Source organism: Nicotiana tomentosiformis, chromosome 1 (genome assembly GCF_000390325.3).
Source record: "Nicotiana tomentosiformis chromosome 1, ASM39032v3, whole genome shotgun sequence".
NCBI classification, from domain to species: domain Eukaryota; kingdom Viridiplantae; phylum Streptophyta; class Magnoliopsida; order Solanales; family Solanaceae; genus Nicotiana; species Nicotiana tomentosiformis.
In genome coordinates, this window is record NC_090812.1 from 113954278 (window position 1) to 114098456 (window position 144179).

Genomic DNA, 144179 nt, shown 5'->3' on the forward strand with positions numbered 1-144179 from the left:
TTTTAGCTCATTTGAGCATACTATCAAACACTAGGTGTGCATGAATATTTTACGTCTCTTTTGTGGAAGATTCCATCATTTTCCAACCCATTCTCTACCATTATTATCTCACAATCTTCCAACATACTACAAGGATACATGCATGTAAGGTAAGCACTCCCATCCCCATGAATTACCTTACTAATGGCCCATTCTAGTTATATTTTGAAATTGAGAGTTTGGGTGATAGAATCTTACCTCTTAGGAAGAACACCTAGATGCCTCTCTTGATAATCTTCAAGACTCTAAGTGAAAATTGGAGAGGAATGTGATGAAGAGCACTTTTCCCACAAGGACACTCTCTCTCACTCTAAAAAGATCAGAAAATATGATAAAAATGGTCCATAGGGTGTGTTTTAACGAAATAGGGTCGGGTTTAAAAACCCAAAAAATGAAACCCCGGAACAAGGTCTGCGATCGCATATATGATCGCATAACCGCATATCGGTCGCATAATCGGTTACCAAAATAGACAAAAACATGTTCGTGTTTGCAGTCACTATGCGACTTGCATACCTGTTATGTGGTCGCATAATGAACCGCAGAAGAGTTATGTGATCGCATAGTCGACCGCAAAATCTCATCTAAACTGGCCTAATAACTACATTACTCTGTGACCATTATGCGGTCCGCAGAGTGATTCTGCGGTCGCATAATGGACCGCAGAAATGCATAACACTGCCAAATGTTTTCCTTTACTTTCTGATACATTGTTCAGTCTATAAAGTCCGAACCGCGGCTCGCAAGCCCTCCGTGAAGAATTTCTATAATACACAACACGTATAACCAATTTGGCACCACGAAACATTATTAACATTATTTTTTTTTCTATTGCAAAATTTTACGGGGCCTAACATTCTATCCCACTTAGGATCATTCGTCCTTGAATGAAGGTAAAAATCTGTTATTAGCATCTTATGCAACTCAGTTTTCATAGCACACGCCACCAACCTCAAATTTGACTAACTCCCTTAATTTTCAAAACTTTCGCCAGAGTTTCGTTTGTAACTGGGCCCATCCACCTGTCAGAGAGCCCCAGAACACATCTTACAAACATTTATAGAACACATCTTTCCCGGAAACCATCTACATTTGGAACACATAGTGGTCCTTGGTACCTTAGTGTACCATCATCTATGCTAAGAGAAAAAGCCATAGTCTTATGTTTTTGAATCCCCTCCTTCAATTGCACCAAAACTGGATCATTGTATTGCTTCTCTTTGACTTCCACAACAAGCGATGATTCATCCCTATTTTGCACAATTACCCCTCCTTCATTAGAGTCCGTAAGACGAACTCCCAAACTAGCCAATCGATAGACTTCATTGGCCAATGGCCTTTGATATACTTCCAAGTGTGCTAAACTACCCATATATTTTCGGCTAAGAGCATCCGCCACAACATTGGCCTTCCCCAGGAGATATAGAATATCGATGTCGTAATCCTTAAGTAACTCAAGCCATATTCTCTGCCTCAGATTCCGTTTCTTTTGTTTGAAAATATATTGAAGTCTCTTTTGGTCCGTGAATACATTCATATGGACCCCATACAAATAGTGACGCCAAATTTTCAATGCAAATACTACCGTCGTAAGTTCTAAGTCATGTGTTGGATAATTCTTTTCATAATTCTTGAGTTGCCTAGAAGCATATGCTATAACTTTTCCGTGTTGCATTAACACACACCCAAACCCAATTCTTGAAGCATCACAATATACCACAAATTCATTTGTACCCTCTAGCAAGGTCAACACTAGCGTTGTAGTCAATCTCGATTTCAACTCCTGGAAGCTCCTTTCACAGGCATCGAACCATTGGAACTTAATAGTTTTCTAAGTCAATCTAGTCAACGGAGAGGCAAGAGTTGAGAACCCCTCCACAAACTTCCTGTAATACCCTGCTAAGCCCAAGAAACTGCGAATCTCAGTGGGCTATGTAGGTCTAGGCCAATTCTTTACTGTTGAAATATTTTGAGGATCAACCTTGATTACTTCTCTAGAGACAACATGACCCAAGAATGAGACAGATTCGAGCCAAAATTCACACATTGAAAAATTCGCATACAATTGGTGCTGATGAAGAGTTTGCAACACTGCCCTTAGATGATTGACATGGTCCTCCCGACCTCGTGAATACACAAGAATATCATCTATGAACACTATCACAAAGGAGTCGAGGAAAGGCTTAAAAACCCGATTCATAAGATCCATGAAAGTTGTTGGGGCATTTGTTAGTCCGAAAGACATCACCAGAAATACAAAATGCCCATACCGGGTCCTAAAAGCTATTTTTGGAATATCCTGCTCCCTGATTTTCAATTGGTGATACCCGGATCGTAAATCAATTTTGGAGAAGTATTTAGCACCCTGTAACTGATCAAACAAATCATCTATTCTTGTTAGTGGGTATTTATATTTTATTGTGACTTTGTTGAGCTGTCGGTGGTCTATACACATCCTCAGTGATACATCTTTCTTCCTCAAAAAAGAACTGGTGCGCCCCATGGAGACACACTCGGTCGGTTGAAACCCTTCTCCAACAAGTCCTTCAACTGTTCCTTTAGTTCCTTCAACTCTAAGATGCTCTGTACTATTAGCAACTTCAATCTATTTTAGCAATAAAACTAAATTAAACCAAAATTAGGAAGATGAACATGGTTTTAGCTCATTTGAGCATACTATCAAACACTAGGTGTGCATCAATATTTTAAGGATCTTTTGTGGAAGATTCCATAATTTCCCAACCCACTCTCTACCATTATTAGCTCACAATCTTCCCACATATTACAAGGATACATGCATGCAAGGTAAGCACTCACATCCCTGTGAATTACCTTACTAATGGCTCATTCTAGTTACATTTTGAAATTGAGAGTTTGGGTGATAGAATCTTACCTCTTAGGAAGAACACCTAGATGCCTCTCTTGATAATCTTCAATATTCTAAGTAAAAATTGGAGAGGAATGTGATGAAGATCACTTTTCCCACAAGGACACTCTCTCTCACTCTAAAAATATAAGAAAATATGATACAAATGGTCCATAGGGTGTGTTTTAACGAAATAGGGTCGGGTTAAAAAACTCCAAAAATGAACCCCCGGAACAAGATCTGCGATCACATATATGATCGCATAACCGATATGCGGACCGCATAACCGATATGCGGACCGCATAACGGTCGCATAATCAGTGACCAAAATAGCCAAACACTTGTTCGTGTTTGCGGTCACTATGCGGCCTGCATACCTGTTCTATGGTCGCATAATGAACCGCAGAAGAGTTATGCGGTCGCATAGTCGACCGCAAAATCTCATCCAAACTGGCCTAATAACTGCATTACTCTGCGATGATTATGCGGTCCGCAGAGTGATTCTGCAGTCACATAATGGACCGCAGAAATGCATAACACTGCCAAATATTTTCCTTTACTTTCCGATACATTGTTTAGCCTAGAAAGTCCGAACCATGGCTCGCAAGCCCGCCGTGATGAATTTCTATAATACACAACACGTAAAACCAATTTGGCACCACGAAACATTATTAACATTATATTTGTTTTTCTTTTGCAAAATTTACGGGGCCTTATAGTGATTTACTTAAAGCGGTACTACTACTAAGGTACAAACGAAATTACTTTTTAATCATGTTATAAATAGGACTAACATATGCAGGTAACCAGCCAAGGAAGTATGTAGCTATTAGGTCTGAAAGCACGTGTTACACTCTTTTTCCCTTGAATCGGTTTTGTCCCGAACTTGGTTTTTTGGAAACATTTTTAATGAGGCAACAGTAAAACGTGCTACCTTAGATTTGAAGACCGGTTTCAAATCAGAAACATTGATCGTTTGCTTCAGGTCAACAGTATCTGAGTCCTCATGAGTTTGACCTCGAATACTGGGGGCCATTACCCTCGGATTAAGATCTTTAGCAAGGTAAAAAGAAAATTTTATGTGCTAAAAGCTAAGGCTTGGTGGTTAGGATTAATTGTAAGGGTCAAACGTTCGTATGAATTGTGCCCACATAGTCCACTCTAGACATGACACAAGTTTTTATGCGCCTTCGATCATGTACCTTGCATACTAAGCAATGAAAGAAATTTCTATTTCCCTAACACTTTATTACTGTGCATTTTGCTTCTTTTATCCTGGATCCTAAAGCCTATGGGCTACCCCTGCTCGGGGATTGTCAATCCCACGGGCTACCCATACTCGGTGACTGTCGACCGATGAAAATTGGGACGACCTGGCCTACCGAATCCTAGAGGTACTAAAGGAAGTCCGTAACCAGAAAGGAAGGAACTTACGAAAATTCCAAACCTACTAAAAGGTTACCCTCGACAAAAACATCGTCTTAAAAACACTTAAGCATCTTAAAAACCTTCGGTCTCACCGAGGATTCGAAGCCACAAGTAAACCAAAGGTGCATTGCAGTTGGGCTTCATTTGGACCTCCGAAAAATGGATGCTCATGAACCACATATGATTTTATGCTAAGTCATCAAAAACAATACGCAAATAGAAATTGCAAGTAGATGCTAGAAAAGTAAAGACACGATATTGCCAGAAAGGGAAAATTTTTAAATACTCCAAAATATATTTACAAAGGCCCGATAGAACGACCTCAAAATAAACAAAAATAAATACATAAGGAAAAGCTGAAAAATTACTAAGACATCTACACCTGGTCTTCACCGAGGCCTGACTCGTCGCTAGAACCGTCGGTGCCCTCGGAGCCCTCAAAACTCTCGGAGCATTCGGGACACTCATTCTTGAAAAGCTCCTTTGCCTCAGCCTCGAGCCTCCTAGCTTTTTCAATTTTAGCCGATAGGTCAAAACCTCGGGGATGGATCTCTTCGAGGGCCTTTCTCCTAGATAGCCTCTTTTTGTACTCAATTTTCGTCTTAAAGTGGGTCTCGGCTACCTCCATATCAGCATTATACTGGGCCACCATTTCCTCAGCATTAGCAGAGTTTGCATCCAATTTAGACCTCAATTCAGCGTATTCTTGTTCGATAGCATCCCGTTCCGTGACGGTCGAGCTCAATGGTGCCTCGAGATCATCATATCTGCCGAGACCACTTATCGTCTTTGTCCTTCACCACCCAGAGTTGGTTCTCAACTGATGCCAGCTCTGCTTTACGAGCTTCCATCTCCGAAGCCAGCAGGTCCATCTTGCCCTTCCACACTTCCGTAGTGGCCTTGACCTCATCCATCTCAGCCCGAAGCTGGTCGGTCAGGTCTATCTTCTGTTAGACCTGCGAAGTTGTGTTGTTAGTCACCACGACTAGCTACTCATTTTTAGCCTCAAAGATCTTTACCTTCTCAACCAGGTCGACATGTTCTTACTTTAGGGCGAAGTCCTCCTTCTGAGCTTTTTCCAGCTCGGCCTGGAGAATTGAAAAGTCTTTGAGGGCCTCGTCGTGCTGCTCACTAAGAGCCATGTACATCTCTTGCTTCGGACCTACTCATTGAGCTAGAACCCGATCTAGCTAATCTCCAAGCTATACCGGAGGAAGGTTTCATGGTGAGGCACTGAAACCTGAAAAACAATGAAGTTAGTAGACCACATCAAAAACCAAAGTGAGATTCACAAAGGGGAACAAAGGGTTGATGCTTACCTGGTTCAACGACTGTTACACCTAGCTGAACTGGCACTACGTGCCCAGTTCATTCATCTTTACCTGGTCCTCCTCAGTCATCAGGCATTGAAGGTAGCTAGCTAAGCCAACCAGAGCAGACGGGACCCGGGTATCCTCTGTGAATGTAAGAACGACCGTTCTCTTGCACTCGTGGTCCACGCTCGGAGCAGGAAATTGCTTCACTAGTTTTTCTCTTAAAGTTGACCCTCCCGCTCCCGAGGGCACATCCTTATTCGGGACCTCCAGTGGACCAAGCCCGAAAACATCCACCAGTGCGGCCATATCCATGCCGTCGAAGAACGTTTTGAGGGCATTATCTTGGCTCAACGTCACCTCGCTTGACTTCTCTTTGCCCTCTTGGGCCTCTTCAAGCATGGACTCGGTATAGGAGGGTGTCTCCACGATGTCAACGACATCGATTTCCTACTTCGGAATAAGAGTGGCTTCCTGGGATGCCGCATCATCTGTCTCTTCCTCTGGTTCCCAAGTTAGAGAGCGATCGACCTCATGGTCCTCCTTCTCGGTCGTCGCCTATTTCCCCTCATTAAGGGTCGACCCGTGAGTAATGAAAATGCCGTCATGTTCGGGCTCATCCATGATCTAGTAGAGAGAATCAGGGTTCGGTAACCTGGACTTGGTGCTATGTTTGGGCTTCCAAACCCGTGTGGTCATCTTTTCTTGTTCACTTCGGCGTCCGGGGCACCTGAGGACTTTCTCTTCTTCTCCTCCTTCACGGTAGCCCCGGATTGCCCCGAAATAGAGGGCTTTGCAAGCGAGAACAGATCCGCATCCTCATCCAACAGCCTAAGTTCGGTGGTCTTCGGCAAACAAGTAAGAAAAGAGATAGGGTTAGCACTGTATAAGTTAATATCATGATGATAATTATTTAGGAAAGAACCTCACTATGAGAAAGAGCCTCCCACTTGCCCTTCAAAAGCTTGCGCCACGCGCGCTCGGAGTACGACATATGGTAATTGCATTGGGAACTTATACAATAGCTGCACGACCACAAATACAGGCAATGAGAAAGAATAAAAGGAAATGAATACTGAAGAAAGACAATACTTACGGGATGCGTTCCACTCCTCAGGGAACGACAAAAACTCAGGAGGTATCAAGTCTTCAGTTTTCACCCAAATGAACCTCCCCTGTCAGCCTCAGTCTTGGTCCTTGTCGATGCTCGATAAAGAAGCCTTGCTTGCCCGGCAAACAAGCTTGATTAGTCCCCCTCAGAAGATTAGGGGACTGTATAAGCGGAGTAGATGGTCAAGGGTGAACCGAGGGGCTTCAGTATTGATCACGAAATATCTTAAGAGGATCACAATCCTCGTGAAGGACGGGTAGATTTGCCCAAGGCACACCTCGTACCTTTTGCAGAAAGCAAGAACTATGGTGTCCACGAGGGCAAGCGTGAAGGTGTAAGTGTAAATACACCAATACCCCTTCACGTGAGTAGTAATATCGTCATTGGGCTCGGGGACGACCACGTCCTAACCCTCCTATTTACAGTCCACTCAGACTATAGGTAAGGTTTCTTCAATGATGGAGCATATGTATCTCCATGCCCCCTCTCCTCGGTCTTGTTGACTGGAGGCCTTCTCGACATTGAATTCATTCCCAATAGAGCATCCCTAGGGCATGAAGCTCTTCATGGGGGGCTCCTAATCCACTTTGTGAATGGCCACCTCGGCATCTGCGGCCGAGTGGGGAGATGAAGGAGCAGCCTACTGAGGCACTGACTTTGAGGTTTTTGCCATTATAATCTGGGAAATATGAAGGTTGGAAGAAAAGTATGAAGGTTTGAAGAAAAATAAGACGATTTGAAGATGGTATGAAGGTCTGGGTTGAAGGTTCAAAGAAAATGTATGAGGATTGAGGATGAAGATATGAAGGCTCAAAGAACAATGCATGAAAATTTGGAGAAGTTAAAAGTCGTTAGAGAGTTTGAGGGTAAAATCTACAATCGGAAAGCGGAAGGAGTGAAAGGTTGAAGTTTTTATAAGGGAAAAACAATCAATGCATGACGTTTCACATTCGAAGGCAGCCAGCCGTTAACTGACACGTGACCTAAGGTAGAACGATGTGGCTGATGGGACGTTTTGATTACCCGTCATCTCAGTTGTAACGTACGAATGAAGGAATCGGGGTTCATCTATTCTTTCCCATCATTTCGGCAAACCTACTCTCCGAAAAATGAGAGGACTATCTGTATACGGGCAAAATAAGGGATAATACATACCCCAATTTCCCAGTGAAGAAAATGAAAGAAGGGCATGGATGCACAAGATTGAAATCGAGGTTGGGAGCCCTTCTTCTCTAGATCCATGAAAGGTGAATGATGTGTTCATCATTGGGCATGAAAAAGCGACGCTCCCCGGACCTAGAACGAGTTCTAAGACCTCGGGAAACACGGTAAATGGTTACACATAGCGGATAAAGGGCCCTGATATTCGTACCTAACCAGGTATCACGGTGCAGATCTTGCTCGATGTCGGCTACAGATCAGTAATTAACCAGAAAGGAAGATTTTTACCTTTTTAGACTTGTACATGGGATGAAACTCTCCTACTATATAAAGGGGGATTTTTATTTTGTAACACACATTGTAACATGCAAATCAAAGAAATTCAAGTCTATTTTTCTACTTTCTAGCTACTACTAAAGTTCTTATTTCATTAGTCCGTTCTTCATTCGCAACTGGGCTTGAACCAAGGATCTGGTCGAGGACGAGGTCGTTGTTTGATCCAAGTTTAGGCTTGTCCACAGCATCATAATTGGTTTGATCATTTAATTCATCTTTAATTCATTTATCTAGTATACTTAATAGTTTGTGTTGAATCAAACCACAAATCCTGGAGGCGCCAAGCCCACTAGGTGGTGCCCAAATATAAAAGGCTACGGCCACCCTAAAAACGGCTCAGAGACGTTCAAATTCCGTAACTAGAAAGTAAGTCCCTTACGAAAATTCCAAACCTACTAAAAGGTTACCCTAGGCAAAAACATTGACTAAAAACACTTAAGCATCTTAAAAATCTTCGATTTCACCGAGGATTCGAAGCCACAAGTAAGACAAAGTTGCATTGAAGTCGTGCTCCGTTCGAACCTATGAAAAATGGATGCTCCAGAGCCACATTTGATTTTATGCTAAGGCATACAAAACAATACGCAAATAGAAATTGCAAGTAGATGCTGGAAAAGTAAAGACACGGCATTGCCAGAAAGGGAAAAGTTTTATATACTCCAAAATATATTTACAAAGGCCCGATAGAACTACCTCAAAATAAACAAAAAAGTACTTAAGGAAAAATTGGAAAAATACTAAGGCATCTACGCCTGGTCTTCACTGGGGCCCGACTCATCTCCAGAACCATCAGATCCCTCGGAGCCCTTGGAACCCTCGGAGCCTTCGGTACCCTCAGGCTCGTAGAGCTCCTTTGCCTCGGCCTTGAGCCTCTTAGATTCTTTAATCTAGGACGATATGTCAAAACCTCGAGCATGGATCTCTTTGAGGGACTCTCTGGGATAGCCGCTTTATGCACTCAGTTTTTGTCTTTAAGCGGGTCTCAGATACCTCCACATTGGCCTTATACTGGGCCACCATTTCCTAGGCATCAGCACAGGTTGCATCCAATTTGGACCTCAGTGCGGCGTATTCTTGTTCGAGAGCATCCCATTGCGTGACGGCCTAGCTTAGCTGTGCCCGAAGATCATCATTCAGCCGAGACCAATTATCGGCTTTGTCCTTCACCTCCTATAGTTGGTTCTCGACCGATGCCAGCTCCACTTTCGCATTTTCTTTCACCTAAGCCAGCAGGTACATCTTGCCCTTCCACACTTCGGTAGTGGCCTTGACCTCATGCATCTCAGCCCGAAGCTGGTCGATCAGGTCTATCTTCTGTTGGAACTAAAAATTTGTGTTATTAGTCACCACAACTAGCTGATCATTTATAGCCTCAAAGATATTTACCTTCTCAACCAGGTCGGCGTGATACCGCTTCAGGGTCGAGGCCTCCTTCTGAGATTTTTCCAGCTCAGCCTAGAGAATCGGGAGGTCTTTGAGGGCATCGTCCTACTGCTCACTAAGAGCCTTGTACATGTCCTTCTTCCAGACCTGTTCTTTGAGATCGAACTCAAGCTCGCTAATCTTTAAGCGGTACGGAGGAAGCTTTCATAGTGAAGCACTAAAGCTTGAAAAATAATGAAGTAAGTAGAGCACATCAAAAACCAAAGTGAGATTCACAAAGGGGTACAAAGGGTTAACGCCTGTTGCGCCTCGTTGAAGAGGCTCTACATGCCCACTTCGTTCATCTTTGCCTGGTCCTCCTCGGTCACCAGGCATCCAAAGTAGCTGGATATGCCCACCGAAGAAGATAGGACTGAGGTATCCTCCGGGATTGTAAGAACGACCGTTCTTTTGCACTTGGGGTCCATGCCCAAAGAAGGAAATTACTTTACTTGTTTTGGGTTTGAACTCGGCCCACTCGCTCCCGAGGGAACATCCTTCTTCGGGACCTCCAGGTGCCCAAGTCCAAAAACGTCCTCCAGTGTGACCATATCCATACCGTCAAAGAACGTGTTGAGGGCGTCGTCTGGGCCTTATGCCACCTCGCTTGACTTCTCTTTGACCGCTTGGACCTCATCGAGCATGGACTCGGTATAAGAGGGTGTCTTTACAATGTCAATGATAGCGGTTGACTCCTTCGGAATAGGAGCGGCTTCCTGGGAGGCCGCAACCTTTGTCTCTTTCTCTAGTTCCCGAGTTAGAAGGGGATCGACCTCGTGGTCCTTATTCTCGGTCGTCGCTTACTCTTTCTCATTACGGGTCGACTCTTGAGCAATGAAAAGGTTGTTATCTTCGGCTCGTCCGTGAGCCGAAAGAGCGAATCGGGGTACGGTACCCTGGACTTGGTGCTCTTTTTGGGCTTCTGGACCCGGATGGTCACCTTCTTCTTCTTCGCCTCGGCGTCCAGGGAACCCAAGGCTTTCTCTTCTTTTTCTTCTTTTCCACATTCGCGGCAGCCTCGGGAAACCACGAAATGGAGGGCTCGGCAAGCGAGGACGGATCCTCGTCCTCATCCAACGGCCTAAGTTTGGTGGTCTTAGGCAAACCTGTAAGAAAAAAGAAAGGGTTTGCACTATGTAAGTTAAGAGCACGATGATAAGTATTTAGGAAAGAACCTCAGCTTGAATCGGGGAATGGCATTGGTAACTTGGGCAATAGTTGCACGACCACAAACACACACAATGAGAGAAACAATAAAAAAAGAAATGAATACTGAAGAAAGACAATACTTGCGGTATGCATTCCACTCCTCATGGAATGGTAGAAATGTAGGAGGGATCAGGTCTTCAGTTTTCACCCAAACGAACCTCCCATGCCAGCCTCGGTCTCGGTCCTCCTCGATGCTCGAGAAAGGAGCCTTGCTTGCCCAGCGATTGATCTTGATCAGTCCCCCTCGGATGATTCGGGGACTATATAGGTGTAGTACATGGTCGAGGGTGAACCGAGGGGCTTCAGTATAGTTCAGAAAATGGCGTAAAAGGATCATGATCCTCCAGAAGGATGGGTGCCTTTGCCCAAGGCACACCTCATATCCTTTGCAGAAAGCAAGGACTATGGGGTCTACCGGGGAAAACATGAAGGAGTAAGTGTAAACACTCAAATACTCATTCACGTGAGTAGTAATATCATCATTGGGCGCGGGGACGACCACGTCCTTACCCTCATGGTCTGCTCGGACTATGGGTAGGGTTTCTTCAGTGATGGAACATATGTATCTCTATGCCCCCTCGTCTTGTTGATGGGAGGCCTTATCGACATTGAAATCGTTCCCCATAGAGCAGCCCCCGTGTATGGAGCTCTTTATGGGGGGCTCCTGCACCACTTCAGGAATGGCCACCTCGGCATATATGGTCGGGTGGAAAGATGAAGGAGCAGCTTAATGAAGCACTGACTCTGAGGTTTTTGCCATTGTCATCTGGGAAATATGATAGTCCGAAGAAAAATATGATGGTTTGAAGAAAAATATGAAGATTTGAAGATGGTATGAAGGCCTAGGTTGATGGTTCAAAGAACATGTATAAGGATTGATGATGAAGATATGAAGGCTCAAAGAACAATGTATGAAGATTTGGAGAAGTTAAAACCCGTTAGAGAATTTCAAGGTAAAATCTAGAATCGAAAAGTAGAAGTAGTGAAAAAGGTTGAAGCTTTTATAGGGGAAAACAATCAATGCGCGACGTCTCGCATTCGAAGGCAGCCAACCGGTAACTGACACGTGTACGAAGTCAGAATGACGCGACTGACGGGACATTTTGATTACCCATCATCTCAGTTGTAACGTACGAAGGATGGAACCGGGTTTCATCTATTGTTTTCCATCGTTTTGGAAAATCTACTATTCGGAAAATGAGGGGAATATCTATATGTGGGTAAAATCAGGGATAATGCATACCCCAATTTTTCGGTGAAGACAACGGAAGAAGGGCATGGATGCACGAGATTGAAATCGAGGCTGAGAGCCCTTCGTATCGAGATCCATGAAAGGTGAACGATGTGTTCATCATCGGGCATGATAAAGCGACGCTCCCCGGACCCAGAACGAGTTCTAAGACCTCAGAAAATATGGTAAACGATTACACACGACGAATAAAGGGCCGTGATAATCGCACCTAACCGGATATCACAGCGCAGATCTCACTCAATGTTGGTTACGGATCTGTAATTAACGAGAAAGGAAGATTTTTACCTTTTTTGGACTTGTACTAAGGATGAAACTCTACTACTATATAAAGAGGGAGTTTTTCTTTTTTAACACACATTGTAAGATGCAAATCAAAGCAATTCAAGTCTAATTTTCTGCTTTTTAGCTACTGTTAAAGTTCTTATTTCATTGGTCTGTTCTACGTTTGCAACCGGGCTCGAACCAAGGATCCGGTCGAGGACGAGGTCATTAGTTGATCCGAGTTTAGACTTGGCCACAACATCGCAATTGGTTTGATTGTTTAATTCGTCTTTAATTCATTTAACTAATATACTTAATTGTTTGTGTTGAATCAAATCACGTATCCAACTACATACAAATTTAATTATTATCTTATTTAAGGGTAAACAATAGTGCCCCTGAATTTTTCTGGAATAACTTTCTTCATGATCATTTTACACATGCGATTTGTTCTGTAGACACCTAATCACTCTAAACTCTTTCTTTAACAACCAGAAACTTTATATTAATGTTCTTTGACTTTACCAAACTCATATTGTTAATTATTTTTGATAATTAAAGAGCTTTATTTACCAAGGAAAAATATGTACAATAAATTCAAAAAACCCACGAAGTTAGACCACCTCGACTTCTGTAACAAACTATAATCAAGATTAAGCACCTGACATTCTAACTCCTTTCCCAGTTATAATCATACTAGAATCCTATTAATATCAATTACAATTATACTAGATTCCTATGGATTATAATTGAGCTTCCTCACTTCTCCAGCTATTTATGTGTTGCAAGCACCTCGAGAATGAATATCCTGCGTAATCAATCAGATAAGTGATGCTTCATTCCTCATAGCTCTTTGCAAGATTCTATTGTTTTTCTCCTGCCAAATGTTGTAGATACCGCAAGCCAGGACCATCTTGTATATTTGATCTCGACCATTTTTGTTATTTTCTAGCTTAACTGCACACTCTAGCTCCTCCCGCTACTCTATCACTTGCCTTTGTAGACCTTTCCAGCATAGTAGCTTGTACCAAATAGTCATAGAGTAAGGACATTTGAAGAATATATGCGCTAATCTTTCATCCAATGCATTACATATCTAAACTCATGTTGTTATTGGAATACATGACTGTTGACTTATTGTCACAAAATGAATGAAGTGGTTTTTCAATTCCATCCAAAATTTTCAGCCAAGCGACCAAATTTAATAGTCACACTCCATAACTATATGCCTCATATTGCTCTGTAAACTCAATTGTCATGGTGAAAAGAGTTATGTGTGTTCGTTTAGTACTCTTCCTGATATAGCTCATCAACCGGGTATACTATATTGACATCTAGCAAAGTCGGTATCTGAATAACTTATTATCTTTAACTTTACCAACTTTCTTTATGTGAGCATAAAAATATGTATATATGTTCTCTGTAAACTTCGATCTCGATTGTATCCAAGATTTTCTTCGCCGCGAGCTTTATTCTTTTTCAATAAGTCCGGTAATTAAGTTTTTAAGATAGAACGGTAATAAAGTAATTTAACTTTTTAATTTAGAGTTTTTTTCTTTTAATATAATGTAGATATAAATAGATTTTGGTCTAATTCGACATTTACTTCTGCCATAGCATCTAACTTCATATAAGTTTATGTTTTAATGAACATTTAATATTCTAATTTTTATCTACGTCTTTTAAACTTTACTAAACCTGTTGTTTTATACTCTTTGGTAGTCAAATTAATCTCATTTAGGGGCAGAGCTACATGTAATAAAAGAGTTCGATTGAATTCTTTTGGTTGGAAAATTACGTTATATAAATAGGACGAAAAAACTTTGAATATATATTGCTAAATCTCCTGGACATAAAGAAAGATTTTACTTTTGGTGTAGTAACAAAAATAGTTCAATAATTGCTTTAAACTGCCACTTCGAATCCCTGCGTGACATTCATGAAAACTTTTAATCTCATTATCAGAATTCATTCATATATCATCTTGTTTAACATACTAGTTATTGCACAAATGGTTGAGAAAAGAAAGCGTATAAGAATAAAGGTCTATGAAATGATGGACTGTTACAAGGGATGCATCTTCTTTTGTCCGGTATGAAATTAAAGCTGAAGAATGTACTATGTTTGCGTTATAAATATATATTTCATATCGTGTAAAATTTTGTTCCTCAAATGGATGTACATAGTATTGTCACGACCCCAATTTTCCACATTAGGATTTCGTGATGGCACCTGATCTCTAAGACTAGGTAAGCCTAACACATACTGATTTAATAACAGAATTGATCTATTGAATCATTTATCATAAACCATCAAATGACATACATAGCCGCAAGCAGCCAGTAGTTCTATATTTCCCAAAACCAGTAGTATGGAGTCATAACACCATTGTAACACACTAGAATTTTTAAACACAATACTGTTTTGAATTACAATTTAATAGTAGCATAATAAAGTAAGATGGTGACTCTAAGGCCTGCAAACGTAAAGAAGGTATACTTTGAAGTCTCCCGCTGCGCAGACGCAACTCTCAATAATATAGTCGGAATATCTGGATCTGCACAAAAATGTGCATAAGAGTAGCATGAGTGCACCACAACGGTACCTAGTAAGTATCTATGTCACGACTCAAAATCCAACTAGCCATGATTGTACCTAACCTCACCCACTAGGTAAGCCAAATAACAAAAATTCGATACAATTAATATTTAACTCACTCTAATACACTCCCCAAGGACTGGTAGTACAACTCATGAGCTTCTAATATTAGAATTTACAAAGATGGTGTGAAATAAAAATATGTCATCTGTTTGAAATATATATGAACAGATTTAAAAATTCTAAAGCAACCTAGAACAAGCGGCGGCTGTGACTGGATCGCAGGTACATCTACAATGCTAGCTCCCGCCATGTACAGCAACATCAACATTCAAAATCTGCACGCAAGGTGCAAAAGTATAGTATGGGTACAACCGACCCCCTGTACTCAAGAAGTAACAAAGCTAACATTAGGTTGAAAGTAGTGACAAGCTTATGCCAAGGTTAGAGTCCGCACCAATAACCAATAACATTTCATAACAATACAATTTAAAGCAGTACAAGTAATAACTCAACAATAAAATGCTCAACTCGTATACAATTCTGGAAAATAAATATTTTCTTTTCAAGTATAACAGTTGTCACGATTTAAAATCCCACCTCAGGCATCGTGATGGAACCTAGTCTCTATGACTATGTATGCCGATTTCAATTTCATTTCAAGCCATTTTCTTTTGGATATTCGAAACCAACAGCAGAAACAAATATAACAACTTCCCAAGACTAGTAATACCGAGTCACAAACTCTGACTGAAATACATGTAATGATCTCAAGGATCGAATATATAATACTGTTCGAATAAGAGTTGACAATACAATAAAATAGAAAGACTCCAAGGGACTGCGACGACCAAGCAACTCTACCTTGAATCCTTGCAATCAACACACTAACTCTGCCCCGGTCTGATATCTCCAATACCTGGCTCTGCACAAAAATATACAGAAATATAGTATGAGTACATCATGGTCGGTACCTAGTTAGTATCAAGACTTACCTCGGTGGAGTAGTGACGAGATACAGTCAAGACACTCACTAGTCAAATAACCAGTGCAATATAGCAGTATACAATATTACTGCAAAACAACTAGCAATAATAGCTACAAAATCAACTACGCAACAAGAACACCATAACTATTACTCAAACGAATAAGGAACATAAGTACGACCAATTAAACATGTCCTTCAAATATGAATCGTTCACTTATAATTCGTTTGAATAAATACCTTCCGAATATATTTCTTTTTAAATAAATATCTTTCTAATATAAAATTCTTTCAAATAAAAGTCACCCCGTGACACCTCATTTCATAATCCTTAAACACGGGTCTCATCCCATTTTTATATTTTCGTGGCACCCCGTGTCCATATTTCTATCAAAACCGCACGGACAACTCACGTGCCAATAATAAAATCGTCATATTTTCCCCGGCACCTCGTGCCCACATTTCAAATTGCATTTGCATGGACAGTTCACGTACCAATAACATAATCATTATATTTTCCTGGCACCTCATGCCCTTATTTCATATCACATCTGCACGGACAGTTCACGTGCCAAAAACATAATCATTATATTTTCCTGCCACCTCGTGCCCACATTTCATATCACAGCTGCACGGACAGTTCACGTACCAATAATATAATTCGCTCGGCAATAGCCATACGCTCAAAATTCTAACATAGATCAGACTATTATCAAGTTTACCGAAATAACAAGAAAAGTTGCACAAGATATAAAACTAAACACAAGAAAAATCACAACATCATATGAAAATTACCAACGCAATAACCCCACATCATTACATAAAAATTACCAACACAATAACCCCGCATCATCACATATCATCCCTGATAATAGCCACCCTTATCTCTCCTATAGCCACCCTTATCACTCCTATAATATCCTCCCTCATCCCTCCGCCTTGAAAATATCAATATCCATCCTTATCGCTCCTATAGCCACGCTTATCGCTTTTATAATAGCCTCCCTTATCGCTCTGTTTAATAGCCTCCCTTATCACTCCGCCCAGATAATATCCCAACACACATAACAATAGTGAAGTGCCACCCTTATGCCTGCATAATGTCAATAATGGAATGCCACCCTTATACGCCGCATAACAGTAACCCAAATCACACAACAATTCATATAGAATATTATCACAACAGCACGTCATCATCAATTCGTATTTACAAATTTTCCGTAGGCCACAACCTTTCCAAAGGTACAACAAAGATAATTAATTGCACAACAGGTAGTCCACGTCTCCACACAATGTATATAAAATCTCAAAAATAACAACAAGGATGGAAAAACAATTCAGGATAGGACAATGCCTTCCTTAATCCAAATTTTAGATAAATATATAAACGCCTCAATTTAAACATATTTAATTAATTATTTGCAAATAAAAAATCCATAATGTGATTATTTACAAGAAATGTCAAATCAACAAACACACGGAATTCTCATAAACATCCAAGTGGCAATACACCAAATTTTCATATAAAATACAAACTCGACAAACAAGGAATGAGGCATGACAAATCAAGGATTTACTAAGTTTCAATAATTTTTCCAATTTAATACATAAGGGCGTCTACGAATTTCAACCGATATAATTTGCACATCTAAACCAAGTACCTACTCGTCACCTCGCATGCATGGTTCTCAATTACACAATTTCCACATAAGACTCAATCCCTAAAGGGCAATCCCCTCACTCAAGGTTAAGCAAGATACTTACCTCGACGAAACAAAACCGATACTTTAAATGATCTTCGCGAGTGAAGCCACCTCCAGATGGCTCAAATATGAAATTCGCCCCTTCATAATACTATGATGGACCACCACACTAAACAAATTTCAATCTACAACAATGCAACACAATTGCGCCAATATTAGTAAGATTTCTATACTTTAAGCCATTTAGATATTTTATCAAACATCTAATGTGCTTATTTTTCTACAACCTCCTTCAATGGAATTTCTTCACCTAACAATCACCTTCCACACAAATGATTGATCTCACAATCATCTCTAGGTCATCCACAACTTCCCTTAGCACATGCAAGCCCAACAATTCACTTCCAACCGACAAATCTATTCAATTAATTTATTTTACAATCTCTACAATATCAACACACCTAGGTTGGATACTTATTGCGTCCAATCACCATCCCATAAGTCCTAACACATATTTCGTACATAAATAATCACCATAAATTAGTTAGAGGTAGTAGACATAACTATTGTAGACCAAATCTTGAAAGACAACTTTTGGGGTGTTCTTGAGATTTTGAAGAAATCCTATGGAATACAATCAAAACCTTGTTATAACTAGTGGTTGAGAAGTGAAATCATCAAAAAAAACACACTTAAAAACTCACCTTAGGTGTGTATTGGAAGCCTTGGCCGGATGGGTGATGGACAGAAAGCCCTAGTATTGAAGAAATGACTTAGACGCTCTCTGTCACGACCCAAAATTCCCACATTCAGACCGTGATGACGCCTAACATTTCACTTGCTAGGCAAGCCAACATTAAAATAATATTAGCATTTTAAAACAATTTTTAAATTTATTAATAATAAAGATACAAATGCGGAAGTAAGGTCTGAAATATAGTGAATAATCCATAAAAATAACGGCGTCTAAATACCATCCCAGTATTGGTGTCACAAGTGCACGAGCTTCTAAAATAATAAAAATAAAGGTCTGAATAAAATAAAGCTGTCTGGAAATAAACACACATCTAAGGTATAGTAGACGAGGACTTCAGAATTGCGAACGCCGTGCAGTTATACCTCAAGTCTCCTCTGAGTAGCTGAAATCCGAGCAAGTCTATGGTACGTCGCTGGGACCAACTTCGAAATCTGCACAAGAAGTGTAGAGTATAGTATCAGTACAACCGACCCCATGTACTGGTAAGTGCTGAGCCTAACCTCGACGAAGTAGTGACGAGGCTAAGGCGGTTCACTTACATGAACCTGTACGCAATATTAGTAACAACATCAATAATAGAAATAAATCAGGTAACTCATTTATAATGGTTGAAGCCAACTCAGCAATTATAACCGATTATAATTTCCATAAATTCTGTTGCAGTGTGCAACCCGCTCTGACAATATATTCACATTCAATTCAGTTGCAGTGTGCAACCCGCTCTCCCAATATTTTCCTTTTAATCAAGTATGTCATATATTTATTTCAATCAAGTATATATATAGACTTTTAAACAAGTCTGTGGAGGCGTGCAACTCGATCCTCCAATATGGACTTTTAAACAAGTCTGTTGCGGCGTGCAACCCGATCCTCCAATATATTCATTTCAATCAACTCTATTGCGGCGCGCAACCCGCTTCTCTAATATATTCATTTACCAATTCTTATAGAATAAATTGCCCAAATAAATGTAACAATTAATATAAAATTTTAAAATAACAAGCATTCAATAGTTATGATTTAATTATGAAACAATCAATGACAATTAGCAATTTATTATGAAAATCGGGGAGAAAATAGACAGTTTAATATTTAATTTGCTAAATGTCAAGTAGCAATTAATACACATAAATCAAATAGCATGTAACAATTATTGCAGGAATTCAAGAATTAATATTTGTCAAGGAATAGGAAAGAAATAATTATTATAACAATTAATTCGTGTCTTAGAACAATTTTTGATTTTCAAATAATTACGCAAATAATTAATTTGACGACGTATTGACACTCGACACCTCGCCTATACGTCGTTCACATGCATTTCACATAACAAATAATTTAAGGGTTCTATTCCCTCAAATCAAGGTTAACCACGACACTTACCTCGCTATGTAAATTCCAATAAATTACTCGACCATAGCTTTTTCTTTTAAATTTGTCTCCAAAAGCTTCAAATCTATTCACAAATAATTCGATATACTCAATACAAATCGTAGGAATTAATTCCATATGAATTTACTAATTTTTCGGATAAAAATCCGAAATTCACATTAAAAATTGATAGTGGGGCCCACATCTCAAATCTCGGAAAAACGTACGAAATCCGAGCACCCATTCTAAGACGAGTCCAATCATATAAAAATTATCAAATTCTGACATCGGATTGACCTTCAAATCTTCGTTTTACATTTTTGGAAGGTTTTGTAAAAATCTAATTTTTCTTCCATAAATTCATGGATTCATGATGTAAATGAGTATGGAATCATGAAATATAATCAATATAGGATAAGGAACACTTACCCCATTTTTTCCCCGTAAAAATCGCCTAAATCGAGCTCCCAAACTCAAAAATGAGTAAAATGGCTAAACTCCCCGTTTTATGGGGTTTCTGGCATTTTCGAGCGCCACAGGTAGCGTGGGGCACTGCCTGTGGCACACTTTCTAGAACACCAAAAATTCCCAGCGCCAGGGTTAGTGCCCCCACGCTTCCCTGGGCTCTGGCGACTACGAATAATCTTTCCCGACACGAAAATTGACCTAACTCTGTCATACAATGTCCGAATTCGACGATTCTTTTTGGTATGGCTCCAAAATTTCAATAAGGATCTAATGCTTCCATCAAAACCGAATTTGGAATTCTTTTTGCTTAATGGGATACCACTTATTCTTGAAGAAACGACGTTGAACGTTCTTGAAATGCCAAAATTTAAATTCTGTTGACCACCAGAAATCCACCCGAGACCCTCAGGATCTCAACCAAATATACCAACAAGTTCTAAAACATTATACGGACTTACTCGGCGTCTCATATCACATCAAACGATGCTGAAATTACAATTCACACCTCGATTTAATCTTTTGAGTTTCCAAACTTTTCAATTTACAAATCATGTGCCAAAACATGTTAAATGAATCCGGAATGACTTTAAATTTGGCACACAAGTCATAAATGACATAACGGAGCTATTCTAATTTTCCGAATAAGATTCCGACACCGATATCAAAAAGTCAACCTCGTGGTCAAACTTGGAAATCTTTAGCCTTTAAATTGCTAGTTCCGTTAAATGGTCATAACTTAAGCTAGGGACCTCCGAATTAAATTCTGAGCATACGTCCAAGTCCCCAATCACGATACGGAGCTACCGGAACTATCAAAATACTGATCCGGGTCCGTTTGCTAAAATGTTGACCAAAGTCAACTCACTTGATTTTTAAACCCCTATTTCACATTTTCATTTATTTTTCACATGAAAACTTTCCATAAAATTTTACGGATTGTGCACGCAAGTCGAGGAAGGATAAATGGTACTTTTCAAGGTATTAGAACATATAGTTACTTATTAAATTTAATAATGACATTTTGGGTCATCACATTCTCCACCTCTAAAACAAACGTTCGTCCTCGAACAGAGTTAGAAAAAAAAAGTACCTGAGTTGGAGAAAAGGTATGGATATTTACTCCGCATGTCCGACTTGGACTCCCAGGTAGAAGCCTCTACCAACTGATCTCTCCATTGCACTCGAATTGAAGGATAACTCTTAGACATCAATTGTCGGACCTGCCTGGCTAGAATAGCCACGTGCTCCTCCTCGTAAGTCAAATCTTTGTCCAATTGGACTGAGCTGAAATATAACACATGGGACGGATCACCATGATATTTCCGGAGCATAGACACCTGGAACACCGGATGAACCGTTGATAAAGTAGGTGGTAATGAAAGCCTGTAGGCTACTTCACCCACCCTTTCAAGAATTTCAAAGGGTCCAATATACCTAGGGCTCAACTTGCCCTTCTTTCCGAACCTCATTACACCTTTCATAGGTGAATCCCGGAGCAATATTCGTTCTCCAACCATGAATGCAATATCATGAACTTTACGGTCGGCATAACTCTTTTGCCTAGACTGAACTATGCGAAGTCAATCCTGAATAATCGTGACCTTATCCAAGGCATCCTGTACCAAATCGGTACCCAACAACCGAGCCTCTCCAGGTTCAAATCAACCAACTAGCGATCGACATCGCCTTCTGTATAATACCTCATATGGAGCCATCTAAATGCTCGACTGGGAGCTATTATTATAAGCAAACTTCGCAAGTGGCAAGAAATGATCCCAAGAACCTCCAAAGTCTATAACACAAGCGCAAAGAATATCTTCCAATATCTGAATAGTGCGCTCTGACTATCCGTCAGTCTGTGGATGAAATGATATACTCAACTCCACCCACGTGCCTAACTCACGTTGTACAGTCCTCCAGAAATGTGAGGTAAACTGCGTACGTCAATCTGAAATAATAGACACGGGAACACCGTAAAGGCGGATAATCTCACGAATGTAAATTTCAGCTAACCTCTTTGAAGAATAGGTAACTGCCACTGGAATGAAATTGGCTGACTTGGTCAACCTGTCCACAATGACCCAAACTGTGTCAAATTTTCTCTCAGTCTGTGAGAGCCCAACAACAAAATCCATTGTGATACGCTTCGACTTCCACTCAGGAATTTCTAACTTCTGAAACAAACCACCAGGTCTCTAATGCTCGTACTTAACTTGCTGACAATTCAGACACCGAGTTACATGTGTAACTATTTCCTTTTTCATTCTCCTCCACCAATAATGTTGCCGCAAATCTTGATACATTTTTGCGGCACCTGGATGAACAGAATACCTGGAACTGTGTGCCTCTTCAAGAATTAATTCCCAAAGCCCATCCACATTAGGAACACAAATACGGCCCGGCATTCGCAGAGTTCCATCTTCCCCCACAGCAACCTGTTTGGCATCACCGTGTCGCATCATGTCCTTAAGGACAAGTAAGTGAGGATCATCATACTGCCTCTCTCTGATGCGCTCATATAAATAAGACCGAGCGACTGTACAAGCTAGAACCCGATTGGGTTCTGAAACATCTAACCTCACGAACTGATTAGCCAAAGTCTGAACATGTGTAGCTAATGGCCTCTCACCAACCGGAATATACGCAAGACTGCCCATACTCACATCCTTTCTACTCAAAGCATCAGCCACCACATTGGCCTTTCCGGGGTGATACAAAATGGTGATATCATAGTCTTTCAATAACTCCAACCATCTCCTCTGCCTCAAATTAAGATCTTTTTGTTTGAACAGATACTGAAGGCTGCGATGATCAGTAAATACCTCACATGAGACACCGTAGAGGTAATGCCTCCAAATCTTCAGCGCATGAACAATGGCTGCCAATTCTAAGTCATGGACAGGATAATTCTTCTTATGAACTTTCAACTGCCGCATCGAATATGTAATTACCTTACCATCTTGCATTAATACTGCACCAAGCCCAATGTGAGATATGTCACAATATACGTATACGATCCTGAACATGTGGATAATATCGACATTGGCGCCTTAGTCAAAGAGGTCTTGAGCTTCTGAAAGCTCAACTCACACTCGTCTGACCATCTAAATGGGACACATTTCTTGGTTAATCTGGTCTTAATAGTTGTTCATAATCAATTACAATATCGTTAATTAACTTCATGTTAACAAAAATCTCCTTTCAAACCTTCACAATACTAATAACGAGATGCGAGGTATGAAGACCTCATAATTATTTACCCGAATTAACGAGTCACATTTAATGCCACCTGGGCGGGCACCTACCTCGTAGGTTACAACTCAATATTACACGAATTTGGCAAGTATGCACAAAGAATTTCATACAAATATTTTAAAATAAGACTAGCAGGCATGACTCCCTATTAGTAATATAGTACAAATTTAATTTCACAGGGGAGGATTTAAACACAAGGATTTTTATCACAAGGATCTCGTCTTTATATAACTTCCACCGTAGCTCGTAGCCCGGTTTAAACATATCATTATATATTAAAATGCGAGGATCTCGTTCTCAGTTTTGAATCACAAGTAATATGCACATCGTGCCAATCAAAATTTTCCATTTTCTCCTTTTAAATAACTTTCGTTAAACAAAATCACAACACATAATGAACCCCATACCGGTAGGGTATATAATTCACAATTTGTAATTAATTATCAAAAAATACATCTGAACATTCCGAAATAAGTACCAGAAAGGCACCTTTATCCTCACAGATCTTGTTAGAGTCCATCATGGAATGATAGGTGTAGTTATCTCCATAAAACCTCCCAACAGAAGTAGACACATAAGTAGATTATAGAATTACGAAGCCCACTCATAAGTGGGACACAATAGGAGGACTCATCTCGATACTCAGAACTAAATCAAGTTAAGGAAATTATTCCTTTATATTAAATCGAGGTCGTGCCTGTAACGACACCATTTGATGTATCTACCTCCACCATATCATAAAAAATTGTAACAATGGCTGGGTCTCCACCTCTAGGACGTCTTCTACCCGCCTGTCCTCCACCCCTAACTGGTCATGTGGGTGGTGTAGTAACTGCAATGGGGCACGTAGCCTGAGTGCTTTGATGAAATATGTCTCTCCCAAATTTGGGACAATTTTCTCGTGATGTGCCTAGTATCACCGCATTCATAACAACCCATTTGCGAGTTTGGCTGCTCATACTGAGTCTGTGCCAAATAACTGGAATAACCATTGTAGGACACTTATGTCAGTGGTGCTTTAAAAGAACTTACTAGAGCACCTCAATTAATCCTATGTGTGAACTGGGCTAGCCGACTTCCCGAGCCCCCGCCATAATGATTTATACTCGCAGAGTAGAATCTACTGAATCCCCCAGAACCTCGAGACGTCTTGGTCTCCTTAGTTTCCTTTTTCCTCACCCCGAACACGTTCTAATTTCTTGGCAATTTCTACCACTAGTGGAAATGAAATATCAGCCTGTAGATCCCGATTCATACAAAATTTTACGATCATAATTGAGTCCTTTAATGATTGTGTGGACTAGCTCTCTGGCTGTAGGAAGTAAAGTAGGATTATGACAGGCTAACTTATTGAACCTGATGGCAGGCAATCGTTCAAACCCTATGTGCCATGCATTATGAAGAGTCCGGGAAACAAACTCTTTAAAAAGTATTCCTGAGAACCGAGCCAAGTGGGCGGTGTTGTATTGGCTGGTCTGCCCTCTTCATAGGCTTGCCAGAGACACCTGTGGAGAATTATCTTTCCCAGGGCCAATTTCTTCTTTTGTTATGCTGACTCAACACTGTTGAGCTGACCCATTTCTTAACATACTCTTCGATTCTTCTTTGGGATAGACTTTACCATTATTTATATATAATGATCACAAAAGTAGAGCTTCATACAGACAATTCTTAGTCAAGAATCTCGTCAACCACTGTACTTCCTCCGAAGCACCCCAAAATCCGCAACCGTGACGACCATGCCGAGTAGGCCTTCTGTAAATTTAATATTGTTTATCTAACTCCTTTAGTACTGAAGTATAAGATTATTTCGGAGGCGGACATAACGCAAGTCCCAACCTTATTTTCTACAAGATCTCGAGCCTTAAACACATGTAAATTTTGGGAGAACCTTTTAGTACCACATATATACATTTCAGGCCAAAACTAATGCAACACACGACTCACAATCCATTCATTGATAGTGGACTTCCCCACTCGGCGCGAAGTCATAGTTCACCTTGTCTGATGGTCCACAATATTAACCTTCACAACTCGCATAAATCAAAACATATGCCAAGGTACGTTGCACCCGCCACATTATTCACTGGGTGATCTCCTTATACGTCCACATCTTCTGTCGGAATCACATGTTGAGGAAATATTTGAGCATCTCTGGCTCCCTCGTAGTTCATTTGCGGCATCACGAACCGTCGACGCAAAACTGATACCAAGAGCGCATTGTCATACACGAGTAGATACAAAGGAATGTGAGATATAGGTTTCAAGCAAGATAAATGTCTCACGATAAGGAATGAAAGAGGTGATATTGTTCCTAAACTTCATAGCCTTTGAGAGATAAGTACAGACGTCTCTGTATCGATCCTTCAAACTCTACTAAGCTTGCTCGTGACTCGTGAGTCCTATGTAACCTAGTGCTCGGATACCAACTGTCATGACCCAAAATTCCCACCTTCGGACCATGATGGCACCTAACATTTCACTTGCTAGGCAAGACAACGTTAAAATAATATTAGCCATTTTAAAACAATTTTTAAATTTAAAATAATAAAGAAACAAATGCGGAAGTAAGGTCTGAAATATAGTGAATAATCAATAGAAATAACGGCATCTAAATACCATCCTAGAATTGGTGTCACAAGTGCAACTCCGAAATCTGCACAAGAAGTATGGTACGCCGCTGGGACCAACTCCGAAATCTGCACAAGAAGTGCAGAGTATAGTATCAGTACAACCGACCCCATGTACTGGTAAGTGGTGAGCCTAACCTCGACGAAGTAGTGACGAGGCTAAGGCGGTTCACTTACATGAACCTGTACGCAATATTAGTAACAACATCAATAATAGAAATAAATCAGGTAACTCATTTATAATGGTTGAAGCCAACTCAGCAATTATAACCAATTATCATTTCCATAAATTTTGTTGCAGCGTGCAACCCGCTCTCACAATATATTCACATTTAATTCTGTTCCAGCGTGCAACCCGCTCTCCCAATATTTTCCTTTTAACCAAGTATGTCATATATTTATTTCAATCAAGTATATATATATATATATAGACTTTTAAACAAGTCTGTTGCGGCGTGCAACCCGATCCTCCAATATGGACTTTTAAACAAGTCTGTTGCGGCGTGCAACCTGATCCTCCAATATGGACTTTTAAACAAGTCTGTTGCGGCGTGCAACCCAATCCTCCAATATATTCATTTCAATCAACTTTATTGCGGCGCGTAACCCGCACCTCCAATATATTCATTTACCAATTCTTATAGAATAAATTTCCCCAACAAATGCAATAATTAATATAAAATTTTAAAACAACAAGCATTCAATAGTTATGATTTAATTATGAAACAAGCAATGACAATTAGCAATTTATTATGAAAATCGGAGAGAAAATAGACAGTTTAATATTTAATATGCTAAATGTCAAGTGACAATTAATACACATAGATCAAATAACATGTAACAATTATTGCAGGAATTCAAGAATTAATATTTGTCAAGGAATAGGAAAGAAATAATTATTATAACAATGAATTCGTGTCTTAGAACAATTTATGATTTTCAAATAATTATGTAAATAATTAATTTGACGACGTATAGACACTCATCACCTCGCTTATACGTCATTCACATGCATTTCACATAATAAATAATTTAAGTGTTCTATTCCCTCAAGTCAAGGTTAACCACGACACTTACCTCGCTATGCAAATTCCAATAAATTACTCGACCACAGCTTTTCCTTTTAAATTTGTCTCCAAAAGCTTCAAATCTATTCACAAATAATTCGATATACTCAATACAAATCGTAGGAATTAATTCTATATGAATTTACTAATTTTCTGGATAAAAATCCGAAATTCACTTTAAAAATTGACAGTGGGGCCCACATCTCACATCTCAAAAAACCAATTTACGATATCCGAACACCCATTCCAAGACGAGTCCATCCATACAAAAATTATCAAATTCCGACATCGGATTGACCTTCGAATCTTCCTTTTACATTTTTGGAAGGTTTTGTAGAAATCTGATTTTTCTTCCATAAATTCATGGATTCATGATGTAAATGAGTATGGAATCATGAAATATAATCAATATAGGATAAGCAACACTTACCCCAATTTTTTCTCATGAAAATCGCCCAAATATCGCCTAAATTGAGCTCCCCAAACTCAAAAATTAGTAAAATGGCTCAACTCCCCGTTTTATGGGGGTTTTGGCATTTTCGAGCGCCACAGGTAGCGTGGGGCGTTTCTTGTGACGCAATTTCCAGAACACCAAAAATTCCCAGCACCAGGGCTAGCGCCCCACGCTACCCTGGGCTCTGTCCGCTATGAAAAATCTTTCCCGACACGAAAATGGACATAACTCTCTCATACGATATCCGAATTCGACGATTCGTTTTTGCTATGGCTCCAAACTTTCAATACGGATATAATGCTTCCATCAAAACTGAATTTGGAATTCATTTTCTAAATGGGATACCACTTATTCTTGAAGAAATGACATCGAACGTTCTTGAAATGCCAAAATTAAATTCCGTTGACCACCCGAAATCCACCCGAGACCCTCGAGATCACAACCAAATATACCAACAAGTCCTAAAACATTATACGGACTTACTCGGGGTCTCATATCACATCAAACGATACTGAAATTACAATTCACACCTCGATTCAATCTTTTGAGTTTCCAAACTTTTCAATTTACAAATCATGTGCCAAAACATGTTAAATGAATCCGGAATGACTTTAAATTTGGCACACAAGTCATAAATGACAAAACAGAGCTATTCTAATTTTCCGAATTAGATTCCGACACCGATATCAAAAAGTCAACCCCGTAGTCAAACTTGGAAATCTTTAGCCTTTAAATTGCTAGTTCCGTTAAATGGTCATAACTTAAGCTAGGGACCTCCAAATTAAATTCTGAGCATACGTCCAAGTCCCAAATCACGATACGGAGCTACCGGAACTATTAAAATACTGATCCGGGTTCATTGCTAAAAATGTTGACCAAAGTCAACTCACTTGAATTTTAAAGCCCTATTTCATATTTTAATTTATTTTTCACATGAAAACTTTCCAGAAAATTTTACGGATTATGCACGCAAGTCGAGAAAGGATAAATGGTGGTTTTGGGTCATCACACTCTCTCTACCCATCCTTGGGGTTATTTAATGGGCTCTTACGTGCGCGGCCACACACCTGGTCAAGTGGCCGCACATCTAGCCGTGCACCTGAGGTAGAAACTCTCAAATATGTGCAGCCGCGCATCTGGGCACGCATGTGACACATGTCCAGTAAAATGGCTATAACTTTCGGTATACATATCCAAATGATGAACGGTTTGATGCGTTGGAAACTAGACTTAAAGGTATTTAATTGGATAGGTTATACACCATATAACGTTTGATAACTTGAGAGTTATGCTTGTTGGAAGTTAGGTCTTGTGCGAATTCACTTGAAACTTTATCCCATCATATAATTTTCAATTTGACTTAGCCTTAGGGCTCTTCTTAGACCATAAACCATTATTAATGCACCTCATACATATATTATCATGATCAATTGATATCATTCAAATTATCAAACTTGTTCATACCCGAATTAATATAATTAGCACCCACTAATTTTCTTAATGGTCTTAAAACACTTCAAAATTTTCCAGGGTGTTACAACAGTAAAACTCAAAATCTTTTGCCAAAAATCACCGAAAATATGAGTAAGTCTGAATTCTGTGATATTTCTCAAAAACTTTAACGTCAGCTAAGAAATCTCATTATCAGATAGCATGAGCAAAAATACTTCTCTATGCCTACATATCAAGTATGCATGTCTAATGCAGTGTAGCACATGATAAACTCATATATTCACACTCTCAGAGTACTCAATCTCACTGTCTCTCATTTTCACTCATCACGCTCAATATTCAGCACATTCAGTCACTCGGCACTATACAAGGCAGATATAGCCCAAATATAAATGACAACTCGCGCATAGTTACTCAGTACTGTATATGGCCAATCCAGCGCATGGAAGATCCATCCCAAATATATATATATATATATATAAAATAACTGACATTCAGTCACTCGGTACTGTATAGGGCCAATCCAGCCCAGGAAAGATCCATCACTCAATATAAATAATTAGACAAGATACATGCCCAGGGAAGATCCATACCACAATATAATATCAACTGCGCTCACTATGGCGGGTGCAGACTCCGAAGGGGCTCCTTCATCCCAAACTATAATAAGTCAGATCCAAGCATAAATAAAAAAACATGCTGCGGCGTGCAGCCTGACTCTATAATAATAAAATAAATAAAGCCAATATGGCCTGCTGCGGCGTGCAGCCCAATCCCATACATATCCTCACAATCAGGCCCTCGGCCTCACTCAGTCATCAATCTCTCTAGTCTCTCAGGCTAAACATGTCGTGAAAATCAACCCAAAAATGATAATATGATGTATTAATAAATAGTAACAGAGACTGAGATGTAATATAAAATGAATGAACACGACTGAGTATGAAATTACAATTTAAACAAATAACTCAACAGCAACATGACTTATGTGAGTCTCAATAATATCGGCATATAACCTCAACATGATTCTCAGCTCAATTTATTTAACACATGAAAGTACATTGACAATGCCAAGATTATTTGACTACACAATTCTACGGAATCAATTACGTCACAGTTTCTATGGTACACGCCCGTCGGCTAGCATGTGCGCCATCTCAAAACAAATCACATAACACTCATTTTCGGGGTTTATACCCTCAGCTCCAAGTTTAGAAATATTACTAACCTCGAACAAGCCGAATCAAATCCAAGCAAGCTAAACAATACTCCGGAAAATCCATTCCACGCGTATCAACCTCCGAACACCTTCCTATCTCCTCAATTCCAAGCCAAACGATACGAAACTAGTCAAAAATCGTGCAAATTAATCAAAATATTCTCCGATGCTTACAATTTAACAATTTATAAAAATTTCCAACTCCGCTCGAAAAGTTAACCAAAAGTCAAAGGTGGGGCCCACGTCTCATAATCCGACAAAAAATATAAAATCCAAACCCACATTAAACCATGAGTACAACCATACCAAAATTACTCAAATTCGACCACAACTCGGCCTTCAAATCCTCAATTAATGTCTATGAAGTTTTCTACCATTTTCAATCCAAAACACTAATCTATTGATAAAAACAACAATAGATTCGTGTAATTTAACCAAAATCGAGTTAGAATCACTTACCCCAATCCATATGGTGAAAATCATTTCAATCCAAGCTCCATAGCTTCAATTGTGTTAAAAATTGCCGAAACCCCTATTTTAGAATCTGTCCAGGCAAGTCGCATTTGTCACCTGAGACTTATAAATCGCATTTGATACATGCGATTTGCCTCTGCCCCAGAAAAACAAGAATCTTTCCCAACATGGAAATAGGCATAACTCTCTCATACGATGTCCGAATTTGAGGATTCTTTCTCATATGGCTCCGTAATTTCAATACAGATCTAATGATTTAATAAAAGCTGAATTTAGAACTCATTTACGTAATGTGATACCACTTATGCTTGAAGAAATGATGTCAAAACATTCTAGAAATATCCAAATCAAATTTCGGTCATACGCCCAAGTCCAAAATCACCATCTGGACCTAACAGAATAATCAAAACTCCTATCCGAGGTCGAATACTAAAAAGTCAAATTTTGTCACCTCTTACAACTTAAGGGTTCCAACATGGAATTCATTATGTCGAACATATTTTGAAATACCTGAAAACAAAACTAACGATTCATACACATCATAATACATCATATAAAGCTATTCAAGACTTCAAATAGTTGAAAGTGGCATAAATGCTCAAAACGATCGGTCAGATCGTTACAATCAAACCTAACCTTGGTAAAGTAGTGGCGAGGCCAGGTTAAGACACCTACTAGACATAGAAACCTGATCAAGATATACATAAGCTAACAATATAAAGAACATCAATTAAGACCAACAGCGGAAAAATTATTGATTTACAACCACATATCTTACAATAATATTTGGGACTCGTGTCCACAATAACAATCACCTTCGCACGACAAAGACCACGTGCTACCATGTACTTCGCAATCATGATAAATATTAATTTAGATGAATGAAAGATATATTTAGACACCATAAAACAGAATAACAATCTTGAATAAAGTAAGGTGTCAAATGAAATAATAAGTTTATTCTATAAATCAAGTGAATTGAAATAATATACAATTTGTATGAAATAGAGTATAAGATGGGTTTAGTTTATAAATCAATAAAATTGAGTAAAAGTATCATTTTTAAACAAAGCAAAACATAAGTTAAATTAACGAATTAAATATAGAATTTGTTAAGGAAAAATATGATAACAATTTTAAGTAAGGTAACCATCTAACATGGTGATGAGTATAATTTGAGAACCCAAATTATAGTGAAAGTGTGATAACCATTTAGAATAATAAGGCACCGAGTGAGATAACGAGTACTATCTTAAGAGGATCATAGAATAAAGCATGTTAATAATTCTTTTATTTAAACCATTATATTACCAACAACTCAACATAATATGATATAGTGACTCCACGCAATTAAATTCACATTGGCAATCAATTCACCAAGTTATAACAGAGGCACAGATTGGCATGTTAAAGAAATACAACAAATTACATAGAATACATGACTCACATAAGAAATCATAATCGTTCCAACACCAAGATAACAACGAATAATTAAACACAATCAAAATGCGGATGAATGATTGAAGGAAGAACAATGAGCGTTCATGTAATGACCCGACTGGTCATTTTGAGAATTTGCACTTTGCTCAGTAGATTGAGGGCATGAGTAGCTTCGTATAATGTATTATGACTTGTATGAATCGTCGATTTTGGTTTTCAAGTTATTCGGAAGTGATTTGGAAGAATGAATGTCATGTTTAAAGCTTTAAGTTGGAAGAGATGACCAAGTCTGACTTTTGTGTATTTGACCCTGAAACGGAGTTTTGATGGTTCTGTTAGGTCCATATGGTGATTTTGGACTTGGGCATATGCTAGGATTTGCATTTGGATATTTTTAGAAGGTTTCAGCGCGAATTGGCAAAAGTTAAAAATTTGAAGGTTTGGAAGGTCATAAGTTTTACTGGGAGTTGATTTAGATGATATCGAATTCAGATTGTGGTTTCGGGAATTGGAATAGGGTTTTTATGTCATTTGGGAAATGTGTGCAATATTTGAGTTCATTCTGGGTTGATTTGATATATTTTGGCGCACGTTTTGGGAGTTGAAAGTTCACAGTTCATTTAAGTTCGAATTGAGGTGCGATTCATTATTTCGATGTTATTATGTGTGATTTGAGGCCTCGAGTAGGTCCGTGTTATGTTATGGGACTTGTTGGAATATTCGAACGTGGTCCCGATGGGTTCGAGCGAGAGGCCGAGGCCGCGGTAGGGGCCGTGGTAGGGGCAGAGGTGCAGCTCGTACAACAGCTGGGGCAGTACCTGTAGATCCACCGGTTGTCTCAGATCAGGACCAGGTTCCAGTTGTTGATGCACCAGCTCAGGCACCACCTGTGCCTATTATGATTCTAGGCCTTCAAGAGGCCCTATCTCAGATTCTCACAGCGTGTACCGGCCTTGTTCAGGCGGTCTATATTTCGACGGCCGCAGCCACTTCTCAGGTCAGGGGAGGCACTCAAACTTCCATCGCTCGCACACTCGAGCAGGTTATTCAGGGACTTCAGACACAAGAGGCACCACCAGCCCAGCCGGTTGGTGTTGCTCAGGATTAAGTGGTTCTTGTTATGCCTGAGGATGATCAGCATAGGTTGGAGAGGTTTGGGAGACCCCAGCCACCACCTTTCAGTGTCACAAAGAGAGAGGATGCTCAGGACGTTTTGGACAGGTGTCAGAGGATACTCCATACTGCTAGTAATTTGGAGACTTGTGGGGTCTCATTCACTACCTGTCAGTTTTCTAGGGCTGCACTCAGTTGATGGGAGACTTACGAGAGGCGTAGGCCTATTGGCGCAGTACCCCTTACTTGGCAGCAGTTCTCCGTGGTCTTTTTGGAGAAGTTCATGCCTCGATCCCGCAGAGAGGAGCTGCGTAGACAATTTGAGTGGCTCCGCCATGGTGATATGTCTGTGACACAATATGAGATGCTGTTCTTCGAGTTGGCCCATCATGCTATCTGCATGGTTCCCACAGACAGAGAGAGGATCATAAGGTTTATTGATGGCCTCACTTATCAGCTACAATTACTCATGACCAGGGAGCGGGTTTCAGGTGCTACCTTTGATGAGGTTGTCGACATTGCTCGGCAGATTGAGATAGTTCGCGGTCAGGAGAGGGTTGAGAGGGAGGCCAAGAGTCCTCGTGGTCAGGGTGGATTCAGTGGTGCCCTTTTTGGGGGTCAGTTCCAGTACGGTAGAGGTCATCATTTCAGACAGGCTCAGTCAGCTCGGCCATTTCACTGTGGTGCATCATCTGGCCATGGTTCTCACAGTTCTCATCAAGGCCACTCATCACTTAGTGCCCTTCCATCTCAGAGTCCGTCCCGTGCTTCACCTGTTCAGGGATTTTCCATGCCAGGTTCTTCTACCAGTTATCCCGGTGCTAGGGGTCCGCCACAAGCACCAGGGAGTTGTTTTGGGTGTGGGGAGCTTGGGCATATGTGGAGGTAGTGTCCTCGTCATCATGGAGGTATATCTTAGCAGAGGAGTTAGCCTCTGACTACAGCACCAGTTACCTCACCACCACCCCAATCATCTCGGGGTGGAGGTCAGTCAGCTAGGGGTCGCCCTAGAGGGGGAGGCAGATCAGTGGCTGGTCAAGCCCATTTCTATGCTCTCCCTGCCAGACTAGACGCTATTGCTTCAGATGCTGTGATTACAGGTATTGTCTCAGTTTGTCACCGAGATGTCTCAGTATTATTTGACCCTGGTTCCACGTATTCATATGTTTTCTCGTATTTTGCCCATTTTCTGGATATGCCCTGTGAGTCTCTAGTTTCTTATGTTCATGTATCTACTCCTGTGGGCGATATTATTATTGTGGACCGCGTATATCGGTCATGTGTGGTGACTATTGGGGGTCTGGAGACCCAAGTGGACCTTTTGCTGCTCAATATGGTCGACTTTGACGTGATATTGGGTATGGATTGGTTATCTCCATGTCATGTTGTTCTAGATTGTCACGCTAAGACGGTGACGTTGACTATGTTGGGAATTCCGAGGGTTGAGTGGAGCGGTTCTATAGATTATGTACCAAGTAGGGTGATTTCATATTTGAAGGCTCAACGCATGGTTGAGAAGGGTTGTCTATCTTATTTGGATTTTGTGAGGGATGTTAGTGTAGAGACTCCTGTCATCGATTCTGTTCCGGTGGTACGTGATTGTTTGGATGTGTTTCCTGCAGACCTATTAGGCATGCCGCATGACAGGGATATTGACTTTGGTATTGATTTGGTGCCTGACACTCAGCCCATTTCTATTCCACCGTGTCGTATGGCACCGAAAGATTTAATGGAATTGAAAGAACAGCTTCAGGAACTCCTTGATAAGGGGTTTATTCGGCCTAGTATGTCACCTTGGGGGGTACCTGTTCTATTTGTGAAAAAGAAAGATGGTTCCATGAGAATGTGTATTGATTACAGGCAGTTGAACAAGGTCACAGTCAAAAACAAGTATCATTTGCCTCGTATTGATGATTTATTCGACTGGCTTCGGGGTGCGAGGGTGTTCTCCAAGATTGATTTAAGGTCCGGTTATCACCAGCTGAAGATTCGGGATTCAGATATTCTCAAGATAGCTTTCAGGACCCGATATGGCCATTATGAGTTCTTGGTGATGTCTTTTGGGCTGACCAATGCCCCAGCAACGTTCATGCATTTGATGAACAGTATATTCCAGCCCTATTTGGACTCATTCATCGTTGTATTCATTGCCGACATCCTGGTGTACTCTCGTAGCCAGGAGGAGCACTCTCAGCATTTGAGGGTTGTATTACAGATATTGGGGGAGGAGAAGCTTAATGCAAAGTTCTCCAAATGTGATTTTTGGCTTAGTTTAGTAGCATTCTTGGGGAACGTGGTGTCCAGTGAGGGAATTCAGGTGGATTCGAAGAAGATAGAGGCGGTGCAGAGTTGGCCCAGACCGTCCTCAACCACGAATATTAGGAGCTTTCTTGGTTTGGCGGGTTACTACCGACACTTTGTGGAGGGATTTTCATCTATTGCATCGCCATTGACCAAATTGACCCAAAAGTGTGCTCCATTAAGGTGGTCGGATGAGTGTGAGGAGAGCTTTTAGAAGCTCAAGACTACTTTGACCATAGCTTAAGTGTTAGTTCTGCCATCAGCTTTAGCTTCTTACACCGTGTATTGTGATGCCTCGAGGATAGGCATTGGTTGTGTTTTGATGCAAGAGGGTAGGGTGATTGCCTATGCCTCGCGCCAGTTGAAGACCTATGAGAAGAACTATCCTGTCCATGATCTTGAGTTAGCAGCCGTTGTTAACGCTTTGAAGATTTGGCGTCATTATTTGTATGGGGTTCATTGTGAGATCTATATTGATCACCGGAGTCTGCAGTATCTGTTAAAGCAGAAGGATATTAATTTGCGTCAGCAGAGATTATTGGAGCTTCTTAAGGACTATGATATCACTATTTTGTACCATCCGGGGAAGGCCAATGTGGTGGTCGATGCTTTGAGTCACCGGGCAAAGAGTTTGGGGAGTTTAGCATATCTTTTAGAAGCAGAGAGACCTTTGGCATTGGATGTTCAGTCATTAGCGGTCCATCTTGTTAGATTGAATATTTCGGAGCCTAGTCGGGTATTGGCTTGAGTGGTCTCCAGGTCTTCTCTTTATGACTATATTAGGGAGCGTCACTATGATGACTCCCACTATAAGACTATTGGTGATGACGGCGTGCTGAGAATGCAGGGCCGAATATATGTGCCTAATGTAGATGGGCTTCGAGAGTTGATTCTTGAGGAGGACCACAACTCGCGGTATTCCATCCATCCGGGTGCCGCGAAGATGTACCAGGATTTGAGGCAGCACTATTGGTGGAGACACATAAAGAAGGATATATTTAGGTTTGTGGCTCAGTGCTTTAACTGTTAGTAGGTTAAGTATGAGCATCAGAGACCGGATGACTTGCTTTAGAGATTAGAGATCCCAAAGTGGAAGTGGGAGCGGATCACCATGGACTTTGTAGTCGGGCTCCCACGGACTTTGAGAAAGTTCGATGCTATTTGGGTTATTGTGGATTGGCTGACCAAGTCTGCGCACTTCATTCCAGATGGTACTACTTACTCTTTAGAGTGGTTGGTTGATATTTACATCCGAGAGATCGTTCGCCTGCATGGTGTCCCAGTTTCCATCATTTCAGATAGGGGTACTCAGTTCATATCGTAGTTTTGAAGGGCTGTGCAGCGAGAGTTGGGTACTCAGGTTGAGTTGAGCACAACTTTTCACCCTCAGACGGACGGGCAGTCCGAGCGCACTCAAATATTGGAAGACATGTTGCGTGCTTGTGGCATTGACTTTGGGGGTTCATGGGACCAGTTTCTGCCACTCGCGGAGTTTGCATATAACAACAGTTATCAGTCGAGTATTCAGATTTCTCCGTACGAGGCTTTATATTGGAGGATGTGTAGATCTACGGTTGGATGGTTTGAGCCGGGTGAGGCTAGGCTCTTAGGTACAGACTTGGTCCAGGATGCATTAGATAAGGTGAAATTGATTCAGGAGCGGCTTCGCACGGCACAGTCTAGGCAGAAGAGCTACGTGGATAGGAAGGCCCGTGATGTGTCTTTTATGGTTGAGGAGAAGGTTTTTCTAAAGGCATCACCCATGAAGGGGAGGTGCTTCAGAGGATTGGGGAGGTGGCTTATAAGCTTGCCTTGCCACCCAGCTTAGCGAGTGTGCATCCAGTGTTTCATGTTTCCATGCTCCAGAAGTATATTAAAGATCCGTCCCATGTTTTGGATTTTAGCACGGTTCAGTTGGAGGGTGATATGACTTATGATGTGGAGCTGGTGGCTATTTTGGATCGGCAGGTTCGAAGGTTGAGATTAAAGGATCTAGCTTCAGTGAAGGTGCAGTGGAGAGGTTAGCCTGAGGAGGAGGCCACTTGGGAGACCGAGCGGGAGATGCAGAGAAGCTATCCACGCATATTCGAGACTCCAGGTATGTTTCTGTCACGACCCAAAATCCAACTAGTCGTGATGGCACATAACCCAACCCTCTAGGTAAACCAACTTTCAATTATCTAATTCCAATAACAATTATTAAAGTAATTTAAGTGAATAAATATCTTAATCTTATACATCTACCAAGAACTGGTAGTACAAATCATGAGCTTCTAAGAATAGAGTATACACAAAGCGGAAATGAAATAAATACATAGTCTGTTTCAATAATACATAAACAGAGCTTTTATAAATCTAAGGCTACCCTGAACAAAAGGCAGCTACAACAGGAACGCAGGTACATCTTCAAGTCCCGCAACCATCGAGCACAACAACAACAACAGCCAGCATCTATACGCAATGTGCAGAAGTGTAGTATCAGTACAACCGACCCCATGTACTGAGTAAGTAACAAACCTAGCCGTAGGTTAAAAGTAGTGACGAGCTTCCACTAAGGTCGGGTCCAAAACCAATAGTCCACAACAATCCATAACAATAATAAGCAAATAATACCAGAAGTAACTCAAAGATAAAATGCTCAGCCAAATCATGATTTCAAAATAAGAGTTCTTCCTTTCAAATCCATCAGTGAAAACACAAATCTTTTGCCGGAGTTGCCAAAAATGTGAATAGTTTGAAAACATTAAATTCCTCCCAAAATCTTATCAAAAATAAATAAGATGTTTCATTTTCCTTTCGGATAACCCGTTTAAAAACAAATGCATCACTATGCCCATCTGTCAAAAATGTATAAAAATCATGAATGATGTGATGCAGTACATCATGAGGAAAAAGAAATACATCTCTATGCCTGTATGTCATGTGTGCATGCCAATGCGATGCAACTCAATGATAAAAATCATAAATAGCCCCTTGGGTAGAACATCACTCATATACAGCCCCTCGGGCAAACCTCACAGTCACTCGTGCCACTCGGGCATACCTCACAATCACTCTTGCCACTCGAGCATACCTCACAATTACTCATGCCTCCCAGTCACTCAGCACTCGGCATTCGTACTCAGTAGGTACCTGTGCTCACTAGGGGTGTGTACAGACTCCGGAGGGGCTCCTTCAGCCCAGGAGCTATAATCTGCACGGACAACTCACGTGCTATAATAATAAAGTATGTTGTTGGCGGGCAGCCCCGATCCACTCTCATCCTTACAAATCAGTCCCTCGGCCTCATTCAGTCATAAACCTCTCAAGCCACTCGGGCATTTCAATAAAACAGGACATTCGGCCCAAAACATTTATATGCATCAAAATAGAGTCATAAAACTAAGTTATGATATAGCAATATGACTTATGTGGGTCCCAATAATACTAGCACATAGCCTCAACGTGATTTTTAATATGCTTTTCAGCTCAATTTCTTTAACACATAAAACCGCATGGAAAATGGCAAGATTATTTAACTATAGAATTCCACAGAAACAATTATATCATATTTTCGATAGTGCACGCCCACACGCCCGTCACCTAGCATGTGCATCACCTCCCAACAATTCACAAAATACATATATTCAGGGTTCATACCCTTAACTCCAAGCTTAGAAGAGTTATTTACCTCGAACATGCCAAATCCAATGTCGAACAAGCTTAGCAATGCTCTAGAAATTCCATTCTGCGCGTATAACTTCCAAACGGCTCGAATCTAGTCACAATTAATTTGATTCAGCTCACAAAAATTATAGGAATTAATTCCATATCAAAATACTAATATTTTCCAAAAATCCAAAATTACGCCCCAAAAATCATCCATGGGGCCCATGTCTCGGAATCCGATAAAACTCACAAAATCCGAACCCCCATTCAACCACGAGTCCAACCATACCAAAATTACTCAAATCCGACCACAACTCGCCCTTCAAATACTCAATTAAAGTCTATGAATTTTTCTACTATTTTCAACCCAAAACTCTAATTTGTTGATAAAAACAATAATAGATTCGTGTAATTTAACCAAAATAGAGTTAGAATCACTTACCCCAATCCATATGGTGAAAATTGCCTCAAAATATGCTTCAATCCGAGCTCCATAGCTCCAAATGTGTTAAAATGGCCAAAAACTCAAAATATATCTTATGTCCAGGCGTTTACTCTTCACGATCGCGAAGCACAAAAATTTTTAGCCCAAATTTTGCCTTTCGCGATCACGAAGAACAAATTCCCAGCACTTCCAGACAGCCTCTAGTATAATGGTCATAACGTTTTGTACAAAACTCCAAATTGCAAATGGTTTAACTTTCCGAAAACTAGACACTAAGGTATATAACTTTTATTTGTTTCTCATATCCCAATTCCTTACAAATTTCTAGATATAAGTTTCCAAAGTCAGCCCTGTGCAACGGAGATGTCCAAATGCTTCCCGGACAGCCTATAGTGTATCTACCATACCTTTTTTGTAAACAACTCCAAATGACAAATGGTTTACATTTATGAAAACTAGACATCACTGGCTACAACTTTTATTTTTGGATTATCTCCAAATTCCTTATAGATTGCGAGATATAAGCTTCCAAAGTCGGGTCAGTGCAGCAGGAGTTTCCTCTACGCGATCACGAAAAGGCTTCCGCCATCATGAGTCACAATGCCCAAACTTCAAAATTGCTCTTTGCGATCGTGACCGTTTGTCCGCAATCGCGATGCATACCTCTGTGGCCAAAAACCAGCAACTAAGAATGGCCTAGAAATTGTGCGAAACCATCCCGAAACTCACCCGAGCCCCTCGGGACCTCAACCGAATATACCAACAAGTCCTAAAACATCATACGAACTTAGTCGAAGCCTCGAATCACATCAAACAATGCTAAAACTACAAACCATGCCCCAATTCAAGCCTAATGAACTTTGAACCTTCAAATTCTATATCTTGTGCCGAAATACATCAAATCAATCCGGAATTACTTCAAATTTTGCACACAAGTCATAAATGACATAACGAAGCTATTCCAATTTTAAGAATCAGATTCCGACCTCGATATCAAAAAGTCAACCCCCCGGTCAAACTTCCCAAAAATTTAACTTTCGGCATTTTAAGCCTAATTCCACTACGGACCTCCAAATAATTTTTCGGACACACTCATAAGTCCAAAATTACCATACAGAGCTATTGGAATCATCAGAATTAAATTCTGAGGTTGTTTACACATAAGTCGACATCCGGTCACTATTTTAACTTAAGCTTTAAACCTTGGAACTAAGTATTCCAATTCATTACAAAACCTCATTGGACTCGAACCAATTACCCCGGCAAGTCACACAACAAATGTAAAGCCCAAATTGATAAGTAAATGGGGAAACGGGTTTGTAATACTCAAAACGACCGGCCGGGTCGTTACAGTTTTTAGACCCGTTCGAGGACGAACGAATGTTTAAGAGGGGGAGGATGTAACGACCCGGCCGGTCGTTTCGAGAGTTATAGCCCCACTTTCCCCATTTATACTTCCTTTTGTGTTATTCAGCTATATTATGTTATATCGGGTTAGATGGTTCAGGTCCGGGAGGAACTCGGAGTGAAATGAGACACTTAGTCTTATAATTAAAAAATTGAGTTAGAAAAGTGGAATGGATATGGACCTATATATAAACGATCTCGGATTCAAATTATGATCATTTCAATAGCTCTGTATGTTTGTTTGGGCTTAGGAACGTGTCCAGAATATTATTTAAAGGTCCGTAGAGGAATTAGGCTTGAAATGCCAAAATTTTATTTTTAAGAAGTTTGACCGGGGGATTGACTTTTTAATATGAGGCCCGAAATCTGATTCTGAAAATTGGAATACCTCTGTTATGTCAGTTATGACTTGTGTGCAAAATTTGAGATAAATCGGACATGATTTGATAGGTTCCGGAGTCGTTTGTAGAAATTAGAAATTTCAAAGTTCATTAGGCTTGAATTGGGGTGTAATTCATGGTTTTAGCATTGTTTGAGGTAATTTGAGGGTTTGACTATGTCCGTATGATCTTTTAGGACTTGTTGGAATATTTGGTTGAGGTCCCGAGGGGCTCGGGTGAGTTTCAGATCGTTAACGGGTTGGATTTTGGACTTGGAACTCTGCTGGAATCTTTCTGATACCCCATCCAATTTCCTTCATCGCGTTCATGAGTGGAGCCTCGTATTCACGAGTGGAGCCTCGCATTCACGAAGAGGAACTGAGAGGCTGGCAATATTTTCTCTTCGCGTTCGCGAAGAGAAGCATACGTTCCTGAAGGGTGGACTGGGTGTGCATCGCGAACGCTAGAGGTGTTATGCGTTCGCGAAGAAGAGAGGAAGCATCCGAAGACCCCAGGCAATTGGTCTACACGTTCGTGTAGGGGGGTGTCGCGTTCGCGTAGTGAGAGGGAATGAAGCATCGCGTTCGCGATGGGTTGAACGCGTTCGCGTAGAAGGTATTGAGGCAGAGGCATTTTTGCTTCGCGAATGCGAGGGTGATGTCGCGTTCACGAAAGAGGAATTTGGATGGGAGTTATTTTGTGCTTCGTGAACGCGAGGCACTGACCGCGTTCGCGAAGAAGAAAAGTCTGGGCAATGAGTTTAAGTTCTGAAAATAGGACTTTAGTTTTTGACGATTTGGAGCTCGGATTTGAGGCGATTTTGGGTGATTTTCAGAGGAAACAACGGGGTAAGTGTTCTTAACTCAATATTGGTTAAATTATCATAATCCATTGTTGTTTTTATCATTTAATTGGTGAATTGAGTTGGGAAAATTTGAAAACCCTCTTGGTTTAAATTGCTGATTTGAGGGTCGAGTTGGGGTCGGATTTCGGTAAAACTGGTATGGATTGGCTCGTGGTTGAATGGGCTTCCAGATTTTGTAAGTTTTGTCGAGTTCCGAGGCATGGTCCCCACGGGCAATGTTTGAGCTAATTTTCGGATTTTTATGGAAAATTATTATTTTCTTATGGGATTAATTCCAATGAATTTTATTGACTGAAACAAATTATTTATGACCAAATTCGAGGCGTTTGGAGACCAAATCACGAGGAAAGGACATTGCAGAATAAGAATTTTATGGCTTGAGGTAAGTAACGATTGTAAATCTAGTTCTGAGGGTATGAAACCCCAGATTTTGTATCATTCTACTATTTTTAGTGACGCACATGCTAGGTGACGGGCGTGTGGGCGTGCACTGTTGGGGATTTGTGACTTGGTCCATCCCGTAGCAACTGTAAAGTTTCATACTTTGTTGAAACCATATGATACTTATATGTTTTAGAAAGAATTTTTATAAATTGGGCTGAATGCCATGTCTGGACCTTGCGCCAATGTTGTTTGGACCCTTATGGGCTGTATCTTACCATCCTCTCATTGTTTTCGATTGAAAATATATACTCAGTCATGTTTATACTTGTTTACCTCATAACTCAATTTTATAATTCTATTTTGATGCATATAAATATTTGGGCCGAATGCCCTGTTTTACTGAAATACCCGAGTGGCTTGAGAGGTTTATGAGTGAGTGAGGCCGAGGGCCTGATTTGTGAGGATGAGTGTGGATCGGGGCTGCCTGCCTGCAACATACTTTATTATTATGGCACGTGAGTTGTCCGTGCAGCACGTGAGTTGTTCGTGCAGATTATAGCGCTTGGGCTGAAGGAGTCCCTCCGGAGTCTGTACACACCCCAGTGAGCGCAGGTACCTACTAAGTGCGAGTACCGAGTGCCGAGTGCTGAGTGACTGGGAGGCATGAGTGATTGTGATGTATGCCCGAGTTGCAAGAGTGATTGTGAGGTATGCCCGAGTGGCGCGAGTGACTGTGAGGTTTTCCCGAGGGGCTATATATGAGTGATGGTTTGCCCGAAGGGCTGTTTATGATTTCATCATTTTTACTCACCTTTGCATTGAGCCTTTGTTTGAAAAACTATTGGAAAAATATCTTTAAATGATTTTTACTTGAACCGGGCTTAAACGAGATGATTTGATTCAAACACTGATTTTTAAAGCATGTTGTATTTTACTGAGATTTCATGATATGGACGTTATATGCTTTATTGCTCGCCACTACTGCTCAGTCTTTATTTATTGTTATTAGTTACTGAGTTGGCGTACTCACGTTACTCCCTACACCTTGTGTGCAGATTCAGGTGTAGGTGGACACGGTAGCGATTATTGAGTGTTCTGGTTGTCGATTTTCTTGGAGATAGTAAGGTAGCTGTTTGGCGATCGCAACCCCTGCCCTTCTCCCTCTTATCCTCATCTAGTTGTATTTAGTTACTTTCCAGGATGAGTTAGCCTTGATATTGTTAGACAGTTTGTATTAGATGCTCATACCTAGTGACACCCCGATGTCGGGCTTTTCTTTTCCGCACTTCTATTTTTTTTTCTTTGATCTGAACTCCTTAAATGAAGGTTTTATGTTAAATAGTATTGAAATTATCTTTGAAAGGAAAATATCAGTTTGTTTGTAAATAAGTCGGCTTGTCTAGTTCCACAATAGGCACCATCACAACAGATTAGGTTTTTGGGTCGTGACAATAGCTTTGAACCAAATGGGGGAGTTTGTTATCACCGATTTGATTGCATGGTTATGTGTTGTGCTGGTTTCGGTTTGAGGCATACTTATGAATCAAATGTGACTTGCGGAGTTTGAGATCGAGGATGACTCGAGTAAAAGAATTTTTGGATATGGGTTATGTTACACTTTATGGGTATATGGGAATCATGGGATGATTGAGTTGTTATTCGTAAAAGATGTAGTGCGCATGGAATAGGAAATTGCTCGGTTGCTTAAAGGTGTAGATTACATTTTTGGGTGTTGTCGTGCTAATGGGGTACAGGTCGTTCGGCCTGTTTGGTCGGTGCAATTGAGATTTGAGCAGAATGGATGACTTTTGAGAAGGTTCTAATGGACTTGATATTTATATGTAGCAATTGAGAATTTTGCGGATTTACATATGGCTAGAATCTGAGATTTAAGTTGGATGGTGTCAAGACTTGTAGCATTCCTATAACATTATGGATTCTACATTTTAGCATCAGGAAGGCGAAGGAAACAACTTTAGATTCACAAAAGGTCTCTTCATAGTGGGTGTATCTGTTGTGGTACTTTTAGGGTTCTTAAGATGGAATACACCAACTTATGGGCCTTAGAGCGGTGTGGTTTTATTCAAGGATCTTGTGGGGTGAATTTTGGTTGAGGATCATGGTATTATAGGGAGGAGGAGTGTCAACTTGAGGGTAATTTGGAAGGAACTTGGAGAAAATAGGACAACTTAGTAGTAGGTTGGATCAACACGGTAATGGGTATGATCGATTCCTTGGGTACCTATGATTTGGTGAGTCTCTACAGGTGTGTTGTGGCAATAATCTTGGGCTTGGCGACTTGTGTGGCTTGGTTGAGTTGGAGATATTTAGTTCTAATGTCTTGGTTATGTGCAAATGGGTTTTGAAGAGTTCTTGATGGTTTTTACCACGGTTTGAGATGGATATTTCCTACCAGCATGAGGAGCATGTTGTGTTTTGTGATTTTCTCCTGGATGGGATCAAATGGAAGGTTTTTGGCTGATCGAATATGTATTATGCTGGTGACTCGGAGTTGATTATGAGATTCTCGTACTTTTTATATGATGGCATGATGGATATGGTGTGTTGTGTGGGATTGAGATTTGCATGTACACGGTCACGGTTCAGTTTTGAAGGGGAGGTCATGAATTCTTAGGCAACATGGACAGTTCAGATGTCTAGATGAATGCTATTACTACTTGGTATTTCCTATAAAGGGTGCGCATTTCAGAAGGCGCATTGTGTTCTAACTTACGGATGCTTCATTGGTATTGTAGTACTCATCCGATTGATCAACTACTGATATTCAGATCTTGCTATGTGGCATGAGAGAATTATAGAAGTATTTCTCGTGGGAATGATTATGTACGAGGGATGTGTTAGTCATTCGAGTAATATAGTTGGGATCAGCTATGGTAATTCAGATGTTCTATAGAGTGGGAGACTGGGAGTTCTCAGAACCAGACTATTTCAGGGTTGGGAACTGTGAAAATGCGGACAAAGTTAGCTAGATGGTGGTACGTGTTATAGTTAGATCATTATGGACTCTTGGGAGGGTTATTTATCTATTTGTTTAGGACCAAAGTTGATTTGGGGCCCATTGGTAGGCCCAATGAGGATGCGTATTCTACATCGGGTCAGATTGGTTGACTTCGTACTACTATTATTGAGGGATGTGCCATTCGGTTATAGTTAAGCTTATTTGTATTCTAATATATTATATGAGTTACTCCTCTATGCTACAAGGTGTTGTGATTCGTTAGTTATATGCACACATGGTGCAGTTCTATTTGGGCCTTATAGCAAAATTTGAGCGAGATGGGTATTAAGATGTTGAATGATTGATTTGTGCATTGGTTATGTTCTTTTCGGACTGTGGTATTGTGTTATTCGCTTCTCCTGGTTATGGTCATGCACTTGTGTACTTGGCGTCGAGTTGCTTATGGTTGTTGATTTTGAGCATGGTGGCTTGAGGTATTTCATATGGACCAGTGTTTGGATGTGGTCACGCATTGCAGCTGGGTTATGTCGGGATATGATCCTTTATGTTAGATTCATGTGTTATGGTCCTATGGTGTGTGATAGATTCTTAGCATTATGTTGTGCTAGTACTTGCCGAGCTCACAGGACGGTCCTCTCATTTGAGTTATTTTTTCCATGTTTGAGTACATTTGAGTTGTTTCTTATCGGGGCACGGATTGCACAGGTTGTGATTCTAGGTAGTATTGGTATGGCATGTTAGTAGGATAGTTGGTCTTGATAAAGTAAGGTCATTGGACCTAAGATGGGTGCTATCGAATTTGTTTGTGGTATATTTGGAAAGATAGTGTCGCTGATCAGCTTAGAAATTGGCTATAGTTCTTGTCGAATGAGAGAGACCTCCATGACTTGTGGATATGATAAGTGGTTATGAGTTTCTACGTGTTTCTTTCATCATCGGTAGTGTAAGAAGGTTTTAGAATGAGGTCTTGCTTGATATGAGGTTTATTACCGGTATCGGGTTTGTTTTGAGCAATTATTATGGTCGAAAATTATTGCTATGAATATTTGAGATATGTGGTATATCATATGACTATGTTTTGGGCTATGGTTATGGCTTGATACAGCCTTTTCAGACTTATACAGTGTAGGGATGCGAGATTCGGGTCTTGTAGGGAATTCTGGATGTTGGAAATTGGATTCCAAAGATTATGGGCTAAGGTTGGATTAAAGATCTTCAATTTGGTTGTGTCGTTGGGCTTATATGAATTAGGGTGACGTAGGATCAACCCTAGGTATGTGCATGTTAAAGTTACACAGTGATTGACGGCTTTGGAACAACTCTTGGCACGTTCGAGGACGAACACATGTTTAAGTGAGGAGAATATAATGACCCGACCGTTTGTTTTGAGCATTTGTACCTCACTCGGTAGTTTGAGGGCATGAGTAGCTCCGTATGATGTATTATGACTAGTGTGAATCGTCAGTTTAGGTTTTCAGGTTATTCAGAATTGATTTGGAAGAATGAATGTCATGTTTGAAGCTTTAAGTTGGAAGAGTTAACCAAGTCTGACTTTTATGTATTTGAGCCCGTAATGGTGTTTTGATGGTTCCGTTAGGTCCAAATGGTGATTTTGGACTCGGACGTATGCTCAGATTTACATTTGGATATTTCTAGAAGGTTTCAACTCGAATTGGCAAAAATTGGAAATTTGAAGGTTTGGAAAGTTCATAAGTTTGACCGGGAGTTGACTTTGATGATATCTGATTCGGATTGTGGTTCCGCAAATTAGAATAGATTCGTTATGTCATTTGGTACTTGTGTGCAAAATTTGAGTTCATTCTGGGTTGATTTGATATGTTTCGGCACGAGTTTTGGGAGTTGAAAGTTTAAAGTTCATTTAAGTTTGAATTGAGGTGTGATTCGTTGTTTCGATGTTGTTATGTGTGATTTGAGGCCTCGAGTAGGTATGTGTTTTGTTATGGGACTTGTTGGAATGTTCAGACATGGTCCCGAGGGGCTCGAGCATGTTTCAGATTGATTTCAGACTATTTTTCTTCATGTTTTCAATGCTGGTTTGTTCTGGTTTCTAGTGCCTCAATTGGTCTTTGCGATCGCGAAGTATGTGATGTGATTGTGTAAAGAAATCCTTGGAGCTGGAATTTCTACTACGCGTTCGCGTAAGAGGCGACGCATTCGCGAAGGGTGGGAGTCTGTGTGCTTCACGTTCGCATGGTTCAATTCACGATCACGTAAAGTATTTTTTGGAGGTAGTGTGGTTTGTTCTTCGTGTTAGCGGACCATTGGACGCGATTGCATACGGTATTTTCTAGGGTAGTTCTTTTCCTTCTTCGCGATCACGATGTTATTTATGCGATCGTGATTCATTAATTCGCCCTGTGATTCTAAAGTGCTCTATTTCGGAGGTTTCGGCCATTTTTGCATATTTGGAGGTATAGAGCTCTCATTGAAACAAATTTTATGCGATTTTCACCATTTGGATTGGGGTAAGTGTTCTCTACTCAGTTTTATTTATATTTTATGAATCTATCTTCATTTTTAGCATTTGGTTGATGATTTCTAAAGAGAAAGTTTGAGGTTTTTGACTAAAGTTTCATAAAGCGAATTCTTGAGTTTTGACTATCGATTCGGAGTCGGATTTGAGTGAAACTAGTATGTTGGACTTGTAAATGAATGAGTTGTCGGATTTTTGTCAATTTGTTTGGGTTCCAAAGTGCGGGCCTGGGTTTGACTTTTTGGTTGACTTTGGGCTTTTGATTAAAGATTTGACCTTTATCATTTGAAATTATTTCCTTGGGTTTCATTTGATGTATTTGAGTTTCTTTTGGCTAGTTTCAAAGCCGTTCGGAGGTTGGTACGTACAAGATGGTATCTTTGGGCATTGTTCGGCTTACTCGGTATTGGATTTGGCTTGTTCGAGGTAAGTAACACTTCTAAATTTGGTGTTGAGGGTATGAACCCCTGAATATGCGTGATATGTGTTTTGTATTGAGGTGACACACATGCTAGGTGACGGGCGTGTGGGCGTACACCGTGCGAATTGTGACTCAGTTTTTCTGTGATACTGTGTAGTTACCTAATCTCATCTATAACCATGAAATCTTTACGTGCTAGAGTGATTGAGATGTGATCCATGTTAGAAATCATGCTTAGGCCACATGCTGAAACTATTAGGACCCATAGAGGTCGTGTTACATGTTGAAATAATTGCTTAATTTGAAATTTATACTTAGTTATTTGCATATCATATCTAAGTCTATGTTGTCCTTTATTCATACATCATATCATCACTATTTGGTCTGATTATCATGATTCTTGTGAGTAGGAGAGACTGAAGAGATTGATGACTGAGTGAGGCCGAGGGCTTGATTGTGAGGATATTTAAGGGATCGGGTTGCACGCCATAACATGTTTATTTTATTCATGCCATGATTGGCTTATTCATTCCATGATTGGATTATTCATGCCATAATTCATGCCCCTCCGTAGTCTGCACATCCACAGTGAGCGTAGGTACCTACTGAGTGCGAGTGCGTGTGCCGAGTGATTGGGAGGACTGAAAGACTGTGAGGACTGAGTGATTGGGAGGGCTGAGTGACTGTGAGGACTGAGTGATTGGGTGGACTGAGTGAATTAATACTCTGAGAGTATGCATATTGTTTATTAACTATGTTGTATTGCATTCGGCATGCACACTTGACATACAGGCATAGAGATGCATTTTTCTCATATTGTACGGTATCACGTCATTCATGACTTCTCATACACATTGGCATATAGGCATAATGATGTACTTTCCTCGTTCCATTTGATAATGAAACATTTTCCTATTTAAAGGTTTTGGAAAGAAAATCACGATTTTACAAGCTTACTCATATTTTGGTATTTTCGGTAAAAGAGTTGGATTTTAGTGTTTTATTTGAAAAACATGCCTATTTTCCCGTAACTATGAACGAGTTGAGTATCATACCTCTAGGTTATTTTTCTTATACTATGAACGGTTACTGGTTATTGGAGTTGGACTCTGATCCTTGTCCCAGCTCGTCACTCCTTTTAACTTAAGGTTAGGTTTGTTACTTATTGAGTACAGGGGTCGGTTGTACTCATACTACACTTCTGCACCTTGCATGGAGATATTGGATGTTGATGTTGCTGCGTACTGCGGGAGCTAGATCTGAAGATGTACATGCATTCCAATTATGGATATCACTTGTCCTTGGTAGCATTAGATTCAAATTCTGTTCATTTACATTTCAAACAGATGTTGTAATTATTTCAGTTCAGTCTTGTAAAAATCTAAACCTTAGAAGCTCATGATTTTTACTACCAATCCTTGAGAAATTCTTGTATAAAGCAGTTGTATTATTATTTCTTCTCTTAATCAATCTCATTAAATTTGATAGTTGTTAATTGGCTTACCTAATGAGTTAGGTTAGGTGGCATCACGACTAGTTGGATTTTGGGTTGTGACAGTTCAAATCAACAAGTTGTTCCAATAGGGAATGTACAATGAAAATAACAACCATCCCCGCAAGTCACAAAATAGTAAAAAAAAACGTACAAAGAGTCTTATTTAAGGGAGCAGGGATCTAGAAAGTAAAACGACAGGTCGGGTCGTTACATATAGATGGAGTACCGACTCGTCATATTGCGTACACGACCTTCACATAACACAAATGCCACAATCAACCTAAATCCTAAGGGATAGTTTTCCTTACACAAAGTTAGGTAAGATACTTACCTCAAACAAGCCCAATCGATATACTAGAAGCGCCATCCCGCTCAAATCATCCTCCGAACGATTTGAAACAAGCCAAAAGAAACTCAAAATCATCAAATAATGCCATAGGAAGCAAATCCAATTGATAAAGGTCGAATCTTTACACATTTATCCAAAGTCAACCAAAAGGTTAAACTTGGGCTCGCATCTCGGAACCTGACAAAACTCACAAAACCCGAAAACCCATTCAATTACGAGTCCAACCATACTAATTTTACTCAATTCCGACTCTGAATCGATATTCAAAACTCAAAAATTCACTTTAGGACAATTTAGACAAAAATCCCCAATTTCTCTTTTGAAATCATCAGTCAAATACTAAAAATGAAGATGGAATCATGGAATATAATCAAAACCAAGTAGAAAACACTTACCCCATGAAAGAAACTTGAATAACATCCTTGAATTCTCCCAATCCCAAACTTTCAAGATGAGAAAAACTCCAACAACATTAAAAACGAAAAATGCCCAGTTGTTCTGCCTCGTGTCTTGTGCATATTTGGAAATAGTGCAGATTTTTAAATACGAATTCAGTAGCAATTTAATAATTAATTTGAAAAATCTGGCAACCCTATGCTTAGTAAAATGACCATAAATATCTCATATGATGCCGAAGCTTGATGATTTCAGTTGCTATGGTTACAAAATTACGATACAGATGTAATGGTTTAGTCGAAATACAAATCAAAGGCCGTTTGCTCAATATGATAACATTTATGCTCAAATTTGTCGAAACCAAAAACAATCACCATACAACCTAAACTTATCCAAAACTCATCGCAATTTAATCAAACTTTGTGGACATGTCCAAAATAATCATAAAAACTTATTGGAATAATCAAAACCAGATTTCGAGTTCGGTTACCCAAAAATCAAACCTTGGTCAACTCTTCCAATTTAAAACTTCTAAAACGAGAATCATTCTTCCAAATCAATCCCAAACCGCTCGAAAACCGAAACCAACCTTACATGCAAGTCATACTACATAATATCAAGCTACTTAAAATCTCAAATCACCAAATGGAACGTTAAAGCTCAAAATGACTGATCGGGTCGTTACAAATATAAAGTGTTAATATGTTGTTAGTACTTAATCAGCTCGATATGACTTCCATTCAGTATTCATAATAAATATTTAGAACAAGTATGAAATTGTATTCTCAGTGTCAAACCTTTTCGGTAATCTTGTAGTTGTAACAATGATACAAATACCGTTATCAGACATAAGCCCGTGCACAAGGGTGAAACTGGCTTGGAGAAAGGGGGTTTAATTGAATTCCTCCGCTGAAAAATAACACATTTTAAATAGGTTAAAAATTAGTTTTTTGAATTATTTATAAGTTTTTAAATCCATTCGACATGAAAAACAATTATAGTAATGTGGCAAAAGGGGGTTCAGAAACTGATCTACGTCACAAGTCCAAATGTCAAATGTGACTCTTTTGAATCTTCTTATAGAAAATCTTGGCTCTGCTTTTTCGTTCTATTCGCACTGACCATTTAGTATTTTTATATAAAGAGAGGTTAATAACCTTAATGGATAAATTATATGTCGTATGCATTTCTAGAATTTTCAAGGAATCACAAAATCTTAAGATATTTTGGGAGAATATCAATATTTAATTATACGAAGCAAATTTGATTCTATCTCAGATTTGGAGGAGAAAGTAAATTTTACGTGTTAATACTTTGATTATAATATTTTGTTCTGCAATTCTAAATTTTATAATAAGAACAATAATGTGCTATCTCTTTTGAAATGTGGCTCTATGTGAATTTATTGATAATTAATTTCTTCCCTTAAAAAATCTTGATATTAAATATGATTAATTTGTGCTTACCATATAATAAATTGAATTTTGATTCATCAAAACTACTTACCATATGGCATATAATTAGAAATAAGAAAGATTCTATCCATGCATGTATAAAAGAAGGTGTCTTGGAACCACTCTTGCATCTAAGAAAAGAAGAAACAACTACTTAATTAAATCTCGTACAGTAGTTCAAGTATGGCATCTCTGTTATTTCCCGTCAATATTGCTGTATTTGTAAATAATAATTCTAATTCTGCAAAATATAAATTAACGTAATGAAACGGTTATAAATTCGAGCCCACTGAATTCACAGTGTTTCCTTAAGGAATTTAATCCCCTCCTAGTACCCAAGGTAATGGATTATTTCCTCCCAGGATAGAACGAATAACACACTGGTATAGCGGTACTTCAAACCCCAGTGTTTCAGCGAACACAAAGTTCGAAATCACACTTACAGTTGCTTTGTTTGAAGTTAAAAACAATGCAGAACGAAGGAGTATATACTCAGAAAAACGTATGGAAGTTCTGAGAGGAAGGAGTGTAAAGTATAGCCAATTTGTTGAGCGAATTGTATGTTGAGTTTTTGGTGTCATTCTTCACCATTTGCTGCTCATATATATAGCAGCCAAGAAGGAGTGCAAGACCAAATGTCCACCCTTCATGGTGGAGCAAGCACTTCATGGTTGTGGAGCAAGCACTTCATGGTGGGAAGCAAGCACTTCATGGTGGGAAGCCGAAGCCGAAGCCGAGCGAGCGACGACGACGACGGCGCGAGGCTTGCTTTCTTCTTAACTCTTTAAGAGCTACAAGAAAAGCAATTATATATATACCCACCAAAAATATCTTCCACTTCCAATATGGGACAATGTCTCATTGTTAAGAGGGGAAACTTAAAATTTTACTCAAAATTTCATTTTTCCTCCATTTCCCATTCACCCTCATTTTAAGAATATTACATCTTAAAAAAATAAAACCTCAACAATCTCAATTTACTTTGCTTCTCTTGTTCATTGCTTCAATGTGGCTCATTCAAGTCTCTTTGGTAAGTTAACAGTTTATCTATTTTTCTTCACATTGTTAATAGAAGAATATAAATGTTCAATTGATCGAGAGTGACCAAGGTGTCGTTAGGATTAATATTTGAATTGTGACACCTATAATGATTGTTTTTTCTTAATTGTCTTATATTAAAACCTCTAAATTGACTCATTGTTTTCTTCTCTTTTTGTGGAATAAACAGGCAAGACAACATTTTGATGCTTCGTTTTTGGCGAAACCTCCTGTTGGCCCAACAACATGCCCAGTTCCTACAGCTCGTATGGTTTTTTTAATTATTAATTTATTTTGAATTAAATATTTTTATTTATTTTGATTGATAACTCGGTATTTTCTTATGTATTATCCAGAATGTTCAAGTGCATGTGACCAACGATGCTCCGCAACATCGCATAAGAATAACTGTTTAATGTTCTGCAACATGTGTTGTAATTGGTGCCAATGTGTTCCACCGGGTACATTTGGACAAAAAGAGTGTTGTTCATGCTACAACGATTGGAAGACGGAGCAAGGGACACCAAAGTGTCCTTGAAACTTGAGACCAATTCTTGATAATACCCTCTTTTGTGGGACTTCATATGTATTTTCTTGTTATGCAGTGATTCTTATATCATGAAACGCACATATATTTATTGATAAAAATGAGATGATTTATACCCAAAAAATGTCTATGACTTATTTTAGATCATAATATTTTTTAAAAAGTCTTTCTTTATTTATACTAAACGAAGAGAGTAAATTTTTTAAGGTAGGCTATTATACAAATTAAAAAACTTCCATTTTTTATTCTCTCCGTTCTCTTTTACATATCTAATATACCAAAAATAATTTTATTTACTTGTTCACTTTAATAAATCAAGAAAAAAATAATTATTTTTTAATTTAGCCTTATTGTTGCATAACAATTTCTCGAACTCTGAGTACTAGTAGTCAAATTTAGATTTCTAAAATACCATTAATAAAAACAATCTAGTAAAATATAAGAAAAGTGTACACAATGCAAATTGAACAAATAGAAAGAATTAGTCCAAAGTCATAATCAGACTTTTAAACCTGTATGAATTTTTCCGTGAGATACTTTAACTTGGATTTCTTTTTATTAGACACCCAAACATTAACAAAAATGTCCCTATTAGAACTTTTTAGATAACCGGCCAAAAAAAAAAAGTATGTACAATATACTCGCAGATGATATGGCAAAATAACAAATTAAATGAGGACATGTAGCGTTTCAGTCCAAATATTATTAAAAGAATAAATTTTGAGTAAAAAAAGAAAAATTATTGTTAAATCTATTTATATAATGAATTTAACCCAAAAAGAAAAGAAAAAGCCTAATTTCTACACCCCATCCAACCCACCCCTTCTTTTTCTTCTTCATTGCAGAATCTCCACTCCCCCGTTGCCATGCCCCCATACCGCCTATCCCTTTCTCTTTCCCAAACCACCATCAGTTTTCTTCCTCAAACCATTGTCAAAGTCCGACAGGCACCATAGAATGTCACCAGGCCATCATAGAAATCCGACGACAAAAGCACCTCAAATAGTTTTCGGGCATATATCTCTCTTCCTCTCTTTTTTATTTTTATTTTTCTTTCACCATTTTGTTTCTGAAAATACTTGTTCAAAATATTCCATTATCCAAATCTGAAAAATATATAAAATTTGGCCGAAATTCTCATCAATGGTGGCTGAAAAATTATCTCTGTTGACCCTCTCTGCTTTATTCATTTCATCTAATATTCAAATTAATGTTTGCAAAATAGTTTTTATTAAAGAAAAATACAATGGAATCCTGAGACAAATAAACTTTCACGGAGAATAAGAAAGTACCAAAGGTGAATAGTGGCTAGGAATGGTGGTTAGGTAGCAGGAATTGAAAGAAGAAGAACAATGAAAAAAAAATATTTGTAAAGAAATATAAATAAGAAATAAGCGGAAAGGAAAACAAATATTTAAAAAAAATATTACAATAGATTCACGCGCTCAGAGTAAGTGAATATCCTTTAATGGACAAATATAATCAAACTTGTCCAATACAAAAACAGAAATCAAATTTCATCTATAAGTGGTGCAACATAATTCTCATTCAAATCCAAATAAAATTAGTTCTTAACAATGATCTAAAAGTTCCAATTGAATCCTGTCACGACCCGGACTTCTCACCTTCGAGACCGTGATTGCACCTAACATTTCACTTGTTAGGTAAGTCAATGTTAGATATATCTATTAACTATTTTTAATAATTTCCAAATTAAATGACAGTAATAAAACCGAATACTGAAATACAAAAATAAACTAATAAGTGATAAAATCCAAATACAAATCCCGAAATTGGTGTCACGAATACATGAGTATCTAGAATACTACAAATAATGGTCTGGAATAAATAATGGTCTGGAATAAATAACGGTCTGAATCAAAATAATTAACTAAAATAAAATAGAAGGGGACTTTAAGGTTGTGGACGTCGTGCAGCTATATCTTAAGACTCCTCTGATAGCTAGATCCGAGCATGTAACGACCCGACCAGTTGTTTTAAATATTGTAGCCCTGATCCCCTATTTATTGCCTCCTCTATGTTATATTGTGATTATGTAATTTGCCTGGGGTGTTTGGTTTTGGTTTCGGGTGAGCTTCAGAGTGAAATGGGACACATAGTCCCTAAGTTGGAGTTTTAAGTTGTTAGAGTTGACCGTAGCTTGACTTTTGTGTATGTAAGTCCCCGGAAAGTTTTTCTAATGATTTAATATTTTAAAGTACGCCAACGGTATTTGGGAATAACGTGTTAGAGTATTAAAGGAGACCCATGTGATAGAACCACATTATTTCGAAATGAAATGTATATGTTTAAGGTGTTTTGAAACATACAAAGGAGTTTTGTGAATGGAAAGAATTCGTGTGGAACAAGTAGGATACATTAAGTGGAAAGGATGTCTCAATTTTTACAAGATCCTACTTCAAATATATTCTGCTACAAAACTATAATGACTTGTGAGGTGATCTACCTATCAAATTAAAGCACTTTGAGTCTAGTTTCTAACGCTTCAAACCGTTCGTCATTCAGAGATTCCTACAAGAAGTTATGATCAAACACCCAAAGGCTGTCCTATAGCTCGCTACAAAGCTCGCGAGGCCAGGTGTAATACCAGGCTTTAGCCTGGCGAGGCCAGGTCTGTAGCCTTGTCCAGAATTTTTGGAGTATCCATTATTCTATTATTATAATCCGACCCAACTTCGATAAATAAGCCTTGAAGCTCATTTTGGAGCAAAAATCTGATATTTTTAGAGAGAGGTGAGAGGGTTCTAGATAGAGGAAGAAGCTCAAGTGCTTTGTTCATCAAGATCTTGTCCAAGCCTTGAAATCCAACAAGAAATCCCTCAAGTTCTTCATCTAAGAGGTAAGGTTCTATACCCTAGTTTTCAATTTTGAATTTGGGTAAAATATGGTTGATTTGGAGTATGATTCTTGGGTGTGAGAGTATTATTTATACATTCATGTACTAATAAGTTTTATGGGGAGATTGTAGAGCTCAAATGGGTAAAGATTGGGTTGTGAAGGGAAAGAAACCTTGTGGAAGAATCTTGTAACCAATTTGCACATATATTGTTAGATAAAATACTAAAATGAGCTGAGACCATGAATATCTTCCTAATAATGGTTCAATTTTGTTATGTCTCAAAATAGATTGGGATTGCTAGAATTTTCATAACGTTGTAGTAATTTAAGAAAATCTCAAAGCAAGGTATGTTGGCTAAACTCTTCTCTTAGAATTGAATCCCACGATATTCATGTAAATTATGTAAGTCCCGAGTGATTCATTATGAAACTGGCTATTCCAAGTAAGATTGGGTTGAAAGATATATGTTCAACAAGCATCCTAAATGCTTTATTCATGTTATGTTATCAATTGAGGATGTGTTAAAATATGGGTTGTGCATTAATAATGTTTCGACTTTAAGTCAAGTTCAAATGAAGGCTAATATGCCAAATTTTGTGAAATATCTCTATGTGTTTTAGACTCTAAATTGCTCATATGTGTACCTAAAGTCTGGATTGGAAATGTATTATTGTTGATAGCCTGTAAAGGTGGTTGGAAATGACATAAGTGAATTGGGATATAAAGTATGGTCAATGTGCAAGAGTGAAAGTTATACTTGTGGCCAATGGTGCCAATGAAATAAAATGATGTGAGAAATGTTATGAAATGAGTCTCGACTCAAATGTTTTAAAATGACTTCGAAAATAGAATTTCTTAAAAGCTTTCGTACTCAAGTCATGCCATAAGTGGTTGTTTTAACAAATATTATGTTTTGTGAGTATTTCCAATGTGTTTGACGTTCTTACATATTCGTAAGTGAAAATTGTGTATTGCCCTTTGTGGGGGAAAACGTGTCAAGAATAAATGGTGTTATTTGCTGATCATTTAAACTTGCGCATCAATTGCCAATCATTTTACTCCACTTCTCGGAAAGAAATCTATGGTGCTTAAATTGGTCATTTCAAATGAACTTAAAGTTGTGATTTTCGGAATATTATATGTACATGTAAGGGAAGAAATAAAAGTGTGGAATAACAAATATGGCCACCGTTCCTTGAATAAAGAATCTTGTGAATGCCAAAGAGAGCCAAGGAAATATTGTTGTTATTATTGGTTGAAAATACTAGTGGAGATTTATACAATGTGGAAGATGATAAGGTAAATACATTTGTACCTATGTTATTTTTGTGAATTATTCCCCTTATTTGGGATGAGATTGATGTGATAAAATTATTCCTCTTAATTGGGATAAGATTGATTGATATAAAAGGGTTGATGTCTTGAATGAGACGGCCTAGCCGATCGGGTCGGGATCGGACTCCGTACTAAATTTACGGTGGTATTGGTATTGATAGTAATTGTGGTTGATGTCTCTAATGATATGGCCTAGACGATCGGGTCATGATCGGACTCCATACTAAATTTACGGTAGTATTGGTATTGATAGTAATTGTGGTTGATGTCTCTAATAAGATAGTCTAGCCGATCGGGTCGTGATCGGACTCCGTACTAAATTTACGGTGGTATTGGTATTGACAGTAATTGTGGTTGATGTCTCTAATGAGATGTCCTAGCCGACCGAGTCATGATCGGACTCCGTACTAAATTTACGGTGGTATTGGTATTTATAGTAATTGTGGTTTATTCTCTAATGAGATAGCCTAGTTGATCGGGTCGTGATCGGACTCTGTGCTAAAAGTACGATGACATTGGTATTGTGAACAATGGTATATTGATACTAAAAATCTCCCAATGTGAGATATGAAAATTAATTTGAACACTGTCTTGATCCTAAATTGAGGTTTGATGTTGATTAAGGTTTTCAATGATATTTTGATAATCTTGTTTGTATTATTTGTCATTATATTGAGAGGGTTTTTAGTTATACATACTAGTGTTATTCGATAGTACTAAAGTCCCTTTTGCCGGGGGCGCTGCATCTTTCAATGGATGCAGGTGGTTCCACAGCAGGAGACATTGATCATTGATAGCAGTGCACCTTCTTCCCAGCTGACTTGGTGAGACTTACTTCATTCCGGGGTCATGTATCTTTTGTACCTTGTGTATTCCATTTGAGGTATAGCCGGGGCCTTGTTGCCAGCATTATCATTGTACTCTTATTTATCCATAGAGGCTCCGTAGACATATTGTGGGTTGTGTATTGGTGCTGGGAAAGACAAAATATGTTATTTTGTGGTTGTATTACTTGTCCATTTGAGACATTAAAAATGATGAAGCTATTGGAAATGAATTGGTATTGTAGACATGAACACCATTTTGTTTAATTAATGAAAATATGTATTATCTCCATTCGTGGATGAGTTTGGGTATAATTAAATCTAACAGGCTTGCTCGGTCGGGTTCACCCGGTTGAGCACCGGTCGCGCTCCTTAGTTTTGGGGCGTGATAGTGTAGACGACTTCGGAATGGAGTTTTGCCGGTTCCAATAGCTCCGTATGGTAATTTTGGACTTAGGATCGTGTTCGGATGATGATTTGGAGGTTCGTAGGTCGTTTCGGTGTGAATTGGCGAAAGTTGAAGGTTTGGAATGTTAGAAAGTTTGACCAAGAGTTGACTTTATTGATATCAGGACCGAATTTAGATTCTAGAAATTGGAATAGGTTCGTCATGTCATTTATGACTTGTGTGCCAAATTTGAAGTCAATCAGAGTTGTTTTTGGTATGAATCGGAATTAGTTTTGAAATTCGGAAGTTCATAAGTTTATTAGGCTTGAATCGATGCGTGATTCATGGTTCTAGTATTGTTCGATGTGATTTGACGCTTCGAGCATGTTCGTATGATATTTTAGGACTTGTTGGCATGTTTGGTTGAGGTCCCGGGGAACTCGGGTGTTATTCAGACCATGTTCGGCGCATTTCGGAACTTTGAAGAATTGCTAAAGTTGCTGAATTTTCTGATGTCTGCTTTCTTTCTTCGTGTTCGCGAGAGAGGTATTGTGTCCGCTAAGGGTATCTGGTTGACATGTGAGGTGTGTTCTTCGCATTCGCAAAAATGGCCACTCGTTCGCGAAGGTATAATGAGTTGTTCACAACGTTCGCATATGAAGGGTCGCGTTCGCGTAGGCCTGGGCTCAGTGTTCATCGTGTTCGCATTGGGGTCTGGGGAGGGCAGTATTAGCCCACACCGTGGGGTCTGGGGAGGGTAGTGTGTACGCAGACCTTACCACTACCTTGTGAGGATAGAGAAGATGTTTCCAACAGACTCTCGGCTCAGGAAAGCATAAGCACCACAACAATGAAAATATAGACAAGGAGGTACAGTACTAAAAATCCATATAAAATCTGAATAAAAACAACAAGACAGTAATGTGATCAATAATGAAATAAACAACGGTTAGTCAAAAAAACCTACTACCAACAGAGAGCAAGACTGCGTGCCAATACTACTGTTATGAACACTCTAGACTACCTACTCTACTACCGTAATCCTCGATCTCCATACCTTCCTATCAAGGTCCATGTCCTCGGTCAGATGAAGGTGCGCCATGTCTTGTCTAATCACCTCTCCCCACCTCTTCTTTGTCCTACCTATACCTCTCTGTATACTCTCCAATGTCAACCTCTCATACCATCTCACCGGGATGTTTGTGCTCCTCCTCCTCACATGACCAAACCACCTAATTCGCGCATTCCCGCATCTTGTCCTCAATAGCGGCCACACCCACCTTGTCGTGAGTTACCTCATTTCTGATCCTATCTAACCCGGTGTGACCGCACATCCATCTCATAATCCTCATCTATGCTAACTTCATCTTCTGGATATGAGCGATCTTGACTGGCCAATACTCAGCCTCATACAACATTATTGGTCTTACTACAACTCTGTAGAACTTACCCTTAAGTTTTGGTGGCACCTTCTTCTCACACAAAACACCGAAAGCGAGTCTCTATTTCATCCATCCCGTCCCAATACGCTGTGTAACATCTTCATCAATCTCCCCATTTCCTTGAATAATTGATCCAAGGTACTTAAAACTCCATCTTCTAGGGATGCCGTGCGAGTCCATCCCCACTTCGCCTTCCCCTCTTTGAGTCTCGCCACTGAACTTACACTCCAAGTATTCTATTTTGGTCATGCTCAATTTGAAATCTTTAGATTTCAGGGTCTTCCTCCATACCTCTAATAGCGCACTCACACCGTCTCGCGTCTCGTCAATCAATACAATATCATCTGCAAATATCATGCACCACGACACATCCCCTTGGATGTGGCGTGTCAGTACGTCCATCACAAGAGCAAACAAAAAAGGGCTGAGTGCCAACCCCTGATGCAACCCAATCATAACTGGAAAATGGTCTGAGTCCCCACCCACTGTCCTCACTTGGGTCTTTACTCCATCATACATGTCCTTAATCAACCTAATTTTAGACCATAATTCTTTTTAAAAGTCTTTCTTTATTTATACTAGACGGAGAGAGTAAAGTTTTTTACGGTAGGCAATTACACAAATTAAAAAACTTCCATTTTAATACTCTCTCCGTTCTCTTTTACATATCTAATATACCAAAAATAATTATTTTTTACTAGTACACTTTAATAAATCAAGAACAAATTAATTAGTTTTTAATTTAGCCTTATTGTTACGTAACAATTTCTCAAACTCTGAGTACTAGTAGTCAAATTTAGATTTCTAAAATACCATTAATAAGAAAAATCTAGTAAATATAAGAAAAGTGTACACAATGCAAATTGAACAAATAGAAAGAATTAGCCCAAAGTCATAATCGGCCTTTTAAATCTGTATGAATTTTTTTGTGAGATACTTTAACTTGGATTTCTTCTTATTAGACACCCAAACATTAACAAATCTCTCTCTCTCCCTCTTTTGTTTTCTTTCACCATATTTTTTGTTTATGAAAAACACTTGTGCAAAATATTCAATTATCCAAATCTGAAAAATATAAAAATATTTGGCCGAAATTCTCATCAATGGTGGCTAAAAAATTATATTTGTTGATCTTCTTTGTTTCATCCATTTCATCTAATATTCAATTTATCATTTGCAAAATAGTTAGTTTTTTAATAAAGATACAATGGAATCCTGAGAGAAATAAACTTTCACGGAGAATAAGAAAGTACCAAAGGAGAATAGTAGCTGAGAATGGTGGTTAGGTGGCGGGAATTGAAAGAAGAAGAATAATGGAAAAAAATTATTTGTAAAGAAATATAAATGAGAAATAAGTGGAAAGGAAACAATTATTTTAAAAAAATATTACAATAGATCCATGTGCTCAGAGTAAGTGAATATATTTTATTCGACAAATATAATCAAACATGTACAATACAAAAACAGAAATCAAATTCCATCTAAAAGCGGTGCAACATAATTCTTTTTAAAAGTCTTTCTTTATTTATACTAGACAGAGAGAGTAAATATTTTTACAGTAGGCTTGTGATGACCCAAAATATCATTTTTAAATTTAATAATTAATTATGTGATCTAAGCACTATTTATCATTACTCGACTTGCGTGTGCAGTCCGTAAACAAAATTTCGGAAAGTTTTCAGGTGAAAAATGAATTAAAATGTGAATTAGAGATTTAAAACTCAACTGAGTTGACTTTGGTCAATATTTTGAGTAAACGGACTTGGATCAGTATTTTGATAGTTTTGGTAGCTCCCTATCGTGATTTGGGACTTAGGTGTATGCCCGGAATCAAATTCCGAGGTCCCTAACCCGAGATATGGAATTTTGATGAAAAATTAAAAGTTTAAGTTCAAATAGTGACCGGATATCAAATTATGTGCAAACGACCCCAGAATAGAATTTTGATGTTTCCAACAGTTCCGAATGGTGATTTTGTACTTAGGAGCATGATCAAAATTTTATTTGGAAGTCCGTAGTGGAATTAGGCTTGAAATGCCAAAAGTTGAATTTTGGGGAAGTTTGACCGGGGGGTTGACTTTTTGATATCGAGGTCGAAATCCGATTGTGAAATTTTTTATAGCTCAGTTATGTCATTTATGACTTGTGTGCAAAATTTGAAGTCATTCGGAATTGATTTGATATGTTTGGACACAAGATATAGAATTTGAAAGTTCAAAGTTCATTGATTTTGATTTGAGATGTGATTCGTCGTTTTGATATTGTTTGATGTAGCTTGAAGCCTCGACTAAGTTTGTATGGTATTTTGGGACATGTTGGAATAATTTATTAAGGTCCCGAGGGTCTCGGGTGGAATTTCGGAAGGTAAACATAATGGATTTCGGACAAAGAGTGCTGGAAATTTCGTGCGTGGAGCGAGCTTTGGAAACTTATATCTCGCAATTCATAAGGAATCAGAACATTTTCAAAACATGAAAGTTGTTGTCGTTTGATTATAATTTTCATAAAGTTAAACCATTCATTATTTGGACATTTGTACAGAAAGTGATGACGGTTTGAATGAAGGCTGGTAGAGCAGTTTTGCCAGAAATTTCGCTAGAAATTTCTGATGCATGGAGCTGACTTTGGAAGCTTATATCTCGCAATTCATAAAGAATCAGAACACTTTCAAAACATGAAAGTTTTAGTCGTTAGATTATATTTTGCATAAAGTTAAACCATTTATCATTTTGATATTTGTACATGAAGTTATGATCAATTGAATAAGGCTGGTAGAGCAGTTTTTGGTGGACTTTTAGTGACGAAAAATAAACTTTTAGTGACGGAAAATGGACTTTTAGTGACGGATTGACAGAAACTTAAGGTCCAAAGATGGTCATTTCATTCATTTCGTTTTGGATTTTTGGAGCACGATTCTTGGGCGATTTTCATTGGAAAACATTATGGTAAGTGTTCCTTATCCTTTATTGATTATATTTCATGATTTCATACTCATTTACATCATGAATCCGTGAATTTATGGAAGAAAAATCAAGATTTTTGCAAAATCTTACAAAAACGAAAATTTAAGATTTGGAGGTCGAGTTGTTATCAGATTTTGGTAGATTGGTATGGGTGGACTCGTAATTGAATGGGTTATCGGATTTTATAAGTTTCGTCGGATTCCGAGATGTGGGCCCCACGGGCAAATTTTGAGCTAATTTCGGATTTTAATGAAAATATAATATTTTCTTATGAAATTAATTACTATAATTTTTGTTGACTGTATCTAATTAATTATGACTAGATACGAGTCGATCGGAGTCGGAAAATCGAGGAAAAAGTATAATACTTGATTAAATTGGAGCAAGTCGAGGTAAGTGACTTATCTAACCTTTTGTGCAGAAAATTCCCCCTAGGATTGATTATTATAATGTGTGGAAAGTCGTGTACACGAGGTGACGAGTGTGTACACGTGCTAAATGTGAATGATTATATTTTAAATTGTGTAGATCACTATTATGCATTAATTAAATTATTTTATTTTGTTATATTCTTCATTATTGATTTAATGTTTATATTTTAAATTTGTTTGACCTTTTCCGGCTAATTGTTTTTTTTATTTAGTTGGAACTTGATTTCTTTTATTCTGTGCATTATTTAAATGTTGATTTTCTTTAAATTAAATATTATTAATATGAAGTATTTGACATTTTTAAACTTGATATTGAAGCAACATATTAAAGATTTTGAAATATTATTTTCCTCAATTATTTACTCCTGAATATTTTTGTAAGATTTTCATACTCATTGTGATGGAGCAGTGAGCACTTTATTATGGAAAAATATTATTGTTGAATTATTTTGACATGAGCCGTGAGCTCTTTATTGTGGAAAAATATTATTGATGATTTATTTTGGCATGAGCCGTGACCTCTTTATTGTGAAAAAATACTGTTGTTGAATTATTTTAGTAAGTTAAATTATTTGAGCACTTGAAGTACAAATTGTGATATATTGTGATATTGATACGCACGGGGTGGAATAAGGTCTAGGTGTTGAAACGCATGCGGTGAGATAAGGGTGGCTTGATACTAGAAGTCATGCGGTGTGATAAGGGTGGCTAAAACGCGGGATGCTATTTCGGGAAAAAATATTTTCTTTAAATAAATTGTGAAGGCTCCCGCGGTGATATAAGGAAATGAGATATTGTGAAATTATTTATAACTTGGGACTACGAGGCGGTACCTCGGTAGTGCCCTTGTTGATATTGATTTATGGCCATAGTTGCTTTCGATTAATTGTTGTGATTTTCATAAAGTTGAATGAAATTTTGTTTTGATTTCACGAGATATTATTTGTAATTATTTGGTGTCATTAAATGTGACATACTATTTGATTCATTTCCAATGTCATTTTATTTTACTACATTGATAAACATTTTACCATGCCATTATTATATTCCAATAGGGCCTCACCTGACCTCGTCACTACTCTACCGAGGTTAGGCTTGGCACTTACTGGGTACCGCTGTGGTGTACTCATACTACGCTTCTGCATATCTTTTTGTGCAGATCCAGGTATATTTTTACCAGCCTAGACATTAGTGAGTTACCTGCGCACGGAGACTTCGAGGTATATCTGCCAGCGTCCGAAGACTCTGGAGTCCCCTTCTATCATTTTATTTTGCTTCCTTATATTTTATTTAGACCTTGACATATAGAGACATTGAGAATAAATTCTTAGAAACTTGTGACTTATTTCTACCGGGTTTTGGGAGTTGAAATTATTTGAATTGTAGTTTATTTATTTCAGATATTTATTATTATTTCACATTGATAGGCTTACCTAGTCTTAGAGACTAGGTGTCATCATGACATCCTACGGAGGGAATTTGGGGTCGTGACAAGGCTATTACACAAATTAAAAAACTTCCATTTTCGTACTCTCTCTGTTCTCTTTTACATATCTAATATACCAAAAATAATTTTATTTATTTGTTCACTTTAATAAATCAATAAAAAATTAATTATTTTTTATTTTAGCCTTATTGTTACGTAACATTTTCTCGAACTCTAAGTACTTGTAGTCAAATTTAGTTTTTTAAAATACTATTAATAAAACAAATCTAGTAAAATATAAGAAAAGTGTACACAATGCAAATTGAACAAATAGAAAGAATTAGTCCAAAGTCATAATCGTCCTTTTAAACCTGTACGAATTTTTCTATCAGATACTTTTACTTGGATTTCTTTTTATTAGACATCTAAACATTAACAAATATGTCCCTATTAGAACTTTTTTGATAACCGGCCAAAAATAAAAAGTATGTACAATACACGCGCGGATGATATGGAAAAATAACAAATTAAATGAGGCTATGTAGCGTGTCAGTCCAAATTTTATTAAAAGAATACATTTTGAGTAAAAAGAGAAAACATATTGTTAAATCTATTTATATAATTAATTTAACCAAAAAAGAAAAGAAGAAGCCTAATTTCTACATCCCCATCCAACCGACCCCCTTCTTTTCTTCTTCATTGCAGAATCTCCACTCCCCCGTTGCCATCCCCCCATACCGCCCATCTCTTTCTCTTTCTCAAACCACCATCAGTTTTCTTACTCAGATCCTCCTCCCCCGCCCTTTCTTCTTCTTCTTCGTCCACCTCAGGTTGCCTCTAAACCATTGTCAAAGTCCGACAGAAAAGAACCATAGAATATCACCGGGCCATCATCGAAATCTGACGAAAAAAGCACCTCAAATAGCTATCGGGCATAGATCTCTCTCCCTCTCTTTTTTCTTTTTATTTTTCATTCACCATATCCTTTGTTTCTGAAAACACTTGTGCAAAATATTCCATTATCCAGATTTGATAAATATAAAAATATTTGGCCGAAATTCTCATCAATGGTGGCTGAAAGATTATATCTATTAACCCTCTTTGTTTCATCCATTTCATCTAATATTCAAATTATCATTTGCAAAATAGTTAATTTTTTAATAAAGATACAATGGAATCATGAGAGAAATAAACTTTCACGGAGAATAAGAAAGTACCAAAGGAGAATAGTAGCTGAAAATGGTTGTTAGGTGGCGGGAATTGAAATAAGAAGAACAATGGGAAAATTTTATTTTTAAAGAAATATAAATGAGAAATAAGCGGAAAGGAAAACAATTATTTAAAAAAAATATTACAATAGATCCATGTGCTCAAAGTAAGTGAATATCTTTTATTCGACAAATATAATCAAACATGTACAATACAAAAACAGAAATCAAATTCCATCTAAAAGCGGTACAACATAATTCTTTTTAAAAGTCTTTCTTTATTTATACTAGATAGAGAGAATAAATGTTTTTACAGTAGGCTATTACACAAATTAAAAAACTTCCATTTTTGTACTCTCTCCGTTCTCTTTTTCATATCTAATATACCAAAAATTATTTTATTTATTTGTTCACTTTAATAAATCAATAAAAAATTAATTATTTTTTAATTTAGCCTTATTGTTACGTAATATTTTCTCGAACTCTGAGTACTTGTAGTCAAATTTAGATTTTTAAAATACCATTAATAAAAAAAATCTTGTAAAATATAAGGAAAGTGTACACAATGGAAAATGAACAAATAGAAAGAATTAGTCCAAAGTCATAATCGGCCTTTTAAACATGTACGAATTTTTCTGTCAGATACTTTTACTTGGATTTCTTTTTATTAGACACCTAAACATTAACAAATATGTCTCTATTAAAACTTTTTTGATAACCGGCCAAAAATAAAAAGTATGTACAATACACGCGCGGATGATATGGCAAAATAATAAATTAAATGAGGATATGTAGCGTGTCAGTCCAAATTTTATTAAAAGAATACATTTTGAGTAAAAAGAGAAAACTTATTGTTAAATCTATTTATATAATTAATTTAACCAAAAAAGAAAAGAAAAAGTCTAATTTCTACATCCCCATCCAACCGACCCCCTTCTTTTCTTCTTCATTGCAGAATCTCCACTCCCCCGTTGCCATCCCCCCATACCGCCCATCTCTTTCTCTTTCCCAAACCACCATCAGTTTTCTTACCTTCGGGATCGTGATTGCGCCTAACATTTCACTTTCTAGGAAAGACAATGTTAGATATATCTATTAACCGTTTCTTATAATTTCCAAATTAAATAACAGTAATAAAATTGAATACTGAAATACGAAAATAAACTAATAAGTGATGAAATCCAAATACAAATTCTGGAATTGGTGTCACGAATATATGAGCGTCTAGAATACAACAAATAATAGTTTGGAATAAACATAACTGGCTGAATCAAAATAAACAACTAAAATGAAGTAGAAGGGGAATTTAAGGATGCGACGCCATGCAACTATACCTCAAGTCTTCTCTGATAGCTAGATCCGAGCATGTAATGACCCAACCGATTATTTTGAGTATTGTAGTCCTGATCCCCTATTTATTACCTCCTCTATGTTATATTTTGATTATGTGATTTGCTGGGGTGTTTGGTTTTGATTTCGGGTGAGTTTGAGAGTGAAATGGGACACATAGTACCTAAGTTGGAGTCTTAAGTTGATAGAGTTGACCGTAGTTTGACTTTTATGTAGATTACTTCGGAATTGAGTTTTGATGATTTCAATAGCTCTGTATGATGATTTTTGACTTTGGAGCGTGTCCGAATGTTGATTTTGAGGTCTGTAGGTCGTTTCGGCGTGAATTGGTGAAAGTTGGAAATTTAAAGGTTTGGAAGGTTGGAAAGTTTGACAAATAGTTGACTTTATTGATATCGGGGTCGAATTTGGATTCCAAAAAATGGAATAGGTCTGTCATGTCATTTATGACTTGTATGCAAAATTTAAAGTCAACTGGAGTTGTTTTAGTATTAATCAGAATTAGTTTTGAAATTCGAAAGTTTATTAGACTTGAATCGGTGTGCTATTCATGGTTCTAGTATTGTTTGATGTGATTTGACACTTCGAGCGTATTCGTATGATGTTTTAGGACTTGTTGGAATATTTTATTGAGGTCCCGGGCGCATTTAAGAACCTTGAAGAATTGTTGAAGTTGCTGAATTTTGTGATGTATGGTTTCCTTCTTCGTGTTCGCGAGAGAGGTCTCGCATTCGTGAAGGGTATCTGGGAGACATGTGAGGTTTGTTATTCGCGATCGCGAAGATGGCCACGCGTTAGCGAAGGTATAAGGAGTTGTTCACTGCGTTCACGTATGAAGGGTCGCGTTAGTGTAGGCTTGAGCTCAGTGTTCATCGAGTTCTCATGGGGGATCTTGCGTTCGCGAAGAGGAATTTGGAAGCTAAGTATTTTGTGCTTTGCGAACGTGAGGCACAAATGGTGAGTACACTCAAAGCATGATCTGATGATCAGACACCTGAGCCCCCTGCCAGAGCCGCGAGAGGCCAGGGCAGAGGCCGAGGATGGCCACGTGATGCAGCCAGAGCACCTGCATGAGCTACTACAGAGGAGACACTAGTAGCTCCAGCTGGAGAGCAGGCACCTGAGACGCCTGTTACTACCCCTGCATTTCAGGAGACTCTTGCCCATCTTTTGAGCATGTTTGGCACAGACTCCTGCCGCCCGTACCCTAGAGAAGCGGGTCCAGGTTGACCAGGTCTCTGAGGTCATACCAATTCAACCGGTTGTCCCAATTCAGTTCGAGTTTAGGGAATCAACTTTTGAGGGGGAGCAGCTCTGACTCGAGATGTACAAGAAGTACCACCCTCCTACTTTCAGCGGTTTGGCTTCAGAGGATGCACAAGGTTTTGTTGAGGAGTGCCACTGTATCCTCCGTACTATGTTGTGGAGTCGAGTGAGGTTGTTTTCACTACGATCCATCTTAAGGGAGTGGTGGCGAGAGTATAAGTTTGGTAGCCCGGCCGAGGCAGCTTCACTCACTTGGGCTTAGTTCTCAAAGATGTTTATGAGGGAGTTTGTTCCGCAGAGCCTCCGTGATGCCTGACGTGCAGAGTTTGAGCATTTGTGCTAGGGTGCTTTGATTGTATCAGAGTATGCTGTCAGGTTCAACGAGTTTCCCTGACATGCACCAGCTTTACTCTCCACTGTTAGAGATCGAGTTCGTTAATTTATCGAGGGGGTCAACCCTGGTATCAGATTCAGCATGGCATGAGATTTGGAGATGGATATCCCATACCAGCAGGTAATGGAGATCGCTTGGAGATTGGAGGGTATGTGGGCCTAGGAGAGGGAAGAGAGGGACTATCACGACCCAAAATCCACTATAGGCTGTGATGGTGCCCAACGTCATCGTTGGGCAAGCCAACGCTTAATTATTCATTTTATTATTTTTAAAATCATGAATCTTATTTAGATAGAGAGGTTAGTGCATTAAAATAAATCGTAGTTACGTACAATTTAATTAAAATAATAAGTAAAAGTGTATCAATATAAAACAATCCACAAACAAATTCTAGAACACCCCCAACCCCGGTGTGACAAGTGTACGAACATCTTCTAGAAGGTATGGTAATAATATAATATATTTCTAGAATACAAGTTATACAACAACAACAACAACATACCCAGTATTACCCCATATAGTGGGGGTTGGGGAGGGTAGTGTGTACGTAGACCTTACCCATAACATGTGAGGAAAGAGAGGTTATTTCCAATAGACCCTCGACTTAGGAAAGCACAAGCACCACATCAATGAAAATATAGACAAGGAGGGAAAGTACCAAAAAGCTATATAAAAAAGGAATAAAAACAACAAGACAACAATGTGATCAACAATGAAAGAAATAACGGTTAGTCATAAAATCTTACTACAAATAGAAAGCAAGACTGTGTGCCAATACTACTGTTATGAACACTCTATACTACCTACTCTACTACCCTAATCCTAGACCTCCATACCTTCTTATCAAGGGCCATGTCCTCGGTCAGATGAAGTTGCGTCATGTCTTGCCTAATCACCTCTCCCTACCTCTTCTTTGGCCTACCTCAACCTCTCATCATGCCCTCCAATGTCAACCTCTCACACCTACTCACCGACGCGTCTATGCTTCTCCTCCTCACATGACCAAGCCACCTAAGTCGCGCTTCCTGCATCTTGTCCTCAATAGGGGCCACACCCACCTTGTCGCGAATAACCTCATTTATGATCCTAAGTATCCTAGTGAGAACGCACGTCTATATCAACATCCTCATCTCTGCTACCTTCATCTTCTAGAAATGAGCGATCTTGACTGGATAACACTCAGCCCCATACAACATTATTGGTCTGACCACCACTCTATAAAACGTACCCGTAAGTTTCGGTGGCACCTTCTTGTCAGACAAAACACTGGAAGCGCATCTCCATTTCATCCATCCCGCCCCAATACGATGTTTGACATCTTCATCAATCTCCCAATCACCTGAATAATAGATCCAAGGTACTTAAAACTCCCTCTCCTAGGGATGACCTACGAGTCCAACCTCACTTCCCCTTCCCCTCCTTAAATCTCGCCACTGAACTTACACACCAAGTATTTTGTCTTGGTCCTACTCAACTTGAAACCTTTAGATTCCAGGGTCTGCCTCCATACCTCTAATTGCACGTTCATACCGTCTTGTGTCTCGTCAATCAATACAATATCATCTGCAAATAGCATGCACCACGGCACCTCCCCTTGGATGTGGCGCATCAGTATGTCCATCACCAGAGCAAACAAATAAGGTCTGAGTGCTGACCCCTGATGCAACCCCATCATAATCGGAAAATGGTCCGAGTCCCCACCCACTGTCCTCACTCGGGTCTTTAGTCCATCATACATGTCCTTAATCAACTTAACGTAGGCAACATGTACACCTCTACCCTCCAAATATCTCCACAAAAACTCCCTCGGGACTTTATCGTACGCCTTTTCTAAGTCAATGAACACCATATGCAAGTCTTTCTTTCTCTCCCTATACTGCTCCATCAATCTACTAACAATGTGGATGACTTCTGTAGTCAAACGCCCCTACATAAACCCAAACTGATTCTCGAAAATAGACATACTTCTCCTCACCCTTAGCTCTACCACTCTCTCCCAAACTTCCATAGTATGGCTAAGCAACTTGATACCCCGATAGTTATTGCAATTTTGGATATCACCCTTGTTCTTATATACAAGAACCATCGTGCTCCACCTCCACTCTTCGAACGTCTTCTTCGTTCTAAACATGACATTGAATAACTTAGTGAACTACTCCAAGTCTGCCTTACCGCACTCTTCCAAAACTCCACTGGGATTTCATCTAGCCCAACCGCTTTTCCCCTACTCATATTACTCATAACCCCCTCAACTTCATCAACTCTAATCCGCGTATAATACCCAAAGTCACAACGACTCCCGGAGAGTTCCAAATCACCAGTACAATGCTCATGTCCCCCTCTTCGTTCAAAAGACAATGGAAATAGGTCTGCTGCAGATCATAACATGGGATACAACTCACCATAAAATCCCTGCAATAGATGCGCCTTTTCACCCAAAAGACCACTAGAAATATATACCTGCACTATATGTGTAGAAGTGTAGCATGAGTACATAAATCAACGTGTACCTAGTAAGTATCAACCCTAACCTCGGATAAGTAGTGACGAGGAGTCGACATCGACACTTACTACTGGTCCAATAAATCAAGTACAGTAGAAATTAAACAAGTACAAAATATTGTAATAGAAAGGTAAACAAATATAGGTACATGATACGATCCTCAACAAAATAGTAAACACAAGTCCTCAAATACTGTTACCTTCTCAGAGGAGTATATAAAATTGTAATGATCCAATAGGTTGTTTTACTTTATAGATCCCCTTTCCCCTAATTAAGACTCCCCATATGTACTTTTACTATTTTCTGACCTGTGGGGATGGTTGGGGTTAAGTTTAGAAGGGTGCAGGTTGAAATTAGAACACTTAGTTCCTTAATAGTGGCTTATAATGGTTAAGTTTGACTTGAGTCAACATTTTGAGTAAACGACCTCGAAACCAGGATTTGACGGTCCCAACAGGTTCGTATGATGATTTTGGACTTGGGCATATGTTCTAATCGGATTTCGGATGACCCGGGAGATTTTCAGCGCTTAATATTGAAAGTTGGCGCATTGAAGGTTTCAAGTTCTTTAAGTTTAGTTTGGAGTAGGTTTTGGTTTTATTGAGGTCTGTTTGGTATTTCGAGCCTAAGAATAGTTCTGTATGGTAATTTAACACTTACACACAAAATGTGATGTCGTTTCGGGTAGTTTAAGTTTGATTCGGTGCGTTTGGAGTACGTTGGAAGAACTTGAAGTTCATGAGTTGATTTGATTTGGTTTGGGGTGTAATCCTTAGTTTTGATGTTGTTTTACATGTTCTGAGGGTTTGATCAAGTCCTCTTTATGATTAGAAACTTGTTGGTATGTTTGGACGAGGCCCCGGGGGCCTCGTGTGCTATTCGAATGACATGCGTAACATGTTTGGACTTGGAAGAATTGCTGGAGCAGTAGGGGTTCTGGTGCATTCACACCTATGAAGAATTGGCCGCGGGTGCGGCTGGCTAGCCGCAAGTGCGAAGTTGGGTTATATGGACTGAGTACGTAGGTGCAAATGTGGGGGGGGGGGAGGCGTAGGTGTGCGACCGCAGAAGCGGCCTGGAGCTGAAGGGGGTAGTGGCGCAAGTGCGAGGGCTCGACTGCATATGTGATCCCGCAGATGCGAAGAAGGCATCATAGAAGCGGAAAAAGGCCAGCTGGGGAGGGCCACATCTATAATGCAACCTCCGTAGATACAGAGCCGCAAATGCAGCCAAATATTTCGCAGAATAGGAAATCGCCGGAGGTAGTGAGGTTTATTTAATGTCGGGACTTAGGCGTTTTTGTTCATTTCTTTCGCTTGTTGGACGATTTTAGAGCTCTTGGAAGAGGGGTTTTTACCTAGCACTTTGAGGTAAGTAATTTCTATGCAGTAGGAGTTTAATACATGCATTTTGGATAGTTTCTTAACACACAAATTATAGAAATTGTGGGTTTAGATGAGAAACTTAGGTTTTGATAAAAGTTGGATTAAACTACGAAAATGATTATGGATTTAGGTAAAAATTATATATATGAGTTCGTGAGGTTATGGGTAACATTTATCTTCGAATATTTCTGGAATCCGAGCACGTGGGTGAATTTTAGAAATCTTCCAATTTGGGTTGGGTAATCACTCTAATAGCTAAATTATGAACTTGTGGGTGTGTATTGATTGATTTATATAATATTTGGCTAGATTCGGATTTGCTCGGCACCAAGTTGAGGTCTTAGAGTGAATTTGTGGTCCTAAAACTGAGCTTCGGGATGAGGTAAGTGTCTTGCCTAACCTTGTAAGAGGGAATTTACCCTATAGGTGTTTTAAATTACTATATGCTTCTAATTGTGGGGGCTACATATGCACTAGGTAACGTGAGTCCGTGTGTAGCTACAAATCATGCTTAAGTCTGGGTAGTTTTAGGACCCAAATCATGAAATACTTGTATTGTTTGCACTCTACTTGTTAATTTAAGTGCCTAAATTATATTGAAACTTGATAAAGGATTCGTAAAGACCGATTTCACTTACTTTGAGTTTTGGAGGGTAACTCGAACGTTAATAAAAATTGTGCCTACTTGTGTTTTAGTTTTGTGTTAGCTCTTAAATCGGATGTTCATATAGTATTCTATCTTCTTGTGGAGCGGGCTGAACTCCTTGACAGTATAATAGATGCATATATGGTTTGTGTTGTTTGACTCTCGGCAGTGTACACATTATTCTGGATCAGGCCATACGACCTCGGCATAAATCGTACGTGAAAATTCTTGGAGCCCGATTACATTTGATATTATATTTATTACTTTAGAGGTTATAATTTACTTATTGGCCCGAAATCATTACAGTTAGTATGCGTTTTTTGGAGATCTTTAAATTGACTATCAGTTAAAGAATTATTGTTAAATTGACTAATCGTGCAGGATCTGAGGCATGTGCATCTGGTAGTCATTTAGGCGCGCACCCCCGTTACCCCAGTCATAGTGATGAGATACTATTTGAGTCCGTTATGCAGCACCCGCAGTCTCTTTTTTGTATTTACTTTATGTCTATCTTGTTTCAGACAATAGCATAGGTGTTTTGTATATTGTACTAGTTACTCATACATTTCTTACATCAGGTCTTGGGAACATACTAGTAGACACTTTATGGTTTTGGGTATTTATTTCACCGTATTTTGCTCTTTCATTGGTTCATGCTTTACTTTACTATAATTTTCCAATTCTCATTTACTTAATAAATAAAAATCAACTACTTTGAAATTATTAAAAACAATAAATACATGACTAGTTTCCCGTTGGCTTGCCTAGCGACGACGTTAGGCGCCATCAGGGCCTATAAGGGAAATTGGGTTGTGACAACATGGTATCAGAGCACTTTGTTCATGTAGGTCTCACAAGTCATGAGCATACATGATAGAGTCTTGCAGATCGGTGTGGAGACGTCGTTACTTATCTTCGAGAGGCTATAGGGTGTTAGGAAACTACTTTTCTTCATATCGTATCATGCAATTGATGTTGTGCTAAGTATCTTTCTCTTATTCTCTCACATATGGTGAGAACGCGCATGGAAGATGTACCCGATTATGGACGAGCCGCTCCCTCTGTTGCTAAAGGCTGAGGTAGAGAAAGAAGGAGGGATCCAGCTCGTGGTATAGGACAAGGGCATCCTAGAGTTGCTCCAGTTGTGCCACTAGTGGATATAGTGGAGGATCCTATTATTAAGGAGCAAGGCGAGGTGCCTGCAGCGGAGCCGGCCCTAGTGGATTTCATGTCCGCCCCAGGATTCCAGGAGGTCATGGGCTGCATGTTGCGGTTCCTGAATTCTATGATGTAGGCTGGTTTATTTCCAGCAGACTTAGCCACATCTCAAGCGGGAGAGGGAGCACATACCCCTACCGCTTAGGCTCCAGGGCATGCAACTGCTGTATACCAGTCCCAGGGCGCACTACCTATGGGCGGAGCTCATCCAGTTACATCGGCTATACCATAGCCCATACCAGCTGCGACCGGTGAGACGCAGAAGCTATTAGATAGATGGACCATGCTACACCCTCCTGTATTTAGATGTTAGCGACATGAGGAACCCCGGGACTTTATTGATCATTGTAGGGATAGACTGCACAACATAAGGATATTGGAGTCCCACGAGGTAGACTTTACCATCTTTCAGCTGGAGGGCAAGGCCCGTAGATGGTGGCAGTCCTCTCTTCTCGGCGGACCAACATGTTCTCCTCCCTTGACTTGGGACTGGTACACATGCCTCTTTATGGATAGATATATTCCACCCTCTCAGAGGGAAGAGTTGCGATTTCAGTTCAAGCAACTTCAACAGGGCCATATATCGGTGACCGACTATGAGGTGAGATTCTTTGACTTGTCTAGCCATGCACTTATGATACTCCCCACCGATGCAGAGAGAGTGCGCAGGTTTATTGTAGGTTTGAACTGTGCCCTAGAGGTTGAGAGGGGGACTTCTTATGAACTGGTTATGGAGATACCTCGAAGAATCGAGGGTGTTCGTCAGTAGGGCCGAGAGCAGACGCCGAGGGACAAGCAGTTTTGATATTATGGAGGGTTCAGTGGTGCTCCATCTGGGGGCAGAGGTCAATTTGTGAAAGGTCAATCTAGTAGGCCCACATATACATCATCACCACCTCTTTGGGGGTGCTCCAGTGCGGCCCTATTTTAGTGCCATTCTAGAGAGCTCCTATCGTCCACTGCCCATTCAGGGTTCCTCCAGTGGTAGTTCAGGTCCCTATAGTCAGACTCAAGGTCAGTCATTTTCTGGACCGAGAGGTAGTTTTGAGTGTGGGGATATTGATCATGTGAGGAGATTTTGCGCCAAGCTTCGGGGTAAGGCAGTACAGCAGGGTCATCAGCCTATGATTACATCACCAACTTCCACACCATCCGTCCGACTACCCAGAGGCGGAGGGCAGGTGGGTAGGGGCCGTCCTAGGGGTAAAGGCCAGTCAAGTGGCGCTGCCGCTATGTTCTATGCCTTTATAGCCAGACCAGATGCAGTAGCCATAGATACCATGATCACAGGCATTATTTCTGTCTACGGTAGGGATGCTTCGGTACTATTTGATCTTGGGTCTATATATTCATATGTTTCATCTCTATTTACTCATTTTATGGGTGTTCCTCGCGAGTCCTTGGGTGCTCCTGTATCTGTGTCCATGCCAATGGGAGATTTTGCTATTGTGGATCAGATCTACTTGCCAAGACCCAAACCGATGGATCACGACGGGCACCGTGTACCTTACTCAACCGAGTACCAACGCAACATATATTTTGCATCATACTATCATAGGTAAATGATCCAGAAAGGCTGTCATGAGATAACTAGAATAAATCATGAGGGAATACTCAACATAGGATGACCCAACATGATATACCGACTTTTACATATGACGTATGGTCCTATAAGGCCGACATTATCCTTTATATACTCAAAACACAGGCCGACAAGTCCATACAAGTATCTATATACATGACATCTATATACAAGCCTCTAAGAGTAGATAAATATCATAAAGGTTGGGACAGGACCCCGCCATACCAATCAATACGTTTCCAAATCATACTGACCAAATAAGCACCTCCGGAGCAAATGGAACGCACCAACACCTTCTGCTAAGCTGATTGCCTACTTGGAGGACTCTCAACCTATCTATCAAGACCTGCAGGCATGAAACGCAGTGTCCCCAGGCAAAAGGGATGTCAATACAAATAAAGTGCTGAGTATGTAAGGCATGAAAGTAGTATACAGTAAACATGAAGAAACATGGAGGAAAAGACCCAACCTGTAAGTCTGAATAGCTCTGTGCATCGTGAAACATTTATAGTGTCATGCATATGCGTATAAATTTCATATCATGCATAGGTATATGTGTACATAACATCATCAAGCCTCTGAGGGAATCCCATCATATCATCTCGGCCACTGTGGGTAAACTCATCAATGTATACCAACTGATCAGGTGGTCATCCATATATAACGCAATAACATTTCCCATACCCCATATACATATACTACATGTGTATATAACGCCATATGGTCATGGGTCAATGTACATATATAAATAAATGTAATGCTTTAGAAGTAGTCAATAAGATCTCTCGGAATGTCATAAAATCATTATGTCTTTGGATAAACTTTATACAATATGTATTTTTTCTGAGATCCATGAACAAAAGATATAATAATAATACACATGGAAATTCAAGAGCATAGGCATCCCTAGTTCTTCTATGAATAAAGACATTTATGAAAGTTGTGCGTTTTCTCGTTTCGTTTGTATTATATGGATCATGCAAAAATAAAAGAAGGGATAGCCTTAACATACCTGAGCCGATTCTCTTAACAATACCTCTAACCCACGTATTTTGCAAAAAATAAGTAATGGTGAGATCGAAATAGGAAAATATCCGTATGATATTCTTGAGAAAGATTGCACCGTACTCCTTTAGAATTGCAAGTCATGTTGCTATTACATTATGCAGTTTCATCGGAATGCTTTTGTGGATCCATCCATTACTTAGCAAACATAAAACATCACACTTAAAGATGTAGGAAGCTTTCTCATAATTGTGGGTTGTGGGCCCCACTTGTGTGGATTACTTTGCCCAAAATTCTGCTAAATATGCCACCTAGTACATAAACCAAAGAGTCATTGTTTGGTCTTGGAAAATATTATCCCTTGCTTCCACGTTGGGGATGATGTTCTCACCAAACTTATCCACCAATTTCCAATTACATGCTAATCTCCCACAAAAAAAATAATAATTAACCAATTATCTACAAAATAAGAATTATCTCAAATTACTTAAAATATTAATCACTTTTAACACACTTTATATACCTTACTATCATGGTCATGTGGTACCTTGTATGATACTAGTCCATAAATACCGGGTATTATAGCTTGGACCATATTTTATCCCAAAATGTCAATCTTCGACGAAACTCATTTTCTTCCATTCGCTTACCCTCTCACCTTCATGAATTTACTTATCACATGTTTGAAATAGCATAATACTTATAACCTTAAAATAATATTGTCCTTGAAATGATGTCAATTATCTTACGACAAATCCAATGTAAAATACTACGGGGTGTAACATCGTTGTAATCTTGCGGAGTGTAACATTGACGTAATATTGTGGGGTATAACATCATTCCCCCCTTTGGAACATTCATCCTCGAATGTTGACTGATGCACTTATCAGTTTCGTAACCGGATAGCTCTTATGAATGGTTTTAATACTGTCCTTGCCATCTAGGCAACTGTTCTGTGAATAAATCCAAAGTACAGGGCATTCCCACCTTTAGGCCTCTTTCTCACACCACGGCCTGTGGTCGGAATTTTTTCAATCTCGTAATTGTTGCTACCTCTTATTATGTAGCATGTACGACTTTTTCCTTGTATGTGCGCCTATGCGACTCTTCCCTCCAGCTTTTAGCCAATCTCTAGGCCTCACTTTGGAAACATATACAGAACTTGACAAGCTGTCCCTCTGGGCATCTGTAGGTGTATTGAAGTTCTTCGCTCGGTACTTGACCTCTTATGTAATGTTGATCTATAATCTACCACTGATAACTTGACCTCTTATGTAACACTACCGCTAGGGGTCTCGTCTCACTGGGAACATCTGAAGTGATTAAACTGATCCACCTAGGGGCGATACTATACTTCCATAACTGTATTTCATAGCATCCCAATATGAATCACCTTACGTGGGTATTTTAATCTTGTACAATTCATGAAATCCTTTTTTTTTTCAAATTATTACTCAATCGAAGGCCCAAACGTCATCCTTTATCTATCACAGTTACACCCTTATTCTACTACTAGGGCAACATTCCAACTCTTCTAAATGCTACTAGTGTTAGACTCCTTTGAGTTCATTCAGACTATACTGAGCTTTCTATAACTTAGAGAAACCATTAACTCTCTTGTTTTCATGGGCTTAATCCCGAGGACTTATCCATTCTCATCACCTTCTCACTCGCCTTTTATTATCCTTACTCCTGTCTTCCTAAAACCTTGTTGCTCTACCATACTTTAGCTTGCGACCTACACATATTTATTTATACTACTAGCAACCTTCCTTCAACTTGCTTGCACCATAGACTTCCTTATGTTATTCTGGAACATCAAGCGAGACATCACATCGTCTCTAACTCTTCTTTACTCTCTTAACTAGAACTCTCGGTACCTAGAGACCATAGGCTGGAAGATATGCCACTAATGACACTACTATCATTCTTGGATACTGAATCCCAGCGCTTCTAGCCCTCTATCTGAAGTATGGATTATTCACAACCTTCTGCACCTGAGTATTTCATATGCTGTTCACCTTTACCTACTTACCTTAAAATCTCACATCGTATCTTCTATCTCCTTCATAACCCCCCTTCCACATAGGTATAATTCACATCCACAACTTGAATCTCTCTTATAATACATGCACCTCTGGTGCATACACAATCCGGTAGGAGTTCCATACTGACTTCTTATGAGGCTGGTACTCTTCTTACTGGCTTTATCCTAATTCCCACGCATGCCAGAATGCTTTTTGTGCAACTCATATGATCTCGAATATAACTTTTGGTTTCACTTCCCGCTCATTACCCACGACAGGTGCCACTTTCTTATGGAGTGCAATATCATACCTTTCTCATTTTTATCGCATTCTTCCTTTAACATTCCATAGTTACTAGAACCACTTAACTCTCACTTAATGCCACATCACTCCATATTCCCCATTTTAGGGGAGTACTAAGATTTAGTGCTACGACGATCTACCTTTAGATGCTTTTCCTCTTCATCTTTGGCATCTTTTCATATCCTCAATGACACTTACTCGCCTTGCAGTAATCCTTCTGTACCAAAGATAACAAAATTCCTTACTCACGAGGATGAAACCTAGTGTAACTGACACACATAGTCTCTTAAGCCTTACTTTGCTCACATTTCTTGCTTTAGAAAAGTGTATTCCAGAATGAACTTTAAAGGTTATTCTTCTATCGTCCATTCTATCATCGCCGGAATGCAATCTCTGAAATTCTCATGATGTCGACTATTATCAAATCACTGAGTCCCTAATTCATGTTTAGTTTATCCTGTTCACCAGCCCATACTGATTTCTATTTCTCTAATGTCTAACTTTTCGTTCTGGTAGTCGCGTTGGAGTCAAAAACTTATTTCTCGAAATGAGGATATGACTTTATGGCCTATACTCTTTTGTTGACCCAAGGCCAGTCACCTATCGTCTTTTCCTTCCCTTGTCTATAGACTCTGTAATACTGTCATTTTATTTTATCTACCATTGTCATCCCTGTATCATATCTTACTCATAATGCTTTATTATCTCTCTTCTATTTCCTTGCTAATATTTCTATCTATCACTTTATTTTAAAAACTTCAACAAGACATTCTTTTCCTTTTAGCTCCCCTTGCTCCATCCACTGGGTCTTCGGTCCTAACGTTCTCTCTCTACTAGGAATAAGAGCCACACTAAGGTAATATTTATCCCTTCCAGGCTTCCAATGCCTATTTTAAAAAAAACAATTTATTTTTGAACATTCTAGTATTCAGATCTAGCTAAGCTATTCTAGAGTGCACCATCTGGGTGTCTCACAAAGAGATCTATTAGCACATTTGCAATATCCTTCGGAAATGTCAACTAAGCAAACAATCCATCCACCATATTGGGTTACTCTAACCCCAACCGGATCCTCAAATCCTGTCATTCTCTTAAACTATATCTGTTAGCCCCCATAGGGCATAACTGAGATAAGTGTGGCCGATTGCAGGTAACTCAAAATGCTTATATTTCTATACCTGAATTGTAAATACAAATAATCTTTTCTAACTAGGTACCTTGTACCCTTCTCCACCTTGCTTCTTTTACTTGTTGAAACTTGTATCTACCTTTAGACTCTCTTATTTCTTTAACCCATATGGGTGGATAGATATTCATGTCTTAGGGAAAGAAGCTTATACATCTTAGTACATACTAGATATGCTAAATACCACACATTTACTCATCATAAGCATGATGCAAAATCGAGTTCCTCCGGCACAACTCTTCCACAACTACATCTCCTACCAACTATCTTTCTGGATATATGTATTGTTGTATTATGAATAAGATAGAAGTTAGGAGTTTGAATTCGTAGGGAGTACCTAGTTTGAATTCTTAGGGCGTATCTTATTTATATTATGAATAAGATATGCGTACATAACATCATCAAGCCTCTAAGGGCATCCCATCATATCATCTCGGCTACTGTGGGCAAAATCATCAACGTATACTAGCTGATCAGGTGGTGATGCATATATAATGCCATAACCTTTCCCCATACCCGATATACATATAATATACACGTATATAACGCCATCTGGTCATGGGTCAATGTACATGTATAAATAAATGCAATGCATGAGAAGTAAGTCAATAAGATCTCTCAAAATGTCATAAAATCATTATGTCTTCGGATAAACTTTATAAAATACGCATTTTTTCTGAGATCCATGAACATAATATATAATAATAAGACACATGGGAATTCAAGAACATAGGCATCCCTAGTGCTTCTACGAATAAAGACATTTATGAAAGTTGTGCGTTTGCTCGTTTCATTTGTATTATATGGATCATGCCAAAAGGAAAAAAGGGATAGCCTTAGCATACCTGAGCCGATTCTATTAATAGTCCCTCTAACCCATGTCTTTTGCAAAAAACACGTAACGACGAGATCAAAATAGGAAAATATCTGTATGGTATTCTTGTGAAAGATTGCACAGTACGTCCTTAGAATTGCAAGTCATGTTGCTATTACATTATGTAGTTTCATCGGAATGTTTTTGTGCCTCCTTCCGTTACTTAGCAAACATACACACTTAAATATGTTGGAAGGTTTCTTATCATTGTGGGTTGTGGGCCCCACTTGTGTAGATTACTTTGCCCAAACATCCCCTAAATATGCTACCTAGTACATAAACCAAAGAGTCATTGTTTGGTCTTGGCAAATATTATCCCTTGCTGCCACATTGGGGATGATGTTCCCGCCAAACTTATCCACCAATTTTCAATTACATGCTAATCTCCTTGTAAAAAAGCAATAATTAACCAATTATACACATAATAAGAATTATCTAAAAATTACTTAAAATACTAATCACTTTTAACACACTTTATATGCCTTACTATCATGGTCATGTGGTACCTTGTATGGCACTAGTCCATAAATACCGGGTATTATAGCTTGGACCGTATTTTCTCCCAAAATGTCCAACCTCGACGAAACTCATTTTCTTCGATTCGCTTACCCTATCACCTTCACGAATTTACTTATCACATGCTTGAAATAGCATAATACTTATAACCTCAAAATTATCTTTTCCTTGAAATGATATCAATTATCTTACGACAAATCCAACGTACAATACTACGGAGTGTAACATTGACGTAATATTGCGGGGTGTAACACCATTGGTCCTGTATCGTGACTTTTTGTGGTTATGAGACTAGATCAGATCTTCTGTTGCTCGATATGACCAACTTTGAGGTCATCCTGGGCATGGACTAGTTTTATCCATATCATGTCGTCCTTGATTGCCATTCCAAGACTGTTACCTTGGCGATGCTAGAGTTGCCTAGATTGGTGTGGAAGGGTTCGTCTGTCAATGCATCTATCTAGGTTACTCTTTTTGGAAGGCTCGTCATATGGTCGAGAAGGGTTGTTTGGCTTATCTAGCTTGTATTCGGGATACAGTTGCAGAGACTCCGGCGATTGATTCAGTGCCCGTGGTTCGGGAGTCTTCTGATGTTGTTTCCTTCTTATCTACCAGGCATGCCACGAGATCGTGATAGCAGGAGCTTCTTGGGGTTAGCAGGCTATTATCTCGGTTTGTGGAGAGTTTCTCATCTTTTGCAACACCTTTGACTAGATTGACCCAGAAGGGTGTGGCTGCTCTGTTTCTGTCGCCCCAAAATTGAGGAGCACGATCGACGCTCAACCAATTGAACCCGACCGAGCAAGCCTATTAGATTTACTTCTACCCAATTCATTCATGAATAAAGAGAATATATGTTTTCTTTATTCAAACAATAAAGTGATCATGTCTGAAATACCAATTCATTACCATTAGTCACTCAATTAATAAGTCTCAAAACACACACATACACACACCTTCATGGTTCAAAGTTGAACAAGTGATTTAATCACAATACAACTTGTTTAACATTCCCAACACCCATACACAACCCACAATTAGTCTACGGAGCCTCAAAAAATACCAAAGAGTACAATGATAGTGCCGGTAACAAGGCTCCGGCTATACCTCAAAACACATAAGAAACAAATGATGCACAAATCCCGGAATGAGATGGGGCTAACCAAGTCAGCAGGGAAGAATGAGCACCATTGTCACTGGTCAGTATCCACCGCCGTGGAACCACCTGCATCCATTAAAGATGCAGTGGCCCTGGAAAAAGTGACGTTAGTACATGTCGAATAGTACTAGTATGAAAATCAAACACCAATTTAAAAATGCAAAAATACAGTATGAATATTATAAATCAAGGCAACAATAGAATAGCATAGATAGCCGTTTAAACGAAAGCAAGCTTATCAAGAGCTGTCATTAACATTTATAGAATTCAAGATGAGATCCTTTGTAACCATTTCCACACAAAGTGGCCCCGCTGCCTCACCCCAATGTATGCAGGTGGAGGTGTAAACACAATACTAAAACGCTACTCAAGCGGCCCTGCCGCCTCACCCTAATGTATGCGGGTGGAGGTGTAAATACAATACCAAAACACTACTTAAGCGGCCCTTTCGCCTCACCCCAATATATGCGGGTGGAGGTGTAAACACAATACCGATTTTCACACATAACGGCCCTTCCGCCTCACCCCAATATAAGTGGGTGGAGGTGCATCAATGATACAAATACCTACATGAATTTGCCATTCTGTCTCACCCCAATATATATATAAGGGTGGTGGTGCAACAACAATACCAAAATCATACATAAAGCGGCCCTACCGCCTCACCCCAATATATGCGGGTGGAGGTGTAACCCCAATCACAATCTCTACACAATTTGGAAAAATAGTTTTATACATAAATCGCGAATTGGAATCATAACACGTAGATGCACAATCCATAGTTTGGAACACATCCTCAATTTATAATACAATATCATGAGAGCATTAGAAACACTAATTAAACATATATCTTTGTCACAAAACTTATTCGGAATACTCAACTTGTATTAAATATCTTGGAACTTACAAGGATATTGGGGTTCCAATTCTAAAAGAAAGGTTTAGCCAACATACCTTTATGGAGCTCTTTAGTGCTACTTAAACCACCCACTACTCTTATAACATTAATCTACATCAACATAATTCAATTGGACCAATATTAGTAGATATTTCCAGGTTTTTGGTCATTTTGGCATTTTATCAAACACCTAGAGTGCATAGCATTCAACTACCTCTAGTAATGGTGTTTCTTTATCCAACAATCCCTCCTTACCACCAAGAAGAGATACAAAAAAATAATTTATCTACTAACTACCATCTTAGCACCATTATAATCATCAATGAACTCACATCCACCAAATTTCACTAGTTAACTCATTACAAAATCTCTACATTACCCAATAATCTAGTTTAAGTATTTATGGCCTCCAATCACTATCTCATAAGTGCTAGTACTTATTCCCTGCTCATATATTCACTAACAATCCATGTATGTAGGTTTAAGAGTGAAAGATTACCTATTGTAGACCAAATCTTGAAAGTCAACTTTTGGGGTGTTCTTGAGATTTCTAAGAAATCCTTTGGAATCCAATACAAAACCTTCTTTTAACTAGTGATTGAGAAGTGGAATCATCATAAAAACACACTAAAAAACACACCTTAAGTGTGTATTGGAAGCCTTGGCCGGATGGGCGATGCAGAGAAAAGCCCTAGTCTTGAAATCCTTTTATTCTTCTCACTCCCCGCTCATGTATTTATAGGCCTAGGTACAATATTTTTTCACTGGTGCTATCCCTGTTCTAGAAGGCTTTAGCTCACTGGTTTGCTAAAATCAAGTGCAGTAGTTTTCCACTGGTGTTATCTCTGTGCTATAATGCTTTAGCTCACTGGTTTGCTATAATTTTCCGCTTCCCTCCTGTGCTATAGCTGCGCTATGGGGAGATAACTCACTATATTTTCTTTAGTATTATTGCTTTAATATTAACATCCAAGGGTTACCCATTATTACAACACTCAAATATTAATAAAATAATTATCCCCAAGTATCCAAATAACTTTATTCACTCCAGTAATTCTCATGTGGTTCGGGTCTAAATTAAATTGTATTCCTAAGCTCGAAATTACTCGAATTAGCTATAGGAATCATGGAACCTATACACATTAGCCTACCTCGACAATACCAAACTTTAAATTCCTTTGCAAAATGTTTCGCAGCCTTACATTCTTTCCCGCTTAGGATCATTCGTCCTCGAATGAGGAGTAGTGTCTGCCCCAAGCACTTAATATAACATATCTCTTCTCTCATACATCTCAAGCCCCCAAATTTGATTAACTCCCAAATTTTCCAAAACTTTTTTCCAGAGTCTCCCCTATAATTGGGCCTATCTACCTGTCAGAGAATCCCAGAAACCATTCCTAATAACGTATACATAATTCGATGACGCAATCTAACATAAAATAACACCAACCGTGGCCTCATAAGTAATATATTACTAGAAAAAAACACCCTTAGCATAAGTTGTACAAATGATACATAATTCATAGAAGGTATCTCTTAGCATTTTCATAGAACAAAACTTTATACATACATGACTATCCAAACAAATGAGGGTACTTATTCTTTATTTCTTCCTCGGCCTCCCAGGTGGCCTCCTCCACCTGCTGGTTTCTCCATAACACTTTTACGGAGGTAATTTATTTTTCCTCAACTTTTGAACTTTCCGTTCAATAATAGAAACTGGAGTCTCTTCTTATGTCAATTCCTCATTAACCTGAATAGTCTCAACCGGAACAATAAGTGTCAGGTCTGCAACTACTTTCTTCAACATAGACACATGAAGCACCAGGTGCTCTACTGATATCTCAGGTGGTAGCTCAAGCTTGTACGCCACCTCATCTATCCTCTAAATGATTTTGTATGGTCCGACATACCTCAGACTCAATTTCCCTTTTTTACCAAATCACATTACACCTTTCATGGGGGAAACATTCAAGAATACCCAATCATAATCTTTGAACTCCAAATCCCTACGACGAACGTCCAAATAGGACTTCTAACGACTCTGAGAACTCTTCAATCTCTACTTAATGATTTTAACTTTTTCCATAGCCTGATGCACGAGGTATGACCCTATCAACTCTGCTTCCCCAACCTCGAACAACCCAATGGGAGATTTACATCTCCTTCCATATAAAGCCTCAAACGATTCCATTTGAATTCTAGCATGATAACTATTGTTGTAGGCAAATTCTATGAGTAGAAAATGATCATCCCAACTACCTTTGAAGTCAAGAATACAGGTGCACAACATATCCTCAAGCGTCTGAATAGTCCGCTCTACCTTCCCGTTAGTCTCCGGGTGAAAGGTTGTACTAAGATTAACCTGAGTACCCAGACCTTGCTGAAATTTCTTCCAAAAATTAGATGTGAACTGTGCCCCCCGATTAGAAATGATGGAAACTGGAGTACCATGCAACCTGACTATTTCTTTGATATACAACTGAGCAAACTGTTCCGCTGTATTGGTAGCCTTAACCAGCAAAAAGTGGGCTGATTTCATTAGTCGATCCACAATCACCCAAATCGAGTCAAACTTACGAGGAGTGCGAGGTAGTCCTACCACAAAGCCCATATTAATCATTTCTCACTTCCACATTGGAATTTTAAAGGTTCTGTGCCAACCCACCGGGCCTTTGGTGTTCAACATTCACGTGCTAACAATTTGGACTTCTCGCCACAAAGTCCTCTACATTTTTATTCATATCATTCCACCAATAGACTTCCTTAAGATCATGATATATTTTCGTAGATCCCGGGTGCACGGAATACCTAGAAGTGTGAGCCTCGGTCATGATTCTCTCCTGGAGACCATCTACATTTGGAACACATAGATGCCCTTGGTACCTTAGTGTACCATCACACATGCCAAGAGAAAAGGCCATGGCTTTATGTTTATGAATCCCCTCTTTTAATTTCACCAACAATGGATCGTTGTATTGATTCTCTTTGACTTCCACAACAAGCTATGATTCAACCCTATTTTGCACAATTACCCCTCCTTCACTAGAGTCCGCAAGACGAACTCCCAAATTATCCAATCGGTGAACTTCCTTGGGCAATGGCCTTTGATATGCCTCCTAGATTAAATAGGATATCATATGTTGGATAGTTCTTTTCATGATTTCTTGAGTAGCCTAAAAGCATAAGTTATAAACTTGCCATGCTACATTAATACGCATCCAAGCCCAATCCTTGATGCATCACAATATACCAAAAATCCATCTGCACCCTCTGGTAAGGTCAACACCGGTGCCGTAGTCAATCTTGCTTTCAATTCCTGGAAACACCTTTCATATGCTTCTGACCATTTGAACTCAATTGCCTTCTACATCAATTTAGTCAACAGAGAGGCAAGGGTAGAATACCCCTCCACGAACTTTATGTAATATGTAGCTAAGCCTAAGAAACTGCGAATCTTTGTTGGAGTTGTAGGCCTCAGCCAATTCTTCAAAGCTGTAATCTTTTGAGGATCAACCATAATCCCTTCAGTAGAGACTACATGAACCAAGAATGTGATAGATTCAATCCATAATTCACATTTTGACAACTTTGCATATAACTTGTGCTGATATAGGGTTTGCAGAATTACCATGAGATGGTCAGCATGGTCCCTTGGACTTCGTGAGTATACAAGAATATCGTCAATGAACACTAACACAAAGGAGTCAATAAAAGACTTGAAGAATCGATTCATAAGATCCATGAAAGTTGCTGGGGCATTTGTTAGCCCAAAAGACATCACCAAAAATTCAAAATGCCGATACCAGATTATAAAAGTTGTTTTCAGAACATGCTGCTCCCTGATCTTCAATTGGTGATACCCGGATCATAAATCAATTTTGGAGAAGTACTTAGCACCTTGCAATTGGTCAAACAAGTCATCTATCCTAGGCAGTGGGTACTTATTCTTGATCGTGACCTTGTTAAGTTGCAGAGAGTCAATACACATACTCAGTGACCCATCTTTATTAAAGGACCGGTGCGCCCCAAGGCGTCACACTTGGCCGGATAAAACCCTTTTCTATCAAATCTCTCAATTGTTTATTTAGCTCCTTCAATTCTGCCTGTGCCATTCTGTAGGGTGGAATAGATATAGGATGCGTGTATGGCATCACATCAATCCCAAAATAAATCTCCCTGTCTGCTGGTATCCCAGGTAGTTCATACAAAAAGACTCCTGAAATTCATTCACAACAGGCACAGACTCAAGCGTAGGTGCCTCAGCATTTTCGTGGCCTTAAGGAAAGAAATAAACCTACACTTCGGCACTACATCATCACCCTTCCACTCAATTACTAGCTCATTTGGAAATTCGAACGTAACAGTTCTGGTTCGGCAATCAAGCTTGGAAAAACATGAATAAAGCCAATACATCGCCATTATCACATCAAAATTGACCATTTTCAATTCAATAGGATCGGCCATGGTGTCACGACCACACAACGTGACAACACAATCCATATAAACTGGCGCGGCCAAAATAGACTCACAAACTGGAGTAGATACAGAGAACGATTAATGAAGCTGTTCCGGTTCTATCCAAAATTCAATGGCAACATAAGGAGTGACATATGACAAAGTGAAACCGAGATCAATAAGAGAATATACATCATGGAATTGGACAGACAATATACCTGTGACAACATCTGGAGAAGCCTATGATTCCCGATGCCTCCGCATAACATAAAATCTGCTGGGTCCTCCCAAATTATGTACACCACCCCTAGATGCACCACGCCCTGCGGGTGATGGGCTGCCTCGAGTTGGAGCCCACACTTAGTCTACGGAGCCTCTAAAAATACCAAAGAGTACAATGATAATGCCGGCAACAAGGCTCCGACTATACCTCAGAACACATAAGAAAAAAAAGATGCACAACCTTGGAATGAGATGGGGCTCACCAAGTCAGCTGGGAAGAATGAGCACTGCTCTCACTGGTCAGAATCCTCTGATGTGGAACCACCTGCATCCATTAAAGATGCATCACCCTCGGCAAAAGGGACGTTAGTACATGTCGAATAGTACTAGTATGAAAACCAAACACCAATTTAAAAACTCGGAAATACAGTATGAATATGATGAATCAAGGCGACAATAGAATAGAATCAATACCCATTTAAACCAAAGCAAGCTTATCAAGAGCTATCATTAACATTTATAGAATTCAAGATGAGATCCTCTATAATCATTTCCACACAAAGCAGCCACGCCGCCTCACCCCAATGTATGCAGGTGGAGGTATAAACACAATACCAAAACTTTACTCAAGCGGCGCTGCCGCCTCAACCCAATATATGCGGGTGGAGGTGTAAACACAATACCAAAACTCTACTCAAGCGGCCCTGCCGCCTTACCCCAATGTGTGCGGGTGGAGGTGTAAACACAATAACAAATCTCTACACAAGCGGCCTTGCCGCCTCACACCAATGTATGCGGGTGGAGGTGTAAACACAATACCAAAGCTCTACTGAAGCGGCCCTGCCGCCTCACCCCAATGTATGCGGGTAGAAGTGTAAACACAATAGCAAAACGCAACCAAGCGGCCCTGCCGCCTCACCGCAATGTATGCGGGTGTAGGTGTAAACATAATACCGATTTTCACACATAACGGCCCTTCCGCCTCACCCCAATATAAGTGGGTGGAGGTGCATCAATGATACAAATACCTACATGAATTTGCCATTCTGTCTCACCCCACTATATATATAAGGGTGGTGGTGCAACAACAATACCAAAATCATACATAAAGCGGCCCTACCGCCTTACCCCAATATATGCGGGTGGAGGTGTAACCCCAATCACAATCTCTACACAATTTGGAAAAATAGTTTTATACATAAATCGCGAATTGGAATCATAACACGTAGATGCACAATCCATAGTTTGGAACACATCCTCAATTTATAATACAATATCATGAGAGCATTTGAAACACTAATTAAACATATATCTTTGTCACAAAACTTATTCGGAATACTCAACTTGTATTAAATATCTTGGAACTTACAAGGATATTGGGGTTCCAATTCTAAAAGAAGAGTTTAGCCAACATACCTTTATGGAGCTCTTTAGTGCTACTTAAACCACCCACTACTCTTATAACATTAATCTACATCAACATAATTCAATTGGACCAATATTAGTAGATATTTCCAGGTTTTTGGTCATTTTGGCATTTTATCAAACACCTAGAGTGCATAGCATTCAACTACCTCTAGTAATGGTGTTTCTTTATCCAACAATCCCTCCTTACCACCAAGAAGAGATACAAAAAAATAATTTATCTACTAACTACCATCTTAGCACCATTATAATCATCAATGAACTCACATCCACCAAATTTCACTAGTTAACTCATTACAAAATCTCTACATTACCCAATAATCTAGTTTAAGTATTTATGGCCTCCAATCACTATCTCATAAGTGCTAGTACTTATTCCCTGCTCATATATTCACTAACAATCCATGTATGTAGGTTTAAGAGTGAAAGATTACCTATTGTAGACCAAATCTTGAAAGTCAACTTTTGGGGTGTTCTTGAGATTTCTAAGAACTCCTATGGAATCCAATACAAAACCTTGCTGTAACTAGTGATTGAGAAGTGGAATCATCATAAAAACACACTAAAAAACACACCTTAAGTGTGTATTGGAAGCCTTGGACGGATGGGTGATGGAGAGAAAAGCCCTAGTCTTGAAATCGTTTTATTCTTCTCACTTCCCGCTCATGTATTTATAGGCCCAGGTACAATATTTTTTCACTGGGGCTATCCCTGTTCTAGAAGGCTTTAGCTCACTGGTTTGCTAAAATCAAGTGCAGTAGTTTTCCACTGGTGTTATCCCTGTGCTATAATGCTTTAGCTCACTGGTTTGCTATAATTTTCCGCTTCCCTCCTGTGCTATAGCTGCGCTATGGGGAGATAGCTCACTGTATTTTCTTTAGTATTATTTCTTTAAAATTAACATCCAAGGGTTACCACTGGTGTTATCCCATTGCTATAATGCTTTAGCTCACTGGTTTGCTATAATTTTCCGCTTCCTTCCTGTGCTATAGCTGCGCTATGGGGAGATAGCTCACTGTATTTGTTTTAGTATTATTGCTTTAAAATTAACATCCAATTGTTGCCCATTATTACAACACTCAAATATTAATAAAATAATTATACCCAAGTATCAAAATAACTTTATTCACTCCAGTAATTCTTATGTGGTTCGGGTCTAAATTAAATTGTATTCCTAAGCTCGAAATTACTCGAATGAGCTATAGGAATTTACGGGACCTGTACACATTAGCCTACCTCGACACCACCAAATCACATTACACCTTTCATGGGGGAAACCTTCAAGAATACCCCATCATTATCTTTAAACTCCAAATCTCTACGACGAACGACCGAATAGGACTTCTGACGACTCTGAGTAGTGTTCAATCGCTCCTTAATGATTTTAACTTTTTCCATAGCATGATGCACGACGTCTGGCCCTATCAACTCTTCTTACCCAACCTCGAACCACCCAATGGGAGATCTACATCTCCTTCCATATAAAGCCTCGAACGGTGCCAACTGAATGCTAGCATGATAACTATTATTGTAGGAAAATTCAATGAGTGGCAAATGATCATCCCAACTACCTTTGAAGTCACGAATACAAGAGCACGACACATCCTCAAGCACCTGAATAGTTCACTGTGCCTGCCCGTCATTCTGCATGTGAAAAGTTGTACTAAGATTCACCCAAGGGGCGAGTTATTGCATATACTTCACGTCAGCTGAAGCCCCACGATAAGAATTACCCCGTACATGATTTGGAGTTGGCCCCGATAACTCATGCTCTCAAGATCTGGAGGCATTATCTTTATGGGGTGTCATGTGAGGTTTACACCGACCATCACAACTTGCAACATTTGTTCAAGAAGAGGGATCTCAACTTGAGGCAGTGCAGGTGGCTTGAGTTACTAAAGTATTATGATATTACCATCCTTTATCATCCGGGCAAGGAGAATGTGGTTGCGGATTCCTTGGGCAGAAAAGCTGAGAGTATGGGTAGTTTTGGATTCATTTTGGAAGAAGACTGTCCACTAGATTTATACATTCACTCCTTGGCTAACAGACTTGTGAGTTTGGATATTTCAGAGCCCAGCCGAGTTCTTGCATGGGTCGTTGCTCAGTCTTCATTATTCATGTAGATCAAGGCTTTTCAGTTCCACGATCCACACTGGTTGGTTCTTAGGGAGACAGTACTACAGGGTGGTTCCAAAGAGTTTACTATCGTTGAGGATTGTGTTCTACTTTAGGGCCGTCTATGTGTTCCGAATGTCGATGGATTGAGGTAGAAAATTCTAGATGAGGCACACAGTTCTCGGTAATCTATTCATCCAGTTGCCACGAGGATGTATCGCGACCTAAGGCAGCATCATTGGTAGCGGTAGATAAAGAAATACATAGTTGAGTATGTAGGGAGGTGCCTAAATTTCTAGCAGCTTAAGTATGAGCATCATAGGCCATGTGGCCTACTCTAGCAGATGGTTATACCTGAGTGGAAATGGGAATGCATTACTATGGACTTCATAGTTGGGCTGCTGTGGACTTTGAGAAACTTCGATGAGGTTTAGGTCATTGCCGACAAGTTGACCAAGTCGGCACACTTCATTTCGGTTGTGACTACGTATTCTTCAAAGAGGTTGGCCTAGATTTACATTCAGGAGATTGTTTGATTTCATGGTGTGCTTGTTTCCATCATATAAGATAAATGCCCTTAGTTTACTTCACATTTCTGGAGGGCAGTACATAGTGAGTTAGGGACTCGGGTAGAGCTCAGCATATCTTTTCATCGGCAGACCGACTGGCAGTCAGAGCGGGTGATTCAAATCTTGTCGGATATGCTCAGAACATTTGTTATTGATTTCGGAGGGCAGTGGGATTGATTATTGCCTTTGGTCGAGTTTGCTTATAACAATAGTTATCAGTCCAATATTGAGATGGGTCCATTTGAGGCTTTCTATGGTCGACGATGTCGTTTTCCCATAGGATGGTTTGAGCTCGGCGAGGCTAGGTTATATAATACTAATTTAGTGAAGGATTCCTTGGAGAAGGTAAAGTTGATTTAGGAGCGATTTTGCACAACACAGTCCAAACAGAAGAGTTATGCGGATTATAAGGTGTGTGATTTATCATTTATGGTGGGCGAGAAGGTTTTCTTGAAAGTATCGCCGATGTAGGGAATCATGAGGTTTGGGAAGAAGGGAAAGTTGGGACCAAGGTTCATAGGCCCATTTGAGGTGTTGAGGCGAGTTGGGGAGGTTGCTTATGAGCTTGCTTTACCTCCCAGTCTATCGGGAGTTCATCCGACTTTCCACATGTCTATGCTCTATAAGTATCATGCCGACATGTCGCATATGTTAGACTACATTCCGGTTTAGCTAGATGAGATCATGGGTTATGAGGAGGAGCCAGTTGCCATTGTTGACATGCAGGTTCTCCAGTTGAGGTCCATGAATATTTTTGTGGTAAAGGTTCAGTAGAGGGGTCAACCAGTCGAGGAGGCGACTTAGGAGACCGATGAAGACATGAAGATCAGATATCCACACCTATTCGGCACTCCAGGTATGATCCTAGACCCATTCGATGAAGAACATTTGTTTAAGATGTGGAGAATGTAACGACCCGACCAATTGTTTTTGTTTCTAGATCCTTGTTCCCCAAATTAAGACTCCCCATATATGTTTTTACTATTTTATGACCCGCGGGGATGGTTAGTTTAGGTTTGGAAAGGTTCAGGTTAAAATCGGAACAATTAGTTCCTTAATAGTGGGTTATAATGGTTAAGTTTGACTTGAGTAAAAGTTTTGAGTAAACGACCTCAGAACCCAGATTTGATGGTCCCAATAGGTTCATATGATGATTTTAGACTTGGTAATATGTTCGTATTGGGTTTCGGATGACCCAGGAGCGTTTCGGCGCTCAATATTAAAGTTTGCGCATTGAAGGTTTTCAAGTTCTTTAAGTTTGGTTTGGAGTAGGTTTTGGTCTTATCGAGGTCTGTTTGGTATTTTGAGCCTAGAAATAATTTTGTATGGTGATTTAATACTTGCACACAAAATTTGGTGTTGTTCAGGACAACGTAAGTTTGATTCAGCGCGTTCGGTGTAAGTTGGAAGAAGTTGAAGGTCATGAGTTGATTTGATTTGGTTTGGGCTGTAATCCTTAGTTTTGATGTTCTTTTATGTGTTCCGGGTGTTCGAGAGAATACGTTTTATGATTACGAACATGTTGGTATGTTTGGACTTTGAAGAATTGCTGAAGCAACAGGGGTTCTGGTGCGTTCGCACCTGCAAAGAATTGGCCGCAGGTACAACACTGCAGAAGCGGCTAGCTAGTCGCAGATGTGAAGCTAGGGTATGTGGGCTGAGTCCGCAGGTGCAGACGTGGGGGGGGGGGTGCAGGTGCGCGACCATAGAAGCGGTCAATGGCCCGCAGAAGCGGCCTGGAGCAGAAGGGGGCAGTGGCGCAGGTGCGAGGGGTCGACTGCATTTGCGAGCCCGCAAATGTGAAGAAGGTGTCGCAGAAGCGAAAAGAGGCCAACTAGGGAGGGCCGCATCTATGATGCAACCTCCGCAGATGTGGAGACATAGAAGCAGCCAAATATTCGGCTGAAGTGAAAATCGCTGGAGGCAGTGATGTTCATTTAATGTTGGGAGTTAAGCTTTTGGTTCATTTATTTCATTTGTTGGATGATTTTAGACCTATTGGAAGAGGGGTTTTCCCCAAGAACTTTGAGGTCAGTAATTTCTATGCAGTAAGAGTTTAACACATGCATTTTAGGTAGATTCTTAACACATAAATTGTTGAAATTGTGGGTTTAGTTGAAAAACCTAGGTTTTGATAAAAGTGGGATTAAACCACGAAAATGATTATGGAATTAGGTCAAAATTATATATTTCAGTTTGTGAGGTTATGGGTAACATTTATCTCCGAAAATTTCTGGAATCCACGTACGTGGGTGAATTCTAGAAATCTTCCAATATGGGTTGGGTAATCACTCTTATAGCTAAATTATGAACTTGTGGGTGTATATTGATTGGTATATATTATATTTGGCTAGATTCAGATTTGTTCTGCACCAAGTTTAGGCCTTAGAGTGAATTTGTGGTCCGGAAATTGAGCTTCGGTAAGTCTCTTGCCTAACCTTGTAAGAGGGAATTTACGGCATATATGTTTTAAATTACTATTTTCTTGTGATTGTGGGGGCTACGTACGCACGTGGTGACGAGAGTTCATGCGTAACTACAAATCATGCTTGAGTCCGGGTAGTTTTAGGACCCAAATCATGAAATATTTGTATTGTTTGCACTCTACTTGTTATTTTAAGTGCCTAAATTATAATGAAACTTGATAAATTATTCGTAAAGTCCGAATTTCACTTACTTTGAGTTTTGGCAGGTTACCTGACCGTTAATAGAAGTTGTGCCTCCTTGTGTATTAGTCTTGTGATAGCTCTTAAATCGGATGTTCATAGAGTATTATCTCTTCTTGTAGAGAGGGCCGAACGCCTTGACAGTATAATAGATGCATTTATGGTTCATGTCGTTCGACCCTCGACAGTGTACACATTATTCTAGATCGGGCTGTACGGCCTCAACATAAATTGTGCGTGAAAATGCTTGGAGCCTGATTACACTTGATATTATATTTATGACTTGAGAGGTTATAATTTGCATATTTTCCCATAGTTGTTGGAGTTAGTATGTGTTAGTTGGAGATTTTTAAATTGACTATCAGTAAATAATCATTTATTTACTGCTTGCAATTGTGTTATTATTATTATTATTATTCACATATTCCATGCTTATTTAGAATTTCTGTATTTTATTTGTTAGCCCGTAGTAAGTGTCGATGTCGCCCCTTCGTCACTACTTCTTCGAGGTTAGACTGGATACTTATTGGGTAAATGTTGTTTATGTACTCACGATACACTTCTGCCCTAATCATGCAGGCTCTGAGACAGGTCCATATGGCAGTCATTTAGGTGCGCACCCCCGTTATCCTGAGGCATAGGGGTTAGCTGCTTTCTGAGTCCGTTCTGCATCACCCGCAATATCTCTTTTGTATTTACTTTCTGTCTATCTTGTTTCAGACATAAGCATAGGTGTTTCGTATATTGTACTAGTTGCTCATACACTTGTGACATCGGGTCTTGGTAACATGCTAGTAGACACTTTATGGTTTTGGGTATTTATTTCACCGTATTTTGATCTTTCTTTGGTTCACACTTTACTTTACTATAATTTTCCACTTCTCATTACCTAATAAATAAAAATCAACTACTTTTAAATTATTAAAAAGAATAAATACATGGCTAGTTCCCCATTGGCTTGCCTAGCAATAACGTTGGGAGACATCACGACCTATAAGGGAAATTGGGTAGTGACAAAAACGGTCCCCATTAGATAGATCGTCACAAATCAAGTTAGGAAAAACTCACTGATACAATAGCTTCTGGTCAAGTATTATGCACGATTCTGCAGAGGCTAACGACCTGATCCCATAAGAGTAGTTCATGACGTTGCCGAGGCAAATGACCCGATCCCATAACAGTGTTTTACAGAAATGCAGAATCGAACGACCCGATCCCATAAGAACATGATATATGATACTGCCGAGGCGAACAACCAGATCTCATAAGATTATGTTATAGAAATGCCAAGGAGAATGATCCGATCCCATAAGAATATGATACATGGTACTACCGAGGTGAACGACTCGATCCCATAAGAGTATGTTATAGAAATGCCGAAGCGAATGACTCGATCCCATAAGAGTGTGTTACAATATCCTGCTGAGGCGAATGGTCTGATCCAATAAGAGTGTTGTACAATAATATTTTGCCGAGGAAAACGGCCTGATCCTATTAGAATAAGAAGCTTTGAAGAGTCCTTGACCCAACTCATGAATAAACGTGTGAGTTATGAAATTTAAGGAAGCTTTTCGATGAAAACACACAACACGAGAGAAATTCATAAGGGAAGCACAATTATTCCGTGGCTAATCAAGTAGCTCATCAAATCTCTACAATAGCAAGTCCATCACTCTACACAAGCCTAGTCTCTAGTTGTAACGTGAAATAAAAGAATTAAATAGGCAAGGATAACTCAATTAGTACAATCAAATCATGGCGTGAACCTATGTCTACCCGAACATAACAGGAATTCTAGCATACGCACGAACACTCGTCACCTCATACGTGCGCAGTTCCCACAACATGTAGCATATAACCTTACACATCAAACCGATTCCCATCGGTCCGAAATTAGTAAAACAATCAAGAAAAGCAATATAAATATACTCAATTGTCATAATTCATTAATTTATAACAATTCTCAACTCCGCTCGAAAAGTCAACAAAGTCAACACTCAGGCCTACGTGCCCGGATTTTGAAACTTTTTGAAGATAAACATCACCCATGACACCACGAACTCAAATATGTAATTTATTCCTAATTCCATCCCCAAACTCGTGGTCAAAATTCAAATATACCTATTTCTAGGTTTCCCTATAAAATCCCAAAATGTCCACAATATTTCATGTTAAATCCTTATGAAATTCAAAAAATTAACTTGCAATAAATGAGAATCACTTACCTGATAATGGATGATGAAGATGGCACTCCAAAATCGCCCCAAATCCGAGCTCCAAGCTCAAACTCGTGAATGATATACTTAAACCTCGAATAAATAGAGTCTGCCCAGCATCTTCGCACCTGTGGAACAGTAGCCACACCTGTGGCGTCGCTTTTGCGACCTAAACTTTGCTTATGCGGAGTAGCACTGGAGGCCATCCTTCGCACCTACCAAAGAGTTACACTTCTGCGCAAACGCAGGTGCGTTCAAAGCTTCCGCTTCTGCAGACGCACAGATGTGCCCAACATTCCGCTTCTACAGCTTCCCCTTCCAATCCAAATTTTGCTTCTACGACCAAAGTGCCACATCTGCGACCAGCCCTCCGCAGATGCAGACACACTAGAACCTCTGCCATCAACCTTAGCCAAAATGATCCGAACCTCGTCTGAAACGCATCCGAGCCACATGGGACCTCGTCCGAGCTAACAAGTCCTATTACATAACACGGACCCACTCAAGGCCTCAAATCACATCGAACGACGTCGAAACTACGAATCACACCTCAAATTAAACTTACTAATTTTCAAGTCTTCCAATTTCCAAAACTTGTGCCGAAACATATCAAATCAACCCGGAATGAACCAAAATTATGCATACAAGTCCCAACTGACATAACGAAGCTATTCCAAGGCTCGAAATTCCATAAGGACATCGATAATACCAAAGTCCACTTCAAGTCAAACTTAGGAATTTCTAAAACTTTCGAAATGCCAACTTTCCACAATAAGCGCAGGAATGCTCTCGAGCGACCCAATACTTAACCCGAACATACGCCCAAGTTTGAAATCATCATACACATTCTATTGGAACCATCAAATCCATATTTTGAGATCGTTTACTCAAAATTAAAACCTTAGTCAACTCTTCTAACTTAAAGCTACTAAATTGAGAAATTTCTATCTGAATCAACTCCGAACTTCCCGAAATTCAATTCCGACCACACGTACAAGTCACAATACATGAGGTCAAGCTACTCATCGCCTGAAACCATCGAACGACGCGCTAGAACTCAAAACGACCGGCCGCGTTGTTACATTCTCCCCCACTTAAACATACATTCGTCCTCAAACATGCCAAGAACTGCTCCAGATTTTCCTCAAAATCATTGTTTAATGCCTTATGCACCTACCCATACCATCACAACCCAAGTAAATACATTAGCTCGATCCAGACTAAAGATCCTACCTGCTATCTTAGCCCACAAGCCTTATAACCGAATTCCAAAATATGGATTTCTCTACCAGGTATGATTCCAACATACGAACACCGTAACAGTCTCCACCCACTGTACCAAATATGATTATGCATCCATACTGAGATCACACAATTTACCACCCAGTTCGTATGTTCATAATAACATCCTCCGACTATAATAGCTGAAAATTCATGAACTAGATGTTGTAGTATACCTCATAACACATATAGCCCGGTCTCAACCCTCATAATACTGCAACGATGAAAGTGATGTGCAGGAACTCGTAACCACCCGTCAAATCAATAATTCGAGGAGTCTCTCCGCTTGATAAGAACATACACCTTATTCTGAAATGAATATTGCCATTTTCTCTTTAACATACCTTACATAAATCTTATCGCACCGATTTCAGGTCCAATAACCTCATCGCACCTAGTATGAGCTACTCAGGCTATAAGCCACCTCAAACATTGACCAAAATCTCATATGACATCATCAATGCTCCAACAAGCTACAACTCGAATATTAGACATAAAAAAGAACAAACTCTGGCAAAGAACTACCCAGCCCACGTAAAGAATAAAGTGACCAACAGATGCTATGAAACTTTCTAAGAGACGAGAAACAAGCCACATAAAACGAGTATAGGGAACTGTACTTAACATCTCACTGTTGCGACGTGCAGCCCAATCCACACATGATACTGTTGCGGCGTGAAACCCGATCCAAACATCATACCCGTGGCGGCGTGCCACCCGATCCACACATAACAATCAATAAGGAAGTACCTACCGAGCCAAACTGGTCAAACCCACGAAATGCCTGAATATCAACCACGAGCATGCCAAGTGCAAAAATACAACCCTGGGGAGATGGATAGCGCCATGAGCTACAAAACTCAAGCTCGACGAGAGTGCAATAATGACAAGATACACAGGACCACAACACACGTGCGAATAATCAAGCCGTCTCACACCCCATATGGAAAATATAGTATTACAGAGAATAGCTGACGACAGGAGTAACATCCAACACTCGAAGACTCCTCTATATGCAATGCTATGCTGAATGATCACATCTGACCTGATCTGATGTAGAGGACACATTCACATTAAGTCTACTAGCGGACCTTAAGTCGATTCCGATCATCCAATACTGGGCCACCAACCTTCCAAAGATCCACAGACCTTATTCATGACACATAAGAGCAGCCGTCAAATCCGGAACAACTCACACAGTCCACAACTAAAGGAATAGAGAGCCTCTCAATCATAACCTCTCCTATTGGCGACAATACCAAAATCACCATATCTGGTTTAAATCTCTAACAATCGAATGACTAGCATGACATACTTACATGATCTTCTCGTAGGATATACCCCCACAACCTTCCGCACGAGGTAGTAAAATCTGAACATTAATGGTCATCGACCATGCTATTTCCATAGTGCTAGTCAAGCAACCATATTTCAATACCCAACACTTCTTCCACAAGACAGACCATCCTCCGGCCGCCCGAATATGGTGCCAGTATATTCCGAACATATGAAATATTCCCGTGCTTCTCCGAGATTGTGACGTTCTTATCGACACTAAACCGCAACTTTAATCCTCAACTTCCAATTACTATACCGCTCACCGCACCTATCCTGCCGCTACGTGAGAGTCCAAGAATTTCATCATAATCACTGAACCACTTGTAGAATAAACACTTCATCAGCTAGAACTCATTTTGCTCAACTTATTTCAGAAGAACAATTGCAACACGCAACCAAATTCCCACGACCGCAGAAAATGCAAACCCCCCATCGTAGTCTAAACTTCCATAACTTTTATGAGATTCATTTACATATAACAAGGCCATAAGAATCAAATACCTTTAAATAGATCAAGTTACGGTGGCTTTTAAGCTCGCTACAACCACAAATCACCTATACAGCCTTACCTACTCAAAGGAACCGATCACTTCCACAACCATGTTGATTCAAACCACTACTAACTGACTCCATTCCTTCCAATTTACTTGACTTGTCTTCGAAATAGTAGTTCTACTAAAATAAAACAACAGACCTCAACAACACTCATCTTGAGTGACCCAAATCACGAGACCACATTGCCTCAATACCCATAATCCATCTCATAACCTCCATATGCACTTAATTGTAGCCCCAACTAATACATCCGTTCTGGAATTATTCACACTCTGCTGCAAAAATCGCAGTCCTCAGCCATGTGATGAACTCAAAATACCTAAACACCGCGAGGATCACTGTTGAGAGTCACCCATTCTGACTTGGTCCCGAATATGTAACCAAACACTAGTGCTCCGTTAGCACATGGACTCCTCCAAAGAAACAACCGGATGTATTCCTTTCTTTGTACATCACATCCACCAGAAGCATAAACTCTGAGTTATCCCAACACTTGCACGCGAATCAACAAGGCGAAATGCAACACATGTATGTCATATTTCCTTTTCCAAAACACCCTTGATGTTTTTATCCTCTTGATCATAACTAATCCACCAACGCACCGATAACCCAAAACTATACAGGCACACATCCATATGACTCACTTATAGAATGTGGGCTCCCCCACTAGCTTTACACTACAATCACATAGATCTAAACCCCACAACGACCTCTCCTTCCCAGTTACCACCCCTACCGTTGCTCAACCAAATTCCTTGTAAGTTCTTTCTGGACTAATCATAACACATCCCAAATTACCCGCCACAATCGTACACTCGTCCTACTAACCGTCGTACAATCTTCTTCAAGTGACCCAAGCTCACCTCGCAGTAATACAAGTGCTAACCTGCTCACCGGAGATAGCCCACTTGTGTACCCTCATCTCGACCTCCTCTAACTTAATTTCTATAGTTGTATCCATCATGAAATCAACTAACATCCCTAGGTCCACACTGATTCGCCATTTGTAAGAATCCCTTCATCCATTAACATCACCAGAAGTTCAAATAACGTGTTTGAAACCCGAAGCCGTAACTCACCCAAGACAATGATCGAATACTTTAGTTTTTCCTACATTCCAATCCAGCCCTTATCATCACATTCAAAATTCCCAAACATCAAAAACACCTCAGAGATCATCTCCCTCAAACAATCAACACTGAAAATGTTGGTCTGATCCTGAAGTCGCAACACACAACCATCTCTGATAAATACCTCTTAGGTTCCATCTCACAACACCGTGCCCAGAGGCAAAGAAATGAAGACCAATATGCCGATAAGCTTCACCGCATTCAACCAAGGATGGAGACACCATGATATTAACAAGAGTTCCACCAAATTTGGAGATATTAAATCTTGACCGTAGGCAATACCGACACTGGGCTGAAATGAAAGAATACACCTCCACAAGGCGATGATAATGGTCCACTCGTATTCACATGTAATAGCATCCGACATTGCATCTATAGCATCTTCACAACTCATCAGTGCCCAATTGTTAACAAGCACTCCACACTGTATAAGAATGATTAGGAAAGAAAATAAAGGCATAAACTTCAATGGAATCAAAGTGCACAATGAGGAATCAAGAAGGGAAGTGCTACTAATAGCTCTGTAGCCTCTCAAAGATAAGTACAGATGTCTCTGTACCGATCTGCAAGACTCTACTAGACTTGCTCATGAATCGCGAGATCTAAGTGAACCTAATGCTCTGATACCAAGCTGTCACGACCCAAAATCCACTATAGGCCGTGATGGCGCCCAATGTCGTCGTTAGGCAAGCCAACACTTAATTATTCAATTCATTATTTTTAAAATCTTGAATCTTATTTATATAGAGAGGTTAGTGAATTATAATGAATGATAGTTATGTACAGTTTAATTAAAATAATAAGTAAATGAGTATCAATGTAAAACAATACATAAACATATTCTAGAGCACCCCTAAAACCCGGTATCACAAGTGCATGAGCATCTGCTAGAAGGTACAGTAATAATACAATATCTGTTTGGAATACAAGTTAGACATTAAAATGTAAATAATTCAGATGAAGACTCTCTATGTTGCGGATCGTAACATGGGATGCAGCTCACCGTAAAGTCCCCGCAATAGTTGCGCCTTTGCGCCCAAAAGACCACCAGAAATATATACCTGCAGAATAAGTGTAGAAGTGTAGCATGAATACGTAAATCAACGCGTACCCAATAAGTACATAGCTTAACTCTAGAGAAGTAGTGACGAGGGGTCGACATCAATACTTACTAGTGGTCTAATAAATCAAGTACAGTAGAAATTTAACAATTACAAAACATGGTAATAGAACGGTAAACAAATATAGGTACATGATACGATTTCACCTAAACAATAAACACAAGTCCTCAAATATCGGTTACCTTCTCAATGAAGTATATTAAATGGTCCCCATTATATAGATCATCACAACTTAAGTCAGGAAAAATTCAGGGATACAATAGCTTCTGGTCAAATATTACGCACGATTCTGTCGAGGCGAATGGCTTGATCCGATAAGAATAGTTAATGAAGTTGCCGAGGAGAATGACCCGATCCCATAAGAATATGATACATGATACTGCCGAGGCGAATGACCCGATCTCATAAGAGTATGTTATAGAAATGCCGAGGCAAATAGCTCGATCCCATAAGAATATGATACATGATACTGCTGAGGCGAACAACTTGATCCCACAAGAGTTTGTTATAGAAATCCCGATGCTAACTTCCCAATCCCATAAGAATATGATACATGATACTTCCGAGATGAATGACTCAATCCCATAAGAGTATGTTATAGAAGTGACGAAGTGAATGACCTGATCCCATAAGAGTACAAAACAATATCTTGCTGAGGCGAATGACCAAATCCCATAAGAGTGTGGTACATAATACTGCCGAGGCGAACAGCCTGATCCCATAAGAATGTGGTACAATAATATCCCGCCAAGGTGAACGACCCTATCCCATTAGAATAAGAAGCTTTAATGGGTCCTTGACCCCACTCACGAATAAACGTGTGAGTTATAAAATTTAAAGAAGCTTTTCGATGAAAACGCACAACGCGGGAGAAATTTATAAGGGAAGCAAAGTTATTTCGCGACTAATCAAGTAGCTCATCAAATATCTACAATAGCGAGTCCATCACTCTACGCAAGCCTATTCTCTGGTCGTAACGCGAAATAAAGGAATTAAACATGCAAGGATAACCAATTAGTACAATCAAAGCATGACGTGAACCTAAGTCTACCCGGACATAACCAAGAATTCTAGCATACGCACAGCCACTCATCATCTCATACGTGCACAGATCCCACAACATGTAGCAAATAACAAGAATAACACCTACAGGGTAAATTCCCCCTCACAAAGTTAGACAGGAGACTTAACTCACTCCGAAGTTCCAAAACTAACTCCCACGCCATTCTAACACCTCAAACTAATTACCATTGATCCGAAACTATTCAAACAATCAGGAAAACCAATAAAAATATACCCCAACATCATAGCTAATTAATTTATAACAATTCTCAACTATGCTAGAAAAGTCAACAAAGTCAACCCTAGGGCCCACGTGCCTGAGCCACTTTGGGAACAACCACCTCAGCATCTACGGTCGGGTGGGGAGATGAAGCAGCAACCTGCTGAGTCACTAACTTGGAGGTTTTTGGCATTATAATCTGGGAAATATGAAGGTCGGAAGAAAAGTATGAAGGTTTGAAGAAACATAAGACGATTTGAAGGTGATATGAAGGTCTGGGTTAAAGGTTCAAAGAAAATATATGAGGACTGAGGATGATGATATGAAGGCTCAAAGAACAATGTATAAAGATTTAGAGAAGTTAAAAGTTATTAGAGAGTTTGAGGGTAAAATATAGAATCAGAAAGTGGTAGAAGTGAAAAATGTTGAAGTTGTTATAGGGTAAACACAATCAATGCACGATATTTCGTATTCGAAGGCAGCCAGTCGGTAACTGACATGTGTCCGAAGTCAGAATGATGCGACTGATGGGATGTTTTGATTACCCATCATCTCAGTTGTAATGTATGATGGAAGGAATCATGGTTCATCTATCGTTTCCCATCGTTTCAACAAACGTACTCTCCGGAAAATGAGGGGACTATCTGTATACGGGTAAAATAAGGGATAATGCATACCCCATTTTCTCGGTGAAGAAAATGGAAGAAGGGCATGGATGCATGATATTTAAATCGATGCTAGGAGCCCTTCTTCTCGAGATCCATAAAAGATGAATAATGTGTTCATCATCGGGCATGAAAAAGTGACGCTCCACGGACCCAGAACGAGTTCTAAGAACTCGGGAAACACGGTAAACGGTTACACATGACGGATAGAGAGACGTGATATTCGTACCAAATCGAGTATCATGACGCAAATCTCGCTCAATGTCGGTTACATATTAGTAATTAACCAGAAAGGAAGATTTTTACGTTTTAGAGACTTAGTACTTGGGATGAAACTCTCCTACTATATAAAGGGGGGTGGTTCATGTGTAACACCCATTGTAACACGCAAATCAAATCAATTTAAGTCTATTTTTCTTCTTTCTAGCTACTCTTAAAAGTTATTATTTTATTGTTCTGTTATTCGTTCGGAACCGGGCTTGAACCAATGATCCGGTCGTGGACGAGGTCATTGTTTGATCCAAGTTCAGGTTTGTCCACAACGTCGTAATTGGTTTGATCGTTTAATTCTTCTTTAACTCATTTATCTAATATACTTAATTGATTGTGTTGAATCAAACCACGAGTCTTGGAGGCACCAAACCCACTAGGCAGTGCTCGAATATAAAAGACTACGGCCACCCTAAAAGGTTACCCTCGGCAAAAAAGTCGCCTAAAAACACTTTTGCATTTTAAAAACCTTCGGTCTCACCGAGTATTTGAAGCCACAAGTAAACCAAAGTTGCATCGAAGTCAGGCTCCGTTTGAACCTATGTAAAATGGTGCTCCAGAAGTACATTTGATTTTATGCCAAGGCATAAAAATCAATACGCAAATAGAAATTGCAAGTAGATATTGGAAAAGTAAAGACACGGTATTTCCATAAAGGGAAAAATTTTATATACTCCAAAATATATTTACAAAGTCCCGATAGAACGACCACAAAATAAAAAAAATATATATAAGGAAAAACTAGAAAAATACTAAGGCATCTACGGCTGGTCTTCACTAGGGCCCGACTCGTCGCCAGAACTGTCAGAGCGCTCATAACCCTCGGAACCCTCGGAGCCTTCGGGACCCTCACGCTCGTAGAGCTCCTTTTCCTTGGCCTTGAGCCTCCTAGCTTCTTCAATCTCGGCCGATAGGTCAAAACCTCGAGCATGGATCTCTTCAAAGATCTCTCTTCGGGATAGTTGCTTTATGTAATCAGTCTTCGTCTTTAAACGGGTCTCAGATACCTCCACATTGGCCTTATACTGGACCACCATTTCCTCAGCATCAGCATAGGTTGTATCCAATTTGGACCTCAGTTCAACGTATTCTTGTCCGAGAGCATCTCGTTACGTGATGACCGAGCTTAGATGTGCCCGAAGATCGTCATTCAGCCGAGACCACTTATCGGCTTTGTCCTTCTCCTCTCAGAGTTGGTTTTTGACCGATGCCATCTCCGTTTTTGCAGCTTCCTCCTCCGAAGCCAGCATGTCCATCTTTCCCTTCCACACTTCGGTAGTGGCCTTAACCTTATCCATCTCAGCCCGAAGCTGGTTGATCAGGTCTATCTTCTGTTGGAACTACATATTTGTGTTATTAGTCACCACAACTAGCTGCTCGTTTATATCCTAAAAATCGTTATCTTCTCAACCAGGTCGGCGTGATACCGCTTCATGGTTGAGCCCACCTTCTGAGCTTTTTCTACCTCGGCCGGGAGAATCGGGAGGTCTTTAAGGGCCTCATCCTACTGCTCACTAAGAGCCTTGTAGATGTCCTTCTTCCGGAACTGCACTTTGAGATCGAACTCAAACTGGCTAATATCCAAGCGGTACCGAAGGAAGCTTTCATGGTGAAACACTGAAGACTTAAAAATAATGAAGTTAGTAAAGCACATCAAAAACCAAAGTGAAATTCACAAAGGGGTACAAAGGGTTGACGCCTTACCGTGTTGCGCCTCGTTGAAGAGGCTCGACTTGCCCACTTCGTTAATATTTTCTTGGTCCTCCATGGTCACTAGGCATCCAAAGTAGCTAGATATGCCCACCGGAGAAGATAGGACCGGGGCATCCTACGGGATTGTAAGAACGACCGTTCTCTTGCGCTTGGGGTCGACGCCCGAACTAGGACATTACTTTTCTAGTTTTGGGCTTGAACTCGGCCCACTCGCTCCCGATGGCACATCCTTATTTGGGAACTCCAGGTGACCAAGCCCAGAAAAACCCTCCAGTGCGGACATATCCATTCCGTCGAAGAACATGTTGAGGGCGTCGTCTGGGCCCTACGCCACCTCGCTTGACTTCTCTTTGACCGCTTGGATCTCTTCGAGCAATTCAAGTCTATTTTCTGCTTTTTAGATACTGTTAAAGTTCTTATTTCATTGATCTGTTCTTTGTTCGCAACCGGGGTCGAACCAAGGATCCGGTTGAGGACGAGGTCATTGTTTGATCCGAGTTCAGGCTTGGCCACAACATCACAATTGGTTTGATTGTTTAAGTTGTCTTTAATTCATTTAACTAATATACTTAAATGTTTGTGTTGAGTCAAATCACGTATCCTTTAAACCGCGTAAAAATTTAATTGTTATCCGATTTAAGGGTAAACAATAGTGCCCCTGAATTATTCTGGAATAACTTTCTTCATAATCATTCTACACATGCGATTTGTTCTCTAGACACCTAATCACTCTAACTCTTTCTTTAACAACCAGGAACTTTATATTAAAGTTCTTTGACTTTACCAAACTCATATTGTTAATTATTTTTGGTAATTAAATACCTTTATTTACCAAGGGAATATATGTACAAGAAATTCAAAAAACCCATGAAGTTAGACCACCCCAACTTCTGTAACAAACTATAATCAAGATTAAGCAGCTCACCTTCTAACTCCTTTCCCAGTTATAATCATACTAGATTCCTATTAATATCAATTACAATCATACTAGATTCCTATGGATAATAATTGAGCTTCCTCAGTTCTCTAGTAATTTATGTGTTGCAAGCACCTCGAGAATGAGTATCCTGCGCAATCAATCTGATAAGTGATGCTTCATTCCTCATAGCTCCTTGCATGATTCTATTATTTTTCTCCTGCCAAATATTGTAGACACCGCAAGCCAGGACCATTTTGTATATCTGAGCTTGACCATTTTTGTTATTTGCTAGATTCACGGCCCACTCTAGCTTCTCCTGCTACTCTATCACTTGCCTTTGTACACCTTTCCAGCATAGTAGCTTTTACCAAATAGTCATAGAGTAAAGGCATTTGAAGAATATATGTGCTAATCTTTCATATGATGCATTACATATCTAAACTCATGTTGTTATTGGAATACATGACTGTTGACTTATTGTCACAAAATAAATGAAGTGTTTTTTCAATTCCATCCAAAATTTGCAGCCAAGCGACTAAATTTAATAGTCATATTCCATAACTAGATGTAACGACCCGACCGGTCGTTTTACTTTTTAGAACCCCATTTTCCTAAATAAGACTCCATGTATGTTCCTTTACTATTTTATGACTTGCGGGGATGGTCAGTTCAGGATTTGGAAGGGTTCGGGTTGAAATTGGAGCATTTTGTTCCTTAAGGTTGGCAAAAAGGCTAAGTTTGACTTTGGTCAACATTTGAGCAAACGACATCGAAATCGGTATTTGAAGGTTCCAATAGGTTCGTATGATAATTTTAGACTTGGGCGTATGTTCGGATCGGATTTTGGAAGACCCGAGAGCGTTTTAACGCCAAATAGTGAAATTGGTTCCTTGAAGGTTTTTGAAATTCTTTAAATATGGTTTGAAATAGGTTTTGGTGATATCGAGGTTCAAATGGAATTTCGAGATCGTAATAGTTCTGTATAGTAATTTAAAACTTGCATGAAAAATTTGGTGTCATTCCGAGTAGTCTAGGTATGATTCGGCGCGTTCGGAGCAGTTTGGAAACTTGGAGTTCATATTTTGATTCAATATGGTTTTGGGGTGTGATTCTTGATTTTGTTCTTGTTATTTTACGCATTTCGAGCTCTTAGAGAGGGGATTTCACCTAGAACTTTGAGGTAAGTAATTTCTACACAATGTGAGTTTAATACTTAATTCATGAGTAGATTATAATATGTAAATTAGTAAAAATTATGGGTTTAGGTGAAAACCTAGGTTTTTCACAAAATGAGATTTAATCACGAAATTTGTTATGGAATTTAGTAAAAATCACATACTTGAGTTTATGAGGTTATGGGTAATAACTTTCTTCGAATATTTCGGGAATCTGGGCACGTGGGGCCGGGGGTGAATTTTAGGAATCTTACATTCAAGGTTGGGTAACCTCTTTAAGAGCTGGAATACTAACTTTTGAGCATGTATTGACTAGTTTATATACTATTTGATTAGTTTTGGATTGTTCGGCACCAAATCGAGAGTTTGAGCATAATCTTGGACCGAAAAGTAGGCTTTGAGGCGAGGTAAGTCTCTTTTCTAACCTTGTAAGAGGGAATTAACCCCATAGGTGAACTTAATCAATATGTACTTCTATTTGTGAGGGGGCTATGTACGTACGCACGAGGTGACGAGAGTATGTGCGTAGCTACTATTAATGCTTATGTCCGAGTAGATTTAGGTTCACAACATGCTTTGTTGATACCGCTTGTTGTTTATGCTTACTAATTGTCAAGTATAAAGTTGAGATTGAGGATTTCAATACTTTACAAGCTTCTAGTTGAGTTTCTTATTTCGGAAAGAATTGAGAGATATTATTGTAACCTGAGAAAATCTATTTTCAACCGCGTCGCAAGTATATTTCACGAGCGGGGTAAAATTTCACTACTCTTAGGGGAGCGGGACATATGCCTCAGCAGGTTAATAGATGCATCTATGGTTCGTGTCGTTCGACCTCAGCAGTGCACATTATATGTATATGTATATTTGGATCGAGCCGTACATTTACGGCATAATTTGTGCGTAAAGATATTGTAAGCCCTTCTATATTAAATAATGTTTCATGGGCTTGAGATGTGATATGGCTAGATGAGGGAAATGACTTGGTTCCTACTCGCGATAAAAGAAATTATTTTTCTGCTTCCTGCTCTGAGTTCTATTATCATTTTTATATATCATGTTTAATTAGAAATTTATATTTTTATATTGTTGGCTCATAGTAAGTGTCAAAGTCGACCCCTTGTTAGTACTTCTTCGAGGTTAGACTAGATACTTACTGGGTATACGTTGTTTATGTACTCACACAATACTTCTGCACTTGATGTGCAGGATCTCAGGCAGGTGCATCTGGATATCAGTCTGGTGCGCACGCTTGACTCCTGGTACGAGACTACATGGTGAGCTGCCCTTCCGAGCCGTTCTGCAGCAGCTGAAGTCTTTCTGTTGTTATTGTTCTGTCTATTTTATTTCAGACAACATAGTAGTAAATCTTATGTATAGTCTACTAGTAGCCCATACTCTTGTGACACCAGGTCTTGGCACACGCACTAGTAGACTCTTGGTTTTGGTTTCATTTCATGGTCATGATTGCACTTATTAGCTTTCGTGTTATTTATTTCTAAATCTATTGCTTCTTGACTCTTGTAAATTTAAAGAAAGTCTGATTACTTGGAAAAATCTTTTAAAAAGGAGAAATTACATAGTTTTCTCACTGTTGGCTTGCCTAGCGACGGCGCTGGGCGCTATTACGGCCTAACATGGAATTTGATCGTGACAACAGGCGACGGCGCTGAGTGCCATCAGGGCCTAACATGGAATTGGGTCATGACACTAGATGCCTCATATTGCTTTATAAACCCAATTGTCATGGTGAAAATATCTATGTGTGTTCGTTTAGTACTCTTCCTCGTATAGCTCATCGACCGAGTATATTATATTGACATCTGTCAAAGTCGGTATCTGAATAAATTATTATCTTTAACTTTTTCAACTTTTTTTGTGTGAGTATATATATATATATATATATATATATATATATATATATATATTATTATGTTCTCTGTAAACTTCGATCTCGATTGGCAAATTGAAACTTCATGTTTTGAAATTAGTTTTACTGACAAGTTTACTTTTCAAAGTAGCACATTTTCATTGGATAATATTGATTTTATTACTTTCGGTTTCCCATTTCTAGCAATTGTTTTTTTTTTTCAATTTGTTTGTCTTGGATATTTCTTTATAAATCTGAACTTTGAGTGTCGTTTGCCCACATGTCTTCTTAATTGTTAAGTTGCTGATTTTCTTACTAAATTATAATAATATTCCTTCAAAGAAAATAAAAAATATTAGTATTAGAGATTAAATAACTACTTATTTTATACATGATATTTTTGTCTTGTCAATTTGTATCCCAGATTTTCCGCGCCGCAGTTTTTTTCTTTTTCAATAAGTCTGGTAATTAGATTTTTAAGATAGAAAGGTAATAAAGTAATTTAACTTTTAAATTTAGAGTTTTTGCTTTTAATATAATATAGATATAAGTAGATGTATGTCTAATTCGACATTTACTTCTGCAATAGCATCTGACTTCATATAAGTTTATGTTTTAATAAACATTTAATATTCTAATACTCATCTACGTCTTTTAAACATTACTAAACCTGTTGTTTTATACTCCTTGATAGTCAAATTAATCCCATTTAGGGGCAGAGCTACATTTAATAAAAGAGTTCGATTGAATTCTTTTGGTTGGAAAATTACGTTATATAAATAGGACAAAAAACTTTGAATATATATTGCTAAATCTCCTGGACATAAAGAAAGCTTTTACTTTTGGTGTAGTGACAAAAATAGTTCAATAATTGCTTTAAATTGCCACTTCGAATCCCTACGTGACATTCTTGAAAAATTTTAATCTCATTATCAGAATTCATTCATATATCATCTTGTTTAACATACTAATTATTGCACATATTGGTGAGAAAAGAAATCTTATAAGAATGAAGGTCTATGAAATGATGGACTATTACAATGGATGCATCTTCTTTTGTCCAGTATATTAAATTAAAGCTGAAGAATGTACTATGTTTGCGTTGTAAATATATATTTCATATCGTGTACAATTTTGTTCCTCAAATGGATGTACATAATATTGTTACGATCCCAATTTCCTACATTAGGATGTCGTAATGACACCTAATCTCTAAGACTAGGTAAGCCTAACACATGTTGATTTAATGACAGAATTTAACTATTTAATCATTTATCATAAACTTTTAAATTACATACATAGCCGCAAGCAACCAATAGTTCTATATTTCTCAAAACCAGTAGTACGGAATCATAAGCACTACTGAAACACACTAGAATTTCTAAACACAATACTGTTTTGAATTACAATTTAACAGTAGCATAATGAAGTAAGATGATGACTCTGAGGCCTGCAAACGTCAAGCAGGTATACCTTGAAGTTTTCCGTTGCACAGACGCAACTCTCAACAATGCAGTCAGAATACCTGGATCTGCACAAAAATATGCAGAAGCGTAGCATGAGTATACCACAACGGTACCCAGTAAGTATTAATGTCACGACCCAAAATCCAACTATCCGCGATGGCACCTGACCTCACCCGCTAGGTAAGCCAAATAACAACAATCTGATTCAATTAATATTTTACTAACTCTAATACACTCCCCAAGGACTGGTAGTACAAATCATGAGCTTCAAAGATTAGAATTTACAAAGTTGGTGTGAAATAAAAACATGCCATCTATTTGAAATATATATGAACATATTTAAAAATTCTAAAGCTACCTAGAACAAAAGGCAGTTGTGACTGGATCGCAGGTACATCTTCAATGCTAGCTCCCACCATGTACAGCAGCATCAACATCCAAAATGTGGACGCAAGGTACAAAAGTGTAGTATGAGTACAACCGACCATATGTACTCAAGAAGTAACAGACCTAACCTTATATTGAAAGTAGTGACGAACTTGTACCAAGGTCAGAGTCCACACCAATAATCAATAACATCTCATAACAATATAATTTAAAGCAACACGAGTAATACTCAATAATAAAATGCTCAGCTCGTATACAATTCGGAAAATAAATATTTTCTTTTCAAGTATAACAGTAAAACTCAAATATTTTGCCGAAAATCACCGAAATTATGAGTAAGATTGAAATCTATGATTTTTCTCAAAAACTTTAATGACATATAAGAAATTTCATTATAAGATGACATGAGGAAAAATACTTCTCTATGCCTACATATCAAGTATGCATGTCTAATTCAATGCAGAACAATGATAAACTCATGTACTCACACTCTCAGAGTACTCAATCTCACTGTCTCGTATTTTCACTCATCATGCTCAATATTCAGCACACTCAGTCACTCGACATTGTATATGGCAGATCCAGCCCAAATATAAATGACAACTCGCGCATAGTTACTCAGTGCTGTATATGGCCAATCCAACCCAGGGAAGATCCATCCCAAATATATATATATATGATGACTGACATTCAGTCACTCAGTACTGTATAGGGCCAATCTAGCCCAGGGAAGATCCATCCCTTAAAAGATCCATGCCTCAATATAATACCAATTGTGCTCACTGCGCATGGGGGGGGGGGAGGTGCAGACTCCAGAGGGGCTCCTTCATCCCAAGCGATATAATAAGCCAGATCCATGCATAAATAAAACAACATGTTGTGGCGTGCATCCCGATCTCATAATAATAATATATATAAAGTCAATATGTCATGCTGCGTCATGCAACCCGATCCGATAAATATTCTCACAATCAGGCTCTCGGCCTCACTCAGTCATTCATCTCTCTAGTCTCTCGGGCTAAATATATTGTGAAAATCAGCCAACAAATGATGATATGATGTATCAATAAATAGCAACAGAGACTGAGATGTGATATTAAATTAATGAACTTGACTGAGTATGAAATTACAATTTAAAAAAATAATTCAATAGCAACATGACCTTTGTGGGTCTCATGAGAATTTCACAGATTATGTCCTGGCGATAATAAAATGGGTCAACGAGTAGTTAGTAATTGATTCAGGAAGAGTGTAGTTATGGCTTAATAGGAGGTTACAGACGAGTCAGCAAATCGTGCTAGATAAACATAGTAAAACCCAATATAGTGAATTCAGTCTCGCAGCAATGTCATTATAATACTTGAAAAATATTCAGATAAGAGTTGGGGTAGTTAAAGGTACCGTATGAATGTTATGGAAATAAAAGATAGTCTCACTGGGAAGAACATCAAAAATTTCGTCAAGTATACGGTGTAATAAGCTCGAAACTTTACAAGAGTCAGAAGGTCTTCCCTAAGTACTACAACGAAAGACTAGCTGAGGAAATAAGAAAGAAGGCTTCAACCTAAGCATAGTAACTTGAAGAAAAAAATGGTCTTGTAACAACAATCTCACAACAATATTGTATGTACTCCATAAGAAAGTGGCACCTATCGTGTCTATGAACGGGAAGAAGAAAAAAAATTAAAAGGTGATATTCAAGATCATATGGGTTGTACAGAATTCCAATATGTATGGGCATTAAGATAAGCCAAGCATTCATGCAACAAGTGGCAGAACGACCAGGAAAAGTAGTTGCTTACATTTAAAGAAAGTTGAGAAGGAACAAAAGGAATTATTCGATCAATGATCCAGAATTAGTTACGTTATACAGCCGTAGAAGACTCCAGTATATGTTAAAATAAGGAATTGAGTCGAGGTCATAGACAAAAGATTGAATTATCAGAAGATTGTATTATGTATATTCCATAGCGCCCATGAAAGGCTAAAGTAGTAACTAATACCGTAATCCATAGATCAGAAGATAGCTTAATCCTACATAAAGGCTGATCAGAAGGAAGAGGAAACTAAAGAGGTAAAACAACGAAGTAAATCAGGAGTCTGATTATTGGACCCAGAAAATTATAGAAATCGTGATTGAGAACATTGCAAGATCGCTCTTAATATCAGAGGTACAAGAAAGATAGTACAGTAGCCATATTCTATAATGGTCTACGATAAAGTTAGTTAGAAGAGTACCAACCTCATAAGAAGTCAATATGACGCTCCCACTAGAGTGTGTATGCACTAGAGGTGCAAGTATTATAATAGAGCTTCAAGTCGCGGATGTGAATTATACTTGTGTGGAAGGGAGGTCATGAAAGAGATAGAAGATGTGATGCGGGATTTTAAGGTAAGTAAAGTAAAGGTGAACAACATACAAGATTCTTAAATGCATAACGTTGCCAATAATCCATACTGTAGATAGAAGGCTAGAAGTGCTGGGATTCAATATCCAAGAATGGTAGCGGCGTCGTCAGTAGAATATCTCCCAACCTATGATTTCTAAGTATCGAGAGGTCTAATTAAGAGAGTAAAGAAGAGTTATAGATGATGTGATGTCTCACTTGATGTTCCAGGGTGACAAAAGCAAATCTATGGTGCAAGCAAGTTGAAGGAAGGTTTCGAGTAGTATAAATAGATGCGTATAGGTCTCAAGCTAAAGTATAGTAAAGTGATAAGGATTTGTGACAGGAATAAGGATAAGAAAAGGTGAGTGAGAAGGTGACGAGAATGGATAAGTCCTCAGGATTAAGCCCATGAAAACAAGAGAGTTGATGATTTCTCTAAGTTATAGAAAGCTCAGTATAGCCTGAATGAACTCAAAGGAGTCTAAGACTAATAACATTTAAAAGAGATGGAATGTTTCCCTGATGGTAATATGGGGGTATACTTGTGATAAATGAAGGATGACGTTTGGGTCTTTGATTGAGTGATGATTTGAAGGTATTTCATGAATTATACAGGATTAAAATACCCACGTAAGTGAGTCACATTGGGATGATATAAAGTACGGTTATTGAAGTACGGTATCGCCACTAAGTCGATCAGGAAAATCACTTCGAATATTCCTCGATGCAACGTATGCCCTAGTGGTAATGTTTTATGTAAGAAGTTTCAAGATATCAATGGTAGATTGTAGATCAACATTGAGGTAAATCAACAATGGATGGACAAAAGTCACAAAGTATAAGATGAGATTAGGCCGTCACTCTTAAGATGAACAGTAATGAGGAAGTATTAAAGGACTTAGATTTATACATATGGGATAAGCAACGAAAGTAACCTGGAGTTCGGTAGCTGTCACGACCCAAAATCCAACTAGTTCTGATGGCACCTATCCTAACCCGTTAGGTAAGCCAATTACCAACTATCTGATTCCAATAAAATTAACGATGCAATTAATTAAAAGAAAATATCTAAAACCAATACTTTTTCCCAAGAACTGGTAGTACAAATCATGAGCTTCTAAGAATAGAGTATACAAAGTGGAAATGAAATAAATACATAGTCTATTTGAATAATACATAAACAGAGTTTTAATAAATCTAAGGCTACCCTAAATAAGAGGCAGCTACAATAGGAACGCAGGTACATCTTCAAGTCCCGCAACCATCGAGCACAACAACAACAACAGCAAACATCTGCACGCAATGTGCAGAAGTGTAGTATCAGTACAACTGACCCCATGTACTGAGTAAGTAACAAACTAGTCGTAGGTTAAAATTAGTGACGAGCTTCCACCAAGTCAGGTCCAAAACCAAGAGTCCACAACAATCCATAACAACATAAAGCAAATAATACTAGAAGTAACTCAGGGATAAAATACTCAGCCAAATAATGATTTCAAAAATTATAGTTCTTCCTTTCAAATATATCAGTGAAAACCCAAATCGTTTGCCGGAGTTGCCAAAAATATGAATAGTTTGAAAATAATAAACTTCTCCCAAAATCTTGTCAATAATAAATAAGATATTTCATTTTCCTTCCGGATACCCCGTGTAAAAACAAACTGCACGCAATGTGCAGAAGTGTAGTATCAGTACAACCGACCCCATGTACTAAGCAAGTAACAAACTAGTCGTAGGTTGAAATTAGTGACGAGCTTCCACCAAGTCGGGTCCAAAACCAATAGTCCACAACAATCCATAACAACATAAAGCAAATAATACCAGAAGTAACTCAGGGATAAAATACTCAGCCAAATAATGATTTCAAAAATTATAGTTCTTCCTTTCAAATATATCAGTGAAAACCCAAATCGTTTGCCGGAGTTGCCAAAAATATGAATAGTTTGAAAATAATAAACTTCTCCCAAAATCTTGTCAATAATAAATAAGATATTTCATTTTCCTTCCGGATACCCCGTGTAAAAACAAATGCATCACTATGCCCATATGTCAACAATGTGTGAAAAATCATGAATGATGTGATGCAGTACAACACGAGCTCTATGCATGTATGTCATGTGTGCATGCCAATGCAATATAACTCAATGATAAAATCATAAACAGCCCTCAGGCGGAACATCACTCATATACAGCCCCTCGGGCAAACCTCACAGTCACTCGTGCCACTCGGGCATACCTCACAATCACTCTTGCCGCTCGGGCATACCTCACAACCACTCTTGCTATTCGGGCATACCTCACAATCACTCTTGCCACTCGGGAATACCTCACAATCACTCTTGCCACTCGGGCATACCTCATAATCACTCATGCCTCCCAGTCACTCAGCACTTGGCACTCAGCACTCGGCACTCGCACTCAGAAGGTACCTGCGCTCACTGGGGGTGTGTACAGACTACGGAGGGGCTCCTTCAGCCCATGCGCTATAATCTGCACGGACAACTCACGTGCTATAATAATAAAGTATATTGCAGGCGGACAACCCCGATCCACACCCATCCTCACAATTAGGCCATCGGCCTATATCAAACATGTTGCGGCGTGCAGCCCAATCCCATAAATATGCAACATGTGGCGGCGTGCAGCCCGATCCCATATATATCCTCACAAATCAGGCCCTCGGCCTCACTCAGTCATAAACCTCTCAAGTCACTCGAGCATTTCAATAAAACAGGGCATTCGACCCAAAACATTTATATGCATCAAAATAAAGTTATAAAACTAAATAATAAGATGCAATGAAATGAATATGACTGAGTATGAATTTTCAATTTAGAACAAATAATTCACAGCAATATGACCTCTGTGGGTCCCAATAATACTGACACATAGCCTCAACGTGGTTTTTAATATGTTTTTCAGCTCAATTTCTTTAACTCATAAAACCGCATGGAAAATGCCAAGATCATTTAACTACAAAATTCCACAGAAACAATTATGTCACAGTTTCAATAGTGCAGGACCACACGCCCATCACCTAGCATGTGCGTCACCTCCCAACAATTCACAAAATACATATATTCAGGGTTCATACCCTCAACTCCAAGATTAGAAGAGTTACTTATCTCGAACAAGCCGAATCCAATTTTGAGCAAGCTAAACAATGCTCCAGAAATCCCATTATGGGAGTATCAACTCCCGAATGGCTCGAATTTAGTAATAATTAATTTGATTCAGTCCACACCATTTATTGGAATTAATTCCATATCAAAATGCTAATATTTTCCACAATATCCGAAATTATGCCCCAAATATTACCCATGGGGACCACGTATCAAAATCTGATGAAACTCACAAAATACGATAACCCATCCAATTACAAGCTCAACCATACTAATTTCACTTAAATCCGACTCCAAATCGGTATTCAAACTTGAAAATTTCGTTTTGTGACATTATAGAAATTTCCTTCTATTTCTCTTGAAGTTTCAATAATATTACACCAAAAATGAAGATTAATTCAAGGAATATAATCACAAGGGAGTTAAGAACACTTAACCCAAGTTGTGTGGAAAGTTTCCTCTCCAAAATCGCCCAACCCGAGCTCCAAAATACAAAAATGGGTGAAAATGTCGAACCCTCGAATTTAAGGTTCTGACCCAGCGATTTCAGCATATGCGGACAAGTTTTGCGCACTTGCGTATCCGCTTGTGCGAGCAAATCATCGCATTTGTGGACTCCACTCGCAGGTGCGGAATTTTCCCTCACACCTGTGACCAATGCCTCACTGCCCCCTGCTCGCGCAGGTGCGATTCTGCACCTCCGAAGCACCTTCCGCACTTGCGCACCTCGCTTCAGCGCACCCCTTCTCGCACTTGCCAGCTCGCACCTGCGACTACTTTTCCGTAGGTGTGATTACACCAGAAGGCTTCAGTTCCAACATTTTTCCCAATTTAAAAATCAATCAGTTAACCATCCTAAACTCACCCGAGGCCTTCGGGTCCCCATCCGAACATACCAACAAGTCCTAAAACACAGCACGGACCTACTCGAGGCCTCAAATCATATCAAATAACCTCAAAAAATATGAACTACACACGGATTCCAGCCTAATAAATTTAGAAATTTCCAAATTCTACAAACGATGTCAAAACCTATCAAATCACGTCCGATTGACTTTAAAGTTTGCACACAAGTTACATTTCACATTATACACCTATTCCAATTTCCATAATCGAATTCCGACCCCGATATCAAAAAGTCAAACCCTCGGTCAAACTTTTCAAAAATTCAACTTTCGGCAATTCAAGCCAAATTCTACTACGGACCTCCTAGTAATTTTTGGGACACGCTCCTAAGTCCAAAATCACCATACAGAGATATTAGAATCATCAAAATTTGAATACGAGGTCGTTTACCCATAAGTCTATAATCGGTCACTATTTTAACTTAAGCTTTAAACCTTGGAACTAACTGTTCAAATTCCATCCAAAACCTCACTGGACCCAAACCAATTATCCCGGCAAGTCACACAATAATTGTAAAGTACAATTTGAGCAGTAAATGGGGAAGCAAGGTTATAATACTCAAAATGACCGGTCGGGTCGTTACAGTAGCATACCTCAGTAACGATAAATCGAAGTAAGAGTTATGGTACCGTATGACCTACCTAGATGCAGTAAAAATCATGTGATGGATAGCCATGTCTATTAAATAAGATAAAGCAATATTATTAAGTTTGACAAAGTACCGAGCAAAGAACTTCAGTACACCTATAGATGCCTAGAGGGACATCTTGTCAAGTTCTGTATATGTCGAGGCCTAGAGATTGGCTAAAAGCTGAAGAGATGAGTTGCATAGGCGCACATACAAGGAAAAAGTCATGCAGGCTGCATGACAGAAGGTAGCAACAGATTCTGACCACTAGTCGTGGTGTGAGAAAGAGGCCTAAAGGGGGGGGAATGCCTTGGCTTTTGGATTTATTCCCAGAACAGTTGCCTAGATGGTAATGAGAGTACTAAAGTATTCGTAAGATCTATAGATTATGATAATGATAAGTGCATAAGTCAACATCCGAGGACGAATGTTCCAAATGGGAAAAAAATGTTATACGCCATATTTTCGAACGTGAAAGTACGCCATAAATAAATTGATGAAAGCTCGGAAATGAGATATTACATACCGCATTTTTGTATGTTAAAGTTTCGTTGTAAGTTAATCGATGACAGTTCGGGAATAGGATTATTTTGCGATTATAAGCATTATGCTATTTCAAACAAGTGATGAGTAAATTCATGATAGAGAGAGGGTAAGCAAATCGAAGAAAATAAAATTCGTCGAAGTTTGACATTTTAGGATAAAATACAACCCGATCTAAAATACCCGGTATTTATGGACTAATACCATACAAGGTACCACATGGCCATGGTAGTGAGGTGTATAAAGTGTGTTAAAAGTGAGTAGTACTTTAAGTAAATTGAGATAATTCTTAATTACATGAGTAATTGGTTAATTATTGGGTAACAGGATATTACCTAATTAACTAATGAGTTATGCGATAAAATTAAAATCTCCCAGTTCCACGTGGAAGCAAGCCACTACCCAAAAATATATGACTCTTAGTCATTATGGGTATGTGGAAACCGATTCCAACATAAGGATTTCTAAATCGAAGAAAGTTACATATCTTTGAACCATTAAAAGATATATATCTTGGAAAAATCTTGACCAAGGAGATAAGGTGACCCTATACTTATCTTCCAACATTCTGAAAAGAATAGCAAGGCACTACATAAGGCAAGGATTAAATTCAAAGATAGATAGGATACTACGTATCTTTCAATTCATATTCAAAGATATCAAATTCATTTCTTTGGCAAGGATTACATAGAAAGGAAGAACAAGGAATATAGGTGAGGGAACTTTTGAAGTTAATATGAGACCTCACGTTAACTACAGTGACGACAGTCTTAGATTTGTAAATAGATTCATACGAAATTGCACTGCGTAATAACTACGGGATTTTGCAACTCTAATAGAGTATAGTGCAATCCTTATCAAGAATATCATACAGATTTTCCCTACTCCAGGTATGTTAAGGCTATCCCTTCTTTCTTTTGGCATAATCTATACGACACGAACGAATGAGCAAATGCACAACTTCCATAAATGACTCTATTCATAGAAATACTAGGGGTGTCTATATTCTTGATTCCCCATGACCAGATGTCATTATATACGCGTATATATATATATGGAATATAGGAAAAGGTTACGGCGTTATATACGCACCACCACCTGATCAGCTGGTATACATTGATGATTTGCCCATAATGGCCAAAATGATATGATCGGATGCCCTCAGAGGCTTGATGATGTTATGAACATGTATACATATACATTGTATGACATTTATACATATATGCATGACATTATAAAAATGAAATGATTCACGAAGCTATGCAGACGTACATGTCGAGTCTTTTACTCAATGTTTCTTAGATGTCTATTATTTACTAATTTTCATCCCTTACCTACTCGGTACATTATTTGTACTGACGTCTCTTTTTCCTGGGGACGCTGCGTTTCATGCCCGCAGGTCCCGATGGAAAGGTCGAGAGTCCTCCAAGTAGGCTATCAGCTCAGTGGAAGCTGTTGGTGTGCTCCATTTGCTCCGGAGTTACTTATTTGGTTAGTATAATTAGGACATGAATTGATTGGTATGGCGGGGCTCAGTCCCAACCTTTATAATATTGATGTACTGTTAGAGGCTTGTAGACAGATGTCATGTATACAGATACTTGTGTGGTATTATCGGCCTATGTTTTAAGTTTACAAATGATCATGTTGACCTTATAGACACATATGTCACATGTGTAAGTTTTTATATCAGGTTGGGTCATCCTATATGGAGTACTCCCCCATGTTCATTCTGGGTAGACCATGATGGCCCGTTTGGCCCATTTGCCAATGAAAGTATGATAAGAATGATATGCTATGTTGGTACTCGGTTGAGTAAGGTATAGGCTGCCCATCACGGCCCATAGGTTTGGGTCATGACATACTAGACTTATAAACCTGTTCAAGATATACATAAGCTAACAATGTAAAGAACATCAATGTAAGACCAACTAGAAAAATTATTGCTTTACAACCAACAATGAAGTAATAGAAACATAAATGACAGCAAGTAGTAAATGAGTAATAAAGAAAAAATATAATCAGAACACTGATGAGATGTAAATGAAGTCAAATTAATAAAAACGAATGACAACTCAAATAATCAAATCACTCCCAACGCATGGACTTACAATAAGAATTACTCCGAGACACCATACCTCATAAACCACAAGTCATGGACCACAATTTTTAAATCTTACACATGTGGCACCCCGTGCCCTTAATAACAATCACCTTCGCACGACAAAGCCCACGTGTGACAATGTACTTTACAACCGTGATAAATATTAATTTAGATGAACGAACGATATATTTAGACACCATAAAATAGAATAACAATCCTGAATAAAGTAAGGTGTCAAATGAAATAATGAGTTTATTCTATAAATCAAGTAAATTGAAATAATATACAATTTGTATGAAACAAAGTATAAGATGGGTTTAGTTTATAAATCAATAAAATTGAGTAAAAGTATCATTTTTAAACAAAGCAAAACATAAGTTAAATTAATGAATTAAATATAGAATTTGTTAAGGAAAAACATGATAACAATTTTAAGTAAGGTAAACATCTAACAGGGTGATGAGTATAATTTGAGAACCCAATTATAGTGAAAGTGCGATAACCATTTAGAATAATAAGGCACCGAGTGAGATAACGAGGTCTATCTTAAGAGGCAAATAGAATAAATCATGTTAATAATTCTTTTATTTAAACCATTATGTTACCAACAACTCAACAGAATATGATATAGTGACTCCACGCAATTAAATTCACATTGACAATCAATTCACCAAGTTATAACGGAGGCACAAATTGGCATGCTAACGCAACACAACAAATTACGTAGAATGCATGACTCACACAAGAAACCATAATCGTTCCAACACCAAGATAACAACAAATATTTAAACACAATAAAAATATGGATGAATGATTGAATGATATACAATGGCCGTTCGTGTAATGACCCGGCCGGTTGTTTTGAGAATTTACACTGCGCTTGGTAGTTTGAGGGCATGAGTAGCTTCGTATGATGTCTTATGACTTGTGTGAATGAACAGTTTTGGATTTCAGGTTATTAGGAAGTGATTTGGAATAATGAATGTGTATTTGGATTTCACGTCATACGACCAAGTCTGACTTTTGTGTATTTGACCCCGGAACGGAGTTTTGATGGTTCTTTTAGTTCCAAATGGTAATTTTGGACTCGGGCATATGCCCGAATTTGCATTTGGATATTTCTAGATGGTTTCGGCGTGAATTGGCGAAAGTGGGATATTTGAAGGTTTGGAAAATTCATAAGTTTGACTGAGAGTTGACTTTGATGATATAAAATTCGAATTGTGGTTCCAGGAACTGGAATAGCTTCATTATGTCATTTGGGACTGGTGTGCAATATTTTAGTTCATTCCGGGTTGATTTGATATATTTCGGCGCGAGTTTTGGGAGTGGAAAGTTCATTTAAGTTCGAATTGAAGTATGATTCGTTGTTTTGATGTTGTTATGTATGATTTGAGGCCTCGAGTAGGTCCGTGTTATGTTATGGTACTTGTTGGAATGTTCGGACGTGGTCTCGAGAGGCTCGAGCGTGTTTCAGATTAATTTTGGACCATTTTTATTCATGTATTCAATGCGAAGTATGTGATGCGATCGCGTAGAGGAAAACTTGGAGCTGGCAGATTCTTCATCGCGGTGGCGATTGGAGGACAGTTATCGCGCACCTTAGAGCTGGTTACTGTCCGCATTCGCATAGTGTTAATAATGGGCAACTAGGAACTAAATTTCATCTACGCATTCGCGTAAGAGGTGACGCGTTCGCGAAGGGTGGGAGTCTGTGTGCTTAGCGTTCGCATGGTTCAATTCGCGATCGTGTAAAGGATTTGTTCGAGGCAGTGTTGTTTGTTCTTCGCGTTAGCGGACCATTGTACGCGATTGCATAAGGTATTTTCTAGGGAAGTGCTTTTCCTTCTTCGCGATCGCAATGTTATTTACGCAATCGCGATTCACTAATTCTCCGAGTGATTATAAAGTATTTTATTTCGGAGGTTTCTGCCATTTTTGCATAATTGGAGCTATGGAGCTCCGATTGAAGCAATATTTGAGGTGATTTTTACCATATGGATTGGGCTAAGTGTTCTTTACTCGGTTTTATTTATATTTCATGAATCTATCTTAATTTTTAGCATTTGATCGGTTGGGGGGTTTTGACTAAAGTTTCATAGAGTGAATTCTTGAGTGTTGAACATCGATTCAGAGTCAAATTTGAGTGAAACGAGTATAGTTGGACTCATAATTAAATGGGTTGTCGAATTTTGTGAGTGTGTTTTTGAGTTTCGGGGGTGCGAGCTCGGGTTTGAATTTTTGGTTGACTTTGGTCTTTTGATAAAATATTCGACCCTTTCATTTGGAATTGTTTCCTTGGGATTCATTTGATGTATTTGAGTTATTTTTGGCTAGTTTTGAGCTGTTCGGATGTTGGTACGGGCAAGATGGCATTTTTGGAGCATCGTTCGGCTTATTCGGTATTAGATTTGGCTTGTTTAAGGTAAGTAATACTTCTAAACTTGATGCTGAGGGTATGAACCCCTGAATATGCGTGATATGTGTTTTGTGTTGAGGTGACGGGCGTGTGGGCGTGCACCATGCGATTTGTGACTCAGTTTTTCTGTGGTACTGTGTAGTTACCTAATCTTACCTGTAACCATGAAATCTCTACGTGCTAGAGTAATTGAGCTATGATCCATGTTAGAAATCATGCTTAGGCCACATGCTGATACTAGTGGGACCCACAGAAGTTGTGTTACATGTTGAATTAATTGCTTCCTTTGAAATTTATACTTAGTCACAGCTATTATTTGCATATCATATCGTAGTGTTTGTTGTACTTTATTTATACATCATATCATCACTGTTTGGGTTGATTATCATGATTCTTGTGAGACCGAGAGACTTAAGATATTGATGAGTGAGTGAGGCCGAGGGCCTAATTGTGAGGATATTTATGGGATCGGGATGGACGCCAAAACATGTTTGTTTGAGTCATGCCATGATTGGCTTATTATAGTGCTTGGGCTGGAATTTCCCCTCCGGAGTCTGTACATCCACAGTGAGCGCAGGTATTACTACGTGTGAGTGTCAAGAGCGAGTGCCGAGAGAGAGTGCCAAGTGATTGGGAGGACTGAGTTACTACGAGGACTGAGTGATTATGAGAACTAAGTGATTGAGAGGACTGAGTGAATTGATATTCTGATAGTATGTATATGGTTTATTCACTCTGTTGTATTTCATTCGACATGCATATTTGACATACATGCATAGAGATGCATTTTCCTCATGCTGTACGGTATCACGTCATTCATGAATTCTCATACAAATTGACATGTAGGCATAAAGATATACTTTGCTCATGACATTTGATAATGAAATATTTACATGTTGAAAGGTTTTGGGAAGAAAATCATAGTTCTACAAACTTCCTCATATTTTGGTGTTTTCGGTAAAAGATTTGGGTTTTAGTGTTTTATTTGAAAAACATGCCTATTTTCCCATAACTGTGAACGAGTTGAGCATCATACCTCTGGGTTAGTTTTCTTGTACTATTTTTATTATGACTGTTATGAACTATTGTTGGTTATTGTAGTTGGACTCTGACCCTTGTCCCAGCTCATCACTACTTTCAACCTAACGTTAGGTTTGTTACTTGTTGAGTACATGGTGTCGGTTGTACTCATACTACACTTCTGTACCTTGCGTGCAGATGTTAGATGCTGATGTTGCTGTGTACGGCTGGAGCTGGATCTGAAGATATACATGCATTCCCGTTATGGCTATCACTTGTCCTTGGTAGAATTAGATTCGAATTTTGTTCATTTACATTTCAAACAGATGTTGTAATTATTTCAGTTCAGTCTTGTAAAAATCTAAACCTTAGAAGCTCATGATTTGTACTACGAGTCCTTGAGAAATTCTTATATAAAGCAGTTGTATTATCATTTCTTCTCTTAATCAATCTCATTAAATTGGATAGTTTTTAATTGGCTTACCTAACGGGTCGGGTTAGGTGCTATCACGACTAGTTAGATTTTGGGTCGTGACAAGTTGGTATCAGAGCCCTAGGTTTATAGGTTCTACGAGTTATGAACAAATGTCTAGTAGAGTCTTGCAGATCGTTATGATGCTGTGCATACCTATCTTTGAGAGGCTATAGGACATTTAGTATAAACTTCCAGTCTTTCTTTTCTTATCGTACGTCATTGATTCAGCTTGAAGCGTAACTCTTTTAATCCCTTCCACACATTCGTGTGCGCCTGTGAGCGTTCGATATTAGTTGTGCATTGACGACTTGTGATTCCATAGATAAGGTGCGAGATGTGATTTTGGTGTGCTGACGATGGGCCAATCTAAAGGACTGCAGGCCAGGTTTTGACTGTAGCTTGATCACGGGGATTTCAGATGTGTGAGCACGTGCTTTTGGAGTTATAAGTTTGGTAGTATCCCCTTTAGTGGAATTTATGGATTGATGAAGGTTGTATGACCATATGATGAGTATGTTGTGACTATGGGATGTGTTCAGATGGTTTGAATATGACGGGAAGCGTTTGTGTGGGATGTGAAAAGGACTATTGGGTGATTGACTTCTGTCTGGATGTGATGTATAGTCTCGAGTTATGAGTGTGTTGAAAGATTTTTCATGTTGTTTAATTATGGAATGAAGTAGATTTTCATGTCTTATTGTGAGTTCAGACTCAGGAAGATTAAGTGATGGTGTAGTAGTTCTGGCTGTGAAAGGTTATAGAGAGATGTTAGTTTGAAGCTAAGCAGGTGGGTTATCACCTACGGGGTAATCTATAGATGTGTGATCCTTATGATGTTGTGTGGAGGCTTTCTTCTTTATTAGTGGGTTATATATGTGCGATTTGAGTTTGGATAAGTTGTAATAATTGACCTGACCATCACGTGGATGTATGCGAGCGTAGTAGATGATTTGAGGTACTATATGGTTTGTGTTATGTGATCTTATGAAGAATTTAGTTGAATCTCCCTATGGTATTATGGTAGTAATAGAGTATGGGTATTGTGGGTTATTGGGTGTTTTGATCTATGGCTTTGTGCCAAGTGGGGGAGGAATGTATCACCGATTTGATTGCATGGTTATGTGTTGTGCTAGTTTCAATTGGAGGCATATATGTAAATCATATGTGACTTTCAGAGGTTGTGATCGAGGATGACTCGAGTAAAAGAATTTCTGGATACAGGTTATGTTACACTTTATGGGTATATGGGAATGATGGGATGATTGAGCTGTTATTGGTGAAAGATGTAGTGTGCGTGGAATGGGAAATTACTCAGTTGCTTAAAGGTGTGGATTACTTCTTTGGGTGTTGTCATGCTAATGAGGCACAGGTCGTTTGGCCCGTTTGGTTGGTGCAATTGAGATTTGAGCAGAATGGATGACTCTCGAGAAGATTCTAATGGACTCAATATTTTTATATAGCAATTGAGAATTTTGCAAATTTGCATATGGCTAGAATCTTAGATTTAAATTGGGTGTCGAGACTTGGGTCAGTCCTATATCATTATGTATTCTACATTTCATCATCAGGAATGTGAAAGAAATGACTTTAGATTCACAGAAGGTCTCTTCAGAATGGGTGTCTCGGTTGTGGTACTTTTGGGGTGCTTAAGAGGGATTACACCGGCTTATGGGCCTTAGGGCAGTGTGGTTTTATTCTAGGATCTTGTAGGGTGAATTCTGGTTGAGGATCATGGTATTATAGCGAGGAGAAATGTCAACTTGAGGGTAATTCGGAAGGAACATGGAGAAAATAGGTCAACTTGGTAGTAGGTTAGATCAGCACGATAATGGGTATGATTGGTTCATTGGGTACCTATGATGTGGTGAGTCTCTACAGGTGTTTTGTGGCAATAATCTTGGTCTTGGCTACATGTGTGGCTTATTTGAGTTGGAGATATTCAGTTTTGATGGCTTGGTTATGTGCAAATGGGTTTCGAAGGTTTCTCGATGGTTTTTACCATGGTTTGAGATGGATATTTCCTACCGGCATGAGTAGCATGTTGCGTATTATGATCAAATGGAAGGTTTTTGACTGATCTGATATGTATTATGTCGGTGACTCAGAGTTGATTATAAGATTCTAGTACTTTTCATATGATGGCATGATAGATGCGGTTTGTTGTGTGGGATTGGGATTTGCATGTGCACGGCCACGGTTCAGTTTTTAAGGGAAGGTCATTAATTCTTAGGCATCATGGACGGTTCAGATGTCTAGATGAATGCTATTATTACTTGGTATTTCTTGAGAATTGTGCGTATTTCAGAAGGCGCACTGTGTTTTGACTTACGGATGCTTCATTGGTATTACGGTACTCGCACGATTGATCGGCTACTGATATTCAGATCTTTCTATGTGGCATGGGAGAATTATAGAACTATTTCTCGTGGGAATGATTATTTACGAGAGATGTGTTAGTCATTCGAGTAATGGAGTTGGGATCGTCTATGGTAATTCAGGTGATCTACAGAGTGGGAGACTGGGAGTTCTCAGAACCAGACTGTTTCGGGGTTGCGAACTGTGGAAGTGTGGCCAAAGTTAGCTAGATGGTGGTACGTGTTATTTTTAGATCATTATGGACTCTTTGGGAGGGTTATTTATCTATTTGTGGAGGACCAGAGTTGATTTGGAGCCCATTGGTAGGCCCAATAAAGATGTGTATTCAACATCGGGTCGGATTGGTTGGCTCTGTACTACAATTGTTGACGGATGTGACATTCCATTAGAGTTGAGCTTATTCTTGTTCTGATATATTCTATGAGTTACTACTCTATGCTACGAGGGGTTGTGATTCGTTGGTTATACGCACAAATGGTGCGGTTCTATTTGGGCCTTATAGCAGAATTTGAGCGAGATGGGTATTAGGATGTTGAATTATTGTTTTGCGCATTGGTTATGTTCTTTTCGGACTGTGGTATTGTGTTATTCTCTTCTCCATGGTTATGGTCATGCACTTGGGTACTTGGAGTCGAATTGCTTATGGTTGTTGATTTTGAGCATGGTGGCTTGAGGTATTTCATATGGACTAGTGTTTGGATGGGGTCACACATAGGAGTTGGGTTATATCGGGATATGATCCTTTATTTTAGATTTCTGTGTTATGGTCCTATGGTGTGTGATGGATTCTTAGCATTGCGATGTGCTGGTACTTGCCGAGCTCGCGGGACGGTCCTCTCATTTGAGTTATTGCTTATCGGTGCACGGATTGCACATGTTGTGATTCTAGGTAGTATTGGTGTGGCATGTCAATAGGATAGTTAGGCTTGATAACGTAAGGTCATTGGACCTTGAATGGGTGCTATTGAATTTGTTTGTGGCATATTTGGAAAGATAGTGTCGCTGATCGGCTTAGAAATTGGATATAGTTCTTGTCGAAGGAGAGAGAGCTCAATGACTTGTGGATATGATAAGTGGTTATGAGTCTCTGTATGTTTCTTTCATCATCGGCAGTGTAAGAAGGTTTTAGAACGAGGTCTTGCTTGATATGGGGTTTATTACCGGTACCGGGTTTGTTTCGAAGAATTATTATGGTCGAAAGTTATTCCTATGAGTATTTGAGATATGTGGTATATCATATGACTGTGTCTTGGGCTATGGTTATGGCTTGATACAGCCTATTCAAACTTATACAGTGTGTGTATGTGAGATTCACGTCTTCAAATTGGTTGTGTCATCGGGCTTATATGAATTAGAGTGATGTAGGATCTCCCCCGGTTATGTACATGGTAAGATTACACAGTGATTACGGCTTTGGAACAACTCTTGGCATGTTTGAGGACGAAAGTATGTTTAAGTGGGGAAGAATGTAATGACCCGACCGATCGTTTTGAGCATTTCCACTTTACTCGGTAGTGTGAGGGCATGAGTAGCTCTGTATGATGTATTATGACTTGTGTGAATTGTCGGTTTTGGTTTTCAGGTTATTCGGAAGTGATTTGGAAGAATGAATGTAATGTTTGAAACTTTAAGTTGGAAGAGTTGATCAAGTTTGACTTTTGTGTATTTGACTTTGGAATGGTGTTTTGATTGTTCCGTTAGGTTCGTATTGGGATTTTGGACTCGGACATATGCCCGAATTTGCATTTGGATATTTCTAGAAGATTTCAACGTGAATTGGCGAAAGTTGGAAATTTGAAGGTTTAGAAAGTTTATAAGTTTGACCGGGAGTTGACTTTGATGATATTGGATTCAGATTGTAGTTCTGGGACTTGGAATAGCTTCGCTATGTCATTTGACACTTGTTTGCAAAATTGAGTTCATTCCGGGTTGATTTAATATGTTTCGGCTCGAGTTTTGGGAGATGAAAGTTTATTTAGTTCGATTTAAGGTGCGATTCATTGATTCGATGTTGTTATGTGTGATTTGAGGCCTCGAATAGGCCCGTGTTATATTATGGGACTTGTTGGAATGTTCGGACATAGTCCCGAGGGGCTCGAGCGTGTTTCGGATTGATTTCAGACCATTTTTCTTCATGTTTTCAATGCTGGTGTGTTCTATTTTCTGGTGCCTCGATTAGTCTTCGTGATCGAGAAGTATGTGATGTGATTGCATTGAGGAAACCTTGGAGCTGGCAGATTCTTAATCACGATCGCGATTGGAGGACAATGACCACGTACCTTAGAGATGGTTATTGTCCGTGTTTGCATGGTGTAGGCAGCGTTCGCATGATGTTAAGAATGGGCAACTATGAACTGGAACTTCTTCTACTCATTCGCGTAAGTGGTGACGCGTTCGCGAAGGGTGGGAGTTTGTGTGCTTCTCGTTCGCATGGTTCAATTCACAATCGCGTAAAGGATCTGTTGGAGGAAGTGTGGTTTGTTCCTCCCTTTAGCGGACCTTTGCACGCGATTACATAAGGTATTTTCTGGGGCAGTCTATTTCCTTCTTCGCGATCGCGATGTTATTTCTGCGATCGCGATTCATTAATTCGCCCAGTGATTCTAAAGTACTCTTTTTCGTAGGTTTCGGGTATTTTTGCATATTTGGAGCTATGGAGCTCGGATTGAAGCGATATTTTAGGCAAGTTTAACCATTTGGATTGGGGTAAGTGTTCTCTACTCGGTTTTATTTATATTTCATGAATCTATCTTTATTTTTAGCATTTGGTTGATGATTTCAAAAGAAAAGTTGGGGTTTTTTTTACTAAAGTTTCATAGAGCGAATTCTTGAGTTTTGACTATCGATTCAGATTCGAATTTGAGTGAAACTAGTATGGTTGGACTCGTAATTGAACGGGTTGTCGGATTTATTTAGTTTTTTCGGGTTCCGAAGTGCGGTCCCAGGTTTGACTTTTTGGTTGACTTTGGTCTTGTGATTAAAGATTCGACCTTTATCATTTGGAATTATTTTTTTGGACTTCATTTGATGTATTTGAGTTATTTTTCGATAGTTTGAGCCGTTCGGAGGTTGGTACGTGCAAGATGGCATTTTTGGAGCATTGTTCGGCTTACTTAGTATTGGATTTGGCTTGTTAGTGGTAAGTAACACTTCTAAACTTGGTGCTGAGGGTATGAACCCCTGAATATGCGTATATGTGTTTTGTGTTGAGGTGACGCACATGCTAGGTGACGGGTGTATGGGCGTGCACTGTGAGAATTGTGACTTAGTTTTTCTGTGGTATTGTGTAGTTACCTAATCAAATCTATAACCATGAAATCTCTACGTGCTAGAGTAATTCAGTTGTGATCGATGTTAGAAATTATTCTTAGGCCACATGCTGGAACTGTTGGGACCCACATAGGTCATGTTACATGTTGAATTAATTGCTTAGGTTGAAATGTATACTCATTCACAGCTATTATTTGCATACAATATCTCAGTCTTTGTTATCCTTTATCTATACAACATAACATCACTATTTGGGTTGATTATCATGATTCTTGTGAGCCCGAGAGAATGAAGAGATTGATGACTGAGTGAGGCCGAGGGCTTAATTGTGAGGATATTTATGGGAACGGGTTGCACGCCACAACATATTTATTTGATTCATCCCATGATTGGCTTATTATAGCGCTTGGGCTGGAATTGTCCCTCCGGAGTCTGCATATCTACAGTAAGCGCATGTACCTGCTGAGTGCGAGTGTCGAGTGATTGGGAGGACTTAGTGACTGTGAGAACTTAGTGATTGGGAGGACTGAGTGAATTGATACTCTGAGAGTATGCATATGCTTTATTCACTATGATGTATTGCATTCGACATGCATGCTTGACATACAAACATAAAGATGCATTTTCCTCATGTTGTACGGTATCACGTCAGTCATGACTTCTCATACACATTGACATATAGGCATAGACATGTACTTTCCTCATGCCATTTGATAATGAAACATTTACCCGATGAAAGGTTTTAGGAATAAAATCTCAGTTTTACAAACTTACTCATATTTTGGTATTTTTGGTAAAAGATTTGTGTTTTAGTCTTTTATTTGAAAAACATACCTAAATTCCCGTAACGGTGAACGAGTTGAACATCATACCTTTGGGTTATTTTTCTTGTGCTATGAACTGTTGCTGGTTATTAGAGTTGGACTCTGACCCTTGTCGCAGCTCTTCACTACTTTCAATCCAAGGTTAGGTTTGTTACTTATTGAGTACATGGGGCCGGTTGTACTCATACTACACTTCTGCACCTTGCGTACCGATGTTGGATGCTGATGTTGCAGCGTACGGCGGGAGCTGGATATAAAGATGTACCTGCGTTCTAGTTATGGCTATCACTTGTCCTTGGTAGCATTAGATTCGAATTTTGTTCATTTACATTTCAAACAGATGTTGTAATTATTTCACTTCAGTCTTGTAAAAATCAACCTTAGAAGATCATGATTTGCACTACCAATCCTTGGGAAATTCTTGTACAAAGAAGTTGTATTATCATTTCTTCTCTTAATCAATCTCATTAAATTTGATAGTTGTTAATTGGCTTACCTAACGGGTTGGGTCTAGTTGGATTTTGGGTCATGACAGTTTAAATCAACAAATTGTTCCAATAGGTAATGTACAAATACAAATCACAACCATCCCCGCATGTCATAAAATAGTAAAAGCACATACGTGGAGTCTTATTTAAGGGAACTGGGATCTAGAAAGCAAAACGACTGGGCGGGTATAGCCGGTGTATCCACTCGTCACCTTGGGTTCATGACCTTCACATAAACATAAATGCCACAATCAACCTAAGGGGTAGTTTCCCTTACACAAAGTTAGGCAAGATGCTTACGTCAAACAATCCCAATTGATACACTAGAAGCTCCATCCCGCTCAAATCATCCTCCGAACGGCTTTAAACTAGCCAAAAGCAACTCAAAATCATCAAATAATGCCATAGGAAGCAAACCCAATTGATAAAGGTCGAATATTTACACATTTATCCATAGTGAACCAAAACGTTAAACTTGGGCCCGCACCTCAGAACATGAAAAAACTGACAAAATCCGAAAACTCATTCAATTATGAGTTCAATCATACTTATTTTACTAAATTCCGACTCCGAATCGATGTTCAAAACTCAAAAATTCACTTTTGGAAAGTTTAGACAAAAACCCCAAATTTCTCTTTTGAAATTATCAATCAAATGCTAAAAATGAAGCTGGAATCATGAAATATAATAAAAACAGAGTAGAAAACACTTACCCCATGGAAGAAACTTGAAGAACATCCTTGAATTCTCCCAATCCCAAACTTTCAAGATGAGATAAACTTCAACAACATTAATAACCAAAAATGCCTAGTTGTTCTGCCTTGTTTCTTGTGCCAAGAGATTCCGAAACTCACTTTTGATACCTTCGTGGCATTTCTCGTGAAATTTCAATCAAGTTAGGCCTTTGAATCACTCCATTTGACCTTATAATGAAAGAGATATGTTGGTTTTTATATTTGGAAATAATGCTGATTTTTAAATACGAATTCAGTGACAATTTAGTAATTAATCTGAAAAATTTGGCAACCCGATGTGTAGTAAAATGACCATAAATTTCTCAAATGATGTCGAAACTTGATGATTTCAGTTGCTATGGTTCCAAAATTACGATACAGATATAATGATTTAGTTGAAACACTAATCAAAGGCCGTTTGCTAAATATGGTAACCTATATGCTCAAATTGATGTTGAAACCGAAAACAATCACCATACAACCCAAACGTATCCATAACTCATCGCAATTTAATCAAACTTTGTGAATAAGTCCAAAATAATCATAAAAATTTACTGGAATAATTAAAATCTGATTCTGAGTCCGTTAACCTAAAAGTCAAATCTTGGTCAACTCTTCCAATTTAAAGCTTCTAAAACGAGAATCATTCTTCCAAATTAATCCTGAAACGCTCGAAAACCAAAACCAACCTTACATGTAAGTCATACTACATAATATCAAGCTACTTAAAGTCTCAAATCACCGAATAGAACGCTAAAGCTCAAAACGACTGGTCGGGTCGTTACAAATATAAAGTGTTAATATCTTGTTAATACTTAATCAGTTTCATATAACTTCCATTCTGTATTCCTAATAAACATTTTGAACAAGTATGAAACTATATTCTCAGTGTTAAACCTTTTCGGTAATCTTGTAGTTGTAACAATGATACAAATATCGTTATCAGACATAAGCCCATGCACAAGGGCGAAACTAGCTTGGAGAAAGGGGTTTTAATTGAATTCCTCCACTGAAAATAACACATTTTAAATAGGGTAAAAATTAGTTTTTCTCCATTCGACATGAATTTTTTTTATAGCAATGTGGGAAAGGGGGTTCAGAAAGTGATCTACGTCACAAGTCCAAATGCTAAATGTGACTCTTTTGAATCCTCTTATAGAAAACCTTGGCCCTGCTTGTCCGTTCTATGCGCAGGCACTGACCATTTAGTATTTTTATATAAAGGGGAGGTTAATAATCTTAATGGATAGTGACAAGTTGGGTAGCCCGGCCGAGTCAGCTTCACTTACATGGGTTTAGTTTTCAGAGATATTCCTGAGAGAGTTTGTACCCCACTCCCTTCGGGATGCATGGCGCGCAGAGTTTGAGTAGCTGCACCAGGGCACTATGTCAGTATCAAAGTATTTTGTTAGTTTCAGTGATTTGGCCAGACATGCACCTGCGTTGGTCGCTACAGTTAGAGAGCGTGTCCGTAGATTCATTGAGGGGCTCAGGCATGATATTCGGTTCAGCATGGCTCAGGAGTTAGAGTCGGATGTTTCATTTTAGTAGGTGGTAGGGATCGCTCGCCGAGTAGAGGGCATGTGGGATCAGGAGAGAGAGGACAGGCGGGGCCATAAGAGAGGGGTCAGGCGAGGTCAAGAGATAGAGGACAGGGAGGCGAGGACACCTCATAGGCCGGAGATATCTACTGGTCCTTATTTTGGAGGCAGGGTACGACATGGTTGAGGTTTTATGGGTCAGCCAGTTCAGTTTGCACTTTTGGTTTCGCACGGTGTTTCAGGTTCTCATGGGTCTAGGTTACCCGTACTGCACAGTTTCCATAGCCACATCCGCAGAGAGTTTTCTTTGAGTGTGGAGATACAAGCCACATGGTGAGAGATTGTCCCAGACTCCAGACAGATGCCTCACAGCGGGGTATTCAGGTGAGTAGAGGGTGCCCAAGAGGGGGAGGCCCGACCCGTTGATGTGTTCATATAGTAGGTGGGAGACCGCTGTGCTAGATGATGTCATACATGTGTGCTTTTGATTTGTTATAGAGGGGCACCATACGTATTTTGATTCAGTTCTGCTTATCGAGGCGAGTTCCCCTATTATTGTCCCACATATGGGTGAGTTCATGACTTAGTATTCTGTATATATATCTGCCCCTGTTGGGAGATTCTATTAGTGGTAGCCCATGTCTATCGTTTGTTTTTATCCATTATTGAGAGTTGCGAGACTAGAAGTGAACTCATGTTGTCCATTATGGTAGGTTTGATGTGATTCCTTAGTAATTTTGTTATGATTTGAGATTTAAAAATCTACTAGGGTGAGAGTTCAGTAAGTGTTGTGATTTTATTGGCAGAATTGAGTTAGTGGAAGATTTCAATTGGTATGACGTGTATTCGGCTTGTGATTTAGAATGAGGGCGAGAACCTCGTGATTCCATACGGTTTGATAGGTTTGGGCTGGGCTGTGTGCCGCGGTAGAAGTTATATCAGGATGAGATCCTTGAGGTTTGTTCATATACCTTGATTCTTTCTTTTTAAATTGATTCTTAGCATGGTTCTGATAGAGAGTTGTGCATGTCGGGCTTGTTTGATATTTCTCTTATGTGTTTCTCTTTCATATTTATTCTTTTTCGTCTTGTGCTAATTTGAGTTTAGTTTACGGGGTGTGTGCCCGGTGGTGTTAAATGTGACTTGTTGATCCAGGTGTATAGGTATGAGGTCTTCGTGTGTCTTCCATCATTGTCAGCATTGTGGAGGGTTGAAAAGTGTTTCTAACGGATATGTGGCTAATTGTTGGTGCTGGTTTTGATTACAGGCAATTATTGTGATCAAGAATGTTATTATGGGCACATGTGTGGTGTGTCATGTTGGGTGGTCATACCTTGTGGGGAAGGCATGAGTTGTTGTAACTGGTTGAGACTGATACTGGGTGTGGATTTAGAATTGGGTCTTTTGGAGACGAACGAAAGGTGGGAATTTTGACTCTAAGGCTTATTGGTGTTGGTAGAAGGGATAGATTACAGTTGAGATTATGTCGTCAGGCTTATGTGGATTGGGGTGACGTGGGGTCACCTGAGGGTGTATGTCATAGGTGTGCATTCAGTGATTTGATGACTTTGAGGCGATTCTTATCACGCTCGAGGACGAACGTTTGTTTAAGAGGGGAAGGATGTAACGACCCGACCGGTCATTTTGAGGATTTAAGTCCCGTTCGGCAGCGTAAGGTATGGATCAGCTTCGTAATATGACTATTGACTTGCGTGCGCGGTCAAATTCAGTTACCAGATGATTCCGAGTCAAATCGAAAGAAGGATTCAAGTTTTGGAAGCTTAAGTAGTAAGATTTGACTAGGATTTGACTTTTGTGTAAACGGTTATGGAATGGGTTTTGGATGATTTCAACTGCTTCGTAGGGTGATTTTGGACTTAGGCATGCGTCCGAATTTAGATTTATAGGCCGTAGGGTAATTTAGAGCATTTAGGCGAAAGTTGGAAAATACAAAGTTTTGAAGGTCGAGAGGTTTGATCAAGAGTTGACTTTGGCGATATCGTGGTTGGATGCGATTCCGAGAGTTGTAACAACTCTATTATGTTATTTGGAACTTGGTTGCAAAATTTGACGTCATTCTGGGTTAATTTAATATGGTTCAGACGCTTGGTTGCGATTCTAGAAGTTCTTGAAGTTCATTGTGATTTTCATATGTTTTGGCTTCCGATTCGTAGTTCTAGAGATTATTTTGGTGTTTTGATCGCGCGAACGAGTTCGTGTTATGTTTTTAGACTTGTGTAGGTGTTTGGTTTGGAGCCTTGGGGGCACGATTGAGTTTAAGATTAGCTTATGAGTGTTTTGTTAGGAATTTTGAGTATTGTTCTAGTATCATCGCATTTGCGATTTTTTGGTCGCAAATGCGACTACTGCATTTGCGATGTTTTGGTCGCAAATTGGACGACCGCATTTATGAAGCAGCCTCGCATTTGTGAACCTGGGCTGCTGGGGAAGAGTTCGCTTTTGCGAAGAATTCCCTCGCATTTGCGATGTGTCTCTATCCGCTTTTGCGAAGACAGTGTTCGCTTTTGCGGCAACTGTTGTTTCACATTTACGAATGTTTGATCGCAACTGCGATCTTCGTCTAGTCTATCAGGAGTCGCATCCACGATGTTTCGTTTGCATTTGCGGAGGTCGCATTTGCGAACACCCTATCGCAAATGTGACATTTGCAGCCTGCTAAATACTTGGCATTCCGAGTTTTAGCTTCATTTTGTCATATTTTGAACCTTAGGTCCGAGAGTGGGCAATTTTGAGAGAGGAATTTCATCTACAATCATTGGGTAAGCACATCTAATCAATTTTCAATTATGTTTTGTGATTATACGTTAGATTTAACATCACGTTCATGAGAATCTAAAGGAAAATTTGGGGAAAATTGTAAAACCTTTCAAAAATGAAAAATGATGATTTGAAGGACCAAATGGTATCGGAATATGATAATTTTAGTACAGTTGAGCTCGTATCGGAATGGGTGTTCGTATTTTATAAAATTTGTCGGGTTCCGAGGTGCGGGCCCGGGGGTCGACTTTTGGATGTTAATAAAGATTGAGACTTTATAATCTAGAATAGTTTCTTATGAGTTTTATTTGTGCTTTGAAGTTATTTAGGCTAGATTTGAGCCGTCTGAAGGTCATTCCACATGAGAAGTTCATTTTAGAGTATTAGTCTGTGTGCTTTGAGGTAAGTATCTTGCCTAACCTTGTGTGGGGGAACTACCCCGTAGGATTTTGGTCTTCTATGCTAATTATAGTTCGTGTACGTGAGGTGACGAGCACGTGCTCAGACTAGTTTGTAGAAAATTGGCCTTTTAGGGTTCTTAGGTCCTTATATTCACTGATTATGCAGTTGTTATGTTATGAATACTTCTCTTAATTACTAGTTTCACCTCTACCTGCTTTAATTAGAATTAATTGCTTCATGATCCACTCTTGTTGCTTATTTGATTCATCCGTGCCTTAACTGAAATTGTTATCTCTTCTATTATCATGTTATTCTTTCCTAACTACTTATCTTTGTTTGAAGTTATAATTATTTCTTATGTAATTGTTCACCCTTAATTGAGGCTATGATTATCTTTCTGCTGCTTATCCTTATTTAACTTGTTGTATGTCTTTCCTAATTTCCCAACCTTAAAAGAAGTTAGATATCCTATAATTTAGTTGACTTGTCCTTAGTTGGAATTATTCGACTTGTGTTATCTCCCTCGTTGTCGAACTGTATATTGTGGACCGTTGTTATATAGTATTTCCTTTCTTGTAGAGCTGTTCTTATTAAGACTAGCATTCTCTATTGTGGCTACTCCTTGTGAATTAGTTCCTCCGTTTCTTTGAGTTCTGAATTTATGAGTTGACTTATTTGTCGTACCCTAGTATCATTGTCATTGTTGCTATTGTACTTGTTGCGGTGATGCACAAGGTTTCTACCATGCAGTTTTTGTTGTTGTGATGCACGAGGTTTCTGTCGTGCGGTTGTTGTTATGGGGTTTCACGAGGTTTCTGCCGTGCTATTGTTATTATTGATATTTGCACATGCGGTGTGACAATGCTATATGGGTTGTGATATTTGCACATGCACGTGCTCAGACTATATGGGTTGCGCATGTGGCGAGACAAGATGGAAACATTGTTATGCACGTGTGGTGAGACAAGGCGGGTACTTACTATATTATTGCTCACATGGCGAGACAAGGTGGGCTGTGTCAGGGATTTATTTGTGATGACTTGTGATGGCCTGGGGGCACTCTTGTTGTTGATATTTATGTAGTGGTACACTTACCTGTGTGAGCTTTATCTTGTGAAAAGTTATGTGAAAACATCCTACGTGTTGTCCACTTCTTTTCCTATACTTACTAGCTGGTATGAACTACGTTAGGACACTTGCACAAGTATACACGTAGTTAAGTACTCTTGGGAGCCGTGAGAGGTGAGTAGTCTGAGGTTCGGTACCTCGTGGAGTCTATTGACTAAAGCCTGGTGTGAAACCGTTCGTTTTGTCTAGTTGTTACTTGTCCTTTCTTTATCTATGATTATCGGATTTTGGCTGTGCTCCCGTTCATTCTTCTATGTCATTATTATGGTGTTCCGCTGATAGTTGTTGTTTTCTTTCCTTACTGAAATATTCGTATTATTTGCCACTTCGCGTAGTCTTTATTTAGAACTATACTCTGTTGTTCCTATACTTATACTTGTTCAGGTTATTTAGTCCAATAGGTGTCTTGACAGTTCCTTGTCACTACTCCATTGAGGTTAGTCTTGATACTTGCTGGGTACTGTGGTGTACTCATACTACACTTCTGCACATTTTTGGGTAGATCTAGGTATTTCGAAGCCAGTTGATCATTAGCTAGTTGTGCGGACTGTTGCTGTGGAGACTCAAGGTAAACTTGTTGTTGCGTTTGCAGGCTTCAGAGTCACCTTCTGATTTGTATTCACACTGTTTACTTTATTTCAAACAGTTGTATTTAGAAAATTGTGGCAAATTATGTAAAGCTTATGACTTGTACTACTGGTTTTGGGAATTGTAGATTTTATAGAGATTCATATTTCAAAAATTGTTAGATGTTATTTAATTATTGTTGTTATTCAGTAAATGTTAGGCTTACCTAGTCCCTAAGACTAGGTGCCATCACGATACCCAACAGAGGGCAAATTGGGCCATGATAGCAAGCCCCAAAGGACATAGGATTAAAAGCAACATTAGGCTTAATAGTAATTAGTTTTGATTCGTTAATTATATACTTCTCATGATATTAATCTCTTATACTTTACTAGCATTTCATGAAGACTTTGAAGCCAAAATAGCTTAGCAAAGGACGACAATATCTCTTTTCAAAAGCCAAAAAAAGAGAATCTGAAATCGGCCTTCTAAAAGAAATTCGAGTCTTTCTAAACAATGTGTTTCCGTCGAGCAAAAGGTGTTCTTAACGATTTTCCTCAAGTCTAAGAATTGAGATTTTGAAAGGCAAAGTACATCTTAGGCTCATTTTCTTACAACATCCCTATTTTATTATAGTTATATGAATAGCTACATTTTTTAAATACAAAGTATTTTATAACTTAGCCCCTTCTTGTATGTTTCATAAACATAAACATCATGCACATATTTTAAATTCTTTCAAATATATATACAAATATTATATTCAAATACTCTTTTATGAACTCATATCCTTTCAAACATACCTATTCTCTTTGTAAATATCATGTTCTAAATTAGATATATATATATATATATATATATATATATATATATATATAGTAAGTCGTACCCCTTTGATATTAGTTAAGCAGAATATAAACAACTAATCCTTTAAACCCAGTCTAGGTCCTATCGAGCTACCTCATGTAGATTTTAAGGGGTACCTAACACCTTCCCCTTAGAAGTACAAGAACCATTGCCCATAATCTCACCGGTTAACAGACTAATAAAGAAGTGACCTTAGTAATTAAATTGGTACCCTAGTATACCTTTAAATATTAGGTGGCGACTCTCTTTTATCATCAACAGGGATACTACAAGTTGAATCTTCTTTTGACTCATGCAAAATAGGGTGCAACACAAGCAACAAGGTATTATTCATGCTCGGGGTAATGCTTAGTCTATGCTATGCCTTGAATTGATTTCTAAACTTCATGCTGTGATGTTTCTCTTATTTGTACCCCTATTTGAGCTATTTGAGCCATGTCAGAGGTTACATTAAGGGTAATCTCCTTATTAAACCTGGTAATTGTTATATTTGTGTAGTATTTGCCTGATTTGAGCTTTGACAGCACACTATGCACATGCATAAGCCTTAGTATGACACTTATACCAGTTCAAGAGTATGAAATGTGGATCAGGTTGCGTGTCGCAAATAATTTATATTTGGTTACTTGATTTATTTGCATATCTTCATTATATGCTGGATTGTTGATTGAGCAAAGTATGCTAAGAAAATGGTGTGCACCAAGGTAGTTTTATCTGTAATTTCATGATTTGATCATATTTCTGTTATGTACTGGTTAAAATTATGAATTGTACAGGTGATTAGCGAGTATCATTTTTAATTCTTGCTTCTATTACCTTCCCAACGTTATTTATGATACTTGCTGAGTATATGGGGTCGGTTGTACTCACACTATACTTTTGTATCTTGCGTGAAGATCATGGAGCTGAGATGATGTGGATGATGAGAGCTGACATTGAAGATGTACCTGGCTTCTAGATATAGCTACCACTTGTCCTTGGTAGTTCTAGATTCGAATTCTATTTATATACTTTCCAAATAGATGTTGTATTAATTTCATACCAGCTTTGTATATCTAAGTCTTAGTGGCTCATGAATTGTAGTACTAATTCTGGGGTTATTGTATAGAATTTAGTTATTTCACTTGTTGATTCTTATTATTCTTATTTGAGTTGTGTGGACTGTTATTTGGCTTACCTAGGGGTTGATTAGGCCATCAGGACAAGGTAAATTTTGGGTCGTGACAAGTTAGTATCAGATCCCTAGGTTCATAGGTTCAATGAGTCATGAGCAAGTGTCTAGTAGAGTCTTGCAGATCGGTATGATGACGTTCATACTTATCTTCGAGAGGCTTTAGGGAATCTAGGAAACTTCCCATCTTATTCTTCTTTATTGTGCGACACTGATTCAGCTTAAAGCATATATCATGATTTTCTTCAATCCACTCGTGTGTTATGTTGAGCATCTGGTATCACCTGTGCATCGACGACTTGTGATGTCATGGATGAGGTGGGAGATGTGTTCTATGTGTTGTGGAGGTAGGCCGGATTCAGACCACATCTTGGGCTCAGTGGTTTCAGTTGTGGGAGTATGT

General features: G+C 39.0%; 1 long non-coding RNA gene across 1 annotated transcript; it reads left to right on the plus strand.

The window, feature by feature from the left end:
- The first annotated feature begins 53372 nt into the window (after window positions 1–53372).
- Window positions 53373–54087, plus strand: LOC104106866 (uncharacterized). The gene is made up of 3 exons (XR_011408209.1): window positions 53373–53433; window positions 53632–53707; window positions 53798–54087. It is a non-coding gene; the product is annotated as an uncharacterized lncRNA (long non-coding RNA).
- Window positions 54088–144179: the final 90092 nt, after the last annotated feature.